A 143580-nucleotide genomic window follows, 5' to 3' on the forward strand; every position below is an offset into this window, starting at 1 on the left:
AATCTCGATGAATCTTCTTCTTAGTCAATCAGGCAACCAGAAGTCATATTCCTATTGGTCAATATGTGGCCGTATCCGATCGGCTACGGCTACGACTGTTGCTAAGAAGACGTCCTATACGTTAACACTTGATGACGCTGCGATCTAGCCGCAGCCGCAGCCCATAGCCGCCAAGTCTAAAGCCCGGTTCATTACACTTCATGAGATACGAGTTTAGACGTTACAAACTCGCAATGAATAATTCACACTACTGCTTTGTGCTCAACTCCAAAGAAACATTCGCTGCGAAAACATGGCTTTGAAGTCAAAATTTATGTCTTGCTTTTTCTATTTTTCTTTCTGCGTAAATCACTGTGTTACATTTCTTTTGCAAGAGCGCTTTATAAATGCCTTTGGAGTATAGTAAAGTATAGTATAGTATATTATCGCATTATCATTTCAAGAATGACCCGGGGTTAATAACTTGAAGCTCTAAACAGAATTGACTCAATGTAGATCCATTACGGCTTAATCACACATATTATGAGTGTATTCGGCGAATGTATACATGTGGTGGCGCTGTTGCATCACAAGCAGTGAGATTTCATTTTAATTAAAAATCAAGATAAGATAAGGGACCATTATTGTTTTTGTATCACCCCCCTCCCCCCTCAAAGAAAAAGGGGAAAAATGTAAATATATATTAAAACTGAAGTTCACTCCAGGGCAAAAGCAAAGTCAGTATTTCTTACTCTGTCACTTAGTCATCAGCCGGATCCGTCTTGTTATGAGATTGTTATACAAAACTCCAGTTTACATATTTCAGAATGTAAATAAAACATGAGCTCTTGTAAACTGACACATTCCACGTTTGGAAGAGTGGAAGGTTTAATATCATCGGAATTCACACTACAACTCATAAGGTATTCATTTGCATGGAATGTCAACTTCATGTTCTTTAAGTCCAAGAATAATAACAGAGCAACCCACCAAACAAAAAAAAATTCATCTAGATATAATTGATTTCGGGCGAATGGCCCCAGACCGCATGCTTACACGAAGCCTGAAGTATTTTCCTTCCCGCCAAAAGGTGAAAGTGATGAAAGGCGGTTGCTAAGGTCATGGCGCGTTCGTCTGCTACGCGTCGCATGCCTCTTCTCTGCTCTCCATCTCCAGCAGCCCACTACCAAAACCAATTGATCGCAATGCCTCGCGCATGCGCTCTAGATCTCAAGACGCATGTAGGTTTGGATGGTTGTCCGTATATACCTTCCGGGCCCAAGTGACAAATGATACGGCAAGTAATACACGCGGGTTTTTTTTCTTCTTCATCCAGCTGTTTTTTTTTCTCTCTCTGTGAGGATAGGACTTTCGGGAACGGGTTTGGAGGAGGAAGCGAGAGGGAATGCCGATGGACGTCTTGGATTCGGAGTCTTCCCCCCCTACTTGAGATGTATCATACCCGCTGTGGACGCTGATTCTAAGGCCTTGGTGAGTGTGTCGTCGCCCTGCTGCCGGCTCTACGAGTCGTTCTCCTCTCTCATGTCACCTTTATAGTCACGGAGCAGTGTCACCGATAAAGCCGCGACAAAAACATGGATTAGTTTTTATATGTAGAAGACAGTTCGCGCCACCACCAATGCAGTTCATGGACGGTGTTGCAATGTTATCATAAATCACCCCTTAAAAACATATCCTTAAGTCGGGTAGGATCAAGTAAAACCTAAAGCTGATGTTTCCTCACACACAAGACGAGATCTAGGTAGGGCTTGCATAACACATAAGCTCTCTCCAATACACGTTTTCTACCACGGGATCGAGGAGTGACTTTTTTTTCTTCAAAATAACATTTTGACGAGGAGGATTTTTCTTCTCAGATACGGGAAGTGAGAGGACACCGGGGTGCGTTCCGATGGAGCGATGCCGTTACTGGTCGGACACCGTCTCTACGGTAATATTCACCTTCATGTTACTCCAGCTACCCATTGGTAAGTCTTATTGATCAGCTATTATTCAGATTTCTCTGTTCCTTATTCAACATTCAACCCTGTGCGGATGTGTGCTTGAGTACCCAATGCATTTAGATACTTTAGCTGTAGAGATTGGTGAACGAAGAGATAAATTTAGCGTGCATTTTGGCTTTCTGTACTTTAAAGTGACTCTAGAACTCATCGCTGTTGACATCAGTTTGCATTTAGCTTGAAGTTTTGCAGCTGCTTCGGTTACTTGCAGATCTCATTAAGATGATTCGGCGGTTTCAATCTGAACAGAAAATGTTTCGTTTTCAGATAGATGTTAATTTGCATTTTGCTTTACTTTCAATGCGAACTTAAAGCCATTGGACCCTTTCAGTACAGAAAAGGGAAAAAAAATTCACAAATTTACAAATAACTTACACGGTTTACAGAAGGTAGTGGTGAAAGACTTCTCTTGAAATAATAGTCCATGAAATGCTTTACTTTTTGAGAAAACAGTAAACCAATATCAATTCTCGATAGCGAGAATTACGGATTTATTTTAAACACATGTCATGACACGGCAAAACGTGCGGATACAAGGGTGGGTTTTCCCGTTATTTTCTCCCGACTCCGATGACCGATTGAGCCTAAATTCCCACAGGTTTGTTATTTTACATAGAAGTTGTGGTACACGGAAAATACCGTTTACCGAAAGGGTCCAATGGCTTTAACGGGTTACTTCATGACTTGAAAACTATGATTGGATTGAATGAAGTCTCAAAATACGAAACTAACAAACAAACAGACAACAACAACAACAACAACAACAACAACAACAACACCAACAACAACAACAACAACAACACCAACAACAACAACAACAACAACAACAACAACAACAACAACAACAACAACAACAACAACAACAACAACAACAACAACAACTACAACAACAACAACAACAACAACAACAACAACAACAACTTTAGCAACTTGTGATTGACTGTTGTTGTATTTGTTTTATTACGTAAATGGAAAATGCCTTATAAAAATGATGACAAATAAAATGTCAGAAATGGTAACAAAATAACGATGACAATGTACACTCTTTACGAAATGGCTTCAAAGGGAAAATACTGGGGGTTTTTCCCGTCGCAAAACAAAATTTGTAGGCTAAACGTTCTCCATGCCGTCCACGCAGTGACGAAACTCCCTTTAATGGTTTAATCACAGTGACCACGTGCTCATCAAAATCACGCGAGAGTTTGCAGTCTACGAGTCTTGCTTACAATTCCAATCAAAAGCAATTAATCATAATAAAAGACATACCTTACTTATTATGACTAAAAGCCAATACTTGAAATTGATTTCAGGCCTGTATGCTTCATTTTTGAAAGGCCAAGGGCACCAAGGCATGTTCTCCTTCGTAAAGGGCACCCTATGAGGCAATTGTAAATTTCTACTGGAGCATTTCAAGGGCACCAAGGGAATGACCAGGGGGCACGAAGGCAATCACGCCAGTGGTTTCGAATCGAATTAACTTGTATTGCATTTTGTATCCCTTTTGCCATAATTACCTAGACAATATAAGATTGTTTGTTCAATAATAAAAAGCGCAACGGTCGGTTGCATTTTGGAAACTCAGAGTTGATTAATGGGCGAAGCGTTGTGATGATAGGAATGTTAACTGGGGCGTTTAGCGCGAAAGGGTGTTATACAATATGGTAGACAGGTTGTTGACTTTAAATTAAAAGGGGTGTGGTAAAAGGAGGACCCGCCCCTCCCCTTTAAGAGCTTGTGTTCTTGGAAATTTATTTGTAATGGATGGGTCTGTCTTGGCTGTTTTTTGTTGTTCTTGGTTATCATAGTCATTGGTTAAAATTTGTTTCGTTCTTGTTATGGTAGTCTTTGTTTACTATAATGTTTACTCTTTAATTTGTTAACTTTTTAACTTTTAGCTTTTAATTGTTACATGTACACTGTGTTGAGAAAATTGTATGTTGGTGCACTTTAAACAATTAATGATATTAGATTTTATATTATAATGTTGACATTCGGACAGTGTTTAGGGATGTACTTGGGTACGATATATGCAATCAGTGGTGAGGTTTGGTATCTTTCCACCTATTGAGCCATTTCACCTGACGTCATCATCAAAAAAATCTTGAATGCGCCATACTGGTGGGCAATTTCACAGTGCGTTTATGCAGTCGTTATGCAGTGAAGTGCGCATTTTAGGCGACGCGGCATTAATACAAGTAAACCTAACTGCCCACCAACGTGGTGAGCGTGGCATCAGTCGCCGCGTGTGACACGCGTGCAAGGGGTCAATTATTGGGCCCGGTTCAAATCCTACCGGGGCACCACGTGGATTTGGTTTTCAGTCTCTACTTGACTGCGTGGGTGTTCCCTGGAATATTTTTCTTGGGTTTTCCTCCCACATCTAAAACTGAAATTTCTTCATGGTCTTCTCTCTTCTCGTTTGGCTCTAATAAGAGCGTTGATATTATATCCAAATCCAAATCCAATCGACAGAAACCCATCATCACATTCTACTGGAAATTGATTGCGAAGTAATAGATACTTAAAGGCAGTGGACACTTATACTGGTAATTACTCAAAATAATTATAAGGATAAAATCTTACTTGGGAACGAGTAATGGAGAGCTGTTGATAGGATAAAACATTGTGGGAAACGACTCCCTCTGAAGTAACGTAGTTTTTGAGAAATAAGTAATTTTCCACGAATTTGATTTCGAGACCTCAGAGTTACATTTTGAGGTCTCGAAATCAAGCATCTGAAAGCCGAAAACCTTGTTATTAGAAGGGTGTTTTTTCTTCCGTTATTATTAGACTGGTCTTTGACAATGGGAGACTTTCGGGACGCTTGGTGGCAGCAGACTTACCAGGTAAAATCCATTGTTCTCGGTCATGTGCGCACGCCCAGAACTACGTAAACAGTGGAAATTGACCTGGTAAGTCTGCTGCCACCTAGCGTCCCAAAGTCTCCCATTACCAATAGTGCCCAGTGTTTTTAAAAATGTCTTAACAAATATTTGTAAACGCGAACAAATAAATAAATAAATACATTGTCATTTACTTATACTTGAATTAAAACTGTATAAGCAATTGTGCTTATGGTAGTACTGTGAAGTGCCGGCGCGTATCTCGTGTTGAGAAAACTTACACACTGAAGCAGATTGTGTCAAACGCCATAAATGCGCAAAGAGTGATGACGTCACATCCACTAAAAGTCATCGCTGCGCTAACCGTACGCTAACCGTATCTGATAACCTCAATAGTGTAACCATTTTAGCGTTAGTAAATGCAATCTGATTTCTGCTTGTCCGAGCTTGCGGCTACAATTACGGCTAAGGGTGTTGCTTATACTTCAATCCATGATGACGTAACGATCCAGCCGTAGCCGATAGCCGCCAATTCGGAGCCCGTCACGTTCCAACAGCTCGTCATAAAACGGCCGTTTTATGACCTGTTCGGACTGGATCGTTCCAGCTTGCCAAACGCCAGGTGTTCCCGTATCAATGCACAATTTTGACCAATCAAAAAACAAAGTTCATTTCTCCAGCGAGTCTGTCCAATGGGACCCGGATGACACTCAATTCTAACCCGGGATGTTTTTTGTTAATAATAATAATAATAATAATAATAATAAACTACATTTATATAGCGCATAATATGAAGAGTGAGGAGTGCATGGAAGTCCCCTTCAGCCAATTCGACACGCACTAGGTCCTGTTTGCCTTTTGAATCTCATATAGTATTTTCAATCTCAGTAATGTGTAGCTTTTTTTCATCTTCTTATCAATTGGTACATTATGGAACTGATCATGATATCAGCACTTTCTGAGGTCACAAAAAAACACACACAAAAACCATGATGCAATATAATTGTTTTGGAAACTCGTTCAATCGCCATTGAGTTTACTTTCATTAAAGGCACTGTAGACATGGTATTACTCAAAGTAGTTGTTAGTATACAAACGTTACTTACTTGGTAACGAGCAATGGAGGGATGTTGAAATAACCCATTGTGAGAAACGGTTCCCTCTTTAAAATAAAATGTAGTTTTGGGGAAAGAGGTTATTGGTCATTTCTCACACACATTTGTTTAACAAGTATTTTTCTGTTTTCATTATTCTCTATATCAATTTTGATGACCAGTTGAGTACAAATGTTCACAGACTTGTTATGTTATGCATATGTTGGGATACACCAAGTGAGATTACTGTTTGACATTTACCGAAACAAGGTGTCCAGTGCCTTTAAAGGCAGTGGACACTATTGGTAATTACTCAAAGTAATTATCAGCATAAAACCTCATTTGATAACGAGTAATGGGGAGTGGTTGATAGTATAAAACATTGTGAGAAACGGCTCCCTCTAAAGTGACATAATTTTTGAGAAAGAAGTAATTTCCCACGAATTTGATTTCGAGACCTCAAGTTTAGAATATGAGGTCTCGAAATCAAGCATCTTAAAGCACACACCTTCGTGTAACAGGGGTGTTTTTTCTTTCATAGTTATCTCGCAACTCCTACGACCAATCAAGCTCAAATTTTCACAGGTTTGTTATTTTGTGCATATGTTGAGATACATCAGATGAGAAGACTGGTCTTTGACAATTACCAATAGTGTCCACTGCCTTTAAGAAACAACGCCAACTGAGAATACTGGTCCTTGACATTTACCGAAACAAGATGTCCTGTGCCTTTAAGAAACAAAAACTCTAGTTAACGTGACATAATTTCCTTCAAGATACTCCAGTATGTACAGTGCATCTTCATATATTATTGAGATGTAATCAAATTCATAATATTTATACATAGTCGGCAGATCCCCCCATTGCGTCGATGCTTGATACTTGACATTTAGCTTCCAGTCTATAAGACCACGGTTAGCAAAGATCCTATACACGCGTCTAGACATTATGCTGTTTATTTTCGTAACGGTAGAGCACAACTAAGGTCAAATTGTTACATTGTAAAACAACTGCTAATAAACAACTGCATTTGTTTCATTAAAAATAAACCAGTGGATCTAATAAACTCTGCGTTTCAATGGTCAGAACTGGGCCCAATTTCATAGAGCTGCGGTACCCGCTGCCAAAACATAGGATTCGAACTGCCTCTAGCTACCGGGCAACCTCGGTAGTTTAGTTGGTAAGACACTGCTCTAGAATTGCAAGGGTCGTGGGTTCGGATCCCACCCGAGTAACATGCCTGTGATATTTGTTCACAGGACTCGGGAAAGTACTGAGTATACAGTGCTAACACACATCGGTGTATGGGTAAAAACCAAAATTAATATTCATAGAGCTGCTTAAGTACAACGAGTATAGCTAAGCACAGCAAAATTATGCTTACCGGATTAAGGTTACCAGTGGGCCAAAAGACAATGTCACATGCATCCTGCTCATTTCTGCTTAGCTGAAATTCGCTAAGCAGTATTTTGTGCGGAAGCAGCACTATCAAATTTAATTCATGTCGGAACTGACAAAAAGAAATTTAAACCCAAGAGGGATGACAGCACAGTGCTAGAGTTAAATCCCCTGGGACCCAACTTCATTAAGCTGTTAAGCAAAAAAATATCGCTTAAAGAATATCTTTGCTTGGAAAATATTGAGTGGGGCACCAGTCACAACACTGTATAAACTTGATGTAATTTTGGCTGGTACCTATTTCTGATATATTTCTTTTCGGTTCTTAGCAAATTGTTGTGCTTATAAGCTTTTTGGGCCGATGTCAGGGTATTATTTAAATGTTGGTCTTAAAGACGTTGGTCTTAAAGACACTGGACACTATTGGTAATTTCACTTGGTGTATCAACATATGCATAAAATAACAAACCTGTGAAAATTTGAGCTCAATGGTCGTCGAAGTTACGAGACAATAATGAAAGAAGAAAAAAAACCTTGTCACACGTTGTTGTGTGCGTTTAGATGGTTGATTTCGAGACCTCAAGTTCTAAACCTGTGGTCTCGAAATCAAATTAGTGGAAAATTACTTCTTTCTCGAAAACTATGTCACTTCAGAGGAAGCCGTTTCTCACAATGTTTTATACTATCAACCTCTCCCCATTACTCGTCACCAAGTAAGGTTTATGCTCAATAGTGTCCACTGCCTTTATACAACGAAATCCACGTCCTAAGACGTTGTGATAAATGCCATGGGGAGAGGATTGCAACAAAACATTGGAAGGAACGTGCAACAAGAAAAAAAAAGGTAAAGATGAAACTGCAAGAAATGTTTATCCGCCCACGCTCTTTATTTACAGTTACTTTGACATAGGTCTTAATTATAGGCCTCACAAAAAATAACGTTCCCGTTACTCGACACATGGAGTGTTATATCACTTCCCAAAAAGTCATTTATCGGCTTATCTCAATAACATTTGTCTCGTATTTGTCACCAGTCTATTGACATCGCAGAAAATGTCATCTGGAATGATACATCTCTACTTGTGAATTGTACAGTGTTCTGAATAAATGCTTAAAGACACTGCACACTGTTGGTAATTGTCAAAGACCAGTCTTCTCACTTGTTGTATCACAACATTTGCATAAAATAACAAACCTGTGAAAATAAAATTTGAACTCAATTGGTCGTTTAAGATAATAATGAAAGAAATAACACCCTTGTCACACGAAGTTGTGTGCTTTTAGATTCTTGATTTCGAGACCTCAAAATCTAATTCTGATGTCTCGAAATCAAATTCGTGGAAAACTACTTCTTTCTCGAACACTACGTTACTTCGGAGGGAGCCGTTTCTCACAATGTTTTATATTATCAAACTCTTCCCGATCGTTACCAAGTAAGGTTTTATGATAATAATTGTTTTGAGTAATTACCAATAGTGTCTAGTGCTTTTAAGCTTTAAACAGACAATACAATTAACTTTCACCTATCTTTAAACTCAGGTATAAATGGATGAGAGGGACCATCTTGGATATTTGTAAACGCTCAGTGGCGTAAAACCTTCTCTATAGTCCGTGTTAGGTTTATCAAAGGCACTGGACACCTTTGGTAATTGTCAAAGACCAGTATTCTCACTTTGTGTATCACATAATCTGCATGAAATCTGTGACAATTTGGGCTCCATTGGTCATCAAAGTTGCGAGAGAATAATGAACGGAAAACACCCTTGTTGCACAAAAAGGGCTTCAGGCCCGAGGTCATATACCAATTGTGTCCAGGGGTGGTATTCACAAAGAGTTAGGACTAGTCTTATCTCGAGTTAGGACCAGTTACTCGTCGTAACTTAGGACTATCCATGCAATTTGTATATATCTCCTAGGACTAGTCCTAGGTTAGGACTAGTCCTAGGTTAGGACTAGTCCTAGGTTAGGACTAGTCCTAGGTTAGGACTAGTCCTAACTCTTTGTGAAATCGACCCCTGTGTCTTTAACAACAGCTGATTATTAGTGTTGCGGAGAGACATTTATTCCATTCCATTCCATTATAAAAGAAGTGTTAAAGTTATTGATCTTGAATCAAGAGTTATTCATCGACGTTTCGATCTATAAACAGATCATCTTCAGATTTAACAAAAAAACACCGCCTGTAACATGGAATCTAGTGGTGATACCCATCGGCTTTTGTAGTCAGTAATACAAACATTTCTTGGTATCTGCTGTTGTAATTATACCAAACCACAAAAAAACTAATGAGTTGTTTGCTTATTTGCGAAGCTGCTACCAACTGTTACATCACACTGATTGTTTTTTAATGAGTTAATTACACACTTCCAATCTTTGGCCCGCACTGAAGAGGCGCACACTTCGATTTGTACACACAGCGTGAGAGTGTCAGCATTAAAGGCAGTGGACACTATTGGTAATTGTCAAAAACTAGCCTTCACAGTTGGTGTATCTCAACATATGCCAAAAATAACAAAAAATTTGAGCTCAATCGGTCATCGAACCTGCGAGATAATAATGAAAGAAAAAATACCCTTGTCACACGAAGTTGTGTGTGTTTAGATGGTTGATTTCGAGACCTCAAGTTCTTAACTTGAGGTCTCGAAATCAAATTGTGGAAAATACTTCTTTCTCCAAAACTATGGCACTTCAGAGGGAGCTGTTTCTCACACTGTTTTATACCATCAATCTCTCCCCATTACTCGTCACTAAGTAAGGTTTTATCCTAATAATTATTTTGAGTAATTACCAATAGTGTCCACTGCCTTTAAGCCACTGGATACTATTTTGGGATTTTCTCAAAATATTGTTAGCATAAACAAATTACTTGTTAATATACACCATATACAACATATACAAAAACTGACAAACCTGTGCAAGTTTGAGATCGATCAGCCATCCGGGTCACGAAAAAATAGTGAAAAACCGATTACACATTTTGCATGACATCGATGGAAAAACAAAAAATGAATAAAACGCTCACTGAGCGATAAACTGAAAACGGGAAATTAGTTTTATTTATTTATTTAATTATTATTTATTTGATGTTGTTTGTTTGTCCATAGGTTAAGGCACAAAAGCCTCTGCTTCACCCTCACCTAATTGTTGTCCTACTTTAAAAGCTTCCTAATATATAACTATCTAAATCATTGTACACTTTCATATCCTAAGATACTAAGTAATACTGTAAACTACTCATAATTTGAATATATTTATAAAACTTTGTAAAATGCAGCAATGAAATAAATGTGTGCAAATACAAAAAATACAATTTAATATCAAATATGACATTTTAGAAAAAGAAAAAAAAATTCAAGGGATTTTTTCTACTATCATCATCATTGGACCGTGTAAGTTTTATGTTAATCTGTGAGTTTTTTTCTTACCAATTCTGTAATGTTCCTTTAAGCGAAGCAAATAACATCAGCTTACACTGGTCGGTATTCACAACTGCGATCGTATCAAACGATTTAATTGAAAGGAGAATATTGGACGGCGCAGTGGCTTCTTAATACGAACACACCACGTGAAGATGCACCGGGTCCCAATATTGCATTTCGGGTCCCGCGCTTGATAAAATTACGTCCTTGTGACTGTTCTTCAAGACGCAAGTTGTTAGACTATAATTGCCACTCAGACCTATATAGTCGGCCGTGGAACCCTAAATAATTGCTTGTATACCGCTCTTGTCTCTTCAGTCCATCGACATCTTCAAAAAGAAAAGAAACAAAAAACCTCTCATTTTCTTCCATTCTGAACTCTGCGTGTCGCATCTCAACGTCCACTTAAGAGTCAGTATTGGTCCAATCGCTTCACCAAAGGGTAACGGCCGCGGATGGGTCTAATTTGTACTATTTTTATTCAACCCTCTTCATTTTTAAATTTCAAGCGGTGACTTAATTCAATAAGATGGGAATATGATTATTAATTATTCCTATCAACTGAACTTTATTTCCAAATCCAAACACAAGCTTACAATTATAATACAGAAAGATTCGACGGTGTAAATACATAATGCGGAGGGAATGTAAATCCAAACACAAGAAAGTTTACAATTATGTACAGAAATATGTGAAGGTGTAAATACATAATGCGGAGGGAATATATAGATTGACAATAACCTTGGAAATGGAGGGGGTCCATAATGAAGCTTTGTATGAAATATCCAATTTCACGATTAAAAACCGATGTTTATGAAATTAAAACACTCAACCTTTAGACAAACCCGGAAGACGCTGTTTCCGTACGTGACATAAGGGTTTGATTATAGTGCCGCGATCACAGTTTGTCATGGAACGAAATGGGCATGTCTTTTCAGAAACGTTGAGGGCAACAATCCGACGTTTGAAAGGGTGTAAGGCCGTATACAAAGATGGCGCATACAGCTATGGCTACGACTGTTGCTAAGGGTGTTGCTATGGATGTCCTTATTCTTCAACGCATGATGACGTAGTGATCCAGCCGTAGCCGTAGCCGCCAATTTGGGCACGGCCTTCAATCAGTTTCTCAATATTTATAATTATGTGTCTTATGTAATTATGAAGTCCAGTGCCTTTTAGGCAAACTGATCTTTGACAACACCAATGTGACACATCTGTTTCTAAGGCAACAAGCCACATTGTGAAACATGCTTGGTATCGTTTTTGCATCTGTCTCCCTTTTTGTGGGGGGGGGGGTGCTTGCTCTATGATGAAACCATTGTGAATCTCTGAGATGATTCTCTGATGTTTATTTGTCTATCGTGTATCATCTTTCAGTCTTTATTTTCCTGGCCAGTTTGTCCCTGCGTATTGACTCTGGTTGTTTGAATAGTCCGAGGGCCTTAAGCACCGAATTCATATCGGGAAAATGCAGAACTATACCAAGCACCGTGACTGTATAAAGATTATTAAGCATAGAGGCTTGGCCCGATGTGTGAATCAAAAGAATTACTTGGATTGTAAGAATTTATTGTAAATTGCAAACGACATCGATTTGTCATCATATGCAAAAACATCGTGTTGTATCACATAAATTTTAGATAAACTCTAAAAACTCCCGGGCGATTGAGAGGGGGAAGGGGGGATTCTGACCCCGGGCATTAGCCGGGTCAGGCCGACCAGGAAAGTGGCTATAAAGGGGATTTTTAAACAAGATTAGGTGGAATGTTGCCCGATTTCAAGGTAATTTTGAAACAGAATCTGCTGCTTATCATGCTGTCTCCATCTTGGTCATGTTCTTCGTATCAAATATCAATAATGAATGCAAATAGGAATAAGGCAATTTTGTTCTTCCAGCCTCGGTTTGGTATTAATATAAATGAGAGAAATTAAAGATGGCTGCGTCATGATGAAGGTCTTATTCGTGACAACCCACCCACTGTATAATGACAACCATAAACCACAACATTAGCCCCGATGCTGCCTATAACTCATGCACCTCCCCGCTACTCCCAAACAAACCGGAGTGATGTGTTTGGTTTGCAGATCGGGCCTAAATACGAGTACAAACAACATTTTGACGGAATTACGGGCTCTCCAAAATCGATCGTAAATTTCCCGCCCAAATCAAAACACAAACCAAAGAATCTCCAATTCCTATGAGGTGTATTTAAAGGTTTCGGTAGAGTGTAAATAGCGGACTGGCATCGTGCGGGCATAAACAGAACACTTCATCTACAGGAATGATTACCAGGGATTTCCATAAAAAAGAATCAACCTTTCCAAACGACCGACAGAAACAGAGCAGCACAAAAAAGCTTCTTCGATTTATACAAGCAGTGGTTTATGTGGGATTCTCCATAAACATGACATGCAGGTAGACATATTACGTGACACGAATGGCTTGGTCGGTCGTTGGGAGAGCTACAGAAACGACGTGAATGGTGCAGAGGGGATGGGATCGGGTTGGAATCAATAGTACACGAACATGTCAAATGAATGATCTCTTAACTTATCATAAGTCCAACTCAAAAAATAAGGAGACCTAACTGTACAGGAGAGGGTTTTTGAGACAACTAAACACAGCGGTGGGTCATACCCCCCCCCCCCCCGTGGCGAACTACGAGTGAGTGCAATCTGAGATGAACCAAAAGTGCATGAAAAATCGGTAAAGAGCTCTTGCGACGCAACACTGAATCATCATGCAGCAATAGCCTACTCCTATATGTACTTAGCGATCCATTCTCACTAAATTCCTTAGATGCTCTCCGTGCATATAAGACCACGAAGGATAAGACTAAGAGTGATGGATACATGACAACTGCAACTGCAGGGATGATTAATGCTAGTAGTGGACACATTTAGTTTTCAAAGACCAATATTCTCGCTTTAAAGACAATGGACACTATTGGTAATTGTCAATGACCAGTCTTTCAAATTGGTGTATCTCAACATATGCACAGAAACAACAAACCTGTGAAAATTTGAGCTCAATCGGTCATCGAATTTGCGAGATAATAATGAAAGAAAAAACCTTGTTTCACAAAGTCGTGTGCTTTCAGATGGTTGATTTCGAGATTTGATTTCAAATTCTAAATCTGGGGTCTCGAAATCAAATTCGAGGAAAATTACTGTTTTCTCGAAAACTCCGTCACTTCAGAGGGAGCTGTTTCTCACAATGTTTTATACTATCAACATCTCCCCATTACTCGTTACCAAGTACGGTTTTATGCTAAAAAAATTATTTTGAGTATTGACCAATAGTGTATTGACCAATAGTGTCCAATAAGTGTATCGCAACATATGCATACACATTTAAAAATCCGTGTAAATTTTGACTCAACATGTCTTCAAAGCTGCAAGAGAATAATGAAAGAAAAAACCTTTTTTGCACAACTTAATTTTGTGTGCTTTCAGAATAAATTTTGTGTGCTTTTAGATGCCTTAAGTGAGACATTTCCTCTTTCTCAAAAACTACGTTACATCAGATTGCGCCGTTTCTTGCAATGTTTTATACTATCAACATCTCTTTTTATAACCATTGTATTGCATTTTCTTGTAAATCTTTGATGTGGAATTTTTGTAATACATGTATGTGTTTTGTCATGTTTGCTGGCAAATAAAATGAAATGAAATCTCTCCACTGCTTGTTATGAAGAAGTTTGTACGCTAACAATGTGTTAAATATGCCTTTAAAGCACGTGTGTCACTTTGGTTATTGTCAAAGATCACCATCACTTAATTTGACCATCCATAGACATGAAATATTAAGAAACCCGTGAAAGTTTAACCTTCATCGGTCATACACGTGATCCTGTTTGTTCTGCAAATCTGTGAACATTTATATCTTTACTCCTGCCAATGTTATACACACCCTTTAAGAGAGTCTGACGTCATTAGTTCGTTCACATGTTTTTTCTTTTCTAATAAAAACAATTGATTGAGGTATTCTTTCACACTCAGACAATCAATGACTTTACAAGTTCTACACCGTAGTAATTAATTAAATGTCTGCGTGTGTTCATTTAATTGAAGTAGCTCGCAAGAACATAAATGAAGACTCATTTGGCTACAATCAACAACGTTCTGCGGTCATAAAATTCTTACTCTACATGATGTCAACAAAGGTGGCTGAAATTTAAAGGAACGTAGAGCTGTTGATAGTATACAACATTGTGAGAAACGGCTCCCTCTGAAGTTCCGTAGTTTTTGAGAAAGAAGAAATTTCTTACTCAAATAATATATAAAGACTTCAGGTCTAATGCTTTTTAAGGCATCTGAAAAAAAAAAATTAATTGTGCATCAAGTTAGGGTGTTTTTCTTTCATTAATCTTTTTTTCAACTCTGATTACCAACTGAGTTCAAATTATTACAAATTTATTATTTAATGCATAATTTGGGAAACAAATTGAAAAAAAAAAACGGAATATAGCATATTCTTTACGACGGCAAAGACGGTGTTGTCAGTGATTAAATGATACGGATGAAATTACCCACTTTTAAAACATAATATCAATCTCGGTGTCTTGATGTCACGTTTCTGTATCAATATAAATTATCTAAACAAGACAGCGTATTTTTTTTATATGAGTATTCGTTTCCAATTCCATCTTTCTTAGAGTTTCCTTTAAAGACGTTGGACACTACTGGTAATTGTCAAAGACCAGTTTTCTCACTTGATGTATCTAAACATATGCATAAAATAACAAACCCGTACAAATTTGAACTCAATTGGTCGTCGAAGTTGCAAGAATATAATGAGAGAAAAAACTTTCTTGTCACACAAAGTTGTGTGCTTTCAGATGCTTGATTTCGAGACCTTAAATTCTAATTCTGAGGTCTCGAAATCAAATTCGTGGAAAATTACGTCTTTCTCGAAAACTATGGCACTTCAGAGGGAGCCGTTTCACACAATGTTTTATACTATTAACCTTTCCCCATTACTCGTATAAAGGTTTTATGCTAATAATTATTTTGAGTAATTACCAATAGTGTCCACTGCCTTTAAGCTGGTGTAATTCTGAATAGCTTTATACTGTGGTCTGTTCTTCATTCTCCGTTCGTTCTTAATACACTATTATCATCTGCAACTTGGGAGATATTTTCTAAGGACTAAGGGGGACGTTTTGAATGATTAAGACATTTCAATAGGCCTTTTAGTATTCAACTATGAGGTAGAAATGTGTCGTTCTAAATAGAATAAATCGATGTGACGTTGGCATGCAGGAACCTATAATGCTTGAGGGAGGTCTGCGAACAGGGTAAGGATTTTGGTTACGTACGTCTCTTCGTTTAGCCAGTTTTATATTAATTATTATAATTAAAGGCACTGGACACTATTGGTAAGTACTCAAAATAGTTGTTAGTATAAAAAACTAACTTGGTAACGAGCATAGGAGAGCTGTTGATAGTTTAATTGTGAGTGTGTATAAAACATTGTGAGAAACGGTTCCCTCTGAAGTGACGTAGTTTTCGAGAAAGAAGTAGTTTTTAACGAATTTGATTTCCAGACCTCAAGTTGAGGATTTGAGGTCTCGAAATCAAGCATCTGAAAGCACACAACTTTTTGTGACCAGGGTGTTTTTTTCTTTCATAGTTATCTCGAAACTCCGACGACCGATCAATCTCAAATGTTCACAGGTTTGTTACTTTATGCAAGTGAGAAGACTGGTCTTTGACAATTACAAATAGTGTCCAGTTTCTTTAGAGAAGATACGAAAATTAGTTTGAATACATATACAATCATGTGCTTTATGAGGACGATTAGAACCTGAGATGATGAGGATTACAAATGATGACAGTAAATGAATATTACATACACAACTGTAATGGTACGGGCTCATACATGTACTGAGGCTACCACCTGACGTAATGAAAAACCTTTTCAACTCTATTACTATTCGGCGGTCTTATGTGTAGGTTTTATACTTGGTACTTTATTAGTCTTCAATTCGATATAAGCATTGCCACTGGCGTTATCAAGAAAAGGTGTCGTTTGCGCTTCCGTATTGAGCGGAATCAACAAGATATGATCGATCTCCTGGCACATTTATGCAGTTGTGGGTAGCTACCTGGGGACGGTTTATTCATCACTAATGACAGCTGGTCTCGGCCCCATCAATATTTCAGAAAGGTTGATCTGAAGGGACATACTTTGCCAATACCAGATTGATTGAAAACTGCATGCGGGGGGAATTTGACATAATGTGGCAAGTCCGGTGCTTTATAATCGCTCAAACATAAACTTGAGGTGAAGTTCGAGTTGAGTAAAAGGAATGGTGACAAGACTATTATTCTTAGTTGCTTCCTATGAGTCGAGATAAGGTACGTTATGGGTTATTTTAGTAGAGCAGCTGTTACTCATTGCTTGTTCCCTATATATCAATGGCAAGTGGTATAGAAGATATGTTTTATTCCACGGCTGGATAAACTTCTGGCAGTTTCTATAAAGACACTGGACACTATTGGTAATTGTCATAGACTAGCCTTTACAGTTGGTGTATCTCAACATATGCATAAAATAACAAACATGTGAACATTTGAGCTCAATCGGTCGCCGAAGTTGCGATATAATATTGAAAGAAAAATAACCATTGTCACACGAAGTTGGGTGCGTTTAGATGGTTGATTTCGAGACCTCAAGTTCTAAACTTGAGTTCTCGAAATCAAATTCGTGGAAAATTACTTCATTCTCGAAAACTATGGCACTTCAGAGGGAGCCGTTTCTCACAATGTTTTATACCATCAACCTCTCCCCATTATTACTCGTCACCAAGAGAGGTTTTATGCCAATAATTACCAATAGTGTCCACTGCCTTTAAATCAAGAAGAAAGTTTAAATTTACTGCTGTATGGGGGGGAGGCAGTGTATCCCCAATATGGATACACCACAATTGATTTAGTTTCTCATATTGGTGTTGTTTCTTCCGCTGGTTCTAACAATCTTTATTCAGGTTTAAAGGCAATGGACATTGACACTATTGGTAATTACTCAAAGTAATTATAAGCATAAAACATACTTGATAACGATCAACGGAGAGCTGTTTTTCGTTAAAACATTGTGAAAAACGGCTCCCTCCGAAGTAACGTAGTTTTTGAGAAAGAGCTCACACTAAAATAATTGAATCCAAAAAAGATTTCATGCCTGAAGCCTTTCTCGGTCATATGAAACACACACATTTTTTGGAACATTAGTATATTTTCTTTGATTATTCTCTCGCAACTTCGATTACCAATTGGGCCCACATGTTCACAGGTTTGTTAGTTGATACATGTTGGGATACACCAAGTGGGACTTTGACACGTGTCCAGGTAGCTTTTACAATTGTCGCATATACGTACATAAATCCGAATCGAGAACGTTCCAAAGTCACAATCTTAGAGAACACATGTCATGTTGAGTGGAATGTTTGGATTTCCACGTGGGGCTAAATTACATTTGAACAACGCGCCACTTCACATACGCGCTTCCGGAGTATGTTGCCCGTTATTGAGTCGTGTGCAAACCTTGAAGCCGGATGTGCGTCACTGCCAGCAAGAAAGATGTTAGTCCTGACCTTTTGCCATTTTCTAACCCAAACCGAAAATCTACTCCGCGGTGGTAAAATATAAAGCAAGACAAGTTCTCAACAGAACACTAACTACCTAGCACGTATAGATACACACATGTTGTTGTATAGGCTATTGATACCTCATTATGTAGTACTTAAAAAACCCATACACAAGTCAGCCGTCGATTTCACCAAACTCTTCCTAACTTAGGATTAATCTTAGGACTTAGGACGGGTTCAGTTCCGTATCCAAATACGTAGGACGCATTGAACTCATTGTAAGTTAGGACGGGTTACTCGTCCTAACTAGAGTTAGGATTGATCCTAGCATTTCGTGAAATCGGCTGCAGGTGTTTTAACAATGCTGACAGCAGTGTTACATTTTTATCCAAACTTCGTTGGAGACTTTACCCATCTAAGAGACAGACAAATTACACTGACTGCAGGACAGTGAGACAAGACCTGTAAGTTATGTTCAACTCTAGGCAGGTTTCTTTTGTCATTGTACCAAATGCTATAACTGTCAAGTCTATTTATTTTGTCTTCGCTTATTTGTTTGTGTCTATATGTCTAAGGCTGTTCCCCATACATGCCTCTGCTTATTTGAACAGCATGTCACTCATTAATAAATATACATACTTTGCAATACATAATGTATATAGCGCCACTAATACATAAAGAATGCAGCGCATTAGTCTGGGTATAAGTAGTTTTGATACACTTCTTGAATGTGCATACGAGTAAGATTCTCCGATTGATAAAATGAGTGCATTTTAGGTATAGGGGGGGGGGCACAATGAGAAAAGTGGCGACTTGATGCAGACTTAAAGGCAGTGGACACTATTGGTAATTGTCAAAGACTAGTCTTAACAGTTGGTATATCTCAACATATGCATACAATAACAAACCTGTGAAAATTTGAGCTCAATCGGTCGTCGAATTTGCGAGATAATAATGAAAGAAAAAACAGCCTTGTCACACGAAGTTGTGTGCTTTCTGATGCTTGATTTCGAGACCTCAAATTCTAAACTTGAGGTCTCGAAATCAAATTCGTGGAAATTACTTCTTTCTCGAAAACTACGTCACTTCAGAGGGAGCTGTTTCTCACAATGTTTTATACCATCTATCTCTCCCCATTACTTGTAATCAAGAAAGATTTTATGATGATAAATATTTTGAGTAATTACCAATAGTGTCCACTGCCTTTAAAACTGTACTACTACATGAACTGTACTATTTTACACATTATCAATTTCAATTCTCAGGGTTAATCTTTGCTCATACGACCATTGCATCCTATCCTTCCGATTCAAACCAACGTCACACAACCGAGACTGGATCGAGGCACAATAGTCTGGTCCCTTTTGTTAGAATGTGAAACGGCATCTATTATTTACATATCATACATGGAACGTGACTCAAATGTCGGCAACATCAGAAGATAAAGCCGGTGGAGATCCATGACCCAACTCTCCGCACGTATCTTCATAAAACCCACTGTTCCATTTCCATACAAACTGAAACATTGTATCCTCTGACAAAAACATATTCATCCATGCTTCAAGAAGTCTATATCTATTCTTGCTTCAGTTCTCCATATGTTTCAGTCGACGGAGCGGTACACATTGAAAAAAGTAATCCCGAAATCCAAATCCTCTTATAAAAAACACATATACACCTTTTTTATCTCAGCTACTAAAGCGGTAAAAACCATCTACTCGTCGCTAAAGCCAAATGTGAGCACTTTTCAATTAGAGTATTTTCTACTCCTTATATGAAATCTCTCCCCAACTCCAGTCCTTCTTGCCAATATAGATCGGATGTTTTATGCTGAAGGGGAAGGTCTTCTTGCCCTTTTAGCTTGATATTACATCGTCGAGATTGCATCCCGCCTAAAACACGCCCGGGGGCACGGCAGCGAGATTTGCTGGCGATTGCACACCAGGCGGTGTGTGGCAAGATAAAGCGGTCGCGTTTCCCCTCTCCGCGTCAACACTGGCCTCGTGGGGATGCCGGTGTGGTCCGAGCACCAGACCCTTGACCGTCGCTCTAATAAAGTCACCCTCGGGGAAATTTTTTCTTTTTTTTAACTTAGAAATCCTACTCAGAAACAAGGTCAACTGGCCCAATTTTTCAATAAAGTTGTATCAGGGGTTTTTGAAGAAAAAAAAACCTGAAAATGGTGTTTAATAAATTAGTCATAATTTAATTTGATTTCTTTAATAAATTAATTGAGCACTGGCCCACAAGGCATAATTTTTATGATTAGTTTTATTATAATTTCCACCTGTGAATTTTTAAATATTATGGATGGTAAAGTTTTTAATGTAGGCCTACGTGTATTTCATTTGTCATCTTTTACGTAAGTATAGATTATGTGTATAATAATTTTTTTATTCAAATAATTCTTATTTCATATTGTTTATTCAATACAAAATGAATTAATTAATGAATCAAGTTGATTTCAGTGCAAATGACGTTCAAAAAAGAACTAGAAAAATATACAAACAAGCAAAGAATTACCGTTTACTCAGATCAGACTCAGAGCTAAACAACTGGCAATAAACTTCACATTATCTGTGACAGAAAGAAGGTTTTAATATACCACAGGCGCGTTAGCTTGCCCTCATGACCGCCTTACAGAGGTATACACAATTCATAACTATGATATCTAGAAAAGTTAATCCAATAACACTGACCAGTGGCTGACACTGGTAAGGAGACTAAGGCCCTTTTCGAAACGACGGCTTCAGCTTCGGCTTCAGGCTAGCTTGGCCCCGCGGTTGTTTTGACAACTGCGCGTGATGTGCGTATATTAGGCGCTCAGGGCTTCAGACGAGAGGACGGAACCTGAAGCCGAATCCAAAGCCGAAGCCGTAATTTCGAAAAGGGTCTCAGTCTCCACTCCACCTACCCCTGATGTCTACATATTTTATTTGATTAAATTTTGTCCCCTCCTACTGATGGTGAAATCAAGGAAGGTTCAAGGACGGGAAACAAATATATAATTAATTTATAGAATTGCATATGGGGCAGGAAGATTCACAGAATGGCACGCGCGCTTAAGGCGATTGACGTGAACATTATTAGTGTTTATATCAAAGGTCTATATAATACACTGGGGAGATTCGGTGTAGGTTGACAGCAAACAAATCAAATAAGGGTTTGTATTCGTTTTGATACATTGTAAATATTACAATACCAAACTGGCGTAGGTATGGTTTATTGCAGAACAAATGATTACGCAGCCACGGGCTGCACCAAATAAAACTATAGAACAATGTTCCAAAACATTTAAAGACAAAAATCCCATTGACGTTTAAAATCCAGTCTGTTTTTGAACATCAAATGTGTAAAACGAAGTTCGTAATCGTCACGATAGTGCGAAGAACATCATTTACAGATCGTAAATTCAAGCAGCAATAAAACTTGTCCTCTGCATGCAACGTATGTTGGGGGGGTACGAGTTGACTTGGGTTCGAGTCGAGTTGACTTGAGTACGAGTTGACTTGGGTACGAGAGTCTGAGCACGAAGTACCCTGGGCCAAGTTCACTTGGGTATCAAGCATTGATCTCTAATGTAATAAGGGTACGAGTTAACCTGTGTGACAGTTGATTTGGATACGAGTTGACTTGGGTACGAGTTGACATGGGTACAATGTATTGGGTACGAGTTGACTTTGGGTCGAGTTAGCTTTGGTACCAACAAAATATGACCTGTCTCAGAACACTGTGTCCTATTTAATTATCAGAAGGGTCACGTTGAATAATAATGGATGATATTGTTTGATATTATAGAAGAATTAATCAAAGTTCAGCCATTCAGTAAGTCATCATCGTGTTAATTTGATTGGGTTGAACAAAGAAATAATAGAGTGGCCACTCGAACCAACGATCTCTGTATTAACATGTTTACGTTCTAACAACTGAACTTTCTATAACCCTGTGTTGGCGATCTTCCTATTCTATCAGTATCAAATCAATTACCGTTAAAGCCATTGGACACTTTCGGTAAACAGTTTTATCCAAAGGCCCACACTTCGTGTATCACAACTTATATATAAAATAACAAACCTGTATAAAGTTAGGCTCAATCGGCCATCGGAGTCGGGAGAAAATAACGGGAAAACCCACCCTTGTTTCCGCACGTTTCGCCGTGTCATGACATGTGTTTACTATAATCCGTAATTCTCGATGTCGAAACATGATAATTGTTTTAATGTTTTTTTCAAAAAGTAAAGCATTTCATGGAATAATATTTCAAGAGACGTCTTTTACCATTACCTTCTGTAAACCTTGTAAATTATTTGTAAATCTGTGAACTTTTACTTTTTTTCTGTTCCGAAAGTGTCCACTGCCTTAGAGTGAGATTTGCATGGACACAGTGTACATCAATCTCTTTATGTGTTGCAGTGGTTCTGAAAAGAACCGGAAGAAACTTTGATTGTATTCCACATTGCAAAGTTTGTTTTTCTTTTGCTGAAAGTTTCCTCACTACAAACTAAGGTATACACCTATACCAAAGAATGCTTCACTTTAATATGACATTGTTTCTTGTAAAAGTATATCGAGTTTTAATTCTTGCACTTCCTAAGCTACACTGGTAGAAAAATTCATTAATATTAAAATCCTCCACTGTAAAAGGCCTTTTTGAAAGCAAGCTAAAACTCATATTGTATTTATACAAGCAAAAAAGAAGATCTATTTATAGATAACCATGTTGTTTGTCCAGTTTATCAAAGCACGCAACCAAGCTAAGGCCGGAGGGCATAGTAGTCTGGTATCCTGTCTTCTAATGTAATAGACACAATTAATCTTAACGCATCTGCATGTAAAATTGGAGGCATACTAGCCACAGTGCCCCGGGCCATGCTGATATTTTCTCTTAACACTCTACACAGTTTATGTAAAAGATACTCGTTTTAATTCCCAAGCAAATTGCATTTCCCCAACACACACAATCCAAGTGTGTCAATTTGCAAAGCGCGTTTAGAGGATTGAGCCAGAGTGGTTCCACAGTATACGCTACTATTAACACTAGAGCTAAATGATGCAATTCCAATTCAGCCCATTAATGATGCACACGTAAAGCCAAAATAACCATAATGTGCGTCATTTAATTCATATACCCCGAGGGTACACCGTCCAGTAGACTGGTCTTTATACTCTGGGTTTACTTTAATGTAATAAAGGGTGTTTGTTAATGCCTTCGAAGACCCTTCTTTCAAGTCCAAGTAATACCATTATAAGCTTGACCTAGCACGTAAGAAGTTCAATTAGTCACACGTAAGTGAAACTTTGAGAGGGAAGGTAAGAACGAGCCAATAAAACAGGCGAACCGATAAACATGTGAAATGATTTCCATAATGTATAATATGCATAAGTTCGGTGTACATAGTTCAGATAGTGGTTCGACAGGAGTTTATGAACACTTTGTTAACTGTAAAATTTCAAGGACGTGGGAAGTTTAAATCCCCAAACCGTACACTCTAAATCACTTCCCGGTCAGAATTGACCCGAACTGGGTCCCATTCCTGTCAAAATGACCCGGAAATTTATTACAAAATGGAACTCTAGCTGGGATTATGCGTCAAGTTGGGCGTTTCTGGGTCATTGTGACACAGATTCGGGATCATACTGATCCCAATGGGTCTGGCCTATGGTTTAAAAAACAAACGGAATGTTCACAAAGATTTTGCTTCATGTTGACCCATTTATGTGGGTTACTATCAAAGGTCAGGCCCCAGGATACCTGGATCAGGGTAATTTTTGATTCAGATGTTTCTAAGGTGTTTAATGCGTTACATCACACAGTTTTACAACATATTTATTATGACACTGTTGTTGATGCTTTATGTTATTTTTTACGACAGTTAATACGCAACAAAAAAATACAGAAGTATACAAATGATTTTTGGGGGTGAACAAAGAATTGACTAGAGTGTATAAACAACAACTTTACGACACCACAATGGGATAGGTTGGACATAAATATTACCAAAAGAGATTCACCACAACCTCTGCTCAGAACTTAAAGGTCATTTATGGCAAATTCATATACGCAATGATCAAAAGGTCCTTACATAAAAAAATCGTTTAAGTTAAAAAAAAAAAAAAAAAAAAAAAAAAAAATAATAATAATAATAATAATAATAATAATAATAATACTGTTTTTGGCAAAATCCATACAAACTGCACTAAGGACTTTATATATCCTCCACAACATCATCTAAAACTGCAACGTTAGCACTTCGGGTAATTACTTAAATTCGCAATTGGTTCGTCAGAGAGTAGTTAAACTGGCACGAGTGGCCATCCAATCTGTTAACACCAGCACGGTGTGTATCCAACAGCCCTGTTGAAATGTGGATAAATAAGTCCAAGTCAAGTCTGAAGACTAGCTGTCAAATAATAAGAGAGCTGTGGTCAGTAGGTCACTTCAGGTTACAGTTGCTGTATACTATATCAAGTGACCTTGCATTCCAAATTAAACCTCGCACCATCTTAAAAGCTGTGGACACTATTGGTAATTACTCGGAACTATTGTTAGCATTAAAACATACTTGGTGTTGAGCATTGGAGAGCCAATGACGGTATAAAACATTTTTGAGAACGGCTCCCTCTTGAGTAACGTAGTTTTTTGAGAATGAGGTAATTTCTCACTCAATTATCTAATAGACTTCAGGCCTGAAGCCTATTATTAGGCATCTGAAGGCAAACAAATGTGTGCACAAGGGTGTTTTTTCTTTCACGGTTCTCTTGCAACTTCAATGACCAATTGAGTTCAAATTTTCACAGGTTTGTTATTGTTTGTTATGCATATGTTGGGATACACCAAGTGAGAAGACTGGTCTTTGGCAATTACCAATAGTGTCTAGTGCCTTTTTAAGGACACTTCAGAGATATCTCCTTAAGAGTGCCAAGTTTAAGCCATATTAATTTTGGTTTTTACCCATACACCGATGTGTGTTAGCACTGTATACTCAGTACTTTCCCGAGTCCTGTGAAAAAATATCACAGGCATGTTACTCGGGTGGGATTCGAACCCACGACCCTTGCAATTCTAGAGCAGTGTCTTACCAACTAGACTACCGAGGTTGCCCGGCAGCTAGAGGCAGTTCGAATCCTATGTTTTGGCAGCGGGTACCGCAACGATATGGCGGGAGATTCTTGGCGGATATTAAACGCCAATTTATCTTTCCACAATTGGTTTCCTGACCATAACATTTATTGATCACTATCATGTTAGCCTTGTGAGAGGAGGTTTAGAGGATCTTAACCCTTAAGCGCGCGACGGTTACTATGGTTACCGAGTGGACATGTTGTTTTCTTAGACAGAAGAAATATTCCAGGGAACGGGAGATCATCAACAACGGCAAATTATGAAAAATCGAGGTTTCATCCTCAAACAACTCAAAACCAAAATTAATACTCATTAATTTCCCCGAAGCAAATTTAACATCTGAATCGTTGTGGCACCCGCTGCTAAAGTATAGGATTTGAACTGCTTCTAGCTACCGGGAAATATATGTCACAACCATTACAACAGTGGCTATTATGAAATAATTGGACGATTTGAAAGAGAAAAAAAAATCAAAGATACTTTCTATTGACGTGAACCACGTCCGCAACGGCACCGTTCAAACTCAGTTATTGTCTGTTCATGAAATTTGTCAGTTCGAAAGTAATTTTGTCCAGTATGAACTAATTAAGGCCAACATTTTTCAGTTTGAAAGCTTTCTTTTAAAAATGAAGAGGGAAAAATGACTGGCCAGATTGCAACGAAAAGTAAAAGAATAATAACCATTACAATTAGGGCATTACATATTTTCCTCTCATTTTTTCTTTTTTGCAGTGTGTGATGGTTCACCAGAGGAGAGCAAACTCCTGAATATGTTGATAGAGAATTACAACTTCTCAGTCCGCCCGGTCAAGAATGACTCTTTACCCCTCAAGGTCTACATGGGATTATCCATCTCCCAGATTATTGATGTGGTAAGCCTTTATATCATCCGATTAAATGACAGATAATCCGTCCCAGAGAGTGTTACCAAGATCGAGGTGCTTAAAGGTGCTGGCGCGTTAAACTTTTGCCGTACAGTGTCCAATGTGCTAAACACAGAATAGTGTTGCTTAGCAGAATCAGGTTACCAGCCCAAACGACATTAAGTTTACATTGTTGTGGCTGGTGCCTGACTGTTTTTTCGCTTAGCAAAGAAATTTTTCAGCAGTATAATGTTCTGCTTAACAGCTTTATGAAATTGGGTCCCGGCCAGTGCGTGCTTTGAATTGATCTGAAGCAAATGACGTCATTTGAGAAGGGCGCCCTCGGCTAGAGGTCAAAGAATGCTATTTGTTGACCCATCACGCGCCACGTGCGTATACCGTTAATTTGTATTGTAACTTTAATATGTTCTTGATCATTAAAAATGATGGGCAGTGTAACCCGGAGGCCTTGATGGTGAAGAAATGTTCAGTTTTATAAGTAGGAGGGGGACCCCAAAATAATAGGTGAAACCCGGGGAAATAGTGGAGACTGGAAATACATTCGCATGCGAGGCTTCGGTCTGGGATTCGAACAGGGGTCTATATACGAAAGTGAAAGATGGTGAGAGAAACACTGCCAAATGGGAATACAGTGGAATAAGACGGTTCTTCAATTGAGTTAGTTATCAAGACCAATGTCGATGAGCAAAACAAAAATGTTAAGTACTACAAAAAATCCTTTGGCCGAGCATCAAGAACGGTACCAAGAAATGGTGGTTCATGTCCATGGTTCTTGGTAGCCTTTTGTCAAAACCTTCGAACCCGTCCAAGCGTCACTAGGGCCTTGACAGAAGGCCAGGTTCTTGGTGGATTCCTTCTGTCCTATGACACATGACATCGAAACGTCGAGTTGAAACCAACGGTTCTTTTCAGAACCACCCCAACTCATTAGAGATAGTCATTACATGGCGTTACCGCAAACCTTTCCATATCGTATATCCACCATGCAAAGTTTCAAATCCTACTTGACACATGGCAAGTTAATTTGTAAAAAGAATTAGTAAGTGACAATCCGGTTCGTGACTCAGAATCTTCTAAAGCAATTAACAGATTATAATTGCACGTTTCTCCACCAGTCCCCGTCTATGTACAATCTTAAATATACCTTGTGAATTTTGTCCAAACTGATTTTGAGTAAATCCAGTGAGATGGATTAATGGTGATACTTAGAGATAATCCTTAGCATTGAAATGATGATACACACAATTTTCTCCCGAATGATTGGTATACCATTGTCTTTGTCAGGTTCCTTTTTTACTACTAAAGGCAGTGGACACTATTGGTAATTACTCAAAATAAATGTTAGCATAAAACCTTACTTGGTAACGAGTAATGGGGAAAGGTTGGTTGTATAAAACATTGTGAGAAACGGCTCCCTCTGAAAAAGCGTAGTTTTCAAGAAAGAAGTATAATTTTCCACGAATTGATTATCTCCCAACTTTGATGACCGATGAGCTCAAAGTTTCACAGGTTTGTTATTTTATGCATGTTGAGATACAGCAAGTGAGAAGACTGGTCTTTGACAATTACCAAAGGTGTCCAGTGTATTTAACACATGAGGCGTTGAAGATGCATACTGGAAGAACAATATAGAATAACTGAAATGAACTAAGAACTTTTCAGTTTTAACTAAAAGTTTTCATTTTTCAATTTTTGTTTGTAATATACAGCATTTTTTCTTGAAGTTGTTTACAAAAAATATGTTAAAATTGTGCTGTTTTTCTTCCTGAAATATTTCTGGAAAAACAAAGTAAGAATTGTGTGCATAAACCCAACGAAAAGGGATACTGTGTTTATCATTTATGCGCAAACAGGAGACAGATTCGTTTATCCCTTAAAACTCGAACTTGACAAAAAGTGCGATAAATTGCTATCAAAAATGTGAAATTTACCCATTTCAGAAATGTGAGTCTAGAAAAATTGTATTTCTTGAGATGTAGAGCATGCTTTTCACACTTTAGATGAGACAACGGTAACGCAAAACAAAATGCTTTAAAATCCTGTAGATTTAAAAACAAAAATGGGGGGAAAAAAATGAAAATAAAAATAAAACTGTTTAAGGTGAACTGAATTAAGCTGACTTCATTATATCAAACCGGACGACCTTTAAATTGAGTTGCTTTTATTTGACATGATTTGACAGAGTATTCCTCTGAAAACGAAACTTCTCAGCGAAAGAAGAAGGAAAAACCGATTTCTGCACGTAACACCCAGAGGGCCCATGCGTTAGAAATACGTCTCATCAAACCGGGGTGTTTTGTTTCAATGTTCCTCCCTATTTGACTTAAGAAAGTTGGAGGGTTTTAATAATTCGATGGGGGATGGAGGGCCTTGCTATATTTCCGCTTTGACACAATGATGATATGCTTTCGCAGGTGCTTATTGAGTTATAACTCCCTCTGCGCTCATCGGTTAGCTCGGACACGTGCTGGATGTTAGGTAAACAAAACCTGAAAGCTTCCCGTGTGTGACAGAGCTTGTTAAAGGCCACCGGACACCTTTGGTAGTTGTCAAAGCAGTATTCTAACTTGTGTGTATTCCAACAAATGCATAAAATAGAAAATAATATGTGAACATTTTGAGTTAAATTTCTAATCGAAGTTGCGCATAATAATTTGTGGGCTTTCAGTAAAAAAAAAAAAATCTATATTAATTATTATCATTAAAGGCACGACACGTTTGGTAATATTGTCAAAGACCAGTATTCTCACTTGTCAAAGAGCAGTATTCTAAACTGTGAATCCTAACATTGTTATGCATAAAATAGCAATTATGTGAACATTTGGAGCTCAACTGGTCATAGAAGTTGCACAGTGTTTTCAGATATCTAAATAATGTCTTTTATTTATTATCATTACAAGACACTGGACACGTTTGGTAATATTGTCAAAGACCAGTATTCTCACTTGGTGTATCTCAACATATGAATAGAATAACAAACCTGTGAACATTTGGACTCAATTATTGGTCGTCGAAGTTGCCAGAGAATAATGCAAGAAAAACCACCCTTGGTGCACAATTTTGTATGCTTTCAGAAGCTACAAAAAAGGCTTCAGGCCTGAAGTCTTTAAAACAATTGAGTGAGAAACTACCTCTTCCTAAAAAACTACGTACCTCAGAGGGAGCCGTTGCTCACAAAGTTTAATATTATCGACAGCTCTCCAGTACTCGTTACCAAATAAATTTAGTTTTATGGTTACAGTTATCTTAAGTAATTACCAATAGTGTCCAGCAGCCGATTTCACGCTAAGATTAAAGTCACCTGGAAGTGGTATTTTTTCAAAATAAAGCTTTTGTCACTAATATATGTTTTGATGAGTGGAATGTGAATAAACAGTTAACTAAGGTTTAAAAAAATCAGTTCTTATGTTATTTACAAATTTAAGAGTAGACCCCGACCCGAGAGGGCGCTGTTCGTGACGTCAATCGAGGCAGACTTTGCCTGTAATGCATAGAGTAAACACAATTGCAAAGTACACGTACGGACCAAGTCGTGAGTTTGTACGTTTCAAAACAAATTTTTTTTTCCCGGCATTGCCGACCAGGTGTATTGCTGCTGAATGCAGAAAAACACTTTTTGAAATGAACCAACTCACGACTTAGACGTACATGTACTTTGCACGTGTGTTTACTATACGCATTGCAGGCAAAGTCTGCCTCGATTGACGTCACAAAAGGGGTAGGCGGAGTCAGCCCCCCAAACAACTTTATATATTTTGTAAACATATAAATCGTGACAAACAAATACTAAACAAATTGTGTTATTGTTCGTAAGCATATACTCTTATGTTTGAAAGAAAAAAAATTATATTTCCAGGTGACTTTAACTTTCTCGAGTTATAGGAAGAGTAACTCGTCCTAACTTAGGATGGGTTCAATGCGTCCTAACGTCGATGGATACGGATCTTAACTCATCCTTAGTCCCAAGATTAATCCCAAGTTAGAAAGAGTTTTGTGAAATCGACGGCTGTGCCTTTAAGGTGTGTGTGTGGGGGGGGGGGGGGGGTGGCCCTCCTCTTCACTGCCTGGATGTAACATAAGGAACATCGAGCGATGATGTACTTCTTCCACACGGGTTTTATCATTAATTCATGGGTTTTTGTATGTGCTGTAATTATTTTTTTCGGTCCTCCCGGGGCGGTTTATAGATTTGGTGTTGCATTAGATCGTGTGGGACGCGCAGAGCTGAATAGTATCGTAGCTGTTGATTAACAGCCCCCCCTCCCCCTCCCCCTCCCCCACCACCACCTACATATGAACAAACAACCTGCTTGCAATTATGCTATATACTGTTCATATTTAGATTCATTCCATATGGTCGACATTTCCCCCTAATTCACCCAATTTAAATTCTGATGAATTAATTTTCGTGAACAATTCAATCCGTATTTTTTGTTACTGGCTGGCGTATTATTGGGTTGACAGTATACATTATAAATTGTGGCTGAAAAGATGGCATGAAAAACGATTGGCATAAAGATCGTTACATCTCCTATTGACAAGTGTCATTGTCATAGCCATAGATTATATCTTTGTCATCAAGAGCACCCAGCGTCTCGTCATTGCCATAGCCATTGCCTTTATCTTTGTCACTCGCCATTGTCATAGGCATCGTGTCTTTTAAGTTAACGCCTTCTCCTATGTCAATATCACCAAAAGACATGTACGTCATTGTCGTGTTTAAATGAAATGGAAGACATGGTCGTTGTTTTCAATTAGCCATCTTCATTACACAATCAACAACATTATTAAAACACATGTAAGTCATGTCCTTTCTCAAGATCACAAGGCCATCGTCGCTTTCGTGTACATGAAACGATCAACATCATCAGCGAATTATGTAATATGTCATTGTCATTTTTAATTGGTGTTTTTCTTTGCATTATTCCCTTGCAACTTCGATGACTAATTGAGTCCAAATTGTCACAGATTTGTTTTTTATGCAAATGTTTGGAGTACACCAAAATGAGAATGCTGGTCTTTGCCATTTACAAAAGGTGTCCAGTGCCTTTTAATCTATATTATGTTGTTTTCCCACATTGCAAATTTTCCAATCATCTTTATAATTGACGAACATAACATCAACACTCCCTATTTATTATTGTCTTTCCCATCAGTTGAGCTTGCTCTCCAGGTCAGATACACATCATCACTTCGGATCAACAGATCCCATCTTATCATCAGAAACCGTTTTCACCACAACATTTACACGGGATTGCTTTGCAATCGGCTTCAGTCGGTTTATAACTCTGAGTTTAAAACCCTAAAAAAAATCCCCGCTCTCTCCAGTTCTTTATCTCCAGAAAGAAAAATGCAATCACCATTATCAGGAAGAAAACAAGACCATCTATCCCATCTCGTCAATAATGTAATATCGGCGGCATTCCAGTTAGCAATCCTATATTGCCAACTCTACCCTTGGGCAAGCCAGGTCTCTGTAATCTCAGAGCTTGCCGTACAACCCCCCCCCCCCCCCCCGTCCAAAATTCCTCTCGCTCCACCCCCACGCTAGACTTGACTCAAGTCCCAATCCCGTGCCATCGCAAGAAAACTACTGTTTTTGTGATGCTCTGCATACCCCAACCTGTCATTATCGGGATAACCTCTCTATACGGATTGTTTGCTATAGTTGGCGTGATATTCTTGGGGACCTCTCACTTGGAAAACGGGACTTGAATCAAGTCTACCCCCACGACAGCTTGCCGTGCAGCCCGTCTCCCCCTCCAACCAAATGATATATTCAAGCTTGCCGTGCCCCCCCCCCCCCCACCCTCCCCAACCAAATGCCATGTTCCACTCGCTTCATCCCACCTGAACAATCCTCTCTCTTTAGCGGGGATTTTCATCTTAAGATTAAACACCGATTTACATGCACAGCATATAGAGTTAAATCATCCGCCTTGGCATCTTCTTGCAATATTCCTAACATCTTAATACGCCGCTTAGATATCGCTTCGGGGGAGCCGGAACGCCGCCCAAGCGATCGTAATTCCGTGGATTGATTTTGTCCGGGTGATAACAGAATGTAAATGTTCACAATCTTTATTTTTGGTCTGTTGGACTGTGATAGGGGAGGCCATAACCTTCTCAGTAAAGGGTTAAATTTGTTAAAAACTTCAGCTGAGGTTTTAAAGACTTTGAAATCTTCACCACTTCATTGGTTTTTATTTCTTGTGTTCATTGACTGTAAACTTCACGTCCGTCCGATGCTATTTTTTGAACCCCGTAATTAATCGACTTTTTTTCTCGATACTTGCGAATGGTAGATCAATAAAGTTCAACGGCCAAACTTTCTAATGGCGGAGGTTTAAAAGCACTGGACACTATTGGTAGTTACTCAAAGTAATTGTTAGCATAAAAACTTACTTGGTATAAAGAGCAATGGAGAGCTGTTGGTTATAAAACGTTGTGAGAAACGGCTCCCTCTCTGAAGTAGCGTAGTTTTTGAGAAAGAGGTAACTTCTCACTCAAATTTTAAAATACTTCAGCTGAAGCCTTTTGCTATGCATCTCGAAGCACACAAAGTTATGCGACAAGGGTGTTCTTACTTTCATTATTCTCTTGCAACTTCGAAGAGTCCAAATAAATGTATGGACAATGTTGGAATACACAGAGTGAGATAACTGATCTGTACACCATACCAAATGTGTCCACATCGGTGGATTTCACAAAGATTTAAAGACCCTAGACCAGTCTTCTCACTTGATGTATCTCAACCTATGCATAAAATAACGAACCTGTGAAAATTTGAGCTCAATCGGTCGTCGAATTTGCGAGATAATAATGAAAGAAAAAAACACCCTTGTCACACGAAGTTGTGTGCTTTCTGATGCTTGATTTCGAGACCTCAAACTCTAAACTTGAGGTCTCGAAATCAAATTCGTGGAAAAATACTTCTTTCTCGAAAACTATGGCACTTCAGAGGGAGCTGTTTCTCACAATGTTACATACCATTAACCTCTCCCCATTACTCGTAATTAAGAAAGGTTTTATGATGATAATTATTTTGAGTAGTAACCAATAGTGTCCACTGCCTTTAAGAAACTAGTCTTATCTCGAGTTAGGGGCTAGCCTTACATCTTTAATATTTGTCCTAAGTTAGCCTTTAACGTCCAGAGCTGGACAATCAAAACAGACGAAGAAAACAGGAAGAAAATCTTCCTCAGCATCTTCCTCAGCCTAATGTGGCTTTCGGATCATTTTGGTTGTGAGTGTTTGCTTATCAAGGCGTATCATATTTCCTTTTTTCATATTTCCGTTTTTCTTTTTCTCTGACTATTTTTCCGGTCAGGGAAACCCATCACTGTGAGTTGAAACAGGTTCTTTATTCCTACCGCAAAAAGACTCAGAATTCTTTCATAACTTTTACTCTGATATGTATTTGCATGCTTTTTGATATGGATGTTTTAATATAAAGCACACACAAAATATTTTCTGTAAGTTTCTAAATAAATTGTACAAATTTCCATAGTTAACGGCCTGACGTTTTTCGACTCTAGCGGAGTCTTTCTTGAAGGCTAAAAATGACAACTCAAAATGCAAGAACATGTATCGAAGTGCAACATAAGCAGTGAAGTGGAAAAAAAACATGAATATGGAGAGAGAGAGAGAGAGAGAGAGAGAGAGAGAGAGAGAGAGAGAGAGAGAGAGAGAGAGAGAGAGAGAGAGTTGAAAAGCACAATTCAAAAAGCAGGGGTGAAAACCAAAAGAAGATGAGAACTAAAAGAACTGTACAATATCAAATGTTTTTTCCCCTAAGAAATTAGATGCAAGCACACAACATCCATTTCAACAATCAATTTCTCAAGTCATTATACCACAACATGAAACATTAAGACTGTCTCTGAAACGTGCCGGTCTCTGTGACTGTGAATATTTTATTTCAATGGCATAGAATGACATTTCACTTGGCTTGAAACTTACACTAAATTGCAGCCCGCGGCCCTCTGTCAGTGAATACGATTGCTCATTGCGTAATATCCTCAATAATAATAATAAAAACACAATTATCATATTTTATTTAGAGTTCGATAAATATGTTTCATTACTATCCATATTAGACGAATAAAATATTTTTAACGCAGTGATTGTAGAAGAAAAGGAGAATGGACGAGAAAGTGATTGTTGAATAGAATGGTCGAGCCGAGGGCGAGTACATAGTCATGAGCTACACTGTAGAGTCTAGTATTCTCTGACGAATGTAGAGTGAAGATTAGTTCAAGGCAGTGGACACTATTGGTAATTACTCACAGTAATTATAAGCATAAAACCTTACTTGGTAACGAGTTAGTAATGGGGAGAGGTTGACAGATAAAACATTGTGAAAAACGGCTCCCTCTGAAGTCACATATAATTCGAGAAAGAAGTCATTTTCCACGAATTTGATTTCAAGACCTCAGATTTTGAGGTCTCGAAATTAAGCATCTGAAGGCACACAACTTCGTGTGACAGGGGTTTTTTTTTTCTTTTATTATTATCTCGCAACTTCGACTACCAATTGAGCTCAAATTTTCACAGGTTTGTTATTTAATGCATATGTTGAGATACACCAAGTGAGAAGACTGGTCTTTGACAATTACCAATAGTGTCATGGTCTTTAAGTGTAGACTCGTAAAAGTAATCTACACTTTCATCAATAGAGTGACGACACCGAAAAGTTTAAACGTGTAGAAAGTTTTGTCTCCTTTTGCTACCGTCGTGTAAACAATAATTCCGAACCAGTAAAATTATTTTTTTTCCTTCTAAGGACCAGACCGATCAGCCTCGGTTTTGTTACATTGGGTCGATTAGAAGAAAAGCAAGATGGCTGCCATGCTAAAAAAAACACATAGTCATACCATTACTGTAAAAAGATAATCACGAATATTTCCACAAAGGGATCCAACTAATTTGACCCTCTAGCCTCAGTTTAGTTGATTTTTTTCCCCTCGGTTCAATGAAACAAAAACGTCACACTCATATCAGGACACATTTAATCAACGTCTTATGACGTGACTAATGAGCCCGGTTTATACTTCCTAAGAAGGCGAATGTGAAGTGTATTTTGACGTCACGGAGCTGCCCTCGCAGTGAACGTTTCCCAGGAGTTGCCCACAAGTCAACTGATGTGAATTACCCGTTGCGAATTTGTGACGTCAACATTCGTATCGCATTCGCATTCACAGGAAGTACGAACCGGGCATTAGTAATAATGGCAGGGCGAATGAGATAGCTAAGGGTATCTCTGAACGCTCCGGTTACGGCGCGTACGGGGGACAGAGTAGCATCATTCCTGGTCATTACACGACTGCGAAGCCAGGGTATTGGTGTCTTAACCCAATTAAACCCCTCTCTCTGGTCAATCTGGTTAAGGGGGAATATTTTATATAAAAAAAGCTCCCCGGGTAGGGAGGGGAAATTCTGCGGCTTGGAATCGAATCCCTGGCCCGACTAATCCAATAAGAAAGTGTAGTATGACAGTTTTGTGCGGCCTTTTTCATGTTTAATGGAACCGGGCTGGGATGGGTAGGTGGGAACCCTGTTTGATTGATGCGCTGCTGTCAGATTCCAACTTCGTCTAATTCCTACTTGGCCTACATACTTGAAGAATCTTCTGCGTATAGGTTGACTTAAAATGGAATTGGGGCAACTTCACAGGAGGTATATTATGCAGTCCGAATACGGATGTTTAGCGGTTACAAGATTGCAACGTGATTAGTTATATGAAACTTGTCCAATTTATCACACTTAAAGGCATTGGACGCTTTGGTATTTACTCAACATGATTGTTAGCAGAACAACTTACTTGGTAATGAGCAATTGAGAGTTGTTGATATTTAAAAACATTGTGAGAAACGGCTCCCTCTGGAAACGCAGATTTTGAGTAAGAGGTAATTTCTCACTCAAATATTAAAAGAATTTTTTAGGCATTTTGAAAGTACGTTTTTCTTCCATTTTGCTCTCGCAACATCGATGACCAATCATGAGTCAACATTTTCTCAGGGTTGTTATTTTGTGCATATGTTGGGATACACCAAGTGAGAAAACCATGGTCTTTGAAAATTACCAAAGGTTTAAATAACCACCTCAACTGGATTTTCCGTGTGGATTCGTTCCTTCTCCTCTTCAACACAGCGTCTTGCCTTGCAGTAGCTTGCGACAAAATCCAATACAATTCAGAATCCAGAATCCTATACGTGCAAACCACACCGTCCACATCGCACCACAAACACACCACGCACAACATTAACAAAAAACTGTGTCAAGTTTGGGTCGGGAAACGTCATGGCAACCTTACCACGTAGACGCCCTCTAGACATCACATCGATGTCGCTAAAAATCGAACATCACTCTTGGATACCATGTTACCAGAAAACAGGCGGGAAGAAAACGGCTTGAAAAAGCTAAACAGGAAGCTGGGCATGGAATGTGTCACTCGCTCGTCTCTGACGCCAGCACGAAATCCTTCATAAGGGCGTGGATTGATTTTTGTCTTCTCTTCGCATTTTATTCCCCGTTCGTTTTTATTCAAAAGCATGTAAGTTTGCCTGAGGTTTTTTGAAGTGCTGATTTCAATGTTATTGACAAAGTGCATACGAGATGGCTTATTTCCTTTTCTGATAAGCATTAGCGATGCATAATGAATTAGAATTTCATGAGTTAGTTTAAAGAAACTGACGACTATTGGTAATTGTCAGAGACCAGTCTTCTCACCTGGTGTATCTCAACATATGCATAACATAACATACCTCCGAAAATTTGAGCTCAGTCGGTCGTCCAAGTTGCAAGATAATAATGAAAGGAAAAACACCCTTGTCACACGAAGTTGTATGCTTTCTGATGCTTGATTTCGAGACCACAAAATCTAATTCTGAAGGTCTCGAATTCAAATTCGTGGAAAACTACTTCTTTCTCTAAAACTACGTCACTTCAGAGGGAGCCATTTCTCACAATGTTTTATACCATCAACCTCTCCCCATTACTCGTTACCAAGTAAGGTTTTATGCTAATAATTATTTTGAGTAATTACCAGTAGTGTCCACTGCCTTTAACCGGGGTCCTTGCTCTATGGTTTTACCTGGTTTTAAAGGAACACGTTGCCTTCGATCGGTCGAGTTGGTCTTTGAAAAGCGTTTGTAACCGTTTGTTATAAAATGCATATGATTGGAAAGATGTTTTAAAAGTAGAATATAATGATCCACACAAGTATCACTCGAAATTGCGTGGTTTTCCTTTTACCTCGTCGACTGACACGGTCGGCCATTTATGGGAGTCAAGTTTTTGACTCCCATAAATGGCCGGCCGTGTTAGTTTGCAAAGTAAAAGGAAAACCACGCAATTTCGAGGCAAATTTGTGTGGATCATTGTATTCTACTTTTAAATCATCTTTATAACCATATGCATTTTGTAATAAACGGTTACAAACGCTTTTCAAAGACCAACTCGACCGATCCAAGGCAACGTGTTCCTTTAAAGTGTACAGTCTAGCGAATAACACCCACGGTCTACAGGTTAACCAATATTGTGTCAGTTATGGTTTTGTTTGTTTCTTTATTAATGAAAATATTGTTTACATGAATTGATTTTTGGTGACGTTTTTAATTAAAGGTCATATACAGTTGATTTTGTTGTCCTTGGGCATCACTTGGCGCTTCTAGTATGAAGATCATCAAACGGTTGTTTAATAGTTTAACAACGTAATATTGTTCTCTCGTTTTTCCTTTAGGTTTTTGAAAAAAAACGTTTAACTTGTTTTTTTTTGACATTTTTTTTTTTTTACTGTCAGCTAGATTAAAATTAAAATGTGGTCTCGCTTTTACTGACCTTTGACCCGTTACAGGCTCGAAGCTGACGGTGGGCTCTTTTAAAGTGAAAAGGTGGTATTGCTTCCACTGAACCTTAACCCACGACTGGTTTAATAAAAACATACGGATGGCTTGTTCGCTCTTGTTAATTTATTTCGTGATAGGCCTAGATGCTCAGGTAACACACAAAAAAAACAATTGTAAAACGTAAGAAGTACATCATGAAAGTTTATTAACTTGTTCGTCAAAAGGGTACGTAGAGAAGTGGCTTCAAATGTTATAATAATATTGTGTATAAAAATTATTTGTTTTTCATCAAACACATAAAAGTACAAAACAGGTAAAGTAATAATTAAATTATTGGCATAAAGTTCACGAAAACTCTCCTTTATGTCAACCGGCTGCGTTCACATGGGTTTTGTGACCATCACTCGCCTCCATCGCTATGCAAACCACCCATTCCCACCGCCACTTAAACTCTAGGTTGCCCAGAGAATTGACGGTGGCCTCGAGGGAACCCACGAAAAAGCTACATCTGTATTTACTAAAAGGTCTACACCCGTCGTCATTTAGTCACCATCTTCTTGAAGGAATTCCGCGAGCGATGCTTTCTGCTCCGAAAACTGCTCGACCTCACGCGGGAATTAAAATCTCGTGGAGACAGTCAAACGATTTGGCAAATTGTCCCCTCAACTTTATCTCCGCTGTTCGAATCAGAACTTAAGGTATTTATAGAAAATACCTGGAGGCATTTATGAATGTTAAGTGATGCGTTTGGACGCCTTGGAAAATTTCTTGTTTAATGCATGAGTGTAAAAATTTAAATTGTATTTTGTTCACGTGCTGATTTTGATCTTTGTGGACCGTTTGGGTATGAATCTCATATCTCTTTGATAAAACTCTTAAACGTGACCTTTGTAATATTTTGATGAAAATGTCCATACATCAGTCTTAGGTTTATAACATTAAAGCACCATGTAATGGTTAACAATGTGCTGTGGTGCAATAAATAGGTCACCAATCAAACCAGGACCCCTTCTCTTCTCGATAAGTACACTAGGTTCTTTTATATGCGTTACCACAACACACGGGACCAACGGCTTTACGTCCCATCCGAAGGACTTTTTACAAAACGTGTCTGTCCTCATGCACAAATCCCTCATTATTGTTTATGACACAACTTACTTCCGCTCAACACACCCAGCCAGAGAAAAACGCAACCAGAAACCCTTTTTGACCATTGTCAACATGACATTATCACACTGTTCATTAATTGTTCTTATATTATTACACTTTGGTAGAAGATGCTGTGTATAAACCATAACTGCAGGCCAAGATAAAAACATATATAAAAGGCTTTGATATAAAAAGACGTGTCACAAACCTAATACAAGACCACAGCTGTACTGTACAAAACATTATCTAATAAACCATGAAAGGCTTGCAATGTATTATTTTTTATATAAACATGTATCGAGGCCTCCTCACCTACAAGACGAGGCCGGCCGCCCTCCCCCCTCCACTATAACCAGCTGACACCATCCTATTACTACTTGATTGTCACATTCCCGTCATAAAGGTCAGGTATCTCCGGTTTACACCAATTACTCTATGTGTAATGGCGTGTTTATAGAGCATAAGGCAAAAGCCCAACGCGGATATCATGATGCGCCCGCCTAAGAGCATGGCCCAATTTCAATTCAATGCAATTCAATTCAATTCAATTCAGTTCAACAAGACATTTTATTTCATTTTGACCTCCTCAATGACAGTGAAAACAATTTGTATAAGGACAATTTTAAACAGTATAGTTTGCAACAGAATCAATGATGTTTGCAGAATTAAATTAATTTTGTTTCTATAGCACAAGGCAAGCGCAATGAGGATACAATGATGCGCCCGCCTAAAAGGGCATGGCCCAATTTCAATTATTTCAATTATGTTATTGGTTTTTTTTCTCCAGAAGACGATCAGAGCATACTGATCGAAACGTCGAGTTGAAACCAACGGTTCTTTTCAGGGCCACCCCAACTCATTTAGAGACTACCATTACATGGTGTTATAATAAAAAAAAATAAACCACAGCATTTAGAAGGCGCACTTTACTGAAAAAGAAAAACATTCAAAGGCGCCAGTCGAGTTTTGTCAAGATGTTGGAAAAGAGAGTGATGTTGTGGATTTGTCTGAGGTATTCCAGAAGTGAGTTCCAGAGTCTTGGTTCTACCGCAAACCTTTCTATATTCAATTCATTAAACAACATTATTTCACATTGATACCCTCGATGACAGTGAATATTTATTTATAGTTTCTTACTATAAAATGTTCACAGATTAATTGTTATTTTATGAATGTGTTGAGATACACCAAGTGAGAATACTGGGCCTTGACAATTACCAAAGGTGTCCAGGGGTCGATTTCACAGAGGTATTCCTAACTTAGGACTAGTCCTAGGCAATGCTAAGAGATAGGACCAGTCCTAAGTTAGGATGAGTCCTATCTCTTTGCATTGCCTATAGGACTAGTCTTTGTGAAATCCACCCCAGTGCATTTTTAATATTGAAGTGAGAAATTACCACTTTCTCAAAAACTACGTTACTTTAAAGGGAGCCGTTTATCACAATGTTTTATTATACCAACAGCTCCGCTTTGATCGTTACCAAGTGAATTGCTATGTTAACAATTATTTTGAGTAATTACCAATAGTGTACAGTGCCTTTAAGACTCATCTCTGAGTTTGAGCTCCTCATCTTCACCCCCAAACTCCTCCCCTGTGTCCCTTCACAACACCGACCAGCTGGAGCTCATTGCTCGAGGCCAAACATCAAGTGACACTAAGTCGTCTCTCAATGTTTGGAGTACACACTCGTCTCTTTGCAGAGCGAACACTGGGGGTCGAGCTACGAGAGACATCGATATATCAACACCCTCTCGCGGTGATGGGATGGGAACGAGATTGAACATTAACTCTGTCGTCATCTTGGCAGTCTCCTGATGTCAGGAGACCGTTCAGTACAAGGCCAAATTTCAAAGAGCTGCTAAGCACAAAAAATTGCTTGGCATGAAATATCTTCCTTGATTAAAACAGGATTACCAACCAAACATCCGTCTGTTGCTAATTGCTTGTTACTGGTATTCAGCTGTTGTTTGCTTATCCTGAAATCACGTCGAAATTTGGTGCTAATCCTGTTTTTATCAAGGTAGAGATTTCTTGTTAAGCATTTTGTTTTTGCTCAGCAGCTAAGCAGAATCAAGTTTCCATCCAAATTTACATTGGGTTCGCACTGGCCGGTGCCCGGCTCAGTTATTACTAAGCAAAGACATTTTTTAAGCAGAGTTTTCTGCTTAACAGCTTTATGAAAATGGGCCCTGATGTCAGGAGGCCGTTCAGTACAGGGGCATGTTAGTAAAATCTGCTAAGCACAGTCAAATCTTGCTTAGCAAAAAAACAGGTTACTATGCAGCCAACAGTCCAAGCAGTTTACATTGTTGCGACTGTTGCCCACTCATATTTTGCCTTACAGCGTAGCAATTGTTAAGCAGTATTTTCTTCTAAACAGCTTTATGAAATTGGGGCCAGTAAACATCACCTTCACTCACAAATCTTCTTCTTATTGTTGGACTCGCTTGCCGTATGTACTATAGCCACTCATTCATTTGCACATTTATTTATTTATTTATTTATTTATTTATTTATTTATTTATTTGTTTATGTTACATACCGGCAAAACACTAAAAGGATTTAAAAAGATACAATCATAAAAAAAAACTTTTAAAAAAACTAAGAGCGAGAATTGTTATTCGATTTCATGTGTCCAAAAACGTGTGGGGAACAACGATAATTGAAGACTGACCATTTTTTTGTATAAGGTCATATTAAACTGTGATACAAATAAAATATTGGGTCACACCAAATTGTTTAATAAGGTACCCAGAAATTGCATCACTGATACGAATATATGACATACTCTGACTAATAAAATACATGACTACGGTTTTCAGTATTTCTGAAGTAAAAATATCTTTAAATTGAAGTTAAATTAAATACTTGTACACTGGTGAGGATTCCCATTAATGTAATAAACCTTTAAATGGCAATCTGTGTCATGTGCCCTTTTACAACAGTGACAATGGCAGTTCTAAAGTTCATATTATGAAAGGGACCAGACTATCTTTTCCTTTCACCCTATTAAAAGTTCCTATGCATTCTTCGCTTTCACAGCTTACACGTTAAGCGGGTAATGTTGATCGTAAGCGCATAATTCGGCGGTAAGCAGAGTCATGAAAATGGTCCCAGCCAGACCGGGTCGCTCTGTTGCCCTTTTCGAATCCACGACTTTGGCTTTGGATTAGGCACCAGCCCCCGTTCTCTCGTCTGAAGCCCTGAGCTAGTACGCAAAGCACGAGCAAATTGTCAAAACAACCGCGGGGCCAAGCTAGCCTGAGCCGATCTAGAGCGCGAAGCCGTGGTTTCGAAAAGAGTCTATGTAAACGATGCTCCAAAACACCGCCAAGCAGTCTCTACTATGACACGACTCATCCTTAAGATAATAGACTATGACATTATCCAGACATGGAAGTCCTCAAAGTTGAGGTTAAACACCATCCCATCACTTCTTATTTATCATCGAGACAATCTCACATGTGGAAACCTCGCCTTCCAAGGATTACTTCGCAACAACCCCGGAGTAGGGTGGGAGGAGGAGGAGGAGGAGGGGGAGGGGAGAGGGAGGAGTAACCACAATCACACTAGATTCAACGTCTTGCTGTTGCCTCGCTCATCTCAACATATATATAGGGCAAAATTTCAAAGAGCTGCATATTAAGCAGGAAATATTGCATGACACATTTCTGCTAAGCAAAAATGAGCAGGAACCCAGTCACAAGTTTTACATGCAGTTTGCCTTGTAATGGCAACCTTATTCGTGTAAGCATAATTGTGTTAAGCTTAGCTGCTTATTATAAGCTTAAAGGCACTGGACACGATTGGTAACTACTCAAAATAACTGTTGGCATAAGCACTAATTATACTTGGTAAATAGCAATGAAGATCTGTTCATAGTAAAACACATTTTGAAACACGGCTCCCTCTGAAGTAGCGTAGTTTTTGAGAAAGAGGTCATTTCTCACTCAAAATCACAAAAGACTTCAGCTGTAGCCCTTTGTTATACATCTGAAAGCACACAGACTAATGCAACAAGGGTGCTTTTCTTTTATTATTTTCTTGCAAATTTGATGACCAATTGAGCCCAAATCTTCACAGGTTTGTTATTTTATGCATACGTTGGCCGGATACACCAAGTGCGAAGACTGGTCTTTGATAAATTACCAAAGGTGTCCATGTCTTTAAGATCTCTCTGTAACACTAACAGGGCTCTGCATGGTCCTCCTCTCATCTTTAACTCGAGATTGCATGGACACTTGGAAAACCCAAGACGTCTCCGTTGAATTGACAGTGGAGACAGCGTGGCGACCGGTTAGAGGCGGGAAACAAAAACAGATTTGTAAAAAAATCTGAGAAAGATGACTGACAAAACAAACCCCGTCAGAATTGATTTGGGAAGTAATTCGCACGTACTTGGTACAGCACCAGGAGTCAACCACCGTTGGGTGGTTGTAGTCTTTTGTATTGCAGTAGATTTGTGGACAAGTCGTTAAATGTTTGTCGCGTTGATATAGCGTTCCGACTCTCTGGGCGAATCCCGCGACACTTGCGACACCACCACGACTCGACTATCTCAACACGCCACAGACCATTTACGACTTCCACACGTCTAGCGGGTTTTACGGGAGCAGAGTAATAATGACTGATAGATTATAAGAGTGAAACCTGAGATGTTCATCTTGGGGATGGGGTGTTTCAAGTCAACACTGGGCATCCTTCCTCGTGTCTTAAGTAATTAGAATGGGCGGTCCATACCTCAGCTATGGTTTAGCTCTTAGGTTATCCGCATGTCATGTTTTAATGGAGCTGCGATTTTATCACACACTTCCGAACTTAGGATTAATCTTTTTGTTTAGGACTTAGGACGAGTTAAGTTCCGTTTCCATAGACGTTTAGACGCATTGAACCCATCCTAAGTTAGGTCGAGTTACTCATCCTAACTGGAGATAGGATTAATCCTAGCGTTTCGTGAAATCGGTTACAGTAGGCCCTATTCTCATATATCCAACATAACTTATGCACAAAGTAACAAATCTGTGAACATTTGGGTTCACACATGGTCATCGAAGTTGCAATGGAATAATAAACTATTATTTGTGACATCGTCTATACATCGACAGTTTATAAAAATTAGTAAATACCCATATTTTCCTTCATTGCAGGACGAGCGGAATCAGGTCATGAAGACTGGACTATGGGTCAAACAGGTGAGTGTTAACATCCCAAAAGTTTATAGTTAAATATCTTGTCAGTCTAGTAAAAATTGGCTCATAACACCATGAACTTATCATCTATCTATCAGAACACTCTTAATTTATAAGAGTGAAAATTTCACTCTCAAATTGTCCTAGCTCTTTTGAGAGTGAGAGTCATTTCTGTGCCACTATTTTTGAGTGAAATTTTAACGAACTTCTAAATCGAGTTGAAAGCACGACACACTAAAACGTTGTCCGTATGGCTCTTTGCCAGAGTGGTAGATGCTGGAAAAAAACGAGTGTTTTTTTCACATAATTTTAAATCGTATCCGTTCACACAGAGAGATTTCAAGTACACTGCGTAAAACTGCAAATTTCAAACCTTACTAAAAAATGTTTGGTTTAAAATGAACAATCAATGAGTTTGCAGATTTGACACTCATCGGTTTACAAAATACAAGGGGTCAATAACCAATTTTGTATTTTATGTTCAAGCCTTGTCTGTTTGAGAATAATGGCATCAAGATGGAGTCTGTACCGACGATGGTACACATTATTCCTCACAACGGTTCAGAAATTTAGTTCATTTAGTGTAAAGATGGAAAGAAATAAAATATTCCTAAGTGCATTGAAAGATGATTTTGTGCGAGAGAGTGCACGCACAAAGAAATGCATTAGTCCCGAAAACGACCTACTAAATAAAGCATCGAGCATAGACATTGGACGATAAAATACCAGGAAATGAAAAAAGGAAGATATGGTCTGGGTGGCAGACATTATTAAATCGATTTTAACTCCATCAAACCACAGAACACAACACAACGGGTCCGTATCTTGCGTTAGTTGGTCTGGGTTCTATTGAACTGGCTCAGCACAGACATTAGGTGGCGCCATTCCTATTTACGGAGCACTGAGACGGAGCAAATTGCTTTTAACTTCTGAAAGTTTTTAGTTTTGCAACCTTTGGATTTTGGGTGCTTGAATACAATGCATTAAAACTGAACATTACTTCCTCGTGGTGTTCAATGAACGTCTCGCCTTTTAAGTCTTTTTTCCGCCGTAACTCTAGAAGGGGGTGAACAAAGTAACGTGCCCCACCCTACATTTGCAATCTTGACCATATAGTAGGACAATATTTTACAGGGGTGAGAGTCATTACTAACGAAAAAGTCTGAAACTTTGATACAAATTCAAAGGTATGTTGAAATGATGGCATTTCTACCGTTTGGTAACCCCTTGAGTTACAGATTCCAACGCCTTTTGCAAACAGTATCCAAAGCACTAGATAAGTTCTTCAATGAGCAGGATTTCTTTATTTGTGGAAACAAATATTGCCCAATTTTCTTCACCAGGCCGACATAAAAATCTGAATTCAGCCAAAAGACTGAACAATCTCATCCCTGATTTTACTACTTCTCTATTTCTACGCAGACTTTTTGTTTTATATCCTTGTCAGATAACCTTTAAAACGGAATGTTTATACCAATTAGTCTCGCACTGCATGCTTTTATACATGGTTATTTTACAACCCGAGTTGGTACACCTTGCAAAATTCAGGTACCTTACGTACAAAATATTATTCGCACGCACCCCTCCTTACACCCCGTAATAAACAACTGTGAAACTTACATAGAATAGTTCATGTTCAATCTTTAACTCTTTAGCTCAAATATAGTGTGCGTTTCCCTAAAGGCCATGTCACATCTATGTGACCTATAGGGCAATTGCCCTATAGGTCAATTGTTATACAGGCAACATAAGGGGGCAACTACCAACACTGCGTGCAAAAAGGAACACTTTGGAAGCCCACAGCAGGGATTTTTCTATCTCACTTTCCTGAGAAAATGGTGTAAAAATTAGTGTGTGAATGTGAAATTAGCGTGTGATGAATGTTTCTTCATCTTTTTTGTTGTTAAATTGTTAAAAAAAAAAAAAAAGGGCCCAATTTCATAGAGCTGCTTCAGCAGAAATTATTACTTAACAATTATTTTCTAAGCAGAAATGAGCAGGATACCAGTCACAAATTGAACATTTGAGTGAGTTTGGCTGGTAACCTTATTCTGGTAAGCATTGTTTTGTTGTGCTTAGCTAGTTTTTGTGTGTGTATGCAACTCTATGAAATTGTGCCCTTGTTTCCTGTAAAATTGTCTCGTGTGACATGACCCTAATAGTGCAAAGTTTACAATTATCTGACAACGTGTATTTTCTATCGTGATACAGAGATGGCACGACTACAGACTTCAGTGGAATCCAGCGAACCATAGCAACATGATAGTCATTCATATTCCAATTGGTCTTCTTTGGAGTCCAGACCTTCTCCTATACAACAAGTAAGTCAAAAATTGCAGACTAAAATTACAAATTTGTTGAAGTGTCGTGGCCCAGCGGTTGAGAGCACCGAATTCAAACACTGATGTTTCTGATCAGCAGAGTGTGGGTTCGAGTCCCAGTCATGATACTTGTTTCAAGCAAGACACTAAACCATTGCTTCGTCCAGTTCGGATGGGACGCTAAGCCGTTGGTCCCGTGAGTTGTGTAACGCACGTAAAATAACCCAGTGCACTTATCGAAACGAGAAGGGGTTCGCCCCGGTGTCCCTGGGTGGATTGGCAGCAGATCGCGCCACAGCACCTTGTAAGCCATTACATAGTGCTATGTAAAAGGAGTAGATCTCATAATTCAAACGTAGTCACACCCTTGCAGGAAAATACTGTATGTTGAAGCGCCTTGAGCGTCACTGAGTGACGGGTATGCGCGCATAAGAAGCCACTATAATTATTACTATTGAAGTGAATTTCCGATGCTCTTCTTTCAACACTCGAAGTTTTTTCAGTTTTAGATGTGGGAGGATAACCCAAGATAATTATTCCAGGGAAAACCCACGCAGTCGTTTTGAGTAGTGTTGGTTCTGGACAAAAAACTCGGCGGTTTAACACTAAACTCTTAGTTATGCTTCCACCGCGCAAAGTTTCAAAATTCTACTTTAAATCATGTATTGCAAATTGCAAATAATATTTGTTTTTGACAAATTTCCCTCTGTAGTGTTGACGACGGTTACAAACTGGTGCTGGCAACCAAAGCTCTGGTGTACTTCAACGGCACGGTCAACTGGAATGCCCCGGCAGTCTTCTACAGTGCATGCACCATCGACGTCCACTACTTCCCATTCGATGAGCAGGACTGCTCCATGAAGTTCGGCTCCTGGACTTACGATGAGAGCAAGATAGATCTGGAGTCAATTGGAAGCAATGTAGACCGACAAGACTACTGGGAGAATGCCGAGTGGGTCATCGTAGACACCCCGGTGGAGAAACACACCATAAAGTACCCGTGTTGCGAGAACACCTACGTGGACATCACATTTCACTTCGTCCTGCATAGGAAGTCGCTCTTCTACGTTGTGACCTTTGTGGTGCCGTGTATCCTTATCACCATGATCACTATATTCGTCTTCTACCTGCCGGCAAACTGCGGTGAGAGGACCACTCTGTGTATCTCCATCCTGCTCGCTGTTATCGTCTTCTTGCTCCTGATTGCCGAGATGATCCCAACCACCTCCGATACCGTCCCTCTGATTGGCTGCTACCTCCTCTTCACCATGGGGATCGTCAGCATCTCCATAGTAACAACAATCATCATCATCAACATGTTCCACCGGTCCTCCGAGACGCACACCATGTCACCGTGGGTCAAGAAGCTCTTCACTGAGACCCTACCTCCCTACTTACACATACAACGCCCCTCCAACTACAAGGACTACATCTGCAGCGCGCCCCCAACGCCCGTACCCAAGCGCAAATTGTACGTCAACTCCACAGACTCCCCCGCAACCGACCGCTCTTGTTTTAACAACAAAAAACGTGGATTTAATGTCGGGCGTTCCTCGAGTAATTATCATCTCCTGAAGAGAGCGGCTAACAACAACCCATCTAAGATGATGTCTTTAAACTGTTCCTTGGAGGAGGAGATGGAGTGGAGGGAACGGGATTCGGAGGAGGAGATCAGAGAAAGTAACGTGGACCACAGTCTCAAGGCTGAAATGAAGAAAGAAAAGTTACCGGCAAGACTCAGGGAGGGGCTGGACTATCTTAACTTCATTGTGGAGAGAACAAAGGATGACGACAAATCCAAAAAGGTAAAGACAGTGTCAATTTTGTTGCACTCTTGTTTTATCCCAGATTCAGATTGGACACGGTTTAATTTTGCACTGTGTATACAAAGTTGGTAACACGGCCTGGGGGGAGGGGGTGGGGACAGGTAGGCCGTGGATTCTACGTCAAATAATGCATTAAAGATGCTACATGTATGTCAGATTTTTTGCCGATTTGACCCCAAAATTTTGATTTAAAATTCAATAGGTATTTTGATGGGGTCGAGAAAGTTACAAGCTTTCATTTACTCCATTGCTCGAAAAAGTCCGCCAATTATTAGTAGCAGTAAAATTAAGTGCTCAAAATTAGTTTTTGTCGGGATCCCGACAATATATCACGTGACCAATTCTCATGTGTTTTAAAAGAAACGTTTTAAATTTTTGTCATGGTTCCTGACCATTAAAAGTAAAAGTTAAACTTTTTTTCGTTAGAGCGGATGATACTCTTTGAAATACCATTCACTCAAAAAACAAAATATTTTTTAATGTTTGGGGCAAAAAATCTGACATAGCATCTTTAATTAAAGCCAATACTTTTGCAAAGGTGGGTTGGAATCTCACCCGAGTAATATGCCTGTGATTTTGTGTCTATAGTCCTTATCTCCGATGCAACTTTAACATCTATTAGCTTTTAATATGTTGTCGTCAAAGTTTCATCTCGCTTCAAAGCCTGTTGACCTTCTATGCTACTTCTTAATATTTCACGGCTGTGTCTCATAAAGATCGTGGATTCAAGAAGATGTCACTGTTGAATTATTTCCTCCATATCTGTTGTCTGTTGCTCTGAAGAAAAAAAAGACAATGGAAATCATTAAAATAAACTTGCCCCAGAATTTGATTGTTTGTTTTTTGTTTACTTTTAGTTTCAACCTCAAGGGGACTATATAGGCCTACATCAAAATAGACGATACAACTTTAAGAGTTGAATTAAATTGAATATAAATTGAGCTGATTGATTTTTAACTAGAATTTAATTTACCATTATTATTATTATTATTATTATTATTATTGTTATCTTTTTTTTTTAATTAACAATTTGAAAATAGCATGTGGGTCCCTCTGTCATCTAAAGAAGAACAACTCTATTATCTTCAAAGTTCGTTTGAATCAAAGGAAAAAATTGATAAAATGATTTATGTCAGACAAGTAGGCCTACCTGTCTAATAATCTCATTCAATTAATAGATGAGCAGGATTTTAAACTTTATGAAGACAACTAGAAAGGTTTGCGGAAACCAACGGTTCTTTTCAGAACCACCCAAAATGGTGTTACCGCAAATCTTTCTATCAATAGATGAGCATTAAAGTGGAATGAACAATAACAATGCACATGTAAATTGCACTGGGTCAAAACGACATAAGAGAAAATGGATACAGACTATACCAGAAGTGCATATCAACTTGGTTTAATATGGGTATAACTTTAAAACATTTTTTCCAAACTATATCAGTATAAGATAGTATTATTGCAATTTTTGGTTGGTGTCTACCAACACATTACTGTACATGAAAAGAAAAATCTGAACAAAAATAATGAAATATCTACGAGCATTGAGAACTAGCAATGACATTTTCTTTAAAATTTGTTTGTCTTTCAAAATGAAATTGCACAATACATCACAGGCCAAATCTGCAAAGAAAAGTGCATTGAGTTACAACGTTGTTGCCAATGTATACGGCATAGTTATTGCACTTATTATCTGTTTATGTCTATCAACATATGACATCAAAGAAAAGGCCTGCAAAAAACAAAAGCATAGTATTAAGTTTGCAATTTTTTAATACACAGACATTTTCATCGCAATGTTGTTATTAGGGTCAAAAACATATACACAAAATCAGCAAAGACACAGGCATATCAAGTCAGTTATAAGTAATAACAATAATTAGGTGAAATATCAATAACCATTTCATCGCAGTTGATTTGTCTATCAATGTGTGACAACGCCCATGGATTCAATATCTAAAGAAAAATCTGAAGAAAAACAAAAAACAAAAGCATTATATCAAATGGTTATGGGTACTAGCATTTTGGTGTATGACATTTGAATACACATTTTTAATCATATGAACATCTGCAAAAACAACCGCATAAACATCAAGTCTCTTTCTTCATAAATGAAGAGATAAAAAAACAGAATTTAGGGGGGTACCAGGGTTACCCCCTTCACATTCAGTATATGCATGGGTATCATCCACTAGAAGAAGCCTGGCTGGTAGAGCCGAATGCACCACCTCCCCAAGTTCCCAACTTTTAACGAAAAGCAACTGTGATTAAGTGCCTTTGCTCAAAGGCCCAACCGGGATTCGAACCCACACTTTGGTGATGGCAGTACCGGTTAACAAGACCAGTCAGCCATGACACACCACAAAATGAAAATACACCATGGAATATTTGAACCTATGACTCCTTGTGATGCCATGTTGCCAAGTTGACAAACAAAATGTTTTCTGCCTTAGTGCAGTAGGGTTGAAGTGGCTCCTTGTGCAGGCGACGTCACCCTGTGAGTAAAACAAAACAGACATGGCGCACATTTTCTCAGAACAATGAATGGGGTCGGGTCACCTAGTAAGTCTGCTGCCATACCGAAAAAGCTCACACTACAGGCAAAACATTTCAAAATGTTCTTTAACAATAATAGTACTGTGTGGCTTTGGTAACCGCATGACAGATATACCCAACTTCACAAAGCTGCTTTTATAAGCACATAGAGTAACACAGGGTGCGTTCGTTTAGCTTCCCTGGGTCGACGCCGGTGTGTGGCGTTTTTTTTCTTCCAGGACGAACGTGGGTAATTATCTGCACACGTTCGTCCTGGAAAAAAAAAAACGTCACACACCGGGGTCGACCCAGGGAAGCTAAACGAACGCACCCACAATTAAATGTATATGCTGACCCAAATCAGATTATCTTGTCACATGTACAATTATGACTGGTATCCTGCTCACCTTTGCTAAGCAGAAATTATTTTCTATAATAAGCAGCTCTATGAATTTAGGAATTGTAACTTGATCTCTCCAATTTGTCGGCAATAAACATACAGTACACAGATTGCCAAAAAAGTCATTAGATACAGGGATATGCCTATTCAGAATATTGTATAATGCCAGTCCGGGAGCCTCAACAATGCTACCACCAACAACATCGGTTAAATTCCAATTTCAGATCAGTTTTGTAGCTCTTAGACTCGTGTTAAACGAACTTTAGAATATCCCTGTACTTACTCCATGCTCTTGTGCAGCCCTTGTGTACACCAATCCACCAATCTTCTCTCACTCACACTGGCAAGAAGTGTTCAAAATACACACATGCTGACCACCTTTCAAGACTCACCAGCTCGCATATCACCCGTCTTGATATCTTGGAGGACCTCTCTGACCATTACTTAAGACCATTAGGTCTAAAAATGTTACAAACTTGGCTTGTTGTTCACACCACATGAAATTTCTGTTTGCATTGAGAAGGAAGCCATCTTGTATGTGTGTGTTTGTTTGTCAGTATTACATTTACTCACGTAAGGATGTGTCGTCTGCTTGCTCAGGTAATTTCGTCTGCTACAATAAGACGATTATTCGGCCCTTCTGATTGGTCATTCAGGTTACGTCATCATAACTAGCAAGCTGAAATTAAATGGGTCATCCGCTGTGTCGCAATATTATATAAAGATGTAATTTCTCACTCAAAAAGACTTATGCCTGAAGCCTTTTATTTAGCATCTGAAAGCACAGGTGTTTTTTCTTTCATTATTATCTTGCAACTTTGATAGCCAAATGAGTAAACATTTTCACAGATTTGTTAATTTATGTATATGTTGGGATACACCAAGTGAGAATACTAGTCATTACTAAGGGTCTCCAGTGCCTTCAGTGTTGAAATTGTGTCTTCACCTCCGTGTTTACCAACGGTTGCGTTCGTTAAGCTTCCCTGAGTCGACAGGTGCATGCCGTCACCACGAGAGGGCGAGTGTGATCGTTCGATTAGCTGTTGTCAGGGGCTCACCGGAGTGAGCACTGCGGGGTCGACCCAGGGAAGCTTATCGAACGCACTCCATAATTGTTTCAACTTCATGTTAATTAATTTGTTCCCCTCTCAATTCTCTCTTTCCATTCAGGTTCGTAATGACTGGGAGTTTGTTGCCATGGTAGTCGACCGCATCTTCCTGTGGATCTACGTCGCTGCTGTAGCCGTAGGGACCATGGTGATCATGCTATCCTCACCCATACTCTGGGAGCGGGAAGACACCCACCCGGAACAGCCGGATTGGGGTACCCCCAACGTCACTTGTTTCTATCTAGAAGACCTTCTTCCGAATAGCAATGAGACAACCATCAAGAGTAGTAATGAGTATAACTGTCCATCTCCTGTATAAGAATCTTGATGGGAAGCTAGACTTGATGACAAGTCGTTAGTCAGTGTCTGTTTGTCTGCTAGTGCTTTTACAAGCACCATGCCGTCCAAAACACAGCCTGACGTTCATGTAACAGTCACAGTGCGGTTTTAACATTTACGCAACGATCGTAGGTAGCGCGTGACGTGGTCCTGCTCTTGTGATTAACATTATTGGGATCGAGGAAGTGTGTACCGTCCCCGCAACTACACTGGGAACGATACACAGCGGCGGGCGGCGAATAAGACTGCACAACACTTACCGACTTGATTTCAAGACTAACGAGAAGTTACTTATGTAAGCAAAAATGAGTGGTATTTACCAAAGATGGGACATGCATAATCTCATCCCTTTATTTAATAAGATACATTTATTATAACATGTATAGTTCAACAAGTTAACAAGAGTTAAAGGCACTGGATACTATTGGTAATACAAACAAATTGTTTGCAAAAAACTTAAGTTAACAAGAGTTAAAGGCACTGGATACTATTGCCTGGTAACACAAACAAATTGTTTGCAAAAAACTTACTTGGTGGCGAGCAATGGAGAGCTACTGAAACAGTACCATAACTCATCGTTAGAAACGGCTCCCTCTGAAGTAACGTGTGTTTTAGGAAAGAGGTAATTTCACACTTCAATGGGCATTGAGTCAAAATGTGCACATTATTTGTTATTGTATGCATATGTATGGGAGACACCAATAGAGAATACTGGTTTTTGACAACTACCAAAGGTGTCCACTGCCTTTAAACTTTGGCCCTTCCGAAATCAAGGATTTGGAACTGAGAAGGGCTTGGGCTTATTATGCCCGTCAGTTGTTTGGACAATGTGCGTTTTCCCTTCCCAAGCCCATAAACACGCCGTGGTTTCGAAAATGCTATGTGGGTAAAAAGGAAGATGGCTGTTTTGTGAGATGAAAACCAGTGCCTAATTTCATAGAGCTGCGTAAGAAGAAAAGCAGACAAGCGCACCAAAATTGTGCTGAACTGAATAAGGTTACCATCCAAACTACCATGTGACAAGTACAATTTGTGAATGGTATCCAGCTAATTTCTGCTTAGCGGAAAATGCTTAAGCAATACTTCCTGCTTAAGCAGGTCTATGAAATTGGGCCCAGACATGCAAATAATAAAAACCTTCCAACGCCGGGTTCCAACTTCCCAGATTTATACAAAACAATGTGTGAATTTTTGTACCAAGTAAATTAAAATTAAACAAGGGCCCGGTGGCTAAATTGTGTAAAGAGTAAGCTAATGTTCATTTTAAATGTTATTAAGTTATTTAGGTTTATATAAAATATTTGAAATTATTATAACACTTACATAAACTGTCAAATTCTTCCGATAAGAGGCACAAATTCCTGTGAAATTGTGGTATTTACATGTACAGTACAATGTACATGCGGGCAAAACTATATTTTTAAAAATACATTTCTACGGCATTTGGAAATGGTATATTAAACATTAATATAATTATTGTTAGAACATACCGATAAAAATGTAATAAGGGTGCAACTTAAGCATGCACATGGTAAGTGGTTTAACATGATAGTAATAATTTATTGATAGTTATATAGGTACAGATCGTCCAAAAGGATGGCGAGTAAAAAACGTGTTTAGAAGCAATAAGCGTAAAGTAACGAGAGTTGTGATTGGTCACACCGAAATGGTCAACATCTGCGCAGGCGTGTAAGTTGGCCGTCGTAACTGTATGATGTCTCAAAATCTAACAAGTCAAGAAAATAATCCTAAGAGTGTGTAACTGTGTGTGCAAATGAAAGGAACATTACAGAATTTGTAAGGAAAAAAACTCGTTTAATATCACAGATTTATATAAAACTTACACGGTCTAATGATGAGTTGAAAACGTCCATCGAAATACTTCTGTCTGAAATGTCATATTTTTTTATCGATGTCATGCAAAATGTGTAATCAGTTTTTCACTATTTTCTCGTGACCCAGATGGCCGATTAACCCAAACTTCTACAGGTTTATCAGTTTATGTAGATGTATAATGGTGGATTGAATTAAGTGCTTACACTGCCAGCAACTGTTTTGTTAGCAAAAATCAATAGTGTAATGTTCCTTTAAACATGAACTGTGAGGGTAGAACAACTTACCCGAAAGCTTCCAGTAAAGTAAGCTTGACTTTCTCATCCTAACCAGTGGTTAGTTTTGATTCAGTGGTTAATGACCCAGTGCATGCATTAATGTGTTGAAAGGATGTATAGTTGTGACTATTAGCAATCTAACTTACTCCCTTTTTCGAAACCACGGCTTCGGCTCCAGATTCGGCTCTGGCTATAACTGTTAGCTTAGCCTTTAATCAAGGCGCACGCGGCGGCGGCGAACCCTAAATATCACGCACGAAAAAAGACCAGGGCGAGTGGAGAAACTATGCCGCTCGCGGTGGTCTTTTTTGTGTGTGATATCTGGGTCGTGCTTGACATCTGGGGTAGCAGCATGCGCCTTGAATAAAGGCTAGCTTTAGCTTGGCCCCGCGGTTGTTTTCAATCGCGCGTGCTTTGCGTACACGCTCAGGGCTTCAGACGAGAGAACGGAGCCTGAAGCAAAAGCCGTGGATTCGAAAAGGGCCATAGAGGGTGTGTTCCTTATTCCTCTGATAGATTGCAAATGACGTCATTTATCGCCATCTTTGATGAACGTGCACAGGCACGAGTGAAAGGCTATCATTGGCCGGGAGTTATCTTGTGCTCAGCGCGTACAAGCGTGCCTTTTTCCATTTATCTTCAAAATTGCGACCGATGACGCTAAAGCGTGTGTGTTTTCCTTTTCTGTAGATGGATTGAACATGACGTTGATCGTTGGCCACCATCTTTGATGCATGAAACGCGCATGAGTGAAAATGCTATCATTTGCTAAGAGTTGTCTTTTTGCCCAGCGCGTACAGGCAAGCGTGCATATTTCCATTGTTTATCATCAAATATGGCGGTTGATGACGCTTTGTGCAATCAATCTCTGCTCCAAGTGTCACATCGAACTGTCACAGTTTGTAGGAGTTGTTGTTGCTGTTGTTGTTGTTGTTGTTTTGTTTTTATGGTTAATGTTTGTTTGTTTGTTGTTGTTTTGAGAGTGAGATTGAAAAAGTTGGTTTGTTATTATTTCAATTAATGATAATGTTCGTGGGTCTCTGATAAATCTTGCAACAACCTAGACAATGGATGTGTGGTATGTTGAGTTGGTAATCCTTTTTGGTACAAGAAGTATTAGGCCTAGACACAGTTTGTGTGAAATTAAGATTTTAAACAAATAGCTGCTTCCAATGTATTTATGCAAATTTGTGTCTTTGTGTTTTTTTATGTATTCCATTGATGTGCGTTTTAGAAAGGTCATTTCAAGACTCACTAGGAAATCATTTACTCTGGCAGTTATTGGGAGCAAGAGGATAATAATAAATTTGTTTACAATAATATATACCTTGCAAGTTCATAATTAATTGTTGCGTCTTTATTGAAAACCAGGCCTCATAAAGGCTGCTTTTGGGGAAAGAATAATAAAAGATGTTAAAGGCAGTGGACACTATTGGTTATTACTCAAAATATTTATTAGCATAAACTTTTCTTGGGAACGAGTAATGTGAAGTGGTTGATAGTAGAAAACATTGTGAGAAACGGCTCCCTGTGAAGTAATGTATAGTTTTCGAGAAAGAAGTAATTTTCCACGAACTTGATTTCGAGACCTCAGATTTAGAAGTTTAGGTCTCGAAATCAAGCGTCTTAAAGCACACAACTTCGTCTGACAAGGGTGTTTTTTTTTCTTCCATTAAGCCCGGTTCATACTTCATGCGAATGCGAAGCGAATTTGACGTGAATTTGACGTCACAACTCTCCTTTGGCAGCGATATTCGCAATTGAGTAGAGCTGAGCTGCCCTGCTGCGAATTATACGATGCGAACTTGTGACGTCAACATTAAATTCGCATTCGAATTCGGGGGAGTATGAACCGGGCTTGGGTTCAAATTTTCACAGGTTTGTTATTTTAAGACTAGTTTTTGACAATTAACAATAGTGTCCAGTGTCTATTATTATTATTAAGGCAGTATGCAATGTTGAAGCTGATGCTGGCGAATGAACATTACTACCCGGGCCCTATTTCAATAAGGCTATAGGCATACAAACTTACTAAGCATAGAACAATTTTGCTTAGCAGAAACTGGTTACCTGCCAAAATTCCATTAGGTTTTTATTGCAACTGGTACCTTACTCATTTCTAGCTTAGCAAAAATAAATTGCACAGTGTTTTCGCATGCTTAACCCCCTGTACTGGTGAAATTGGGCCCCGGTCGCTGGACCATTTATTTCGTCACTTAAACCATCTCTGCTCCCTTGGGGTGTATACAGCCTGTGGTGCCAAGTGTGCAGCGCACCAATCACAAGTAACCGTCTCTACCCTACAGGTACCCGATTACTATACCCAAAATACTCCTGGCGGGAGAGAAGCAATTGAAGAACACATATTTTTCATTAGCAAAAGAAGGAAGGGAACAAATTTTTAACCAAATGTAGGTTAACAAGGCAATTGCCAATCTTTTTTATTAAAACAGGCTTAGATAATAATTTACAGGCAATATGAAAACAAATTAAAGTATTGTTTGTTAATATTAATATTTAAAAAAAAAACACACACAGGCTTCTCAAAAAGATTGAAGAATGTCATATAAATATTGTAACATATTAATTGATTTATTAATTAAGTAATAAAATGTTCAAAAGTTGTGGGAACAATAAAATTTTTGTTTGGCTTTTTCATTAATAATTTTTTTTGCGAATACAGACTTTAATTTTGTTTTCAAACATTGGGCAACATTTTCTACGGGCAGCCACTATTCTGTTTGGGCGTATGTGTGTTTTAACACATAGCGACGAAGGCTGCAAGGTGCTTAAAGACACTGGACACTATTGGTATTGTCATAGACTAGTCTTCACAGTTGGTGTTTCTCAACATATGCATAAAATAACAAACCTGTGAAAAATTGAGCTCAATCGGTCGTCGAACTTGCGAGGTATTAATGAAAGAAGAAGAAAAAAAAACACCCCTGTAGCACCATGGTCACACGAAGTTGTTTTCTTTCAGATGCTTGATTTTGAGACCTCAAACTCAAAATCTGAGGTCTTGAAATCGAATTCGTCGAAAACTACGTCACTTCAGAGGGAGCTGTTTCTCACAATGTTTTATATTATCAACCTCTCCCCATTACTCGTTATCCAAAAAGGTTTTATAATGATAATAATTTTGGGTAGTTACCAATAGTGTCCACTGCCTTTAAAGGGAAAAAAGACGGAAGTGATGGCGACAACTAGCTACAGATTTGAGAACAGGTGCGTCTTGATGAGGACCAAACAGATTGAGCGTTTTTAATGGGAACAAGAAGACCATTTCATATGCTATAGGCAGCAGTAGAAAAGCTCTCACCAGCTAGTTTGCGTGACGTGTTCACCACAAGGGAGGTTGCGTCATTATACCAATTCATTTAAGTTGTGCCTTTTACTTTTAAACAAAATAAACATAATTTAATTTAGTTTGGGTCTTTATATACACTTGTTTTGCCATTGTTATGCCAACCTTAAACAGCTACCTGAGCGGAATGTTTTCAACAGAAATGGTATTTTTACTTGTTTATAATGCACTTGTTCACCATTTTAATGTAATTTTGATATGTGTACACTTCTGAACTTTTCGTAAATATCGAGTAAAAAATCAGGCCCCTACCTAAAGGTTTTTTGAAAAACTAAAAACACTTCTGCCGTTGAAAGCGGGCGTCAAAGGACAATGCCGCTGACGTCATTTGTGGGAGTTTGCTTTGTTATACATCCACGCGGTTTTAGCTACTTATGACGTTTTTTTGTAGAGTGATTACGTAACGGGGCTTTTCGCAAATCTCGCAGAAAAGCTCTGGCATACAAAATGATTGTTTTTTTACACAATTGAAACCTATTTATAATCATATGACTCGACTTCCTTATTTATCGAAAACATTTTAAGTGGAATTCAGCAAAGTTCATGCACGACTTGACATTCTTCACGTAAGAAAAAAATCTCTCAAAAGCGAGCACCATAAGAGATTTAGAAAATAATAATATTCAATGAGGATTAGATTGGGAAGCTAAAACAAGTTTTTTATAAACTTAAATGAATATACAACTTTAATCGAACATCAACAACACTCAAAAACACCCAGGACAAAAATGACCCAGGTTTCAGGGTCCTGACTCGTTCTGGGCCAGGCTGATAAAATAAGATTTCCCCTCAAATGTTACCTCAGTTTAACCCATATCTGGGTCATTGTGACACAGATTGCGGGTCATTCCGACCAAGAAATGGGTGAGGCCCCACGGGATCCGAAATCCGGATAAATTCGGACGCAGGAGTTTTTCCCCGAGTGTGCGATGATTGTTTTCTTCCAATAAATATACACAAATTACATGATAGATTTACCCCCTAATAGTCATTAAGAAAGTGTTTGTTTAACACGAACTCTCATTTCGTTGTTTCGCTTGCATAATTAAACATGAATTTAACCAGTCTCGCGCGATTGGGGCGTTACCCTCCGAACCCCAACCCCCCCCCCACCCCACCCCCAGCCTCTGTTTTGTTGCACTGGTTAGAACGGGCGAAACAAAAGATGTCTTCACCGTCAATTATGACTAGAAACAAGTTGCGACCTAAACAAAAATGACACCCAGTAAATAATTTTCCTCAAAAATAGTATTTTTTTTATGAAGCCGGTCCGCTTTTATAAAAAAAAAAAAGGTCAAATAGACCCTGTCCAGCAGGCCATGAAACCGATAGGTCGTTCCTTCAATAGACACAATTGAACCGTAAAATAAAACATAGTACAGGCACCAGCCTAAGGCACCATCCAATACACCTTTACCTGGGTCTGCCACCATCTTGATCATGTTCCCTGTGTCCGTTATTAAGAGTAATGAACACTAATATTCATTGTGCAAAAGGAACCAGACTATTTTCACTTGCCTCGGTTTTTGATCACATGAGAGAAAATCAAGATGGCCGTACCATGATCAATGGGTGCGTTCGATTGGCTTTTTTTCTGGGTCGACCCGCGGTGCTCACCAGGGTGAGCCCATGACAAGAGCAAATACGAACGATCCCACTCGCCCTCTCGTGGTGACGTCATGCACCTGGACGTCATTCCAGGGGCTCACCTGGGTCAGCCCCAAGTTCCCTGCTTGTGGAGTAGGTCACTTGGGGTTGGCCCCAGGTGCATGACGTCACCACGAGAGGGTGAGTGATCGTTCGATTAGCTTGTCAGGGGCTTTGTATGTAATGGCGGGCGTATAGGCCCTTTTCGAATCCACGGATTTGGCTCTAAATTCGACTCAGGCTAGCTTGGCCCCGCGGTTGTTTTGACAAATTGCGCGTGCTTTTGGTAAGCGCCCAGGGCTTCAGACGAGCGGACGGAGCCTGAAGCCGAATCCAAAGTCGAAGCCGTGGTTTCGCAAAATGGCCGTAATTCACGAGCCTCGAAGTGTGACGTCAGATGTTCAGGCTAGTACCAGTCTGGACAGACCCTAGTTGCGTGTGACGTCAGTGCAAGGGGCTTCGGGATGGTGCAAGTTTGATACAGTTATTACATTTATAAAACACTATGGAAGCACCTGTACCCATTATCCACAATGGGCCCCAATAGACCTTTATCATGGTGCAGCCATCTTGAATATTTCCCTTTTATATTAATGTAACCAAACCGAGGCTGGAAGGAAAAAATAGTCTGGTTCCTATTGCAAAATGGTTATAAGCATTCAGTATTGTTATTCGATACAAGGAACAAGACTAAGATGGAGGCAGCGTGATAAAAGTCTATACCAAAGTAACTGGGAACCAAAACCCCTATGTTGAAACTGTAGGGATGACCTCAGAGGTAGGGACAGTGGGGAACAAGTCGTAGTAACCGGCACTTAGCAGAACAATAGGGTCTTCGTAGACTTCGCTCTTGTGAAGATCTGGGGATTCCCAGAAGATGGGAGCTTGAATGAAGAAACCAACGGTGCCGAAGGTAGCTGTGATGAGAAAGATCCATAGGAGAAGCTTGTCTATCACCAGACCAATGAACTTCCATTCTTCTTCTGACTATAGAATAAGAAGGAGAGATCAAAGGAAAAATGTACAGTTTTCATCAAGTTTGAAGGGTTTTGGGTACTCAAGTTTTTAAAAAGAAAATCAAGGAGCAAATGTTGTCAGGAGAGTCGCGTATATCACTTGTAAATTATAAAATAATGTTCGTCTGTAAGACAATTTTTTTTTCTTTTAGTGAAACTGTTACCAACTTCTCAAAAACTACAGCACCTCGGTTATTTATATTTTAAGGGAAGCTTTCTACTGTCACTATCTTTAAATCGTGTAGGTTTAATTTAAATCGTATTTTGTGTCGTACAAAAAGTACCCAATACCCTTTTAAGTTACAACAACATCTCTTAGTTCAAGGCACACGATATAAAGTCTTATAACGGTTGGTAAGACACTGTTCTAGAACTGCAAAGGTCATGGGTCCAAATCCCAGCCATGTCGAGTATACAGTTCTAACACACATCGGTGTATATTATGGGTAAAACCAAGACTAACATTCTTATAATATACTTACATCATCCACTTTGTCAACTTCCTCCAAGTTGTGCTGAATATACTGAAGACCCTCCAGTAGATCTCCCCATTCCTTCCTGATGGGTTTGTATTCATCGTATCTCTGCATGTCGTGGCCTCTCTCCCGGTACTCAATCTCCTCTCGTAGGGACGGTGACATCGTGGACGAGGACCCGGTCATCTTACCGTAGCCACGGGGCCCCTTACCGCGCTGCCCTGCCTCGTCTGCTGGTGTGTACACGAAGGACGAAGATGCGTTGCTACGGATCAATGCCCTCTCCATCTGCTTCTGCTTCTCCTTCGCCTTAAATTTTTAGACATACACAATGATTACAAGTTGGACATGGGCCGTCGAGGTTATACAAAAATATAATAACTGTCGTCTTGAGATGTGTAAAACTAGACCCTACCAACGATAAACATATTATTATATAATATAAAAAGGAGATTGCACTGAAACGCTATTAAAATCATAGACAAGAAAACATTGAAACAAAAGCAAATCGAGACTCTTGCTAAAACAACACCCACAAAACACCATCAAAACAGGAGGAATGGTCAACAATTTAAAAATCCATAGCCAAACAGGAATGGATTTAAAAACGTTCTAAAGCCAAAATAAAACTGGTACCAAAAGAACATCTTTTAAAACAATGAAGCAGGAACTTAACAATAAATGAACTAAACATACACTTATACTTTTTTTTTAATAACTCCAAAAGAGTCCTATAGGACTAGTCCTAAGTCGACCCTTGTTCTCTGACAAGTCTCTTGGGGCTTACCTTACGCTCCTCTGCGGCACCCGGACGATCCATCAGCAGCAGCCGGGGCAAGTAGTTCATGAAGACCAAGCGGGTAAACCGCCCCATGGTGTGGGTGTTGGTGTTCCGGAAGTGGACATTGATTGTCCAGACCGTGGCCACGATAGAGATGGATACAATGGACATCGTGAAGAGCATGTAGCGCGTAATGAGAGGCACCGTGGTGGAGGTCGGAGGGATGATGGACGGGATAAGGAGCAAGAACACAATCAAGGCGAGGAGAACTGAGATACAGAGCGTGATCTTCTCCTGAGCCGCTGACGGAAGATAGAATACTAAGACAGTCAATAGAGCGATAAGAATACACGGTAGCACCAGCGTGATGACGTAGAACAACGGGTTCCTATGCAGCACGAAAGTATACGTGACGTCTTGGTACACTTCAGTGCAGCACGGGTACTTAATGGCGTGTTTCTCGATGGGTGATTCCACGATGTCCCACTCACCGTTCGGCCGGTAGTTCTCTCTCTCAACACGGTGGCTCAATGGGTTTAGGTCCACCACGCTGCCGTCGTACGTCCAGGTACCAAACTTCATCTTGCAGCGCTGCTCGTCGAATGGAAAGAAGGAGATATCAATGCTGCAGGAACTTCTGAAGATAACAGGTGGATTCCATAGGACTGTACCGTCATATTTCACGGTGGCGCTGTTCACGACGTCAACTGCGTAGTTTCCCTCTGCACTGTTGGAAACAGAAGCACAAAATAGAATTGACAAAAAGGAGCATACTTTATATTTCAGAAGAATTGTTTTTAAAAGTGTTTCTTTTAGGCCTCATTAGGCAAAGAAGGGGAGATTGTAAAGCAAATCTTCTTGTAACCGGTAGAAGGGTGCAACGAAAGTGTGACCAGGAAAAAGAAAGGATCGTGAGTAATTACTTTCTTAAATCATCTGCTGCCACCTAGCGTCCTAATTAATGTTCCCATTTATGGGAGCCCGAAGCCAGAGCCGGAGCCGTGGTTTTCAAGCTGTCGTTTATAAAAACAAAGAACCCATGATTTGCAAAAGGAAGAGTGATCATGCTTACGTGTTATACAGAGCGATATCTGGTTTCCATATTTGGTCAACTGGAAGGTACATACGTGTCTGTCCATCGTAATCGTCTGGATTCCACGATAGTTTGTAATCATTCCACTTCTGCGTCCAAATCAACCAAGAAGATGTCATTTTTTAGTAAACAAAGAAAACCATTATTGTTCTGGGACTATATATCTAAGATAAACGAAATAAAAACAACTATGCTTGGGATCATGAAAGTTTGAAAAGCCCAATAATATTTCCGAAAAAAATTTGCAATTAATGTAGTAGGGCGCCCTCAAACAAAATATATCAAAGGGGTTGCCCATTGCCCATCCTGTGCGCCGTGCGTACATAAAGGTTTCGTTCTTCATATTTCAGCATCGTTTTACCTCTTCCTTAGCTAGGCCAATTTTACATGAGGCAACCAGTTCTTGGCAATCGCCAAGAAAAGAACGAATTCATATTTGAATGCTCACATAAAATTATTATTCTTTGGGATCGTAAGACATTGTTTAAAAAATAAAATCACTCATGGTACCAAAGCGGTCCTGTAACATGCACTGCAATAAGAGACTTTTGAGACGCTTGGTGGCAGCAGACTTACCAGGTAAAATCCATTGTTCTCGGTAATGTGCGCAGGCTCAGAACTACGTCAACAATGGAAATTTACCTGGTAAGTCTGCTGCCACCTAGCGTTCCAAAGTCTCCCATTGGTTTGCTCCAAGGTGCTTGTAAAAAGTGCCTCGTGTGACAACCTTTTTGAATAATGTTTGTTTTTGCATGTGTGCTTAGTTTTACTGAGAATGGGAAGATCACCAAAGCAACCAGACAAACTTTTCTGGAGGGTTGTTGGTGGACTTACTTGTTTCAGCCAGATACTGGTAATCATGATTTGGTTCTGCTCATCCTGTACACAAAAGAAAAATGTTTCGTTTTTAAACCATCAAAAACACATGGGGTCTAACAAATAGTCTTGTTTCGTTTCGTTTGGGTCGACGCCCAAGTCTTCAAAATAATACAGAGTCCTACAGCAAGTCTTGAACCAAATCTCAAGTCTCGCGAATTTCTGTTGGGGAAGTCTCAGGTTATAATATTGCGTTTACTCCCTCTAAAGTAACGATAGTTTTTGAGAAGGAGTTAATTGATCAAAACTGTAATTGAATCAAAGAAAAACTTCAGGCCTGAAAGCACACAAAAATGTTGCTATAAAGGTTTTTTTTCTTTAATTGTTTTCTTGCAACATCAATGACCAAATGAGTACAAATTTCCACAGATATTTTATGTGTGTATGTTGGGATACACCAAGTGCATGAACACACTGGGCTTTGACATTATTTTACCAAACGTGTCCGGGTGCCTTTCAATTATTGATGAAATTATTACTACCGAAGGTGTCCATCTAAAATTCTACTTACCACGTCTACGAGTTGGGAAAGAGTCAGTCCGATCCGTACATCCAGTACCTCCGACGTGTTCTCAACGGGTCTGATGAGCGGGTTGTAGGTCTCCATCAAAGTCTCATACAATTTCTGCGCCGTGTCGGAACCTTCACAACCTGCACAAATAGAACAGCGACTTATAGTTATATAGCCCAGTTATAGTTATCAACCCCTAGTTATAGTTATAGTAACGGTTCTGATGAGCTGGTTGTAGTTCTGCATCAAAGTGTCATACAGTTTCTGAGCCGTTTTCGGACCTTCACAACCTGCAGAAATAGAACAGCGACTTACAGTTATATAGCTTATATATTTATAGTTATCAACTCCTAGTTATGTAGTTGTAGGAAACGGGTCGGATGAGCGGGTTTTAGTTACGTATCAAAGTTTTATACAGTTTCTAAACCGTTTCGGAACCTTCACAACCTGCACAAATAGAACAGCGGCTTATACATGTAGTTATATAACCTAGTTATAGTTATCAACCCCTAGTTATAGTTATAGTTATATTAACGGGTCTGATGGGCGGGTTGTGGTTCTGAATCAAAGTGTCATACAGTTTCTTAGCCGTGTCGGAACCTTCACAACCGGCAAACATAGAACAGCGGTTTATGGTTATATAGCCTAGTTATAGTTATTAACCCCTAGTTATAGTGAAAATGTCTGGTGAGCGGGTTGTAGTTCTGCATCAAGGTGTCGTACAGTTTTTGAGCCGTTTGTGGAACCTATACAGCCTGCACGGGCAAATATTGACTCGTGGGACGTTGCCTGCTTCATGGTGGATAGACAGTCAATTAATATTTGGGGAACATCTGTGCGTCCTAAGCACTGCTTTATCAAACATTATATTTGATTTTTCTTTAAATTTTCTTTAAATGTAGGTAGTGTAAGCATAGTTCTTGTGAAATGCATTGCTCCAGCCCCATCTTTAACGGTGTGACGACCAATGCTCAATTTCAGAGAGAACTTCTTAAAGGCACTGCAGCCGATTTCACGAAACTCTAGGATTAATCATAATCTCGAGTTAGGACGAGTAACCCGTCCTAACTTAGGATGGGTTCAATGCGTCCTATACGTATTTGGATACAGAACTGAACCCGTCCTAAGTCCTAAGATTAATCCTAAGTTTAGAAGAGTTTGGTGAAATCGACGGCTGGACACTATTGGTAATTGTCAAGGACCAGTATTCTCACTGGTATTATATCAACATAAAATAAAAAATTCTGTGAGAATTCATACCCAATTGGTCTTCGAATCCAATGTAAAGGACAATGCAAAAATAAATGCTCAGCCGCGTGTGATAAATGATAATGCAATATTACTTAACAAAAACAATTGCTGTTTTATAATTAAAGCAAATTGGAAGGACCTTGACTGCCCGTTAGAATTCATGCCATGTGCATTTGTGATGTTATGGTAAGCTGAGCTATGACGTAGGCATTGTTATATTATTGTCAACGTAAAGAGTGGTAGTGCAATTTATACTGCGTGTTAGAAATCGATAGGTAATAATAATTTTGCAATCTTAAGTCGGTGTTCCGTCGGACAAACAACATATACTATGACAGAAGGACTGTCATAATATGGTGGCTGTGCTATAAGCCTTCTTGAGATATGGTGGCCACTAAAGGAGTGCACTGTGTACCCAAACCTATTACAGTGTTGTAGTATTGTGTCCGTAATCCTCAAGATGGCTTATTGTGACTATAGGCACCATACAAATGTGTGTTACTTTGCCCAGTTGCACATCCATGCAACACCATACCGCTGTGCTTCAATGGGTGCGTTCGTTTAGCTTCCCCGGGTCGACCCCGGTGTGTGGCGGGTTTTTTCCAGGACGAACGTGTGCAGATAATTACCCACGTTCGTCCTGGAAAAAAAAACTCGCCACACACCGGGGTCGACCCAGGGAAGCTAAACGAACGTACCCATAGATCAGTTTGGTATGTCATGGGTTTGGGGTTCAAAACCCAATGAGGACCATTTTTGTTTCTCTTTATGGTGGTTAGGCACCATACTAAATCACATTATTGTGTTTGTTACTTTGCCCAGTTGCGCATCCCTGAAACACCAACAGAAAAATGAGGTTCTTGGGGAGAACATAATGGGTTATAACGTTGAGCCTAGTGGCTCTTGTTAGAGCACCTGCCCGGAGTATCAGGGTCTTGGGTTCAAATCCCAATGAAGACCATTTGATTTTTCTCTCATCCCAGACAGAAGGACTGTGAGACACCTTACGAATAGTTTCAATATAAATGGCTAAGAACTGATGTTATTTTAATAATAATATTTTCGAATTTATCATCAGCTGTAAAGGCCTCTTACAGAATTCAAAATTCCATTGACCGGCAGTTATTACAACTAGCTTGACCAGTTCTCGAACAAACAGGGATAAATATTTGCAAATGATTTTGTCTCGATATCAAGTTTTCAGATTACAACTAATGTTAACAATTTGGTTTTAGAGATGATTACCAAAAACTTTACCAAAATCCTACATGAATCGTCATTAGACACGTGGACATAAATTCAAGTAATTATGTAATCAACTGCTGGCAGGAGAATTTTGCCTTCAAGCCACTCGGAAAAAAAAATTGCTCTTTATAATATGCAGAACCCAATTTCGTAGAGCTGCTAAAAGGAACACGTTGACTTGGATCGGTCGAGTTGGTCTTTGAAAAGCGTTTGTAACCGTTTGTTATAAAATGCATATGGGTAGCAGATGTAAAAGTAGAATACAATAATCCACACAAACATGCCTCGAAAATGCACGGTTTTCTATTTTACCTCGTCGACTAAAACACGGTCGGCTATTTATGGGAGTCAAATTGCCGACCGTGTTAGTTCGCAGAGTAAAAGGAAACCACTGTCTCGAGGCAAAATTGTGTGGATCATTGTATTCTACTTTTAAAACATCTTTCTACCCATATGTATTTTGTAACAAACGGTTACAAACGCTTTTTATAGACCAACTCGTCCGATCCAAGGCAACGTACTCCTTTAAACGCAACAAAATTCTACTTTATAGCAAAATAGCATTTGTCATGTACAATAATGTGACTTGTATCCCGTTTATCTTTGCTTGGCAGAGAATACAGCAGCTCTATGATATTGGGCCCAACTCATGTTCGTCCTCGCACAGTTACAACTAATTTACCCCTCCTCACAGCTTCCCCTTCCTCCCTCCCACTTATTTTGTTCCCATCTTTTAAGATAGTTCACTCGATAGAAAACTTGATCAAATGAAACTCTCATCGTTGTTTCAAGAGCCTCCATTGTTTGAATCTTCCATACCCTCCATTCCCTAGATTAACCAGAGGCGACCATTGCGTAATCATATACATGGGGTGTACCAATGGTGCAACGATAACATTAAAAACAAAATTTGGCAGTCATTTGTTCCCCACATCGACCCGACACGAGGCCCAATTCCATAGAGCTGCTTTAGCACAAGTAAAGTAGCTAAGCACAACAATAATAATGCCTACCGGAATAAGGTTTCCAGCCAAACGTACAACTTTGTGGCTGGTATTCTGCTTATTTCTGCTCAGCAGACAATTGCTAAGCAATATTTCCACCTTTTTTAAGCAGCTCTATAAAATTGGGCCCATGTCATTTATGAACAGACTTTACTCGACCTTCTACAATATGCACATTACACACCCCTGAGCATCATCCCTTAGGCATGCCTCTCTATCAATACACCGAAATCGATCGCTGTGGTTGCGAGTCGAAAGAGGAAGAAGACAAAGTCACATACATTTCCATGTGTAACTATTTCTGATTTGTGTGTGTCTGCATACAAATGTTTAAGTCTGAACTTTTAGGCAGTGGACACTATACTCAAAATAATTGTTAGTTGACAACGAGTAATGGGGAGAGGTTGATAATATAATACATTGTGAGAAACGGCTCCCTCTGAAGTGACGTAGTTTTCGAGAAAGAAGTAATTTTCAACGAATTTGACTTTGAGACTTCAGAATTAGATTTTGAGGTCTCGAAATCAAGCATCTGAAAGCACACGACTCTGTGTAACCAGAATGTGTTTTTCTTCGTCGTGACAAGGGTGATTTTTCTCTCATTATTATCTCGCAACTTCGACGACCACATGAGCTCAAGATTTTATGCATATGTTGAAATACACCAAGTGAGAAGACTGGTCTTTGGCAATTACCAATAGTGTCCACTGCCTTTAATTAAATCTGAATGAGTTATATGTATCTCAATGCACTCATATTCTGTGTGAAGAGAGCCACGTCGATATCCCCATTATTATAGGTTAAAAGTTTTTTACCTTCCGCCAAGATAGTAGTTGACAAGCAGAATACTTCTTTTAAGAACTGAGGAGTCCCCCGACAATCCGAAAGTCTACTCCGCGGTAGTAGAATAAATCAAGAACAGTTTTCAAAAGAACATAATCTGCCTATGCCAAGTAGACTACACCCCAAACATATTGATACCTCACTTTGCAAAGCCTGAAACCTCAAAGGTTAAAGATTGTCATGGGAGGGGATAAAATGGCGTACCACAAGATGAGACGACTTAAAGACATTGGACACAACAGAAAAAAAAGTTCACACATTTGCAAATAACTTACAGGGTTTACAGAAGGTAATGGTGAAAGACTAGTCTTGACACTTTATTCCCATGCTTTACGTTTTGAGAAAACATTAAAACCAATATCAATTCTCGATATCGAGAATTACGGATTTATTTTAAACGGCGAAACGTGCGGAAACAAGTGTGGTTTTTCCCAGTTATTTTCTCCCGACTCCGATGACCGATTGAGCTTAAATTTTCACAGGTTTGTTATTTTATATATAAGTTGTGATACACGAAGAGTGGGCCTTGGATACTACTGTTTACCGAAAGTGTCCAATGACCACTAAACAGTGTTTACCGTCCCATCTTTGACTGCATCCACCTTTGATGTATCAGTGCTGAACACACAACAGTGAAACCATAATCTGGTTTAAATGCCATTAGAAGTCACTCTATCGACGGGCATTTTCATTTTACAGGAGAGGTTAAGTTCAACTGAACGATCTTCAACCGAACATACTGTCTGTACTGTGGCGTTGGGATTCCACGTGCTCTCTGTGTCGGCAAGCAAAGAATCGAATTACTACCTAAATTGCTGTAAACTGTTTCAATTATGCAGTATAATTATTACCAAGAAAAATAAATTATGTTTTAGGCGCCTATAGAACCTTAAGGTGTGTTTAATTTCAAATGAACCGTACGATAATGCTTTCTGCACGTGCTGAGTTTCGTCATATCATTATCTGATCTTTATGTTTTGGATTTTTATTTTGGTTAATCCAGTTTTATAATCATTGCATGTTAACATTGCTTAGCACACGTATATATCTTGCTGAGCAAAAACCATTAAACCATTTACCAAGTCCTACTAAAGACAGTGGACACTATTGGTAATTACTGAAAAATAATGATTAGCATAACGTTACTTGGTAATGAGTAATGGGGAGAGGTTGATGGTATAAAACATTGTGAGAAACGGCTCCCACTGAAGTGACATAGTTTCCGAGAAAGAAGTATTTTTCCACGAATTTGATTTCGAGACCTCAAGTTTAGAATTTGAGGTCTCGAAATCAACCATCTAAACGCACACAACTCGGTGTGACTAGGGTGTTTTCTTCTTTCATTATTATCTCGCAACTTTGATGACCAATTGAGCTCAAATTTTCACTGGTTTGTTATTTTATGCATATGTTGAGATACACCAACCGTGAAGGCTAGTCGTTGACAATTACCAATAGTGTCCACTGCTTTTAAATGTGACAACATATACAAATTATCAAAACAAATAATTTAAGTAATCGTCTCATCTTTGGTTTATCAATCCGTGGGTTACATAATCATGCTCCATTTTCTACCGACATTATTTCGGCGGGATCGAGGAATATCATGTTTTAGGTTAGTTTCTTTGGCGCATATCATACAGGTTTCTCTTGGTAAATCTTAACTCTGGCATTTGGTCTACAATAATCTCTCCCGTCTTTAAAGACACTGGGCATTTTTGTTAATTGTCAAATACCAGTATTCCCACTTGGTGCATCCCAACATAATATGCATGAAATAATTTAGGCTCTTGGCCATTGAAGTCGCAAGAGAATAATGAAAGAAACAACACCCTTGCTGCATTACTTTGTGTGCTTTCAAAGAAGTATTTTATTATTTGAGTTAAGAAATTCACCTTTTCTCACAAACTACAATACTTCAGAGGAAGCCGTTTCTCACAATGTTTCGTACCATCAACAGCTCTCCATTGCTCGTTACCAAGTAAGTTTTTTACGCTAACAATTATTTTGAGTCTTAGATACCAGAAGTGTCCAGTGCCTTTAAACTCTGGATGAGCGTAAACAAATTACTGGTTGCAACAGACGAGCAATAGTGTTTACCCATTCAATTAACCAAGAGTCCGTACATTCATATTGACATTTTACATCCAATGTAGTTTGTCTTTCCAATTAAGAGAGAACCCATTTGCTAATGTACTCTCCAACAACAACATCATTATGGAAATAAAAAAGATGGCTTCTCTTTTATAATTCGATAATTTCCTACCTGTGAGCAGTCCGCATCCGGTCCATGTCACCACTAAAACCACCACGCCCGAGACCCAGCCTCTCGCAACCGGAGTCCTCATCCTTAGAACTCCTCCAGCGAATCCAAAACTTGACTTTCTGCTCTTTTAATATCTCTTTCTGAAACCCCTTTTGGAGGTAGAAGAATCCAAAAACAGCGGTTGTCCCTGAGCGAAGATGGTTAGTACGCTCGCCGTAATCTTCAACCAAGTCGGTGGTTTATGTTTTTGTTGTATGTCGTTGTATGATAAACAGTCGCCCAAGGCCCGGCATACCGTTACACACAGTAACATGAGTTATGACGCTGAAGTTATTGTTTTCCTATTCAATAACGCCTTATTTGTTCGGCGAGGCAGTAGTGGTTGTAGTATACACCAACGGTTGGTATCCCTGCATAATCGATAACGGTCCCCTATGACACTGTTGCCGTTTTGAATGCAGTAGCACTCGACGTCCCCTTAAGCAGCCAACATTGTTTATTATAGTCTCATTGATAGGTGGAGGGGACGGACAATGGATAGATTAAAGAAGGGATTGGGAAAGTGGGAAAGTGGGAAAGTGATGGGAAAGGGCCTTGATGGGGGTATGTCACTACCTGTGTAGAGGATAAAGCAATCCCTCATCCCTCACCATTCAATGTTGCACAGTTGTGGCCACTTCTGTGCACGTTTTAATTATCCGTACGAGATGTTTAAAGGCACTGGGGTCGGCTTTCAGATGCCTAATAGGCTATAAGAGGTTTCAGGCCTGAAGTCTTTTATTATTTGAGTGAGAAATTACCTCTTGCTTGAAAAACTACGTTACTTCAGAGGGAGCCGTTTCTCACAATGTTTTATACTATCAACAGCCCTCCATTGCTCGTTACCAAGTATTTTTTTTATGCTAACAATTATTTTGAGTAGTACCAATAGTGTCCAGTGCCTTTAATCACTCTAAACGAAGGTTAAACGAAAGAAACCTTGTGAAGAGCGATGTGTTTGAAGCTTTGCATTGTGTGGATCTTAAGACAAAAATATAACTAGTAAACTTGCGGGTAAACAAAACTTGTTGGCTCTGAAAAGGGCTGGTGAGTGATATCGAAGTGTTTTTGTTTTTCTTTTCTTTTTCTGGTATGGTCAATCATGTCTTTTTTCTTTCGGAGGAGTACGTTTTCAAAAGTTTCACCAAAACATAAACCATAAAACAAATGAAAAAGCTACATGGCAACGTGCATGAAACATGGGATACTCGTTGGGACTGTATTCTCAACGCTCTTATTAGAGCCAAACGAGAAGACAATAAAGAAATTTCAGTTTTCGATGTGGGAGGAAAACCCAAGCAAATTATTCCAGGGAAAACCCAGTCAAGTATAATAGGGACTGAAAACCCAACCACATGTTTCAGGATTCAGGTTTCAGGTTTGTTTCCATATACCATTAGGTAGTTCAATATCAGGGAAAACTACTTAACGGATCTTAATAATAGTATTGGGGAGGTCGCAGACAAAAGCCTATAGCATGCAAGGTCTGGCGTCTTTAAAAAGAATACTTGAAGTTACAATCATGTGCTCGGTGGGATCCGAACCGGGGTCCCAGAGGTTGGAGGTGAGGTAAGACATCACTACAGAAACATGACCGCTTAATTGGTGCGACCACTCCCTTTCCAGGTACACAAATTTCGGATCTATTTTAAGCGATTCAAGCTCACTGAGAACTCCACTCCCCATGACTTCCATCCTCGACCGCCCATTATGCAAATGAGTACTTTCCTAATGATCACCCAATCTGGTACCGTGTCCCAATTAATTCGTAGATTCTTCATGACTCATTGATCTGAAAATCAAGGTTTGGCTGAAAATCAATCAAATTAATTACTTTTCATTACAGACGGCTTGTGTTGGGTCATTTAAATCGATCATGAACAAACGGTTAATGAGCATTTTGGAAAGTTCGTGTCTGTGCCTCCATGCATGTAGACATAGTGGCAAAAGCCCCCCCCCCCCCCCCCCCCCCCCCAGAAATGTTGTACCCCATATGGCGAACTGTGTACAAACTGCTTCTGAAAGCCGCCTCTTTTTAATCGTCCTGCTCCAGCCCATGTTAAAGGAACACGTTGCCTTGGATCGGTCGAGTTGGTCTTTGAAAAGTTTTTGACTCCCATATGGCCGGCCGTGTTAGTTCGCAAAGTAAAACGAAAACCACGCAATTTCGAGGAAAATTTGTGTGGATCATTATATTCTACTTTTAAAATATCTTTCTAATCATATGCATTTATAACAAACGGTTACAAACGCTTTTAAAAGACCAACTCAACCAAACTAAGGCAACGTGTTCCTTTAATTCCCATAAAATGTCTCACCGTGGAACCTCCTGCGACACCGGACTAGTGAGTTGAAGCCGATCAGAGCATATACTGATCAAACTTCGAGTTAACATCAACGGTTCTTTTCAGAACCACCCCAACTCATTTAGAGATAGTCATTACATGCATGTTACCGCAGCTTCCCATTATCGTATTTCCACCATGCAAAGTTTAAAATCCTGAATAGTTTAAATAATGACGGGACGTGCTTCATCCGTTGGGTGGGATGTTACCGGACTCAGAATGCCTTTATAAAGGCAGTGGACACTATTGGTCACTGTCAAAGACTAGCCTTCACAGATGGCGTATCTCAACATATGCATAAAATAACAAACCTGTGAAAATTTGAGCTAAATCGGTCATCGAACTTGCGAGATAATACTGAAAGAAAAAAACACCCTTGTCACATAAGGTTGTGTGCGTTTAGATGGTTGATTTCGAGACCTCAAGTTCTAAATCTGAGGTCTAAAATCAAATTCGTGGAAAATTACTTCTTTCTCGAAAACTAAGGCACTTCAGAGGGAGCTGTTTCTCACAATGTTTTATACTATCAACCTCTCCCCATTACTCGTCACCAAGAAAGGTTTTATGCTAATAATTATTTTGAGTAATTACCAATAGTGTCCACTGCCTTTAAATCGGTTTGCACTAAGTTTACTATCATGTGAATAATCATGTAGTGTTGTTATGAACACCATCTCCGTAGTATAACTGTTAGGACCTTTGCCTTCCTATTTATATTATACGCGACCATAAAACACAATTCAGAGCTTAGTTGTCATTTTCTAACTGTTTTCTATAATTTAACCAAGCTAGAGTTGATGTGTCCCTAATCCATTGGATTACGGGCATCAACTCCTTAATCTGCTTAGTGGCTGAAAGAAGAGTGCGTCTGTTAAGGAATTTCCTAGTTTCTCAATGTTACCGGGTGTACGAATAGGTACTAGGTATCCACACTAATTTGCCTCGAAATTCCATGGTATTCCTTTTACTGTGCGAAATAACACGGTCGGCCATTTTATGGGAGTGACTCCCCCCACCGTGTTAGTCGACGAGGTAAAAGGAAAACCGTGCAATTTTAAGGCATGGTTGTGTGTATCATTGTATTCTACTTTTACAACATCTTTCTACCCATGTGCATTTTATAAAAACGGTTACAAACGCTTTTCATATAGACCAACTCGACCGATCCAAGGCAACGTGTTCCTTTAATATTCCCTGAAGAAATCATCGTTTTTGTAACTAACTGCGTTCCAATGTCTCATTAGGCAATACCCCCTGAGTCTTGGTATGTTGTCTTCTAGTCAATTCTTCTTTTCTTTCTGATTGATTCCTTTCTGTAACATTTGAATTTTTTTTAAAGCTAATTTCTTTGTAACTATCTGCCTTTCAATACCTCGCAAAGCAACACCCCTGCGGCATAGTTCGTTTTCTTTTCTTTTTTTACCCACGGATTCCTTTCTGTAACAGGATTTGGGTACTTTTCCTAACACAAAAAACAATGTCCACAGATTTACATTAAACTTACACAGTTTGAAGATAATGATAATACAAAGCTTCCCTTAAAATATTAGTTGCTGAGGTACTGAAGTTTGACGTCAGATGTTCAGGCTAGAGAGGGTCGAGCTCATCAATTCTGTGTATACGTAAGGACGGCCCTGAAAATATTATGGCCCAAAAAGGCCCATTCTAAAAACTTTGGGGAAAAAGAGGATGTTTAATAAAAGTTTTGGATGTTTGGGTGTTTAGGGGTAAAATATATAACTTGTTCTTTACTGTAAAAAGCTACGTGATTCTAAGTATCTTTGAATATAGCATTTTGCACTGTATGCTATATATAGGAGTTGGGGTGAGACAGGAGATTCTGTCGTTCCCCCAGTATGGCAAACTGTGTACAAACTTCTTCTGATAGCGCCCTCTTTTGAATCCTCCTCCTGCAGCCCATGTTAATTTCCCATTATGGGGGAAAGAATCTCCAGACACACCCGGCCTTGCATGTTTGATGAAACAAACAAAGTACACTATTATGAAAATAATAATCAGAAAGTTTGAACCAATAAATAGTTAAATAGTTGCAGTCCAGACAACCTACCCCCCCCCCCGACCAACCCGGATAAAGTTTCTTATTTGTTCTGTGGTTAATAGAAAAATATTTGTGGATTAATGATTTGTGAGTACAAATTAGTAATCCTTTATTACAAATTGATAATCCGTTAAAACAAATTAATAATCCGTTATATCAAATTAATTGCTCGCTATTGGGAATTAGTAATCCGACCGGTAAAATTGCCTCGTTGGCGTTCCATAGCAACCGAGTCTCGGCCCCGCGCCGGTCGGAGACTAGCCTTTTAATCAAGGCGTACGTGGCGGCGGCACCCCCAGATGTCAAGCACGAAAAAAAGACCAGCGAGAAGCTGGTGGGTTTTTTTTTTCGCGCTTGATATCTGGGGTCGTGCCTGACATCTGGGGGTGCCGCGTGCGCCTTGAATAAAGGCTAATCGAAGAGTGAGTGAGATCCATCCGGCCACCCACCACACGTCGCCAAGTGTATTTCTTCGTTTGCATTCACTGCATCCCCCACACACGCAACACACGTAGATACACAGACCACGCCGGGAAAAACAAGAGGTACTGAACATCCACGAGAAGGTAAGTCATGTAAGTTATCATTCTGAAAGAAAACGAGGATGGCTGAAAAGTCCATCTATTATCATGTCTTGGGTTTGGTAGTTAGATTGGTGTGGTGTTAGCAAAAGTGTCTTCTATAGGAATTTTAGTCTAGTAGTAGGTAGACTAAAATTAATAGAAGACACTTTTCTACTATAACTATCTAAACTGTTTGGCGCAATCTTACCCTTTTTTTGCGCTACTACACGTATGTACGTACATACATTGCATTTTTTTGTTGCATGCATGGCAACTGGCCAGCGCGTCTCTAGGGGCTAGTCTAGGAATTCGTAGTCTAGTCTAGTAGAGTAGTACGGGGAGGTAGAATGGTACTACTGTTTCGTCCCAACTTGATAATTGTCCCACCACTAATATAGTAGTGGTAGTGTCATCAGTGTCTGTCATGTGTAGAATTCTATAGTTAACGAGAAGAGCACAGTCATCGTCAATAAGGTCTATCGCGAATAGCAAAATATCAATAGAGGGCGCTGTTGAACCCACACAAAGGTATAGGCGTTGCGTGCGTGAGACGTAGAAACTGCATAGAAACCGCCCCATATTCCTTCCCACAGTGCATTGCGTTTCTGAATTGCGATAAACCTTATGTCATTGTAGTTGTACATCCTGTTTGATTGCAATTTGCTTGATTGTCATGATCTAATCAATCATGGCCCAAGTTCATAAAAGTTTAGCTGTGAATGTACATAAATTGTAAAGCAGAAAATACTGCATGGCAAATTTCTTTGCTAACTAAAAAATATATATTGTTATTACTTTGAACAGGTCTAAAAAAAATTCTAACTAAGCTAAGCAAACATTGGGTGCATTCGTTTAGCTTCCCTGGGTCGACCCCGGTCTGCCCCCGGTACGTTCGAATAGCTTTGACGTCATTCCAGGGGCTCACCCAGGTCAGCCCCCAGTGCCCTGCTTGTGCAGTGAGTCACTTGGGGGCTGGCCCCAGGTGCATGACGTCACTACAAGAGCGGTGAGTGGTCTTTCGTTTAGCCCTTGTCAGGGGCTCACCCGAGTGACTGAGCACCGCGGGTAGACCCAGCGAGGCTTATCGAACGCACCCATTGAGTGGGGGACAGGCCGGCAGTAGACACCAGGCATACCAGGGGCCGGGCCCAATTTCATAGAGCTGCCTTGCAGTTAAGCGGCCGATTTTGTGCTTACTGTGTGATTTCCATTTCATACCATAGCGCTGCTTACCGTAAGCACACGGAAAGGCGTGTTAACTTTCCGGTGCCTATTGCACAAAAGTGAATTACGTAACAATTAACAAGATACAAATCCATTGGAACGTGCAAGATGGCCACTTAACTTTCTTGCTAACCTGTGAAATACGCTTGCACCTTAGCAAATTTGTCTGCTACAGTAAGCACAACAATTTGCTTATCGTTAAGCAGCTCAAAATTGGGCCCTGCAGTCACAACTAATGTAAGCTTAATTTTATTGTTCTTGTTTGGCTGGTAACCCATTTCTCTTAAGATTTTTCTTTCTGTGCTAAGAAATTTTCAGATGTGGGTGACTTCATACCCAACCCAAGTCACTTTGGCTCGCCGCCGCAATAACTCACCAGCACTTTTTCCCCTTCAATTTGATCCCATTCGCAGTCTTTCGTAAGGACCAACTAGCCTAATCCTCTACATCACCATGAGTCTGGAAGCAATCCTCGGCAAGACCCTCGTCAAGAACGATGAGACCAAAGTCCAGGTCAGCTCCCTGGCCGAGGGAAGCAGCGACAAGGTGGTCGGCCTCTACTTCTCTGCCCATTGGTGTCCGCCATGTCGCGCATTCACACCCGATTTAGTCAAGTGGTACAACATCTTCAAGGCGAAGTCCAGCAACAGTGCCAACTTGGAGCTCGTCTTCGTCAGCGCAGACAGAGACGAAGACTCCTTTCTGGATTACTTTAAGACGATGCCTTGGCTGGCAGTGGAGTACGACAATGACGACAAGGCACCAGTAAGTTTATTTCATGAGTTATCTAAATATATGTTGTAGGAAATGTTGCGGCGAAGCAGATAAGATCACAAAAATCTAGCTCTGGTGTTTCTGATCAGCAGAGTGTGGATTCGGGTCCCGGTGGTGACACTTGTGTACTCAAGCAAATCCATTATTGCTTCTGAGAAACATCAGGGCCTAAATTCATGGCTCTGCTCACTGTGAAATAGAAACATGTGCTTGACAGAACACGGTAAACACACAACCATGGTAAGCATTTTACCAGAGGGGTGTCAGGTTGTCTTTTGGACACCCTGCTTTATCTGTCATTTACATATTTATTGGGACAAAAGTGAACTTGGGACATAAGTGAACAATTTGGACACCCAGTTTTTAAATTTACAGCATATTTTGTTATTCTTGGTGAGCAGAGCTTGTCTTTTGATTGGTCCCAGGTCTGTTACTTGAAGCTTTTGGGTCCACCAAAAAAAACCAGACAAACTGTGTAATTTACCAAACTTAAACATCACAAGCTTTTGTTATAATTTTCATATTTGTGACCCTTCTTTTTATATAGTCAGATGTCCAGAAGGCATTCAAGGTGTCAGGAATCCCTTGTCTGGTCTTTGTGGATGCGAAAACAGGACAAGTTAATACCAGGGACGGACGGACAGTCGTAACCACTGACGCTGAGGGGGCAAAGTTCCCCTGGAAATAAACTTAAATTGAAGGTGCGTAAACTAAAGAATCATGTAATGTGTGTATTGACTTTTAAGTATAGCACAGTGAACGATTTCCCTTGCACATGTTGCACAGCGGAGGAAAATGCTTCGCAAAATGTCTCAGTTGCTACTTACTTTTCTAAACATTTGCATTCGTTGTGCACAAAACTGTCCAGTTTGTGGAGTAAAGTTTTTGCTCCATAAAATGGCCGATGGGGTTAGTTCGCAAAAGAAAAGGAAAAACAAGCAATTTCGAGCCATGTTTGTGTGGATCATTATATTCTACTTTTAAAAGATCTTTCCAACCATGCATTTTATAACAAACGGGTTCAAACGCTTTTCATGGACCAAATCGACTGATCCTGTCAATATTACCATTTAATTTTGACATGCTTTTTTTTCCAGATTCTGCTGATAACCTCCGACACCTGCACCTTTACTGACGAAATTATTACACGGATGTAGCATCAAAGGATTTCAACCCCAAAAATCATAATGCATTTCATAACAAACGGTTTTAATTGCTTTTCATAGACCAACTCGCCCGCTCCAAGGCAACATGTCCCTTTAAGATTTAATCTCCCTTTTTGGGGATGTTGTATTTTTATGGTCAAAGGGTCGGGTTATATTTTTGCACAATTTTTCCTCTTAGAAATAATGGTTATTAAAGAGCTCAGAGCTGAATATTTTCAACAATGCACTATTTGCCTTATACTGTATATTATGAAAACATATCAAATTGAATCAAAATACCAAATCATTTGGGTTAATTGAATTTATTCATTTGCATAGATATCAATAAAATAGAAGTTGTTGATTTTATCAAAGTAATATCAAAACCTTTGTGTCATCGTTATTGTTTGCTTTCTTTTAACCTAGGGTAAGTTATTTTGTCGTAAAAATAATTAAGATCCATTTGTCACTTGTCATTTCAGGTTTTATATTCAACTGCATGGAGAAATTTGTTTCTTTCGAATAATGCTGTCCCGCACAAATAGTATTTTTCAAAAATCCAATCTTAGAATATTTTACATTTTATAAGCATAAAAGACATTTCCTCGACTTTGATTTCAAGACCTCAGATTTAGATTTTGAGGTCTCAAAATCAAGCATCTGAAAGCACACAACTTTTTGTGACAATGGTGTTTTTTCTTTCATTATTATCTTGCCACTTCCATGACCAAATAAGCTCAAATTTTCACAGGTTTGTATGCATTGTTGAGATAAACCAATTGAAAGACTGGTCTTTAATAATTACCAATAGTGTTCAGTGTCTTTAAAAAGAAACAGGTTAGCAGCCAAAACTATATATATAAGGGGTTTAGTTTACATTGCTGGGACTGGTGCCTCACTCAATTTTGAAGTTGCTTATATGCTTATATAAGAACTTAATTGGGCCAAGGAGTCTGCTTGTTTGTGGAGAATTGAAAAGTGACACTTTCATACTTTTGGAATGTTCACATCTGAGCCCATCTGCTTGACTCAAAGATAAGGTATTTGGGTGTCTCAAACCTTAACAATAACAATACACTATTGATAATTTTTGTTTTTTTGGGGGGGCAATTCATCGCCAATTATAGCTATGACAACTTGAAAGTGACTGCATTGCAACACCATAGTGCAACAACAAGAAAGAAGAGATGCAACAACTCAGCATTTTTATATATTTTTGTATTAAACAAGTAGTTCATGTTTTGTGCTGCGCCCTCAAAGTTTAGTTTTTCGCCTTTGGTCGCGCACCCGGTTTTCCGGTAGTCCGAATGAATACGTAACACCACCTACACGTTTATTACTTATACGGACATTTCTTCTGGGAATCACACACCTAAACACCAGCGGAAACTCATGTTTTTTTTAGCAGACGACAAAAACAGCACGGTGAACTTGTTTCCTCCCTCACTCATCTAGGCACCCTCATCTATAATACCAGCTGCAATATTACAGGGATTTAGAAAAAGAGGTAAGTTTATACTTTAAGTTAAAGTAAAGTTTAACTTTCGATTTTGAGTTGAACCAGTTTGCAGGAAAGTTGATACACGTACTGTACCTGACGAGTCGTCAGTGACGACGACGACGTGCATGATGTCATGGATGTGATGTGTGAGGAAGGAAATAAATAGTAAAAATATTAACATTTTTTGTCTTCTGTAAGTGTAACTACTTCAATGCTACAGCCCCTGGTAACTGGGTCTACCTTAACCTAGGTTTTTAGAGGCAGTGGACACTATTGGTAATTACTCAAAACAATTATTAGCATTAAACCTTGCTTGATTACGATGATGGGGAGAGGTTGATAGTATAATAATAATAATAATAATAATAATAATAATAAGACTTGTAATACGCACATATCCACCCTGCTGGGTGGGTGTTCAAGGCGCAGTAAAACCAAAAACAAAACAAAAACAAAACAAAACACAACACAAAGAAAAACAGAAACAACAAAATTAGTCATTGAAAACCTGTGACATAAGATAAGTTTTGAGAAGAGACTTGAATTTTGCGGTACAAACACAAGATCAAAGATTAAGTGGTAGAGAGTTCCAGATGCGTGGCGCGGCTGAAGAAAAAGACCTGTCACCCAATAAAACATTGTGAGAAACAGCTCCCTCTGTCTCTGGACTGAAGTGACGTAGTTTTCGAGAAAGAAGTAATTTTCCACGGATTTGATTTCAAGACCTCGAGTTTAGAATTTGTGGTCTTGAAATCAAGCATCAGAAAGCACACAACTCCGTGTGACAAGGGTGTTTTTTCTTTCATAATTATCTCGCAACTCCGACGACCGATTGAGCTCAAATTTTCACAGGTTTGTTATTTTATGCGTAATGTTGAGATACACCAACTGTGAAGACTAGTCTTTGACAGTTACCAATAGTGTCCACTGTCTTCAATGATCCCAGGAGCCTTATAAGTTTATGTGATTCTAGAAGTATTCTGATTTTTCTTTTGTTTATCTAAATTTACTAAAATTATCACATAGTTGCGATAATCGAGCAGGAGGGTTCTGCAACTAATTATGACATAGCTAGGTAGGGCTTAACTCCCGGGTTATCGGGTACCGGTCACTTCGGCACCTTGCAAACTCGGCACCTGCAAACTCGGCACCTTGCAAACTCGGCACCTACAACCTCGGCACCTTGCAAACTCGCCACCCACAAACCCGGCACATGTACAAATACAAACTCGGCACCCAATTTAAAAAGTTTAATTTTCACCATTCGTGGTAGGCTTCATTTTTGTTGTGCAGTCCAACCATAATCTCAATAAAAGCTTGATTCTGTAATAAAGTTAATTAGTAATAACATTACAAATATTATTGATATAACTATCGTAAAATTTACCAGAAAATATTAGCGACGTTATAAAGTATGGGCCGTTAAATAAAACAGGGGAGGGGGGGTTGGCATTTCGATATGAGGTAAAATCTTTTTCTTTTTTTTAAATCAAATTTCACCAAAATTGGGCTGTACGTGTTCTTTGATTGAACTCTCATTTACCCAGGCATGCTAGGAAGTGGTCCAGAAAATCCACTCCGCAATCTCAAAAATTGTTAAGAATTAAATTCTTATTGTAATTCAGTCCCCATCTACTCCATTTTACTGCTAAGTACTAGTAGTCTATAACATGCAACTATGCCGATTACCCCGCTGCATGCGCATTGCCCATCGTGACGTGCTTCGCCTGGTTCCCAGACGCGTGGACCAACATGTTTTGTACACAAACAAAGCACGGATCGAGAGATTTTACCTCATATGGAAATGCCAAAACCCCGGGAGGAGGGTTACGTTATCGCAACTGAGCTCAATTGAGCTGTAGATAATATTTCAAGGGATAGTTTGCCACAAAGTAGTGAAATTCACCAAGAAGTTTCAGCTACATGTACAATGTAGTTTTAACGGGAAAAAACATAGATTAAGATAATTCAAACAATGATGTGACAATTTGTGCAATGAATGTGTTTGATTCTTGAACTATGATGCTCAAGGCTTGTTCTGCTATCGATAGAAAAGAGGAACAAACCTCAAAACAAAGTTCTAAGACTAAGAATAGTTCACTAAAAATTAAGGCAGTTCCAGTGCCTTTAAAGCCATGGCAGATAATTTGCCAAACATGCTGAAATTTGGTGTGTATCTGACGTGAACAAATTTTGTTTAAAAGTGACCTAAATCAAGCGAGTTCTGTTTTGGCTGGCTGTGGTCATTGGCTGCAGTTGCATGGTAACTAAATACACAGTGGGCCACCCTTTTCAGCAAGCTGTCCATACAGCTACTGGGTACTTTTTGTAAGAAAAAATACAATGTCCACAGATTTATAAAAACTAACACCGTTTGAAGATAATGATAGTAAAAAGCGTACCTTAAAATATTAGTTGCTGAGGTGCTGTAGTTTTTGAGAAATGAGTAAAACAATGTAATGGAAATACGTTTTTACATGCTTAAAATAATTTTCGTCTCATGATCACTGAGACGAAAATTATTTTCATGACATTGTTTTACTCATTCCTCAAAAACTACAGCACCTCTGCAAGTAGTATTTTCAGGGAAGCTATCTACCCTATCTCCCTAAGTTTAATGTAAATCTGTGGACAATGTGTTTTTTTCCAAAAAGAGGAGGATGGGGGCCTTTTTATTATTTTTTATGTTTTTCCAAGATAGCCGCAAAGTATTTCAAATCAAACAGGTCACCAAGTCGTCAGTTTGAATCCACTGCAAACTTATATATCTATTTGTTGCATGAGGACCCGGGTTAACAGGTTCAGATATTACACCAAAAAGATTCGCTTGTAGGAATTCACCAATGTTTTATGAAACAGACATTAACACGTGTTTTAGAGCATCGCGTTAGATTCAGGAAAAGTCCCTAGGGCAGTCCTTTTGAAAGGATGGATTTAAAAAATTAAAATTAAAAAAAATATATATTAAGAAAGAATTGAAAAATCGAAAATACAAAATAGTAAAAAAAATGATGCGGGCGGGGACGATCAACTGGTAATTTTTTTATCTGGCCTAACAGACTGGGTAGCGTCATTATGGAACATTATGGAACTCGGATCTATGAGCAGTTTGTGTCATTCATACTTAACCCCTCCCCATTGTGCTCTTTGGTGCTGAAATGTAATGTGCGTTGTTACACTCAATTATATCGAAACTAAACTGAACGATACCATTCCAATTAGATGCTGTGTCATAAAGAAACTTGAACCACAACAAATTTCAAACTGTTTTGTATTATTCGAACAATATTTGTTTCATCTTGTTTAAAAAAAAAAAAAATCATTTATACTTATTTTTCTGGGGAAAAAATTTAAAGACTGTTCCATCAGATAATCATTCTCATGAAATAGTGCACCCGGCCAGAAACAAATTTTTAAATTCTTTTTGTCATGCAATGTTTTCTAATAATAACGTATCTATCTTTTGTAATTTTGTTTTTAAAGTCTGGGTAAAAATGTAGAAGGAGCATGATTTTCTCTCTGATCACAGTCTTCATGGTCTTAAAATAAATACATAAAGTTTTGAAGCCATTGGGCCCTTTCGATACAGAAAAAAAAAAGTTCACAGATTTACAAATAATTTACAGGGTTTACAGAAGGTAGTGGTGAAAGACCTGTCTTCAAATATTATTCCATGAAATGCTTTACTTTTTGAGAAAACATTAAAACAATATCAATTCTCGATATCGAGAATTACGGATTTATTTTATACACATGTCATGACATGGCGAAACGTGCGGATACAAGGGTGGGTTTTCCCTTTATTTTCTCCCGACTCCGATGACCGATTGAGCCTAAATTTTCACAGGTTTGTTATGTATAATAAATTTTGATACACGAAGTGTAGGGCCTTGGACAATACTGTTTACCAAAAAGGTCCAACGGCTTTAAAGGGTCAACAAAACCAAAATGGAATACAAAAGCCTTGCTTTTTACATACTACAATTAGGTTTAAAGACACTGGACACTATTGGTAATTGTCAAAGACCAGTCTTTTCACTTGGTGTATCTCAACATACATGTATGCATAAAATAACAAACCTGTGAAAATTTGAGCTCGATTGGTCGTCGGAGTTGCAAGATAACTATGAAAGAAAAAAACACCCTTGTCACACGAAGTTGTGTGCTTTCAAATGCTTGATTTCGAGACCTCAAATTCTAAACTTGAGGTCTCGAAATCAAGTTGTCGGAAATATACTTCTTTCTCAAAAAACTACTTCACTTCAGAGGGAGCAGTTTCTCACAATGTTTTATACTATCAACAGCTCGTTACCAAGTAAGGTTCTATATGCTAATAATTACTTTGAGTAATTACCAATAGTGTCCACCGCCTTTAAAGGGTCAACAAAACCAAAATGAAATACAAAAGCCTTGGCTAAACGTCACACTTGGATGGTATAGAATGGCTCAGTGGCTCTTCATCATGGTGCATGCTCTATGTTCAATCGTATGAGAAACATCAAACTTTAACATGTATAATATGCCAATTAAATGCTCAAAATACTGTTAACTGTATACTGAATGGCAAAATTAGTTGCAGTATGTAGTGCATGGCTGATGTGATGTGCTTTCCCAAATTATTAAAATCTGTTATTTTTAACATAAATTGCATTAGATTCCCAGTCGTAAATTTTGTAGCCAGCCGGTTCCCTCATTGCAAAAAAAGCGGTAAATTTAGTTCTGGCAACAGAAGGACATTTTCAATCTAAACCAACAGTATTTTTTAAAAAAGGCTCTTGAACGTCTTTTGAATCTCTCTCTTAGTTTTAATTGTATAGAAAGCCTGGTACAATCCTTTTATCCTTGAACAAATGATAGGCCTAAACAATAACGGTTTGTATGAAGACTAACCAGGAAGAGGATCTTGTTGAGATAAAAGGTGGCCGTGTGAACACCTGCATTTCCACAGTAAATTTAGTAAGTTCACATTGCCGATGTAGTCATATAGTTTCCTCTCTGCTTGTGAAGTTATCAGGTTATTTATGAGTCAATCTGTGAAGGCCATGTGTGTCAGTTCCTAAATTTCTACCTCCATGCTACATTCTACCAGGGAGGAAGAAAACGGACTTCCTCCATTCGCAGTAACCCGTCAGGTCCAATCATCATGACCAAGGAGGAAATTCCTCTATAAATGTGGGTTCATGTCAAAAAATGCTCGACAGTGAGGTTTTAGTTTTTATAGTGTGGATGTCCTAGACAACAGTGTGGGCAATTCCAAACTTGTACATGTAGGTTATGTAGGTACACGTCATACGTGTAGGTGGGGAAAATGTACTTTTGTCTAAGAACATCAAATGGGGATTAGGGGTGAAAAAAGAGTTGGCCTAAATATTTAAGAAACTGTAGGAGGAGTACAATCTTCAAGATATGTGTATCAATGACAGACATTTTTCTCATCATTTGGTAGAATATTTAAGTACTTAAATAAATTGATGGCCCAGTGTTGTCCAGATGCCAATTCTACAGACCCGGGTTGTAAGCCAAAATTGAGAAAGTCCTTTCCCTGGTTATGAAACTATAAATTTTAAAACAAAATTGTTCGTAGAAATGAGGATGGAATTTTGAAACAAAAGTGTCTTTCCCAGTTTGTATACACCAATTTTGTGTTGCACCACTTGCATCAATTTCTTACGCCAAACCTTTTCAAGCAAGCATTGAAGGAAAATCCAAAGTTGTTGCGGGGGGTTAAAAAACATCCGTTGTACGCCTGTCCACTAAAACAATTTGCATCTACAGATGTCATCCAACCTGGAGTGGTTAAAGTCTAAGCTAAAAACCCATTTGTTTACAGTTCAATGTCTGTAAAAGAATAATTGGTATTATGTTTTTATTAATTATCACTCAATAATTACTTCTCAATTTGTCTTCCAGCGACCACCTAACCTACCATGGCCCTAGCATCAATTCTCGGAGACACACTTGTCAAGAAAGACAAAACCACCGTCCAAGTCAGTGACATCACAGGTCCCGGCAAAGTAGTTGGACTTTATTTCTCGGCTCACTGGTGCCCTCCGTGCCGTGCCTTCACCCCACAGTTCGCTGAGTGGTACCAAGCGTTCAAGAAGACGGCGAACGGAGCAAACTTAGAGGTGGTGTTCGTCAGCTCGGATAGAGATGAGAAGTCATTTCAGGAGTATTTTAATGAGATGCCATGGCTGGCTCTGGACTATGCTAAACGAGATGCCAAGGTATGTGTTTGAGACAGATGGAATGTAAATAATCTTCCTAACTCTGACCTTGGTAATATTTTCATAGTAATAATAATACGGAGCATTATAGTGCTGTACGAAAAAAAGAGCGCTTTACAGGAGATGAGAACAAAAACAAAACCACCGTACTAAGACTAAGTATTAGGCACTTAGGCAGTGGACACTATTGGTAATTACTCAAAATATTTATTAGCATAAAACCTTACTTGGTAACGAGGGGAGAGGTTGATAGTATAAAACATTGTGAGAAATGGCTCTCTCTGAAGTAAGGTAGTTTTTGAGAAAGAGGTAATTTTCCACAAATTTGATTTCGAGACCTGAGATTTAAAATTTGATGTCTCGAAATCAAGCATCTGAAACCACACATCTTCCTGTGACAACATGGGTGTTTTTTCTTTCATTATTATCTCGCAACTTTGATGATCGATTGAGCTCAAATTTTCACAGGTTTGTTATTTTATGCATATATGTTGAGATACAGCAAGTTAGAAGACTGGTGTTTGACAATTACCAATAGTGTCCAATGTCTTAAGGAGATGTTTGAATACAGGCCGGAAGCTCATTCTTCCCTCTAGTGTTCATTCTTCCCAGGATGACATTGCATCAAGTGTGAAACGAATATAATAGGTGTGACAGTGTGTTTACATTCTCAAGAAATATTTTGGTGTTTGATTCCTTGGAATTTGCTCATGTCGTGTGAAAAAGTGGCTTACTGTGGGTATTTTGCAGATGGATTCACCAAATAATATAAGAGATTGCAGGCTGGCATAATAGTTTATCTACATGTATCAATCAAAGCAATAGTGGATGATTTGAATAGTCAGACAGTAGGAGGGTTAAATATAGATATGTTAGTGAGTCACGAACATCACGTTTTGCTACTTAGCATTTTGGTACCCGCATCATCTTATTAAAGGCAGTGGACACTATTGGTAATTACTCAAAATAATTGTTAGCATAAACCTTTCTTGGTGACGATTAGTGGGGAGAGGTTGATGGTATCAAACATTGTGAGAAACGGCTCCCTCTGAAATGCCACAGTTTTCGAGAAAGAAGTAATTTTCCACGAATTTGATTTCGAGACCTCAGATTTAGAACTTGAGGTCTCGAAATCAACCATCTAAACGCACGCAACTTCGTGTGACAAGGGTGTTTTTTCTTTCATTATTATCTCGCAAGTTCGATGACCGATTAAGCTCAAATTTTCACAGGTTTGTTGTTTTATACATATGATGAGATACACCAACTGTGAAGGCTAGTCTTTGACCATTACCAATAGTGTCCAGGGCCTTTAAACCTTGTGGGTTCAACGATCTTAATTAAACAAATTGTGACAGTTATCTCAACAATTAGAAGCTGAAACTGTCACATGTGACTTATATTGTATCTTTTTCCTTGACAATTTGGTGTATATAAATCAGCCTTTCATATCTTCAAAGTCTAATTTCTGCAAAAGTTCCAATGCATTCCTTCAATTTACATGTATGGTCGTCGACAACTAACAATATCACCTATCAAATGGTCCCGTACCTATACTCTTTTTTGGTCATTGACCTTTCACCTCAGCTGCACCCTCACTATGGAACAATCTTTCTCTCAACATCCATCAAGCTACCGCTACTGACTCATTCAAATCTCTGTTAAAGACTCATCTCTTTGTAATTGAAGGTTAATCCGCTTAAAAATCAAGTATAAAGCACGATATAAAATGTTATTTATGTTTGTTTTTAACAAAAACCAGTCTATACTCTACCTTTAATTTTCAATAACCTGTGTGTTTGATGAGTTCCAATTAATTGAATTCCTCTCCCCTTACAGGATAAACTAAGCAAGAAGTTCAAGGTATCTGGTATCCCGACCCTAGTCTTTCTGGATGGAGACTCGGGCAAGGTGAATGAAGCTGACGGTCGGAGTGTTGTCATGGAGGATAAGACGGGAGAAAACTTCCCCTGGACTCCAAAATCATTTGAAGGTACATGATCCATAGTCCTTGCTGCTTTGCTAAAAACGCTCTGCTGAGAACCCCACGTTGCAAACCCAGGGCCCAATTTCATAAAGCTGAAAAGGGAGAAAATAATTGTTGACAAATTTGTTTGCTAAGCAAATGTTGAGTGGGGGCACCAGTCACAACCAGTCACAACTTTGTAAAATTAATGTAGTTTGGGCTGGTAACCTATTTCTGTAAAGCAATACTTTTCTGTGCTTAGCAATTTTTTTGTGCTTACAGGCAATTGGGCCCTGGTCATTTTCAAAGCTTCCTCATGTTTAGTACACAAATATTGACTGCACCAAGTGCTGTGGTTGATACTTTGACTCTCAAGGTGATCTTCAGACCTCTATTTTCCCAAGGCGGAGCTGAGGGGAAATAGAATAGTCCGGGGTCACTTTAAAGAAAGCTTAATTGCATGGCCTGCTTATGCTGAAATAGTTTGAACTCATTCAATTCCTATCTAGATTGTCCGAGTGATTTACTTTTAACTCGTTGCTATTATTGCATTTGAGAATCCTGTAAGACAAAGCTGTGGTGTATTGTGTTTGTTTTTGCAGAGGTATTCAGTGGCGTTGTCATCAACAACAGCAAAGAAGAGAAGAAGACTGAGGAACTCAAAGGCAAAGTGCTCGGTCTGTACTTCTCAGCTCATTGGGTGAGTACAGGAACTAGACTTAGATTTTAGATCAATTTCACACCCCTGACATCCCTCCTTAAAAGTACTTAACCAGGCCCATTTTTACTCTGTTACTTTTTACTGGGTCTAACACTCCTCAACTCATATAAGTACTCAACCAGGCACTTTTTACTCTTAATTTTTACTGGGTCGGACAGGCTAGTGAAAAGAGAAGCTAATAAGTTGTTTCTGGTTGGTCATTCAAAAAGTTGAAGGCGTACCCTGCCGCATACTTTTTGAAGACATTTACTACATCTTTCATCAAGAAAAACAAAGGTTCCTTTCTCAGTTCCTTTCCTTGTTCTCACAATGCTAATTATCCCTTCCTCGACCCCCCCCAATCCCTTCGTAGTGTGGTCCATGCAGAGGCTTCACCCCTCAGCTCGTCAAATCTTACAACAAGATGAAGGAAGATGGGAAGAATCTTGAGATGGTCTTTTGCTCTAGTGACCGGGACGAGGCAAGCTTCATGGAGTACTTCAAGGAGATGCCATGGCTCGCCCTACCGTTTGGGGATAAACGCAAGACAGCCCTCTCTAGGATGTTCAGTGTCCAGGGTAAGCGTGTTAAGACAGCGCCTCAAAGTATTCAATTCAATTTGAACTGTCAAATACACATTTATTGTCATGCTTCCATGAAGAATATCGAAAATTACTTAGGAGTTTAGAGTAAAAATAACATTTAGTTACAGTAAACATAAAGGTCATAAATAGAGTACCGGGCTGTATAAGAAGCCGCTATTTCATTATATAAAGCGAGTTGATAAACTTTCTAACTCCGTGGCTGACTTTTAAACCCCACTCTTGACTTCAATTAAGGAAGAAAAAAAAACATTTTCAATACGTTTTTCTTTCTTACACTTCAAGGTTTTAAGCGTGACCACAGTTTGACCGTGCTTAACGTCTGTCTGTGTGAGTCCCATAGCTGGATTACACATGAAGTCATTGACCACAATCGTCGATGAAACGTGCACTCTTAAAAGGCTATCATTAGCTGAGACGTGTGCACATCGCATACATGCATGCACTTTTCCATTGTTTATCAACAAATATGGCAGCCGATGACGCTTTGTGCAATCCATATAATATTATCAAAATCTTGCGTAGAGATCTTACCTATCATGTTGAAGATATCTTACCTACCATCTTCAATCAGTGTCAAGTATAAAAATATTTTTGTTGGTGACTTTTGACTTTTGACTTTTGACCTTTGACCTTTGACCTTCAGGCATTCCCACCTTGGTGTTTATTGATGAGAACTTCAAGGTGATAACAACCGATGGAAGGTCAGCAATAGACACTGACCCCGAAGGAAAGGTGGGTCTTTTGATTGTGTCTATGAGAGTCCTCTTGAAGAAAAGTTGTTTGATCTTCTCAAAGTGTATTTTTGAAAAGAGCTGAGCAAACCTATTGAGGTTGTTAAATTCCAGTAAAGTTAAGTTAGTCATTAAAGTGCTACATTTTATTTTATCGCCATCTTTATTTTATGTAAGTCACACATGCACAAATCTGTGAGCACTTGTTTTTTCAACCTTACGAATGTTGTGAACCTTCTTTGATTTGGTTTTTGGTGGTTTGGTTTTTTCTTTTTCAGGAATTTCCGTTTCATCCCAAGCCGGTGAATATGCTGACCGGAGCTGCAGCAGGAACCATCAATGAAAACGTCTCACTCATCTGGTTTGCAGGTATGAGATAAGACAAAACGATTAGTAGTAAGGGAATCAATGTGTGGTGAAGAGGTTTTCAACTAGTGGTTTAATCCCAACGAGGCCTGGTTCTTGATAATTTTACCGAGACGAAGTCAAGGTAAATTATAAAGAACCAGGCCTCGGCGGGTTTAAACACACTTTGATTCAACACACTTTGATTCCCAATCTTAAATACCTTTTCGGTAAAAAAAAAAACACCAACACTTTTCAATGATTTCTTTCAACACAATACCCCTCCAGCTATGAAATGGTAAGGCCCTCGGGTAAACAACTCCTTATAAGGAGATTACTGTGCGCGATGATGTGGCACAACTGTTCCAGCCATTGCTCTCGACCAATAGGAATGACGAAACTATCCCACTCACAATCGGTCATAAACACTGATCATTATCAAAGGTTTAAACACCCCCACGTGACAAATAGGAATAGCGAAACTGTTTGAGGTATTTATGAATAGACAATCAATCAATCATAAATCATTTATATAGCGCCAAAATCAACACAAAAATTTCAAAGGCGCTAAAGACAGTTACATGAAATCAAGTACATTACACTACAGTTTCTTCAATATATGAATAGTTTGAGCATTCTTGATTTGAATTGTGACCTCTCATGTATGCAAACAAGTCTCGGAGGAAATCCACCCTGCACAAAGTGTAAAGCTTACTGGAAGAACAACCATACCCTGGCACTTTTTAAAGACAAAATGTATAATTTATAATGAAGAATGGGAGCAACATGTCAATCAAAACTTGTGATGCTGGTGTTTCTGCAACACCTGATGTTGATGTGGAAATGACTAGTCAGAATGTTCAACTTCCTGACAACATACATTAAAGGCACTGGACACTATTGGTAATTACTCAAAATAGTTATTGGCATAAAACCCGTAATAGAACGAGTAATAGAGAGCTGTTGATAGAAACGGCTCCCTCTGGAGTAATGTAGTTTTTGAGAAAGAAGTAATTTTTCCACTAAAATATTTGAATTTAATTTCGAGACCTCAGAATTAGATTTTGAGGTCGCGAAATCAAGCATCTAAAAGCACACAACTTGTGCAATAAGGACATTTTTTTCTTCAATTATTCTCACGCAACCTTGTCGACCAATTGAGTTCAAATTTTTACAGGTTTGTTAACTTGTGCATATGTTGAGATAAACCAAGTGAGAAGACTGGTCTTGACAATGACCCATAGTGTCCAGTGTCTTTAAAGGCAATGGACACTATTGGTAATTGTCAAAGACCAGGCTTCTCACTTGTTGTATCTCAACATATGCATAAAATAACAAACCTGTGAAAATTTGAGCTCAATCGGTCATCGAACTTTCGAGATAATAATGAAAGAAAAGACACCCTTGTCACACAAAGTTGTGTGCGTTTTGAGACCTCAAGTTCTAAACTTGAGGTCTCGAAATCAAATTCGTGGAAAATTACTTCTCTCTCGAAAACTATGGCACTTCAGAGGGAGCCATTTCTCACAACGTTTTATACCATCAACCTCTCCCCATTACTGGTCACCAAGAAAGGTTTTATGCTAATAATTATTTTGAGTGATTACCAATAGTGTCCAGTATCTTTAATCAACAAAGTGCAATATCTCACCTACTAGGCCTACCTGGAAATACATACCCAAGGTTAGCCGGCGTGGTTTCATGGTCTATAGACCTTTCTATTGCAGCGTCACGGTTAGTGATTCTGCAACCGAGGTTGGAAAACTATGAAGAGCCATGAATGCAAAAACAAAAGCAGATGGCTTATGTTTGCAACAATGTAACACAAAAATTCAAACATCGTGTTGATTTTTTTATTTTTATTTTTTTAATTAAAGTTAGCAATCATTGGAGGTACATGTGTTTAGTTGGAAGTTTGTAGACAATAGTAAACATCAGTTTACACGATTGAGTGTTTTATTAACATTCGGTCGTCCATGCCAACCAGCACGGTTTGTGTAATGGAAAGTTCTATAGATGAGATTCAGTGAAAACAAATTCATTTTTTTTTTTACCCCCACAACGATGTGTGTTTTACCACAGTGCTTAAAAGCACTGTATACCCATTAATTACCCAAACCCTTTTTTGCCGTTAACTTTCCTTATCCATTATATACATGCGCCTCTGATCATTCTGTATGTAAGGGGCGCAATACAAATTTTAAATATTATTATTATTACATTTGTCTGACTCACCTGTTTGAATCTTCACTTTTGTAACAAATTACTTCATACATTTCATTTGTTCTAGCTGCCTGTCTTTTATTGCCATTATTTTACCCTTGTATTGACATAAAATACCATGATTGTATGTGGCATCATCTCTTTTCTTACAAACAAGATTGAAATGAAATTTGTACTCAATGTAATTGTTCTTGAGCCTTAACATTTTCAGCTTCCTATATTATCTTCCCAAACACCCCTTATATAAGTGTTTGCTTTGTAGCATTTCTTGTAACAAGTACTGTATTAACTTATGTTGTGCACTTGTCTTCAAATTTACGTTGTTTTTCCCTTTCTGTGCATTGACATTTTAGAAAAATGCTCTTTATATATTATTTTATTGCTATTGCATGAACTTTTATAATATAATTGATATTCATTGACAATTCAGTTCTTATTGTAAATGTATTGAGGGTGAAAGTATATAATAATTTTCATTTCATTCTAGTTAAATACGCATTGTTTATAAGTTACTTTGTTAATTTCTGTATATGTTTGTCCGATTGTCTTGTCTCTGTCTGTCCACAGGCTGATCACCCCAAGTCTGTATTATCAACTTGGCCACCACATCGTTTCATTTTTTTATACTTTTCCTGGCATTTAACAAGACGGTCTATTTTATTCTTTATTTTCTTGTATATTGTATCACTTTGCATGGATATTAAATTTATTTTGGTTTTACCCTTACACGGATGTGTGTATACTCAGTACTTTCCCGAGTGCTGTGAAAAAATATCACATGCATACATGTATTAATTAGTTCATTAATTATATCTCATATAATATTGGTATTTAGTATGGTATGGTAATAACTTAAGTTTAGTTTTGCTGAAACAAAGGCTTAAACATTTATCAATATAGTTAAAGATTAAATTGTTTTTCCTTATACCTCAATTTGAAAAGCTAGGTTTTTAAGTATTTAATATTTCACTTAAAGGAGAATAAGTAGTGGCACTTAAAATATTTTTTTTTAAAATGTATTTGTTTTTTCCCTGGTTGCTTTCAGCTGATCCAGCCGGTGCAGCGTCCTTCAAGGAGATGCTATTCCCAGTCGCTGATGAAATCATCCAAGCAGCCAAGGCTAAGGATGATACCTCACCCATGGACTTCTTTGTGACATGCGAAGAGGAAGATGAAGTAAAGACCTTTCCTTCAGAGCCCCCCCCCCCCTCCGCCTTCTATCAAATTATAATTTTAATAAGTTGGCATTTAGAAACCTCTTTTCCATACGTAGCAAAGTGCTAGGATGTGTCAAAGCAGATAAAACATTCTTAAACAAAGATGGCCTTAAAAAAATCGCTGACAACCAAACAAGTCGGTCTTTAGCAGTTTCTTAAAGGCACTGGTAATTACTCAAAATAATTGTTAACGACCAATGGAAAGCTATTGAACGTATCAAACATTGTGAGAAACAGCTCCCTCTGAAGTAATGTAGTTTTCGAGAAACAAGTAATTTTCCACTAAAATTATTGAACTTGATTTCGAGACCTCAGAATTAGATTTTGACGTCCCAATATCAAGCATCTGAAAGCACACAACTTCATGTGACAAGGGCGTTTGTTCTTCCATTATTATTTGCGAGATTTCCAGGGGGGACAGAATCTCCTGCCACACTGGGCCCGCATTGGACATGTTGGAGAAAGCTCAAACTCCTGCTTTAAAATATGAACTTTAACCTTAGGGAAGGTATGGGTAGGTTCACCCTGAAATGGTTATTTTTTGCTTTGTTTTCGCAGGATGATATCATGGATGGTCTGATGGAGTTCTGCCAACTCGACAAGAGTAAAATCCCGTTCCTGGTCATCGTTGACGTCTCGTCACAAAGCATCTACAAAGATTTTGATACCAAGACCCATACTGCCGACTCGCTGAAGACGCTCATCAACAAGTACATTGACGGCAAAATTGAGACATCCAAGCTGCGTTAATAGGCGTCTCTATATACCCACTGGGGCCCTCTATTGATGGCAACACGCCAGCCTTTTTCTCTATTGTGGTGTACCTTAACTGACAGGCATTCAACTTTTCAGCTGATTTCCTCTGTTTCTTTTTAAAACAGCCATAGAAAACTGAAAAACACTACTGAAGTATAGTGTGATCAGCCATTTCCTCTTTTTTTGCAATTAGACAGTTGCATGTCAGGAATAAATGAGCAGCCGGGTACCAATTATGGCTGGTACATGTGGCATGGTCTTTGGACTGGTAACCTTTCTGGTAAGCGTAGTTTTTGAGCTTAAACAGCTTCACGAAATTGGGCCCAGATAGCAAATTTAATGGAGTTGGTAACACATTATAGGAAGATAAGACCTTAACCATTTAGCCACTGGACCGCCCAGCCGCCTATCGATAAACTGTATGTGGTAGGAGGACCCCTTGCTAGCTTGTGTCTGTAGAAAAAAAAGGAACGTCAAAAGAATCCTCGATAGTCATTATTAAGCTAATGAAGCTAATGATGATGAAATAATTTAGCTCTTACCCCAACAAAACGCTCATTAGTAAACACAAAGGAAACTGTATTTATTCATCATTCATGATAATATTGTCGAAAACTCACGCCTTTTAATCAGTATAATAATTGAGTCAGATAAAAGCCTTGAAAAGCTATTGTGTCCATTTTATCCTTACAAAAAAATATTATTCATCATAAAAATTACCGTAGCCGTTTAACGAGAGACATTCATTGTTCTCATGCGAACTTGTACTTTTATACAAATATCAAGGTTCAAATTGTGCATAAAAGTTAAGCTGTGGCTATCTTTAAAAATTTGGACTACGATTCCAGTAATTAACTGCAAGAATCTTGATATATTAGTTTTCAGCAAACTCGGGCGAGACAGTCCGAACACAGTGACCAGCTCTTCAGATTTGTACACGATATCAACGGAAACCTTACTTATATTATAGGATGTGGCAAATCGTTTTATTTTTATATTCAGGTGATAATTTCTTGTTTTATACTTCAAAACGCATCAGCAAGCAATATGCTACAATGTAATCGCCTTACGACATTTTATCATGTTCTGCGCGCACATAAAGAAAAAAGCTGTCAGTGTAGTAATATTACTATTCTATCATTATATAGCAGTATTAATAGAAAGGTATTTTATACATATATCTAGATATAGCTTATAGTAAAATCTTTTAAGCCACTCATGTTTGTGTCTCTGTACAAAACTAGTTTTTGTCTTTTTTTAATTAATTTCTTTAAGCTGAATTTCTGGCTTAAAGGGACTGTATACCTTTGGTAATGGAACCCACTGTTGATCCAATCCTATTAAGTTGTACATGTATACCATAAAATACTAGTAGTAGTAGAAGGGGTCATTGCCCCACATGGGCACTCATCGCCAAATCTTGAAGTAGCTACGAGCTCTCCTTTGAAGGTCCTTCAGTCTCCATTCCGCGTCATAGTTGTTGCAGGCTTTCCTGGTGTAGGCTCTCCAGGTTGTTCTGTCTGATGCCATTCAAAAAAATACCATAAAATACTAACCAGTGACATTTTCATTTCAAAAGGTGGTAGAATGTTTGAAATTGGCAAAAATCTAGAGCGGTTATGCAGGAAGGATAAACTGAAGTTGGAATGGACCTTATGCATTAACGTCATCCAGCCGCTATCTTAGAGGAAAAACGATGACGAAACAATCGAGACGCACGGATTTGTACGCACGGCGCACAGTATTGGCCAATGAACAACCTCTAGGTGAGGGCGCCCTACTGAAATTACGTCATGTGCATAAGGTCTATACACAATCTGAGAACAGTAAAGGCCTGGTCACACAGGCCCCGATAACGAGAACAATAACAAGAGAGATAAAAATGCACGCCCTCGATTGGTTGAAATGCTCCACGCAGAATACGCCCACGCTCATTCAACCAATCGAGGGCGTGCATTTTTATCGTTCTCGTTTTCGTTATCGTTATCAAGGCCTGTGTGACCGGGCCTTAATGCTTCTCAGTTGTACTTCAAAGTGAATTTTTTTCTTCAAAATGCATTAATCTATCCAAGGCAGTTGTACTTCTCCCAAGTCGGTTTTTATTTCCATAATTTTCAAAATCATTGCCAAACGTATACAGACCCTTTAATATTAAATAATAGATATGGTTTTACATATCTTATTATGTGTTATTATCCTCATCAGGTTTTTGGTGTAATATTGTTGTGTGTTGTACCAAACAAAACAGACCAAATACTTAAAATTCCAGTGGTCTTTGTTGTAACCACTCTTAGGCTTACTTTATAAAATCACGATGCAAAGGATCACACATGCAAACTGTAGGGGTTAATCCATTAGGATTCTGGCATGATATTCTTCCTACTTAAGTCTGTTTTTGAAAAAAATTGTACCCTTGAAATAAATCTGGAAAAAATGTTAACAAAAAGCTTGAAATATCTATTAGAGCCTACAACATTTTTACATGTAGATCATCCATTGTACTGAATAAAAATGTTCCTACTTTGTTTTTCAAGGACCAAATATCATGCATGGATAATTAAACTAGCGTCCGCCAACACAGGGAGACCTCTCTGTTGGTGGAGTGCCAACACAGTATTTCGGAGGTCGCAGGTTCAAATCCCACTCTTAAAGTCTGAGTTTTGTGAAGTGAAAGAGAAAACATGTAATCTTTGAGATTACAGCATTTGTGAACAACTTTTACAAAATTATCAACAAACAGCATTTCAAACTCGGTGTTTAAAGATCAACTTTAACAAAACTAACATTATTGGTTTGGGGCTATAGAAAGGTAAATGTTGGGGTTATAAATAAAAACCAATAAAGGAGGTAGAACTAACAAAATCATAATGTACAAAAATAATTAATTGATCAGCAACATGTTGGTCAAAATACCTACATGTAGTTTGAAGTTTCCACAAAATAACTGAGTGGGAATTCAAACATAATTATGATCAAATAATACATGGATAAATAGTCAAACTAATTTGAGTGATTTTGTGCAAGTTGATCGTTGAGTTGAGCACCAGTACCAAACTCACATAATATTCAGCAAAGTTTGCTATTCTTTGAATTTGCCCTTCACCCACCTTTTCAAAATTAATTATGTTTTTAAATGAAAGAATGTATTTTAGAAACCATCACTGTTTCACATGTTTACTCTGTATTTCATCTTTTTGAAACTGATGTCTATTTTTGTTATGAATCTAATTTAAATGAAATCTGGGCCGTTTATATTTTTGTTTTGTTTACTGAGAGCTCTATGTCAACAACAAATGTCACCATTTATATTTTGAAATTTGCCTTTTACCTGAAAATATTTTCTACTACAAGTATTTATCTGTTAATCGGATGTTATTGCAATTAAATATTTCTTTAGATGTGAGAAAATAACTTGTGTGTTTTGATTGTGTTTTTATTGCCAATGAAATTCCCTAAGTGATGGGGTGACACATAAGAAGGGGTTCGCCCCGGTGTTACTGGCTGTGGCTGCTGTATGCGGCACCTTGTAAACCCTTTTAAGGTGCTACATAGTTGAGTCTCAGAATTCGTCTCTGCAATAACCTATCTTTCTGAAGGTTTGTGTACTCAGCGCCTTGAGCACCTTGTTTGGTATATACATGAGCTGTATAAGACTACGATATTATTATTATTATATTTGAAAGATACTGGGCACTATTGGTAATTGTCAAAGACAAGTCTTCTCACTTGGTGTATCTCAGCATATACACAAATTAAGAAACCTGTGAAAATTTGATTTCAATTGGAAGAAAAAAACACCCTTGTCACACAAAGTTGCGTGCTTTCAGATGCTTGATTTCAGGACCTCAAAATCTAATTCTGAGGTCTCGGAAATCAAATCAAATATTTTAGTGGAAAATTACTTCTTCTCAAAAACTACGTTACTTCAGAGGGAGCCGTTTCTCACAATGTTTTATACTATCAACCTCTCTATTAATCGTACCAAGTAAATGATATTGTTATCTTTGAACTCTTCATGAAATTGAAATTCATGACATGGCACCAAATAAAAGGAGGGTGCCGAAGTCAATACGATAGAGGACTAAAGCTCTGACAACATGATAGAGAGTATCCTTATCAATGTACCGTTTGATTTTCCTTATGATTACGTAATTAAAAATGTATTGATTGGCAGCAGAGGCTAGAAACTTGCTTGCTTATTGTAATCATGTGAATTAAATTTTATTCCGAAGTTGCGGACAGAATCAGTAGGGTCAATCGATGTATCACACATATGAAAGTATATTTTGGCAGTTTCTTAAGGTTTTTTAGAGTACCAAGTGCAATGGACTTTGTTTTGCAGGGATGAGATGTCAGACTTTTATCTGAACTCAGATTTTTTTTAAGTCGACCTGGTGAAGAAAACTAGCCGTTACTTTTTCCATAATATAACAAAATCCTGCTCTTTGATCTACTTCTCTAGTGCTGAGAACACTGTTCCTAGAAGCTCCTTGAAATCTATAACTCCAGGGGTTATCGCACAGGTGGAAAAGCCATAATTTCATGACTGAGCGGTAAAGAGCACCGGATTCAAGCTCTGGTGTTTGATCAGCAGAGTGTGGGTTCGAATCCCGGTCGTGACACTTGCTACATAATATTGGGGAGGTAGTGCTTTCTCCTCTACCAGCCAGGCTTCGGGCTGATGATACCCAAGCCTACATCAGTATGGACTGTAAAAGGGGTAACCCTGTTTCAGCCCTAGGAGTAGGTGGCGACGGCCTCTGGAAAAAAATTGTAGCCCACACCTTGAAGTGGTCTTCAGGCCTTGTGTGTCTGGCAACTTGCATAAACAAAATTATAGTTTGTATCCCACAAGTGTAGTTTCAGACCTTTTTGTAAGCAATGACCCTCATCCCTGGTGTTGTGATGTGGTATGATGAGAGAGCCAAGATAGATTGGTGGCTTTGCTTTGAAGGCACTTATGTATATGTAGGCCTATACAAGTCAGAAATTTGAATATTCTATGTATACACGTTGCTTGATTAGAAGCAATTTGCTTCAGCGAAGGGGTGGCGTGATCATTATTTCCTAGCACTGAAAATTGCCTTAGCTGCACGATTTGAACACTCGAGGCTAACGACATTCTCAAACAATGCACATCAAATAAACACATCAAAAAATATGTAAACTCTTTCAAATTTATTTAATTTTTTGGTATTAAATACAATACCAAGAAAATTATTAGCAAAAGTAGGGCCAAGTAACTAGAGACCTAGTGCCGAGAGATTATGAACTGAGCTTGCATCCCTGGGCCCAATTTCATATAAAGCCTGTAAGCACAAAAAATTGCTAAGCACAAAAAACTGTTGCTTATCAAAAATAGGTTACCAACCAGAATATCATACAGTTACCATTGCTACGACTGGCACCCGGGTTATTTCTTGCTTAGCCAAGAAATTTGCTAAGCAGAATTTGTGCAACTGGGCCCTGGTGGCAGAATAGAGTTGCAATATAATCTGCTAGGTTTTTAAGCATTGGTGATTGACTGTGCAAATCTAGTATGTACTATGTAGTTGAACTGGGAACCTTTTTAAAACCTTGTTCATGAGTTTTCTTCTAGGACTGTACGGTCAAGACAAAATTGAGTCAAAAGGTTTGGTAGCTCGACGAACACTCGACAAGGGGGAAGCAGATTAGCAAGACCAATAGTGTCTTTACATATTTGGTTTGCGGTAACACCATGCGTATACAGATTTTGTTCTTTAGAGAACTTTCTAGTTATATATCCTACTACAGCAGAGTAGGTATTTCGGATTTCATGAGACTTCTCAGCTCTAAAAGAACTGTTCTGCTTTTTAACTAAGGTAGAAAATTGGATGGGACTACTACTTTAGCTTTTACAGGATCGTTATTAACTGTACTGCCACAGAGTCAGTTCTTAATTGGTCTCAAAGTTTTGACTAGCTTACTCTAGCCATCGTCAGGAGTCTCCTTAGCATTACTAGAAGAGATTTCGGGCCTTTAAAAAATTCCTTTAAATTTAAGAAAATCTTTATAACAAAATCCATTATGGAAATAAACACTGTAACTTACTGGTATTGAAGCATATAACACATCCATTATGGAAATAAACACTGTAACTTACTGGTATTGAAGCATATAACACTTCTCTGCAAAATACTAAAATATACAAACGTTCTTTTAAGTGATGCTCAATATAAAATCCAATATTGCAACAACAGTACAAAATTAGCTAATTCTTAGTCTTATTATATTAGTGATAGGGTTTTTGTCTACTCACAAAAATATAGAAACAAAGACCTTGTCTATTCTAAATAAAGATATAAAATAGGAAATATGAAATAGATAATATCTACTTATTAAATGAAATATTTTAAAAACTGAGACGTGGTGAACCTTCCAGTTCATATTTACTCAAAAAGAAAAAGTATAGTCTACAAATTTAGGCCTAATTAGAGTTTCACCAAGGAATAACTTGGAATTTGTTTAAAGGCAGTGGACACTATTGGTAATTACTCCAAAAAAAAAATTGAAAAAGAAGTCATTTTCCACAAATTTTATTTTGAGACCTCAAAATCAAGCATCTGAAAGCACACAACTTTGTGTAACAAGGGTGTTTTTTATTTCATTCATATCTCAAAACTTTGACGACCAATTAACCTCAAAGTTTTACAGGTTTGTTATTTGATGCATATGTTGAGATACACCAAATGGGAAGACTTGTCTTCGACAATTACCAATAGTGTCCAGTGTCTTTAGGGAGAAGAAAGGGATAAAAAATCACACCTTTCTGGTGAAAATATTAGACGTGTATCTACTTTGTACACAACAAGTCATGGAACATCCTCATTAGAGGTTCTCAATTTCAACATCCCTCTTTACAAGTTTTTAAATTTAGTTCATTACTATTTTTTGGTCCACTAAAAGTGCACATAATTGAGTCCATAGAATTATGGAAAGCATGTAGATTAGTTTTGTGTGGTCTGTTTATAACCAATGAATAATCAGAATCCACTTGTAAAACTGTAGCAGCTGTTAAAATATTGAAGAATAAAAATGCACATTTTTAATTTCCTTTGAATGTGCCATTTGTGCGAAGACATAAATCTGAAAAAATACTTTATTTTGTTGGTTTAAAGGCAGTGGACACTATTGGTAATTGTCAAAGACTAGCCTTCACAGTTGGTGTATCTCAACATATGCTTAAAATAACAAACCTGTGAAAATTTGAGCTCAATCGGTCATCAAAGTTGCGAGATAATAATGAAAGAAGAAAACACCCTTGTCACACGAAGTTGTGTGCGTTTAGATGGTTGATTTCGAGACCTCGAGTTCTAAATCTGAGGTCTCGAAATCAAATTCGTGGAAAGTTACTTCTTTCTCCAAAATTATGGCACTTCAGAGGGAGCTGTTTCTCACAATGTTTTATACCATCAACCTCTCCCCATTACTCGTCACCAAGAAAGGTTTTATGCTAATAATTATTTTGAGTGATTACCAATAGTGTCCACTGCCTTTAATGTATTTAAATTTAAAAACTTAGGAAATATAAAAGTACAAAAAAAGAAAACAAATCAGTATTGGTACTAACAGCAGTATTTTGTTACACCATTCAATCAAATGCATAATAGTAAAATCAGTTGTTTGGGCAAAATTTGCAGCCTCTGTGAAGCCTGGTTCATACGTGCTGCGAATGCGCTACAAATGTTGACGTCACAAATTCGCAACAAATAATTCGCAACAGTTGAGCTGTGTTCAACAGCGATGTGACGTCAAAAACACTTTGCATTCGCATTCACAGGAAGTACTTGTATGAACCAGGCTTAAGGGTTAATGCTGTCAGGGATATTGAGTTGATTGTTATAATTTCCAGCTTTTGTGTTATTTCAACAATTTGCTCAAAATAGAGGTTATTGCTATCACAGACAGCATTTTCATATCAGCCGAGATGAAGGCATAATTATTATAGAGCACTGCCGAGCAAAAGAATATGCCTTTTATAGCAGAAAACCGGTCAGAATTCTGACACAAGTTAATTGTGTTAAAAGTTCAAAGTTAACAAGTTAATTGTGTATAAACTTGTTTTACCAGCATTCTTTGACTTGACACGTAAACTTGAGTCCTGCACAAAGAAGAAGTCGTAGACCTGAGCGGCGTCCAAGAATAATGCAGCAGCAGTATTGTCTTGTTATATCTCTGGTGATCTCTATCTACCTGGCAGCACTTCTTTCCAGGCATGCAGTAACGATCGCTGTCCAGCCGGTCTGGTGACTGTGTGGTAAACCAGAAATTACTCTCATCATTTATTTCTCTCTTCTCCTTAAAATTACATTGTCTTGGTGCAAGATAGTCTTGTTTAGTTGGTAAAACAAGTACCGGTACGTACACTCATAGAGTATGGTACACTCAAAACTACACAGTACGACGCCATTAATCCACCGACAGAGAGCATTTCAGAGGGTGTTCCTTGAAGCTGTGAACCCGTCAGCAATAGACCCTTCCCATGAAATATGTAAATTGCACATAGCGCGTGCGCACTAACGTTTTGGTTGGCAAAATGAGGGAACATCGCGCTGTTTCGACACGGCTAATGGGTGCGTGACGCAGACGCGATTGTGCGTCTGCCTGCGATTGTGCGTCTGCTTAGTGCACAACTCTATGGCGTTTGCCAACCAACAGGGTCTGTACGCATGCGTGAATGTAATTAGCATATTTCATGGGAAGGGTCCATTGTCATGCGGCCGGGATCTGAAAGTTTTCCCAAGAGAGCCAGCTATCCCTCAATATTAAATGTGAGGCGCAGAGGGGAGTTATCTCCTCAAAGGTGAACTTAACCACTGTAGCTCGCAAGCCTGAGGAAACCTCCAATACTTCATCAGAACCATTAACACTGTGGTTAGTCCCTATTCTTCCATGGCAAGTGTTCTGTGTTCTTTTACAAATAATACAAGGGATAGAATATACTACTTAAAAGGACATGTGCTATTGTTAATGGAATCCCTATACGCTTAAGTCCTATGTATTGTTATATGTTGCATCCCTCTGAAGCCATTTATGTTCACTAGAGTCCAATCTGTCTTCGTTGAATATCGTACCTACTCTCACTACATCTGTTAATGTTTATGTTAGTTCTTTTGTTTTTGTTTGTCTGGGCAATGCCTACCACAAGCTTTGGCTTGTCTGAATATGCCCCCATTTCCAATTCTCCTCTTACTGTCCTTTGTAAATGTTGTTTTGATTCTCTGTTGGAATGGAAATAAATGTCTTGAAATGAAAATGACATGCGGTAAAATATTTGGTCGTACATACCTAGCTCCGCATCCACGTCCAGTGTCCCCGTGAAAATACTCGTAGAATAAGACCAGGTCCTTAAAGGCAGGGTCGTCCTTGTAGAGGAGGTTATCAGCATGGCAAGGCCGCACCCCATTCTCATCGGGGAGGAAGATGCTAGCGAGTCTCGTAGATATTTCCTTAGCGCAGTCCTTCAGTCTCATCATGTTTCCTGATCCCGTTGGGCATTCTACTTTGAAGTTGGGTCCGAAGAAGAAATCATAGCGCTCCAGGGCCTCAATGATCAAGTAGTTCACTGGGAGAAAAAACAGGAAACTTTTCAGTTGATTGTCCTCTCAGAACCGTCAGTCAATCAATCAGTCAATCAATCGTAACATTTATATAGTGCCATATTCCAACGATCATATAGATTTTTATGGTAATTTGTTGGAGAATATATATTTGGTTTGCGATAACACCACCTGTGTATCTACTTGACAGGTAGATTATGTTCTTTTGAGAACTTTCTCTTGCTTTATATTCTACTACCGCGAAGTAGATTTTTGGAATTCGGGAGACTTCTCAGTTCTGAAAAGAACCGTCCTGCTTTAGCTTTTACTGGAGCGTTATTAACTTCACTGAGTTCTAATTGGTCTCAAGGTTTTGACTAGCTTGCTCTAGCACCATGTTCCTTTAAAACACAACACATAGCATTGGATTTAAAAATTCGTTAAACCTTTACGATAACTATGGAAAATAACAACGCCATTTTGTATGATTGGTCTTACCACAGAGCCATATGGGTCCACGCCAATTACTGTTCCCTCCAAAGAGATAGGTATCTGACTCTCCGGGTACGTAGCTGACTTTATATTCCTCTCCCCCTACGTTCACTACAAACGGTTTATCTTTATGGACCTAGACACACAATACATATACAAAATAACATGAATAAGATTAGGCCAAGTAAAAAAAAAAACATGTTTCGCGTCCCTGCCCGCTTCCTTTTTACAGGCCGCCTCCTTTTTTATTTTATTTTTTTATGCACATTATTTTTTTATTTTTTTTTAAATAGGGTTATTTTAAATGATCTCAGCAAAAACAATCTGAATGTCTCGTCTGAATGCCTCGACTAAATTGTTTCATTTATGTTTTGTGTATTTCAGCAGTAGAAAAAACAATGGATATTTGACATTCTAACAAAGAATGGCGGCCATCTTGATATAAAAAATAAAAAATAAAAAGCCCCTCTTCCTCCTTTTTTTGAAAAACCCGGACGTGAAACATGTTTTTTCTTTTACTCGGCCTTATTCATCTTGGTTTTTACCCTTGCACCGATGTGTGTTAGCACTGAATACTCAATTCTTTCCCCGAGTTTTGTAAAACAAAGTCACAGGTATATTACTCTGGTGGGATTGGACCCTAAGTCCTCTAGAGCAATGTTATACCAGCTAGACTACCGAGATTGCCCGGTAGTTAGAGGCAGTTTGAATCCTATGTTTTGGCAGTGGGTACTGCAATGATCTATTAAAACTAATGACAATGTATCCTCAGTAACTACTGATGGTGTGCTCATGCCTTCAAGTGTATGTGATGCGATAATGAGTCATATGTTGGAAATACCAGTATGAAGAAACAAGCCAAAAGTGCACTGGGTTCTTTTACATGCGTTACACAACACATGGGACCAACGGCTTTAAGTCCCATCCGAAGTATGAAGCAATGGTTAAGAGTCTTGCTTAAGGACACAAGTGTCATGGCTGGGGATTCAAACCCACACTCTGCTGATCAAAAACACCAGAGTTTGAATTCGGTGCTCTTAACCGCTCGGCCACGACACAATTACTACTCACCTTTGACAATGAGCGGATTCCATATGGAGCCAGAAACTTACTACTCACCTTTGACAATGAGCGGATTCCATATGGAGCCAGAAACTTACTACTCACCTTTGACAATGAGCGGATTCCATATGGAGCCAGAAACTTACTACTCACCTTTGACAATGAGCGGATTCCATATGGAGCCAGAAACTTACTACTCACCTTTGACAATGAGCGGATTCCATATGGAGCCAGAAACTTACTACTCACCTTTGACAATGAGCGGATTCCATATGGAGCCAGAAACTTACTACTCACCTTTGACAATGAGCGGATTCCATATGGAGCCAGAAACTTACTACTCACCTTTGACAATGAGCGGATTCCATATGGAGCCAGAAACTTACTACTCACCTTTGACAATGAGCGGATTCCATATGGAGCCAGAAACTCCTCCTCATCCAACATGTATTTCAGAACTCGTTTCAGTTGCTTCCTCTGTGGGATCCCGAGTAGATGGCGTCCATGAATGCCGTCTGCCATTGTCTTGTAGGCAATCTGTACACAAAACCGCAAGATGCATTCAGAATTCATAATAGTCTTGGTTCAAATAGACCGTTCCAAGTGCGCAGGTGCTGCATGCTACCTGTGGATGCGCTGGCATCGCTGGGTTGCTGATGAAGCGTTATGTTTTGTACACACAGACATGGGAAAATCGTTGATTTACACACTTTCCCTTACAGGACAGTATAGACCTTTATGACCGTGTGGTCATCTTGATTTTACTCCATTCGAACTCATTGTAACCAAACTGAGGCTGGACGAAATAATAGTCTGGTGCCATGCGCAATGAATCATAGCATTCATTACTGTTATTGGAAACGGGGAACATGACCAAGATGGTGACAGCGTGATTAAGGTCTATAACAGAGTTATGTAGAATATACTTACTATACAGAAAGTGAATACTGAAATTCTGTCAAAAAAACATTGCCTGTATGTGTAACACATTATAGACCCTACTGGTGAGGCCCTTGGGTGTGTGTGTGTGTTAGGCCTAGGCGACGAGTGAAATTTACAACTCAACTAGTCGAGTCTCAACTAGTCATGACCCCAAGATGCATTGTGTCATAATGTTTGTCGCAGGCACAAAAGGTAAAAATTCATGCTGAAAGGATTGAAGGATTGTGTCACTGATCTGAGTGAGTGACACAATTGGTTCACCAAACAGGTAGTCGCAACTATTTTTGTAGTAATCGCGACTATTTTTGTATTAGTCATGGTGGCATGATTAACCGCATAGTTGAAAAACAGTAGTCACGACTCAATAAGCGCGACTATGACACTAGCCGCACTAGTAGCCAGTGTGATGTGTGACTCACATGTTCAGACAGCTCCGTACGATGATTCATAAACCAATCCAATCTCTTCTTGAATCCGGGTAGTTTCAGTATGACCTCCTCCTCGAGGGTCAATGAGGCAAAGAGGGGGACCAGGCCCACCATGGAGCGGATACGCAGCGGTAACGTACAGGTGTCTGTCTTTAAGACGTCGTAGTAAAATCCATCCTCCTCGTCCCATAATCCTGGAAGATAAGAAACATGGAAATGGATTGATCAAGCGGTGATAATTTGAATGGGAATTTAAAAAAATAAAAATGTTGATTGTTTTAGTCCTATATAAATGTAGATTTATCAAGAAGTATCAAGCGTTTGTAATAACTCACCTCCTCCCACGCTGTTCATGGCATCAATGATTCCGATGAAATGTTCAAAGAACTTGCTGGCCATGTCTTCATAACTCTCATCACTTCTTGCCAACTCCAGAGCAATGTCCAACATGACTACACAGAAGAAGGCCATCCAGGCTGTACCATCTGCCTACCAGTCAAAAACAAGAATCTTCCTTAGTACCAATTTCATCAAATCTTGATGACATAAAACATACAAACTTTATTACTCTCCAAAAAGAAGAAAAATTACATTGCTCTGACAAGTTTAAAGGAACGTTACAAACCTGTGAAAATTTGAGCTCAATCGGTCATCGAACTTGGGAGATAATAATGAAAGAAAAAACACCCTTGTCACACGAAGTTGTGTGCATTTAGATGGTTGATTTCGAGACCTCTTCTAAACTTGAGGTCTCGAAATCAAATTCGTCGAAAATTACTTCTCTCTCGAAAACTATGGCACTTCAGAGGGAGCCGTTTCTCACAATGTATTATACCATCAACCTCTCCCCATTACTCGTCACCAAGAAAGGTTTTATGCTAATAAAAATTTTGAGTAATTACCAATAGTTTCCACTGCCTTTAAGGCATTCAGGAACCAAACTCCCATAAATGCTTTTAAAATCTCTAATACACTACCAACCTGTTCCAGATGACCTCCAGTGGGCAAAGGTCGTGACCTGTCAAACACACCAATGTTGTCAAGACCCAGGAAGCCACCAGAGAAGAGATTCTTCCCATCGGGGTCTTTCCGGTTGACCCACCTACAGGTAGACAAACAAAACAGACAAAGTTAGGCCGTGTCCAAATTGGTGGCTACGGCCGCGGCTACGACTGTTGCCAGAGGTGTTGCTAAGGGCGTCCTATACTTCAATGCATGATGACGCGGCGATCCAGCCGTAGCCGTAGCCGTAGCCGCCAATTCGGATCCGGTCTTAGCTTTGTACCACAAAAATTCAAATCTCTTCTCAAAACTTATCTTATGTCACAGGTTTTCAAGGACTAATTTTGTTGTTTTCTTTCGTTTTGATCTTGGTTTAACTACACCTTGAACACATGGCAGGGTGGGTATGTGCGCATTGCATTATTGTTATTACTATAATTATTTTCATGACAAGTTTCACCCGGCACATGACCTCTTTCAGCCCATGCGGTCTAAGAATCGTTTCCGTTCAATTAAATCTGGATCCAACCGTACTTTGCAGAGTTTTTAGCCCACAGCTGTTCGTGTTCTAAATGACAGGTTTTAATCATGAATGTCTATTTCTGATTTTAATTCTATCGTACTATTTTTATCTTTTGTATTTCGCCTGTATATTGTAATACTTTTCAGAGTTGTTTATATTATATTTCCATGTATTTTTGTATAAATGGTTAATTTTTAGTGTAATTTGTATATAACATAATATTTTTAGACACGCAAAACCAAAACGAATTTCACTGTACTAATATTTGTTTTTTACAAGTGACAATAAAACATTATTCTATTATTCTATTCTTTTAATACATGTAATTATTATTATTATTATGACGCAGTTTTTCATTATTCACATACCATGTGAAGTTGAGGAGTAGCTTCTGGAAGCATTTCTTGAGGAATATTCTGTCCCTTGATCCCCGGGCAAAGCCAATCTTGAAGACTCTAAATACGGCCCAAGCATGGACCGGTGGATTCACGTCACCAAAGGCAAACTCGTAAGCCGGGATCTACGGATTCACAAAATTCAATAATAGGACAATTGTTCAATTATTTGAAACCATTTATTTAGCCGTTTTGTTGCAGCGTAGAGGTATAACAAAGCAAACTACCAAGCATGATGTCAAAGCATTGTCATTTTGACGAGCACCGTCAATGGCAGAAGTGTTTTTCTGTTTTCAAAACTTGAGACTTGGGGCCTGATTTTTTAATTGATAATTACGAAAAGTTCATTAGTGTAAAAATATCCAAATTACATTTGAATGGTAAACCAACGCACTCAAGTAGCTGTTTAACAATTGAACCTTACCTGTCCATTTGGGGCCATGTACCATTCTCGAAGGAAGAGCAAGAGTTGGTCCTTAGCGAAGGTTGGGTCGAGCTTAGCGAAAGGAATCATGTGGAATGCCAGATCCCATGAGGCGTACTGTTACACAAAAATACAATAAAACATGTTACAAACAATACATTTTTTTTTTTTTGCACTTAAATGGCTTTTCATAGTTTTCCATCTTCAGTTGACGAAAACTTGGGCTGTGACTTTGCAAAGAAGGATCTGTAGACAGTTCCAGAAAGACAGCATCTTACGGGCAACTTGGGTTTTGGCTTTGAGCTGAGTTGATTCTGAGTTGTTTAACTTTTCTACACAGCCCAGTAGTTCGCCCACCAATCATGTGCAAGGAATTTGATAAAACACGAATATAAGAGATGTTAAATTTGCATCGGGGATGAAGAATATTGCAAGGGTCGTGGGTTCGAATCCACACCCAAGTAACATGCCTGTGATATTTTGTCACAGGACTCGGGAAAGTATAGAGTATACAGTGCTGGCACACATCGGCGTATGGGTAAAAACCAAAATTAAAACACGCATAGTTGTGCATTTAAAGATTTGCTCGTAGAGTAAGCCGATTGACAGTACACTAAGTGACGCCAACTTTCAATTGATCTATCTTTATCAGTCAACCTCTTACCCAGGGATACTCCCATTTGTCCGGCATAGAGATGATGTCCATATTGTGCAGGTGTTTCCACTCCACGTTGCGCCCCTGGTTGCGACTCTCTGGCGGTCTGGGGGTCTCCCGGTCTCCCTTGAGCCAACTCTTGACGATGTAGTGGTAGAACTGCTTGCTCCAGAGTAGACTCGCGTAGGCTTGCCTGGCTACGTTGTACTCCTCTGGATTATAGGTGGATGGGATGATCTGTTTTGGGATTGAGAAGATTAAGTCCCCACTCTTTGCCATGAGACCAAACAAACAAAAAACTTCTTTTCTGGTTACATATCATTTTGTAAATAGGGTCGGTACATGGTTGTAGGTCGAAAAGTTTTGTTTTGTTTACACTTTGTTTTTATTCTGATACAGTCTGACAAGTGTCTAATAATTCCATACTTAACCAATTAAATTCTCCCCCCCCCCCCAAAAAAAGGTGTTCCTAAATGCCTCATAGAGGTCTTCAGTATACTTTTAACTCACATAAGGTACTCAGAAGATGTTGCTGGTTAACGTGGAGGTACGATTGTGTCAGATGTATGTAAAAAAACAGATAAATTTCCAGCTAAAATTGTTTCCAAAATCCTCAGTGCACAACTTCTGTCCAGTCCCCACTCGTGGAGCGCATTCAACAGGTTAACCAACGGTCTAAATACTTGACCACGGTGAACCTTTTTGTTTTTCAATTGCAAAATGTTTCTGATCTTAAATTAATTTACACTAACCGTGGAATAGAAATCATCCGTTTCTTGTTTCCTCGTCTTGAAGACATCATCGAATGCTTCCTTCCCGAAGCACTCCCCGGATGGCTCGTCCTCCTTGGTGCAGAATCTTGTCCTGATCACCGCCTCCTCACCGGGAGCCACCTCCAGGATGTAGTGTGCTGCACACTTTGTGCCTCTGTTCCTGCCATCTATGGCGTCTTTCTCACCTGGAAAAGTGCAAACAGGGATGTGGTTGAACTTTGACCCTACATGTCTATCAGGCAGGCCTGGAAATTCATCTTTGAGGCTATTTTAGTTTTGCAAAGCGCACTTCCATTGGAAAAATATTAAAGTCCATGTGGAACTTTTGAAAAGACACCTAGGCAAAGACCAGGGCCCAATTTCATAGAGCTGCTAAGCACGAAAATTTGCTTAACATGAAATTTCTTCCTTGATAAAAAGAGGATTACCAACCAAATTTCCATTTGTTGCATATTGCTTGTTACTGGTATTCAGCTCTTGTTTGCCTATCCCTGAAAATCACATGGACATTGGGTTGGTGATCCTGTTTTTGTCAAGGCAAACATTTCATGGTAAGCAAATTTGTGTGCTTAGCAGCTCTATGAAATTTGGCCCTGGTGCAACAGAGCCATGTCCTCTCTGGCCTCTGTGTAGACCCAGAACTGTGTCCATTTTAATAGAGCTCCTTAGCGACCCATTTCGTGCTTACTGTACGATTTACATTTCATAGCGCTGCCTACTGTAGGCAAACAAAAGGGCATGCTAACCTGCCAGTGCTTACTGTGAAAATGAATAACATATTACAAATCCATGGTGAACAGGCAAGATGGCCGCCTTATTTTTTTGTCTGCCTGTGAAATACGCTTATAAATGCTTATGCAAATTTTTCTGCAACAGTATGCTTGAAGTCTTTTTCAGATTCAAATACGTACTTTAGAAACTAAGTTAATTCTAGAGGGAGTCCTTCCTTACAATGTTTTATACTATCAACAGCTCTCCTCTACTCCTTACCAAGTAAGTTTTGATGGTAATAATTATATACTTTGAGTAATTACCAAAAGTGTCCAGGTGTTGATTTCACAAAGAAATAGTAAAAACTTAAGGCTAGTCCTAAGTTAGGACGAGTAACTAGTCCTAACTTGAGATAAGACTAGTCTTAACTCTTTGTGAAATCCACCCCTGTGCCTTTAAGTAACTAGTGCCGATGCACCAGCTTACCATCTACGACGTATCGATGGAAGGCGTCCCGAACATATTTGGTATAGTTGTCAATCCCATACAGTTTCTGGGAGTTGGTCTCATTCTCTGTGAAGAGTACAGACGGCTCGCTACCATCGGGTGAAACATCGTACATGATGGTCATCTTGTCTGCAGGGGAAATTGATAATAAATAATTATAATCAGTTTTCATATAGCGCCTTATTTACAGACATCTCAAAGCACCTACTATGTTGTTATTAAGGCAAGTGGTGTGTCGTGGCCGAGTGGTCAAGTTAACCAAGCCCAAACTCTGGTGTTGTCAGCAGCAGAGTGTGGGTTCGCATCCCGGTCATGACACTTGTGCCCTTGAGCAAGGCACTTAACCATAATTGCTTCATAATAAGTTGGGAAGGTAGTGCATTTCTCTCTACCATTCAGGCTCCTAGTGGATGATCCCCATGTTTACATCCTGGTGGCAGTTGATTTGGGTCTACAGCCCAATTCAGGTAAAAGAAGCCCTCACCTTGGGGTGGTTGTCCAGCCTTGTTACCGTAGGCAATATCACATTACAAAAAAAAGTTCTTGAATTATGAGATCCACTTATTAAAACCTTCTAAGGGTTAGAAAGGTGCAGCCATCGATTTCACAAAACTCTTCCTAACTTAGTTTCAATCACAGGACTTAGGACAAGTTAAGTTCCGCACTTGCAGATGTTTATAGGATGCATTGAAGTCATCCTAAGTTAGGACGAATTACTCAACCTAACTCGACATATGATAAATCCTAGCGTTTCTTAAAATCAAAATGGCTCCTGGGTGCACTCTGCAGCCAAGTGTTAAAAAACCCAGAGCGTGCCCCTTCTCCTGACAACCTACCCAATGATTCGTGTGTAAGCGCTATCTTTCCATCTCTTCCTTGAGACATCCTCGGCTTCATTCCGCATCCCTCGTGGTCGCAGCCCCATATCCAGGTATTACGGAACCAGTACTGTGGCAGTACGTGAATGGTTGCGGTGTCCGGTCCACGGTTTACCACAGTGATGCGACAGAGCATATCATTTGGTGAATTCTTGGCGTACTCCGCGAAGACGTCCCAGTACTTGCTCTCCTTGAAGACACCTGTTCAAGAACAACAATAAAGAATTGGTTTACCTGTCAGTATTATGTGTGCAGGAGATCCCTCAAGGATCGCTGAATCACCTTCTTGAAATGTAGGAGTTTCAGGCATGGATAGAGGAGATAAGCCTACAAGCTTACCAGTTCAAATTCAAACTCTGTGTCTGTAATACTCCTTGCTTTGCTTAACCCCTCAAGTGTGTGTACCCTGACTGGGCGTATAGTAGGTGTCTTTATAAACCCACAAGCATACGCTACTCAAGACTTCTGGTTCAAACTCTAAGTGTATGAGACACTCCTCTCTTTGCCTACTACCTCTCCAGGGTGTACCCTCACTCGGTGTGTATATAGGAGACGACCTTTTAACCCACTAGCATACCCTACTCGGGTATCCTGGTTCAAACTCTGGGTATGTGACACTCCTCTCTTTGCCTTACTAACAGATGTAAGGGTACACTTTCAATGTTTGTGAATACAGGTGGGTTTATGAACCCATGAACCTACCCAAAATCTTCCAGCTCAAATTGAAGGTCTGTGATCCCCCCATCTTTTTTCTGCACAGGAAAGCACACAGACCTTTGCTACCAATTGGTAGTGGCTAAGCTATACCTAAACCTGTCTATCCTTTGACTAAATGGTGTCTTGGCACTAAGTCAATTGGTTTGTGGGTATGGGTAGTTTTATATACCTTGAACCTACCCGAAATCTTCAAGATCAAATTCAAGGTCTGTGATTCTCCACACTTTACTTCTGTCAAGGAAACCACACAGACCTTTGCTACAAACTGACTGTGCTATACTCTTCTCTAACCTGTCGACCCGTATACTAACAGGTGTGTTGGCACTCTATTAAAGGGGTTTGTGGGAACAGGTGGGCTGGTGAACCCGTGAACCTACCCGAATCTTCCAGTTCAAATTCAAGTGCGGTGATTTTCTTCACTTTACTTCTGTCCAGGAAAGCACACAGACCGTTGCTAACAACTGGCTATGCTATTTTCTTTTCTCACGTGTCTACCCTTCTAGCCTTTTTGAGGTATGGCGGACACTGTAGGAGTACAATGTTTGGTTTGGTGGATAGAGGCAAACTTAGCCAAACCTAATAGTGACGAGGCATTGTGTCTGCCAAATCTCAAAAAGGCTATGAGTTTGTGGGTATGGGTGGTTTAATAAAACTTACCCGAATCTTCCAGTTCAAATTCCGGGTCGGTGATGCTCCTCTCTCTACCCTGGCTCTCCAGCAAGGCGTATGGGTACTCCGACTGGGGGTACTTGTAGAGCGCCTTCATGTAGGAATGGGTGGGAGATGAGTCCAGGTAGTAGTAATTCTCTTTACAGTCTTCACCATGGTTACCCTGTGGTCCTAAAACATAACAAGTTACATTTGTTTTGTTAATATCAAAGGCACTGGACACCTTTGGTAGTTGTGAAAGAGCAGGGTTCTCAATTGGTGTATCCCAATATTTGCATAAAATAACAAATCTGTAAATATTTGGACTCAATTGGTCATAGTCGCATTGCTAGCCACAGTGGGACGATAAGTTTGTACAGGGGTCTTTTATGCGCCCTCATAAATTCTGTTACAACACACGGGACCTACAGCTTTACGTCCCATTTGAAGGATGAAGCAATGGTTTAATGTGTTGCTTAAGGACACAAGTGTCACGACTGACTAGACTGGGACTCGAACCCACACTCTGCTGATGAGAAATACCAGAGTTTGAGTCTGGTGCTCTTAACCACTCGGCCACGACACTTCCACATTTCCTTTTCTTTTTCTTCAAAACATTGAGCTTACCTGTCAGGCCATACAGTCTTTCCTTCAAGATGGTATCTTTGCCGTTCCACAGTGCCAGACCAAAACATAATCTACACTGCCGATCTGTTATTCCAAGCAGTCCGTCCTCACCCCAGCGAAATGCACGGGAACGGGCGTGGTCGTGGGGGAAATAATCCCAGCTAAGAAAATAACAATAAACAACAACGTGACAAACAACTCAAGAGAGAATATTATGAACAATGACTTAAATTTCTCTACCATTTAAAAACTTGGCATGCAAAGTTCTACCTACATATACTGTAGTTGGTAAAAACAAGAGAAAAGATATCTATCAATATCAATAGTTTGTCCCTGTGTTTAAAAAAAATTAAAAATTCTGAGAAACCAAACATTTTTATGTCTGCCATTGGACTCAGATCATCTTACATTCCGTATACGTCAAACACAGCTTTTCAGGGAAGCTTTCGACTATCATTATCTTCAAACTGTGTAAGTTTAGTGTAAATCTGTGGACATTGTGTTTTTTTGTCCTACAAAAGTTACATACACCCTGTTAAGTTATAACTGTAATGTTTTGTTATTATCCTATCTTAATTCTAACTGCAATGTTTTGTTAGCCTAGTGGTGATCTTATCTTGGCTAGACAACCCATAAATTGTTAATCTAATCTTATCTTCTTAAATCAATTCCAATGATGTTTTGACAAGTGGAAGCAAGCCATTACTAAATACAGTTGGTCCTTGGTGAAAACATGTATGAATATTATTTAGCACTTTATAACTAAGGCCAAGTAAAAACAGAAACATGTTTAGCGTCCCCGCCCGCTTCCTTTTTACAGGCCGCCTCCTTTTTTATTTTATTTTTTATTTTATTTTTTTATGCACATTTATTTTTTTATTTTTTTAATCTAGGGTTATTTTAAATGATCATAACAAAAACAATCTGATTGTCTTGTCTGAATGCCTCGACTAAATTGTTTCATTTATGTTTTGTGTATTTCAGCAGTAGAAAAAACAATGGATATTTGACATTTTTAACAAAGAATGGTGGCCATCTTGAAATAAAAAATAAAAAATAAAAAGCCCCTCTTCCTCCTTTTTTTGAAAAACCCGGACATGAAACATGTTTTTTTTTTACTCGGCCTAGCCAGTCTGGCAGTACTATAAAAATAACATTACAGTAACATACATAGGGCTTGGTTCTTGGTTCGCGGTTCTTAGTTCTCGGTTCTTGGTTGAAAACGCTCAAAACAAAGTATTGACCCAATTCACCTGACTTCATCATCAGAATAATCTTGGATGCGCCATACTGGTGGGCTATGTCACTGTGCGTTATCAGTGATCGTGCGCATTTTTGGGGATGCGGCGTTTAATACACATAAACCTATTGACCACCAAAATGGTGAGCGTGGCAGAGTCACAGCGTGTGACGTGCGTGCAAGGAGTCAAGGGCCTAAGACTTTCCAATAACTACTAAGTAACTTTGGGTTTGGGGTTCACTACATTTTAGGCTATTCAGAATGATGTTTTCAAAGGTAGGGCCTAATAAAAGTTTAAAACAAACATCAGAAATCAGACTACAGTTTGAAGGATATCATTCATGCCTGCTAACTGCTAATAAATGGTTCATAATAAATAATGTTCAAACTAACAAAAGGAATGTTGCTACAAATGTTCTGTACTGAGACGGAGCAGGGCCTAAAGGCTAAATGGATGTTCTCAATTTTCCCACGATTTAATTATTTTAACTAGTTTTTACGCCCAAATGACTAAGCACGCCACTACTCCCACTACAGTCTAGCACTTTAGCAGTGTCACTTTTATTAGTTTTAGTTTAATAATAATAATATATAAAACAATATTTAAAAAATCAATTAATCATTCATATGTTTGTTTAATTATTGTAGCACTAGCACTAGCATTCTACCTAGCAGCTACAGCTGTGATTTAAACGTAGCTATCGTAGCCAACAAATGCAACTATATGTATTGTTTGGAAAGTTTGTCGTGAGATAAAGTTCAAATTCAGCGACCGATATTTACCAGCTTCCATCGGGCGAGTAGTCTTCCCTGACCGTGCCCCACTGTCGCTCCGAGAGGTACGGGCCCCATCGCTTCCAGTTCTTCACTCGCTGGTCCGATTCAGCCAACCTCTCCTTCTCCATGATCAACGCCATCTTGTTCCTCACCGATGACTGAGCAAGAGAGGCTGTCTACGTCCTTGTTGGCTAAAGAGACTTTGGAGTTCACTTTGCGAATTGGAGGAACATGGGCACTAGTTTTACATGTAAAATACCATGTCAATACTTCCTCGTCCATCCCCGCCGCATCATCACCGCACAAACAAGGCTAGTCTTGTTTCAGTAGTGACATGTCAACTTTGGTGACCTCTGTATTGCGTTGCCGCAAATCAGCCGTTATTTGACTTAGAAGTGTCTTAGTAGGCAGGTAGCTCACATATGCGGGCGCTAGCAAACGCGTATAAGCAGTGGAGTTTTAGGCCCTATTTGAATATTAATAAAAAAGCAAATATCAGGAGTCTATCCGCCAATGTGATGTGAAACTGAGAGTAATTGTGTTAATTTGTATCGCTGAGGCTGCAGCTGCGTCGACTTCTAGTTGTTGGTGCTAAGGTTCATCCTCGTACATTTAGTCTCTTGAAGTTTTGTTTGCCTTTTCACATCGGCCTTTTATACTATTATTAGGAGACACCGTATTAGGTTCTCGTTTCTATTAATTTAAAGTCACCTGGAAATAGAATACTTTTTCTTTCAAACATAAGAGTATATGCCTACGAACAATAAAACAATTTTTTTGGTAATTGTTTGTCACACGATTTATATGTTTAAAAAATATATAAAGTTGTTTGGGGGCTGACTCCGCCTACCCCTTTTGTGACGTCAATCGAGGCAGACTTTGCCTGCAATGCGTATAGTAAACACACGTGCAAAGTACATGTACGTCCAAGTCGTGAGCTGGTACATTTCAAAAAGTGTTTTTCTGCATTCAGCAGCAATACACCTGGTCGGCATTGCCGGAAGAAAAAAAAACCTCTACGCATTACAGGCAAAGTCTGCCTCGACTGACGTCACGAACAGCGCCCTCTCGGGTCGGGGTCTACTCTTAAATTTGTAAATAACATAAGAACTGATTTTTTAAAATCTTAGTTATCTGTTTATTTCACATTCCACTCATCAAAACACATATATTAGTGACAAAGGCTTTATTTTGAAAAAATACCACTTCCAGGTGACTTTAATATCCGTCCAATTTGGCTATTTGAAACTCTGCCAATCCGAATATGTAATTATTAGTCATCCCCACCCGATGAGAAAACCAGGGATGGAAATGCATTGTGAGCGTTAACTTGCTGATTCTGTATTTGCATAGGTGAGATTTTCAAGTTACAAAGTTTACAGTCTGTGTTAAAAAAACAGCCTGATTCACAATAACTTGAGTGTATTCATGAAGCATGATACCCTAGCATGAGCAGACGGTTGAGTCCGCCATTTCCAATTTGCATTTTAATGGGTTATTAAATATTAAAGAAAAATTAGGTGAAGTAAACGGATTAATGGGGATGGGATATATTGCGTATAAAATCACCTAGAATCGTCCCCTGCAACTCTCGACATTTTTTTTTCTCGTTTAACCGTAACATTTCTGGTTCCACACCTAAAGGAGGGCATGCGCTAACAGTAAGCAATAATAATGGTGGATACAGCACATGTCAGTTATTGATTTTGTTAAATCACTATAAGCACTATAGTGTTCGCCATATCTCCAAAAGGGTCATCCTCCATCCCCCATACACATTGTATCCCCTGCCTGACTACACTTATAAGCAATGTCCCACCGACAAAATTGGATTCCCAGAAGATGGCCTTATCAGTATTATTGATGCCGCGTCCCCTTCTAGTGTATCTCTATGCATAACATAACAAACCGGTGAAAGTTTGAGCTTAATTATTGGTCGTTGAAGTTGCGAGATAACAATGGAAGAAAAAACAAAATCTGACCGTCTCGAAATCAAATTCGTGGATAATTACTTCTTTCTCAAAAACTACTTCACTTCAGAGGGAGCCGTTTCTCACAATGTTTTATATTTTCAACCTCTCCCCATTACTCGTTATACCAAGTGACGTCTTATGCTAATAACTATTTTGAGTAATTACCAATAGTGTCCACTGCCTTTAAGTCGTTGACAAGCGTCGACAGAAAAAAGCAATCTAAGACGCTACCCGGAAGAATGGATGGGTGAAATAATAAAGTATCCTGCCTTGATAGACAAGTTTTTAATAGGTCAAAGACCAGTATTGTCAATTTATTGTATCCCAACTTGTGAAAAAAATAACAAATAATTTTGTGAACAATTTGAGCTCATTTTTTTATGAAAGTAAATAAAAACATTATTGTTGCACAAGTTTCTGCGTGTGCTTTCAGATGAATAAAAGGGGCTTCAGGCCTGAAGTCTTGCATCAGATTGAAATATTTGAGTGAGAATTTAGAAATGACCTCCTTCTCAAGAACTATACGTTACTCCAGAAGAAGCCGTTTCTCACGATGTTAGATTGGTCCTTCCTCTATGGTTTGATAATATCCACACCCCCACCCCCACCCCCCCCCCCCCCTATAATTGCTCGTTACCAAGTCCGTTTTATGCTAATAATTATTTTGAGTAATAAACAATAGTGTCCACTGCCTCTTAAAGCCATTGGACCCTTTCGGTTCAGAAAAAAAAAAGTTCACAGATTTACAAATAACTTACAGGGTTTACAGAAGGCAATTGTGAAAGACTTCTCTTGAAATATTATTCCATGAAATGCTTTACTTTTTGAGAAAACAGCAAAACAATATAAATTCTCGTTAACGAGAATTACGGATTTATTTGAAACACATGTCATGACACGGCGAAACGCGCGGAAACAAGGGTGGGTTTTTCCGTTGTTTTCTCCCGACTCCGATGACCGATTGAGCCTAAATTTTCACAGGTTTGTTATTTGATATATAGAAGTTGTGGTACACAAAGTGTGGGCCTTGGACAACACTGTTTACCGAAAGGGTCCAATGGCTTTAAATGCATTTATACAGTAATCAGGAAAAACAACCTCCCCAAGAATTAAAGAGGCACCTCAAGAATTAAAGAAGCACCACAAACATAAGCATTTTTATTAAACGAACAAAAAAGTTCAACCTTGTCAGCCATGCGATATATAGAAATTAAAAAAAGGATACAAAAATACCTCCAAACCCAAAATAAATAGATGTATAAATAGAGCAATAAAAAAATTAACTGTTATGAATTTATTTTTTAATAAACAATCAATTTCAGAATAATATGCCCAAAACATAGTATATAAACATGATTATTATTACATTTTCTAAGCAATGTCAAAATGCATTTTGGCGTGTAGTTTGTTAACAACAAATTGTTGTGAATTAATTATACAATTAATTTCAGAATAATTATGCCCAAACATGGTTGTAATTATTATAATCAACATGATTATTATTGAATTTTTTCAGCAATATCAAAATGCATTTTTTGCGAGTGCTGTTTCAAACAACAAATTTTCATCAGCATTTTATGACAAAACTCGTCAAAAAACGCCCTCAAATCTGTATTAAAACGACGGCTCACTGGCCCCCAAAAATAATAGTTAGTTAAAAATCACCGAGTGTCCTACACTACTGCTAGATTGTAAAATAGCCGTTTTAAACATTGCATAGAACAAATTGCTTTACCACAGAAGGTAAACCTTCAAGGATCAGAAGACAAAATTAATATCTAAAATACACAAGAATTGTTTTCCTGCATCCGACTGCAATGTAGAAAAAAACTGACCCATGTTTTGGGTCATCAGTCTCTAACACTCGTCTCGGGTCTAAAGGGTCTATGTACTTTTTCCTAACAAAAAACACAATGTCCACAGATTTACATTAAACTTACACAGTTTGAAGATTATGATAGTAGAAAGCTTCCCTTGAAATTTTACTTACTGAGTAATAATTTTCGTCTCAGTTTTAGCATGTAAAAACGTATTAACCAGTTATGCTGTGGTCTTGGTATAATATCATAACTGGTTAAGGGGATTTTACATGGTAAAATAATTTTGGTCTCATGAGACCAAAATTATTTTGTGACTTGTTTTACTTATTTCTCAAAAACTACACAACCATAGTTAGTAATATTTGAAGGGAAGCTTTCCACTATCATTATCTTCAAACCCTGTAAGTTTAATGTAAATCTGTGGACATTTTGAAAAAGTACCAATTAAATGACCGGAATATGTGATTAACACGCAGTGCCGAAGCTTCGCACACGGTATTATCACCTTGAATCATAACCGTATTCCGGGTATGTGTGGGTTGCAGTGTTGTAGACTGCCAAGTCAACTGGACCCAATCTCATAAAACTGTTTACCGGTAAGCAAGTTTGCGTGCTTACTTTAGCCGAAAAATGTGAGTAAGCATAACGTATATTTCACCATATTTCACATTCACCGTGGATTTGCGTTGTTTACGTCACTCGTGTGCTAACCGCGGGTTAGCAATTAGCGTTTACACATAAATAAACAGCTTTATGAAAATATAGCAATTCTGCTAAGGAATATCCCTTAAGCTAAAAAAAACTGGACCCAATCTCATAAAACTGTTTACCGGTAAGCAAGTTTGCGTGCTTACTTTAGCCGAAAAATGTGAGTAAGCATAACGTATATTTCACCATATTTCACATTCACCGTGGATTTGCGTTGTTTACGTCACTCGTGTGCTAACCGCGGGTTAGCAATTAGCGTTTACAAATAAATAAACAGCTTTATGAAAATATAGCAATTCTGCTAAGGAATATCCCTTAAGCTAAAAAAAAAAAAATATGAAAAGTTGAGCCCTGGATGTGTGATTGACGCGGTATGCCGGATTAGCCGGATTCGGTTCACTGGTGATCTAAGGTTTAATTACCATAGACTGTTATAATTTATTGTTTTCAAATACTGCTCAGGGTACCAGTATCTTGTATTCCGGGTCAAAGCAGTTTCTAACTAATTAATAATAAATATGCAGCAGTCCGAAAATCTATATACCGCGGTAGTAGAATATATAAAGCAATACAGTTCTTTATATAGGATTTGAGGCATTTCATGGTGAGGTATCAATTGGTTTGCGGTAACAAAGAACTGTCCTGCTTATTAACTATTACCTGGGCGGATGGTATAGAAATAGGTTGTGACTACTACTTTAGCTTTTATGATCGTAATTAACTGCACTACCGCGGAGTCGGTTCTTAAATTGGTCTCAACGTTTCGACTAGCTTACTCTAGTCATCCGCAGCAGAAGAAAATTCTCTTTAAAAAAATAAAAAAATAAAAAAAAAATAAAAAAAATCTACCAGGCAAGTAGATTCACACCTGGACCAAATTAATTTGATAAAGCTGTTAAGCAGAAAAATGCTTGGCAAATGTCTTTGCTGAGCAAAAAATGATTGGGGTACCATTCACAAAACGTAATCCATCCTTGGCGTGTGACCTGTTTCTGTTAAGCAATACTTTTTTATGCTTAACAAGTTGATGTGCTTAACATGCTCTATGAAATTGGGCACTGGTGTTATCGCAACCAAATCACTTGATACCTCACCATGCAATGCCTCGAATCACATGAGTCAGGGTTCAATTTCATGTTCATAGAGCTACCTTTATTAAGCAAACAATAATTGTCATTAACAATTGTCTGCTTAGCAGACATGAGCAGGATACCAGTCACAAGTTGTAAATTTGACGTGGTAGTTTGGCTGGTAACCTTATTCTGGTAAGCATTATTTTGTTGGGCAGCTCGACTACTTTTTGCGCTTGAGCAGCTCTTTGAAATTGGGCAACGTGGTTCTATCATTGCCGATGCGTAGACAGAAAATAATTTTCAAAAACATGACAGCTGATAAAGCGTATAATAAGGCCCGGGCATTAAAAGTCATGTTTACTGAGCCCAAACAGCTTGACTTTGTAGTAAACATCCGGGGTTTTGGTTCCTACAGCGCGTACTGTTCATCAGATCCAACGAAAAAGACAGTTTGAAGAAGAACTCCCGCTTAAAATAGTTGTCTTTTTGGGGGTCAGCCATCGGCGTCATAACACTGTAGAAAGTCTCTCCAATCGTTGTTAATTGTGTGATGTAAGTGACAATGTTTAAACGAGTCAATTGAAACTTCAATCTCTGTTTTCCTTTGTAAAGTTTCTCCGTCTCCTCTTTCTTTTCATCATTTCTCTGAATATATAGGGCCAAACATATGGTGCAACATTTGTAGTTCCAACAATTTTCTGTGTACAAAAATCCTTAGACCGCGACCACGGCGCGTTGTGTACCTTTGGGTCAAAGTTAAGGGGAAGCGTGCGGACTTATAACTCCATCTTCAATTTCAGATGTAACCTCTCAGTATAAAAACAATACATGTATTCGGGAAGGAAAAGTCATTTCAGATAAATTTCCATAATAACCTCAAGAAAAAAACAACCTGCCAGTCCCGCTGTTGGCCACTCATCAGCCGTCCAGAATGTGTTGTTCTTTACCGCCTTTTACCAATACGTCACTACAAACTAACCGCCACAGCAACACCACATTAATGAAGAAGATCGCCGATGTGAAACACGGTAGGACGTAGTAGAGAATGACGAAGGATTTGTTTATCATCGTATAGGAACCATAACAACAGAACAGTAATGGTGCTAGCCGGAATGTCACAAATGTGACGAGGTTTAAGGATTTATGGACGCTGTACAGAGTGGAGCTCTTTGAGATACCGTACATGATGAGGAGCTGACGTGAGTGAAGGAAGATGGCGTGTACTTCAGTCAAGAGGCCGATGTATATAACACCCATTGCTAGCTTCTCATAACTCAGTATACACATGGAAGAACCAATCTGTAGTGTAAGAAAACAATGAAGATATCATTGAATGGCAGATTTCAACAATCGGCACATGCGGACCTGACACGCGTGGTTAACTCATATTGTACTCCTATATTGTTTCTTATATCTACTGTGCCTAATATTTTCTAGATTAAAATGACTGGACACCTTTGGTAAACAAAATTGTCATAGACCAGTATTCTCATTTGGTGTATCCCAATATACTATACATTGTACATCCATATTAATATAGCAAATTTGTGAAAATTTCGATGTTGAGATACACCATGTGAGAATACTGGTCTTTATAAAACACCAAATGTGTCCAGCCGTCGATTTCACCAAATTCTTCCTAACTTAGGAATAATCCGCCTTAGGACATTTGGTGAGTTAAGTTCTGTATCCATATAGACGTTAGGACGCATTAAACCCATCCTAAGTAAGGATGGGTTACTCGTCCTAACTCGAGATAGGATTAATCCTAGCGTTTCGTGAAATCGGACTCAGTGCCTTTATTTAAAGATGCTATGTCAGATTTTTGGCCGATTTGTCCCAAAGATTTTGATTTAAAATTCAATAGGTATTTTGATGGGGGTCGAGAAAGTAACAAGCTTTCATTTGAGCCATTGCTCGAAAAAGTCCGCCAATTAGTAGTAGCAGTGAAATAAAGTGCTCAAAATTAGTTTTTGTCGGGATCCCGACAATACATCACGTGACCAATTCTTAAATTTTTGTCATGGTTCCTGACCATTAAAAGTAAAAGTTAAACTTTTTTTCGTTAGAGCGGGTGATACTCTTTGAAATACCACCAAAAATCTGACATAGCATCTTTAACTGTGTTGCCTTCACTCTCTAGCCCTCTATACTTACAATAAAATGGTGTGTGATCAGTCCATACACCTTATTGATATTAGTATGCACCAATATGTCATATGTATCGTACACCATGTAGCCTGAGGAATGATAAACAAAATGGATGGAAACTTAGTTCATGTCAATAAAAACATCACATAATTATTTATGTGTCTTCGGCAAACCATACTATAGAAAAATAAACCAACCACTTGTAAAATACAAGATGAGTGTTTGTTTATATACTTTGGATACTTTTAATAATAATAATAACATAATATTACTTATCTTTTTGTATACATGGCCAGGCTGGGTATGCATGAATTTTATTATAAAAGGAACACGTTGCCTTGGATCGGTCGAGTTGGTCTTTTGAAACCGTTTGTTATGAAATGCATATGGTTAGATAGATAACTTGAAAGTAGAATATAAGGATCCACACACACTTGCCTCGAAATTTCACGGTTTTCCTTAAAAGTCGCGAATAAACACGGTTGGCCATTTTGTGGAAAATTGTTTCGACTCCATGGCTGACCGTGTTAGTTCGCGACGTAAAAGAAAAACCGTGCAATTTCGTGACATTTTTTGTGGATCATTGTATTCTACTTTTAAAATATCTATCTAACCATATGCATTTCATAACAAACGGTTTCAAACCTTTTTAAAAGACCAACTCGCCCGATCCAAGGCAACGTGTTCCTTTAAACCCCTGTGAATTGTTTATCGTGCAACATTTGTATCTGCACATTGCATAGTATACCTTTTAAACTTGTTGATATTATAACTTGTTGATATTTGTGGTGCTTTTAAATTCGGCGAGTAAGGAAATTGCTTCTTTTTGAAGAGTAATCAAGTTTAGTACATGTCTTATGTCGTATGTCTTAAAAGTGTTGTGGGCACAAAGTTCGCACTCCGTACTCGGTCGAGGGAACTTTTCACTGTGCTGATGCCTTTATGATTTGTTTTTTGTCCTAATGTGAGGGAAAGACATTTTAACACTTAACTGCAAGCTTTGTTAGCAAAAAAATAAATCTGTAATTTTTTTTTTTTTTTTTTTTTTTTTTTTACATTTTATACCGTGGGGCCAATTTGTTGCCTAGCAGTTTGCAGCAGCTAATTATAATATATTACAGTGCATGAAAGCTAAACTCACCAGCAAGAATAGCAAAGCCAGCGTCAGCAAACGTCGAGTAATAACCAATCGGATCGGTCCATACTCTGGGATGGTTGATCAAACTGCAAAGAGAGAAGTGTTCAACCGACAAAAAACAATTATTATGATGCAAATTGAGTAAGGTTGAGACTGAATAATACATAATTGTTTGCTGGACCGTGTAGTGTATACACATCAAGCCAATCCGATTTTCTGTTGCAGCGTGGTCTTTTTGAGAGGCAGTGGACACTTTTGGTAAATGGCAAAGACCAGTATTTTCACTTGGTGTATCTCAACATAATGCACAAAATAAACAATTTGTGAAAATTTGGACTAGATTGGTCATCGAAGTTGCAACAGAATAATGAATGAAAAAACACCTCTGGTGCACGTGCTTTCAGATGCATAATAAAAGCCTTCAGCCCTGAAGTCTTTTAATATTTGAGCGAGAAATTAACTCTTTCTCGAAAACTACATTACTTCAGAGGGCGTCGTTTCTCACAACATTTTGTATACTATCAACAGCTCTCCGCTGCTCTATCGTTACCAAGTACATGGTGTTATGCTTCAAATCATTTTGCGTACAAACCAATAGTGTCCATGCCTTTAACAACAAACATCTCCGTGTGGGAACTTTCACTTTTATTGACATGGCGGACAAAAGACCTAGAAATAAAGCCAGCCAAGCATGACGAATCTGGGACTCCCGTTTTTATGCATGATCCGTTTTTATGCTATGGGGGATGGTCGTTTTATGCTATGGTCTTTAACACTTGGGCCTATTTCATGGAGCTGCTTAAAGGGAAGGTACATGTTTGGTAAGTACCCTAAACATATACTAACATATATTAACTTAAACACTTGGTAACGAGCATTGGAGAGTTGTTGATAGTATAAAAAAACATCGTGAGAAACGGGTCTCTCTGCAGTTGCATAGATTTCGAGAAAGAGGTTATTTCTCACTAAAATAATAAAAGATTTTCTACCTAGAAGTCTTTTATTCCGATCTCAGAGCACACAAATTCGTCCAACAATTTTTTTTTTCTCGCATCATTATCTCGCAATTTCGATGACCGAAAGAGCTCAAATTCTCACAGGTTTTTTATTTTATGCATATGTTGAGATACACCAAGAGATACACCAAGAGAGAAGACTGGGCTTTGACAATATTACCAAACGTGTGCCAAAAATGCTTATGCACGAAAAAAAGCTTGCTTGTTTTACACATTGTTACCGTGGCAAAAATGTCATGCCATGTACATGGCATAATATGACTGGTATTTAGCTGCTGTTTACGTAACATAAACAATTGAGTGGTGTCTTCGCCGGTAATCTGATTTTACTAAGCAAGGATTGTTTTGCTTAAGCAAAATTCTGTGCTCAAAGCAGCTCAATGAAATTGAAATTGGGCCCTGAGACTGTGAGGTTTATCTTTAGCTACGGGCTCCGTTTGATGTTATTGGAAACACGTGCAAAAATGTACACTGCTGCTCCAAAATTTACAAAGGAGCCAAAGTCATCGGGAGCCCAAGCCCACGACGCATTTGTTGTTTTGTCTCTCTAAATGCAAACGAGTGAAAAGCACTCTTTGAAGGGCCATATGAGGGACAACTCTATAACTCTTTTGGGTTGAAGTTTGCATCTTTTTGAGTGATTTTTCACTCTGTCATGGAGTTAAACCCCTCTAAAAGAGTGAAATAACCACCACTCTTTTTAAGGAGCCATATGGGGGACAACTCGAAATGTAAAGAGTTGTGTTTTTCACTCTTTTACATTTAGAGAGAGAATTGGCATCCTCAAAAACTGTATTGATATTTGTGTTAAGGATTTCATTTTTTTTAAACGATTTAGAGAAAATAAATTCTCCATTGAAAAGCACGATAACAGTGGCATTTTGATGCAGACCTACATAAACAAAATATCGCCCGACCGGTGCCCAATACATAAATTACAAAAAGTAACAAACTAAATGCAATAAATAAAAAATTAACAAACGAATAAAAAAAAAACGAGGAAAAAAAACATTGTTATGGTAATAATAATAATAATAATGTTTTGAATAAATACTTGTAAAAAATTAAGTACTAAATAATTATGCATTGATGTAGGGGGCCTACTTATTAATATTATTCTATGACTTCTGGTGAAACAATTATGTCGGTTTCGAATGACGATGTAGGCCTACACATAGGTCTATCAATATACGAAAAATGCTGGTCACAACACGAATATACATGTATTACGTTGATGGCAATGTAGATACTCCCTGGATAGGATAGTCAAAACAACATACATTTCCATTTTCGCAGCACACCCTCTTTCTTGGCCCAAGTTGTGAAATTGTATTGGACTGTTGTGCAATGTGCACTGTGTGTTAAGTGTTATTTGCCATTTCTGTATTAGTATTTACTTATTGGACATTACTGCAACTCATAATGCTCCCTGGTTACACCATGAAGGAAGGAAATTCCTTTACATGGTTACTAACCCACAGCTTAGTTACATCATGGAAAATTGCTCCATGGTAACATCCACCTGGCCACACCTCAAAACGTGTTGCACACGGGACGCCCCCAAGCAGTTAACTTGGGTCAAACTCGACCTACCAGTATACGACGATTGGAGACATGAACAGAGAGTTGAAGAACGACGTCGCAGCATTTCTCCACCGGTGCCGATCTTTTCCCGAGTACTTCCCCGGGGGTGGGGAGATCGGCAACACATCCAACGCCGAGTTGAAACACTGAAAACCGGCAGCAGAGCCGATAGCGATCGGGACGAACCACGGAAACATCGTAGATATAAATCACAAACTTTCTCTACACAGACAACGTTGTATACAGAAGCACCAAAGCCAACCAGCCACACATAACACACGTAGCACCAGTTACGTTAAATTGTTGTGTTTGATATGTACATTCAATTTAGGCGGCAGGCATTTACCATCTACGGGAGTCAATGTGCGAGTCGTTCCGGATGACATGTGCATGGAGGTCACAGTGTCAATTTCATCACAAGTTATTGTACTGGAATAGCACACTCCTGAAGGCCAAACGCCTAGACTTCCATAACAAACTATACTATAGTAACGTGTCTGTTGTGCGTGTGCATAACAATTATTGTGTGTATTTGTGTGCCAGTTCTTTTTGCATAGTTAGGTCAGAGAGTTGCGCCATCCAGACTGAACGGGTTGTTTTGTTTTCAACAGTTGAAGTGGAACGTTCAGCACACAGGCGCACCCCATTAACAGTTTCAACCTTTGCTGGTTTGCTTCAAGATTTGTAACTTAAAGGTACTGGACACTTTTGGTATTAATACTCAAAATTATTTGAGGTATACACGGGCGCAACCAATCGATTACCGTTACTGAAATACTATAGACTTTTTGCTGGTTTGACCCATTAAAATTTGGTAAACTTAAAGGCACTGGACACAATTGGTTATGTACTTAGAATATTATATTTTGTTAGCGTAAACATTTACTTGGTAACGAACAATGGAGAGCTGTTGATAGTATAAAACTTTGTGGAGAAACGGCTCCCTCTGAAGTAACGAAGTTTTTGAGAAAGAGGTAATTATCACTCAATAATATTAAAGTCACCTGTAAGTGGTATTTTGTCAAAATAAAGCTTTTGTCACTAAATATGTGTTTTGATGATTGGAATATGAATAAACAATTAACTAAGGTTTGAAAAAATTAGTTTCCATGTTATTTACAAATTTGAAAATAAGCCCGACCCAAGAGGGCGCTGTTCGTGACGTCAATCTAGGCGCGATGAATCGCATGCAGTACCAACACAAGATAGTGACGCTTGGCGCAAGTTAAAAACATGCCCTCATCATACCTGATTTTTTCACGTTAGGCAGATGCTCCTTTAGGTTCGTTACGTCTTTCAGGTACCGTCTTCGACTTCCCCACTAGCTGGACAAAATTGTTGGGATGGCGTCATGTTTTAGAAAAGAAATTTTCTCTTCATGTCAAAATGTGTAGTGTATCCAGATTCTCGAAGCACGACGGCTCCAAGTGTTTGCTGCACAGAGCTGGAAAAGACGTCGGACCGGACCCCATGTTTTGCTGCATCCAAACCTGGTCGACATTGCAAGAAAACAACTTTTTCGAAACGTACATAACTCACGACTAGGTCTTGAATGTACGTGCACGTACGTGTGTTCGATGTTCGATCGAGGCAAAGTCTGCCTCGATTGACGTCACAAAAGGGGTAGGCAGAGTCACACAACTTGTTTTTATTTTATTTTTTTTCACATATAAATCGTTAACAAAAATTAGATTATTTTATTGTTCAGAATGTTTGAAGAAAAAAATATATATTTCCAGGTGAATTTATACTACTTCGGGTCTGAAGCCATTTTTTTCTGAAAGCATAAAAAAAAAAAAAAATGACAACAAGGGTGTTTTCTCTGTCGTCTCTTGCAACTTTGACCATTGAGCCAACATTTTTACAGATGTGTTGTCTTGGATCGGACGAGTTAGTCTTTCAATAGCGTCTGTAACCGTTTGTTATAAAATACACATGGTTGGAAAGATGTTTTAATAGTAGAATACAATGATCCACACAAATTTGCCTCGAAAATGCATGGTTTTCATTTTACTTTGCGTGTCAAAAATTTTACTCCAATAAATGGCCGACCGTGTTCGGCGACGAGGTAAAAGGAAAACCTTGCAATTACGAGGCGTGTCTGTGTGGATCATTGTATTCTACTTTTAAAACTTTTTTCCAACCATGTGCATTTTATAACAAACGGTTACAAACGCTTTTTAAAAATCAACTCGACCGATCCAAGGCAAAGTGTTCCTTTAATGCCTTTTCAAAGCATTTTACAGGCACTTCCGGTTTAAAAAAGGTCAAAAGGTCAAGAGAAGGTCACCAACATACCCATTTTTGCGAAGTACGTGAGGCCCTTTCATATGATGTATAGATTGTCAAAATAGCTTTTGTGGTCGAGGAAATGTGAACTGATGAACAATGACCACTGGAAAATGTTTGTTGAAAACGCCTTGAAAACAGACTACGTACTGGTCGAGGAAAATAATGTGAACTGATGAACAATGACCACTAGAAAATGTTTGTTGAAAACAGACTACGTACTTAAAGCCCTTTCATTATGATGTATAGATAGTCAAAATAACTTTTGTGGTTGGAGCCTTATGCGTTAATAACGACTGAAGAAGAGACTAACTAACCGGAAAAGAAACGTTGGTTGAAAACAGACTTGAAAATATACTAAAAACGAAGTTATTTATAGGAGAAGAAAAAATTAAATAAAACAATTAATAATACAAAATTTGGTTGCCAATTGGTGTTCTATCCAAGTACTGACCAAGCCCGATTTTGCTTAACTTCAGTGATCGGACGGGAACCGGTTTTATCAACGCAGTACGGTCCTAAATAATATACAATAAATCCGATTTGAATTAGGGCCCAATTTTATAGAGCTGCTTAACGGTCGGTTTTGTGCTTAACGGGTGCACCTAGCAAGTTTTTCATTTCATAGCCTTGCTTAAGCAAGGTTTTTTGCTTAAAACGGCGAGCCAAGCAAGCAAAAAGGGTCCTTAAAGCCCCATTGCTTAAGCACCCTGTTTAAGCGCCGGGCCCAGTTTCAAAGAGCTGCATCCCGTAACGGTCGATTTTGTGCTTAACGGGCGCACCTGGCAAATTTTTCATTTCATACCCTTGCTTAAGCAAGGTTTTTTGCTTACATAGGTAAGCAAACAAAAAGGGTCCTTAAAGCCTATATTTTGCTTATGCACCCTATTCACACAGCGCATAGTGCAACACTCATTGCAAACGATGTTATTGTGCCGGCACAGCGGTGATTGTACGTGCGTTTGTATGGTAGGTGTAGCGAATAAACGAGTGTCTAAAATGCTTCAGAATCATGCTGTACAATCTATTATCTTCTTGTTTACTTTCAAGTTAGTGTGTAAACCTTTCGAGGGGCACTTTGAACCATTACAATAATACATATCAGACACAGAAGGTGATGAATTTTTTTTTATCGCCACTCGAGTGCACTCCGCATTTATTTCGCCCGCCATTTTGTCAGCACCTTCTTCTTTTTCGCTTAAGCAAACGATCTAAAATGTTGCGCGCGCAGTTTGTTTACGTGCTTAAGCTAGCAACCGCTGGTGAAATAGGTTTACGCTTAAGCAATTTTTGTTGCTACGTTAAGCCAACATATTTGCTTACCGTTAAGCAGCCCTAGGCCATGCACACAGTGCAAAATACACTGCCTTCTTCTGTTTTGCTTATTAAGCAAACGATCTAAAATCTCCGCGCGCAGATTGTTTACGTGCTTAAGCTCGTGTACGTTTAGCATGGAATCCGAATGGTTTTAAGCAATTATGTTTGCTACGTTAAGCGAAAAAAAATTGCTTACCGTTAAGCAGCTCTATGAAATTGGGCCCAGAAGACAAGGTCAAAAGGTTAAACGCCCTGAACGAAGACTATTCTACACTAGCGGGATGCAACCCCGCTAGAAAGCTCGACGTAAAAATGTTGCAAGTGTAGCGTTGTGTACAGGGGAGGGCTAAAGTGGCTGGGCAGGGTCACAATACAAATCACTGTGGCAAACAACCCATCCTAAGTTAAGACGAATCTTAGTGCTTTGTGAAATCGTACACTTGTCCATCTTTTTTCCGTTTCGGCATTGTCGATCCCATCCATATTTTCCAGTTTCCAGCGGATCCCGATAGTGGTTCTTTCCCAGTCCGGTTTATATCCCATTTCGTTTATTTTGTTCCCGTTTAGTTGATTATTTTTTATCCTGTATAGTTTTCAAACCCCTTTGCTTTAACCCCCTCACCAGCCTCGTTCATTTTCCCCCCAACTCCCTGTCCCACCGTGTGCCCCTTCCCTATCCCGTCCCATAATTATCTAACCCACGCCTCCGTGCCCCGTCCCCGCGATCCCCTGCATTGGCATTGTTCTTTGCTTGCCAATGTTTGCCCATAACTCATATTTTCCAGTTTCGCGTGGGTCCCGTTTGTGGGTTTTTCCCGTGTTATGGGCTTGATCTCCCCCCCCCCCATTCACCTTAATATTTTCCTGTCCCATGTCCCATATCACGATAGTCCCTTTTAATTTTGTTCAATCCTTACGTACCCCATCCCTGTTCATTTTCCCGTCATTTATATTTTTGCCGTTCCCCCGTCCCCCGTTCCACAGACGTACCACTTTGTGCCCCTACCTTCTATCCCCGTCCAAAATCTAACCCGTGCCTCCTTCCCGTCATCCCGCCCGTGAATTGTTCTTTGCACTTTTTGCCGTCCCATAACTTTCCCTGTTCCCCGCGGGTACCGCCAGTCAGGTGGTCCTCCGTTTCGTGTTTTTCTCTGCCCAGTTTATTTTTTTTCCCTGTCCAATGTCATCATTAGTCCCTTTTTTACCCCTTTCCGTATTATTTTTCCAGCCCTTTTACTAATGTTCCCTACATTTGTTGCCGTTCCCCCGCCCTCTTCCAACAGCAGACGTACCACACTACATGCCCCTTCCATCTCCCTGTCCACACAACGTGCTCTAATAACCCCCAACAGTAGGGACCTTTAGATTTGGGTGAACGCGGACTTCGTTCACGTTGAAACGTTAGCCTTTTTTCAAGGCGCTTCGCTGCGTCGCTACTCTCGCTGGTCTCTTTTATTGAGTGGCATGAGTGACATCTGTGTGCCGCGTGCGCCTTTATAAAGGCTACGTTCACGTCGAGCACGGCTGTGGTTTTTTCCGAACGTACGTCCAAACCATAGTTTTGGGGTTCTCAACTTGTGCAGACAACATCGGTGACGACTTGACGCATGCGCAAAGCCTCAGACATTTTATTTACAGAAAATAAATGTACAAAAATTCTTCAGCTATAATAAAATGGAGGGTAATGGTAAGCTAATCAACACCAGTGTTTATGTTTGGTGCAATGGGTTGGACTGTCTTGAGTTGGTGAATCCGATGTGATTCTCTATGCTTTCGGTGTGTGTCATGTATTATTGTGTGTTTTAAAATTTATTATTAATTTGTTAATAAAGGTAAAAATATATAATGGATGAATAATTAATTATGTTTTATATAATGATTAATGAATTGTATGTAAATAATTGCGTTTAATAAAAAAATTACATTTGGCGCCCCTTAGAGTCACGACCTCAAAACTATGGTTATGACGTCAGATGGAAAAAACACAACCGTGGTCGACGTGAACGAGGTCCACGTTCACTCGAATCTAAAGGTCCCTAGTCTTTGTCCTGTCGTCGTGCCTCCCCCCATGCATTGTTCTGTACTGTATGTACGCGCAAAGTTACTGGACGCTCGCGCCGTGACTGTGACATCACACACGGCTGTTTCACTCAATAAAAAGTGCGCCCTCTCGTGGTTGTTTTTGTTTAGCGCGATTCGCTTGTCAAAACGCGTGACGTCATTGTTTATTAAAAGGACGGCAGCTAAAACTCGCCTGTTGTTGAAGTCGTGACGTACTGAAAAACCTGTTTGTTGATTGGCTAGGAGAATACCAGCCGTTTATTTTTTAGGGGGATTGTCTTAGTTACGTGTAGTATAGTCTTTTTTCAATCTAAGTGGGCTTGTTCGCTGAACTTCTTGACTTAGAGACTACCACGAAAAGTTCAATGTGAGCGGCCATGCGACGCGAAATGTGACTGTTCCTGTTGTAAAAAACGACGTGAAGTTTGTATCATTTAAAAAAAGCCTGAGCATTTTTTGTTGTTGTCTTCTAGCAAGTCTGTCATCCAATGACTTTTCCAAGTGGATGTGTGAATGGTAAGTCTGGGACATTTGGTTTTGATTAGCAAATCGTCATCTAACTTTTGTGTTTTTTGTAGCGTGTTTTGGTTCACTCACACGTGGGGATCATGTTCCGTGTACAAACTACATGGATGTACCGTTGGTACATACGTATACAAGTTCGGCCATGTTCGACGTCCTGTACATGGGATTAGTGTCATCTAAAAACATATTTTATGCCTACTTTACGTTTTTTTTGTGCCAGTTGGTAGGGTGGGGGTATTGGATGGAGGTACACATTTGATGTTAAGGGCGGGGGGGGGGGGGGGGTGTAGCTTTGATAATTGGATGATTTTTTTCTTTCACTTTCAAAATTCAATTCATACATTCCAATTCCATGTCATGGAGTATTGACATTGACATGACATCGATCGACTAGGCCAAACTTTCAAAACAATATCAACAAATGCCAATCAATTCGGAAAAATTTTACGACCTTGCCACCAATTTCTGCCCATTTTTTTGTATTTATTATATTTATAGGCCTAATTATTAATAAAATATCATAAATACAAGATTTATAAAAAAAGTAAAAACACTTCATTCATGCTCTTTCTACTTTAGCACTTATTTGCAAACTGTCACGTACATTTTATTTTAGATAAGTGAGAACTGATGTATTGACACTTTCACTATTTTTTATGAGATACATTGTACATGCACTGAGACAGCGATATAATTCTGGAAACAAAAGTCTTGTGTTGTATACAGTCATGTACCTAAGAAAGAATACGTGTTTAAGAACAAGCCCTATTTTTTCCGTAGATTGTTTACTTGTTGAAGATTATTTATTTGTAGTTATTTACTACTTTTCATTTTTTCTCCAGACTGGGGCAACTTCTGCCTGAACCTCTGGTGTTGTGCCGACGTGATGACGCCGCATAATCGCCATCAACCGTTGAATTGGATCCTTCATGCCATGAACCACACGGCCTGTGCGGTTGAACTCTGTGTGAATAAGTTCCCCGCCTTGTTCGTTAAGAAGCCCAAATCCAACTTTAAACTTAGTAAGCTGCTGTACTGCATGATCTTCGAGGAGATGCATCTTCGGTGATGTGTTGACATTAGGGAATAGGTCACGGAACGCTGACATAAACTCCTTAATACATACATCTGTAAAAGAACACAAATGCAACCATCAATGATTTAGATACAGCAAATGATTATTTCATCATACGTGAAGTTATGTACTGACATGAAACATGTGCAGCCAGGTATACTGGTGTGTAGTTACCTATATGGTGAATGTTATGTGAAGACAAAGGCTTTGCATGGTTGATGCCATGGTGAACATCAGCAAATTTTAGAAAAATTTCACGGTATTTCCTTCCAATATTTGCTGAATCTCGCACTAGATGTCTTGAGCAGCGATGGTGATGTCGTCTGTGAGGTGATGAACATCTGTGAGGTGATGAACTGCTTAGGAACTGCAGTCAGAGGATCAATCACTTCAACCTGAAACAAAGATAAATACTGCAGAGATTAACGTCAAGTCAAGAAAGTACTATTGGAATTGTTTTTTTTTTTCTTGTTGAAACCCATAATAATTGCACAGTATCCATTTAAATTATAGTGAAGAGACTTGCTGCTGTTACTTACTGTGCAACATCTGTGTACGTGATTACCAACAAAAGCAATCTCGCATCAATGCAAGGGCTCTATTAGCAGACATTGGTTGTTGAGTTGATGATGGGCTGATCTCTATATTAGCTGTAGGTGTGGATGTTGTGATCTTTTGAACCAAAGCAGGCTGAAAGGAAAAACAAAAATACAAATTATTAGATTGGAGTGATTGGCCAAGTGATTACTGCTAAGTTTGAAAAACAAATATTGTAATAATACTGTACAGTCTCTGGTTTTAGATCACGTGGTTCTTTGTGCAATTGAAAGCCAGTAAAATACTATATTTTTTTATTATTTTTCTTTGTAAAAATTGTATTCTGTTTTAAACAAATTAAAATGTTTTAAATTTGTTTGTTTCAATTAAAACTTTTGAATCTCAAATGTTTGTACTGATGTGATTTAATACAAAATGTAGTCCTCTCTTTGTTTATCCTGCAGCCAAATTCACGAAACTTTACGCAAACTGCGTAGGTCCCTTTGCGCAACGCATATGGCTTTACCTATGCCATAAACGTTGCGCAAGTGGACTTACGTAGTTGCGTAAAGTTTCGTGAAATCGGCTGCTGGTCATAAAACTGGTTTTAATTCAAGATTGATTAATCTTGTTAGTTACGCAATACTTACCCGTCCTCCGGTATGAAGCATTGCTGCGTTTCCCTCGTTGCGTTTCAACTTCATCCAAGTCCAGCGGTCTGCTGTTGTTCAATTTCCAGTGGAATTGGATCACCCAGTTTGTGCTTTGTGGCCATACATTTTAGAATTTTGGCAGCGTTCAAAACATCGTCAGTTGGGTCGGGGAGTTTGGATTGGAGTGGGAGATCAGCTCGTGCTTTAACGATTGTTATTTTTGGAGCATGGACTTGTACTGCTTGACATTCGTGAGAAATTAACTTACACATTTGTCCAATGCTGCTGCATTTAGTGCAAAAAACAATCAAGTTGTCGAGTTGGACACAGAGTACCCGCGGACTTGGTGTGATAGGATGGAAGTCCATTGTAGCCATGCATATTGGGCATTTGACTATAACTGCGTTGCAGTATTAGTACGCAGATAAACAAGTTGCACAGAAATTGTGCTGACATGGAGTTTGCACACATGGTCTATTAAGTAAACACATGCATATTGCGCAAATAAATAAGTTGTGTTCACAATGGCCGAAAACTTCAAAGTGAGGGGGGTACATCCTGCTGACATGTCTGTGTTGGCATTCGAAGATCAGGGAAAATGTTTTCAATCGTTGTGTCGAAAGGAAGCTCCGGTTGGTTTTCAAGATCAACGGGCTGCGGACCTCTTTTCGGTTTTTGACGCGGACCCCCTTTTTCTTGCTGGTGAAATAAGTCACAGACGTAACAACTGCCAGTACGTTGGTGCTTTGGCCATTCTGTCCCAACCACAGTCTGTCGGTTCTTGACTTTTCCTGAATCGTACTCTCTCGTACCTGCTCTCTGATGCCTTACTTTTCTACCACACAGGTCGCATAAGCTATGTGGATGCTGACCCGAAGCATCCTCCCAAGTGCTCACGTCGAAGACGGTTTTAATTTCTTTGTTGTAATCCTTGCAAAGTATTGGCTTTCTATCAGTTACCCTTATTTTATTAGAGCATATTCTACATATTTTTGTAAGAGCTACTTGATGAAATTTGAAGCTCATCTCAGCTTCAGAAAAATTAAATATACTACATGAATTGTACTTGTAGGCCTACTGAGATGTAAGACTATTGGAGTATACAAGAATATTTCAATGTGATGTTAATCTCCACGACATCAAGCTATCCAAATCCACACTCCATCGTTATTTTGTAGGCTACAACCTGTTTTACACAAACTTTATAACTTCCCCATATACTTTGTATGGCGCGCGCTTTCCCTGGCGAGTCGCTGGTACGCGGCGCGCCGCACGTTATCTGTAGCGTTCCTACGTGTACTCACCAACGAAACCGTGTCGTTTGCTTCGCTGAAACACAATTTCACCGAGTAATACGAATGGATTTTACGGTCGGATTTTGACATTTCTCCGTGTAAAAACAAATGTCCCAGAGATGAATCTCAGCGTATATCATGTAAAAACATCCATTCTTCTTAGTAAATAGTCTGGCTTGTAAAGATAATGTTTTCCTTTTACATAATCTGAGATTTACCGTTGGGTATGAATACATCACACGTATATAAATAACTACGACGAAAATCTCACAAAAAAGTCTGTTTATTATTCAAATTCTTCTCTTTTAGTATAGAAACGTCTAAATCTTGGTAGAAAACACAATTATGTATACACAAAGTGGCATGGTAAATACTGGGACGTGGATGAATTAAAGAAACGGGGCATTACATCAACTTTTACATTTCTCTGTTGAGAGGGGTTGTAGTAGTGTAAACAAATGATGACGTTCTGTGTAATAATTGGAGGAAACAAAATTTGTGCACTTTCTGCAGCAAACAAACTTGAACACTTGTTTAACGCACAGTGCATGGGATTGAAACAGCCGTGCACAAAGGACACCTGCACTCAGCTTTTTCGCGCTATATGGATGATCCTGGGGCCGATTTCACAAAGCAATAAAATTCATGGGGCCGATTTCACAAAGCAATAAAATTCATCGCAAGACAAATTTTCAGTATCACCATAGTGATTTGTATTGTGACATAACACTTTACTTAGCAACTGCGATTGATTTGCAGTTACGATCAATTTGAGATCTTTGTGAAATCGGCCCCTGGAGCGTGACTCTCCCGCAGCTAATACACTACACGTTGTGTGTATGCCTAAGTGTAATGTTTATGCACATACCAACGGGGATTTAAGTTGTTTTTCAGACGTGAATTTTGAAATTTTCAACCTCTCTTTTGAGTCGGAAGACAAAATCTTAATGGGGTCATGTCTTTGAGGCGTTTACGGAGTTTTTAATGCCCTTTCCGATGATGTATTGATTGTAAGAATCCCTCATGTAGATCAAAAGTTACATTGGGCGCATTTCCGAGCCGATTCCAAAAGATGAAAAATGATGGGTACAGATAAAAGCCGTTTCCATGCAGTGGTGCACAATTCAGGCCATTTCGAGACTCCTTATCTTTTGGTAAGTTATGATTTGTTTAAATAATAGAATTCGGTCGGTGTAACTACGCTTGTCGAAATGATCTTTGAACAAAATGTCAGAAAACGTAAGGAATAAAGAAATAGCTTAGCTCTTGGCCCATATCGTAGGAATTTGTTTTTACTAAAACAGCAACTTTTGCACATGCAGGGGAAGTGTCCGACCAAAGAGCTACAAGAAAGAGCAAACATTACGACTTGATGACACGTGGTACAGGAGATATATATTTGGTTAACTATAAGCATTGAATTCGCGTGACCTGACATTTAATGATGTCAGGCTTTTTGCAGTTGGTCAACTTTAGGGATCGGTGATGGCTTTTTGCAATCGGTCAACTTCAGGGATCGGTGATGGCTTTTTGCATGCGGTCAACTTTAGTGATCGGTGGTGGCTTTTTGCAATCGGTCAACTTTAGTGATCGGTGGTGGCTTTTTGCAATCAGTCAACTTTAGGGATCGGTGATGGCTTTTTGCAACCGGTCAACTTAAGGGATCGGAGGTGGCTTTTTGCAATCAGTCAACTTTAGGGATCGGTGGTGGCTTTTTGCAATCGGTCAACCGGTGATGGTGAAGAGTACCATTTTATAACTATGTAAGGGGGAACGCAACAAACATCAAATTAATTAGCTCTTTCTAAAAAGATAATAATAATAATAACAAATGGGTAGGAGAGGGTGTGGAAGGGTTATCTATGTCCCACAATTGGTTGTCGTCTTCCGGAAATGGTGTATGCCGGGGAAATACAAATATTTATATTCAGTGAAGGGAAATGTTTGTGAACAAGAGTCTCTACCGATAGTTTTGTGTGTAAGGGGAAATCTGAAATCATACAAGTAACCCTGTGTAAACAGACCCGGAGGTGAGAACATTATGACCACACAAAAACCGTTTTGATGGAAAACACATATTATGTGCATCATGAATGTGATGGACAAACACAGACCGGGACGCACTCAACACGTTTTATAAAAGGCTAGGTAAAGTATTATACAAATATTTCCTTGTAATAAACGGAGAGGCACGTATTAATTGAATCCAAAGCGAAAAACGTACTATTTTAAAGTTCCTAATTTAGGGGGGGGGGTGTATAAAGTATAAAGATAAAAGAGTTAAATCTTATATAAAATTGAAGCTTGAAAATAAGCTTTACTCTAAACGTAACTTTGTTTTAAATTATTAATTAATTAACCTTGTGATCTTCATTTGCATATTTAACTAGTAAATCTTAGTAGAGCGCCATATCTCAAGAAGTATACTTCCGGGTCAACCGGAAGTTGGCCCATTTTTTGTTTCAGTTATACTACACCATCAATCTTCATTTTTTGACTCCTTTTAAATTTTTACTTTGGAAAACCGTGACCCCATGTTGACCTCTATTTTCGGGTCAACCTGAATTGGGACCAGATCTCAAGACCTATACAACCTATTTCAAACTTGTTCCAGTTTCCGCGACCCCATGTTGACCTCTACTTCCGGGTCAACCGGAAGTGGGACCATATCTCAAGAACTATACAACCGATTTTCAACCTTTTTTTTCAGTTGCACACTCCTTTGTGTTAAATATTAACTTTGAAAAATGTGTCCCCTTCTTGACCTCTACTTCAGGGTCAACCGGAAGTGGGACCATACTTCAAGAACTACACCACTAATTTTCAAACCCTTTTTTACTTAGAGACTCTTTGAGCATTAAGGATTAACCTTAACAAAATTTGGCCCCCATATTGACCTAGCTCTACTTCCAGGTCAACCGGAAGTGGGACAATATCCCAAGAACTTCACAACCTATGTTCAAAACTTTTTTCAGTTATAGCCTAACAAACAATACAGTATCGGGCCAATGGTGGCATGTACCGGCGTCGAGTTTCGATACGGTGCCGTTAATTATGATGATGATATTGAGCCAGAATTGGGCCAGTGCTGGCCTTCTTCCGGTCAAGCCCTTGCTAGTAAAGTGCCCACACTGGGCCAATGTCGGTTTTATAGAGGCAAACTATTTTAGTTAGGACGGAGGTTTGCCTGTCTTGGCCAATATTGGTTTTGTGCGGCACACCGTTTCGGCAAAATGATGAACCTTTAATGGGCCAATGCTGGTTTTGTAGCGGTGCACCATTTTGGGAAAGTGGTAGAAAACCTGCAGTGGTCCAATACTGGTTTTGTGGCACACCATTTGGGAAAACAGGCAGAAAACCTCTTATTGAGCCAATACTGGTTTTGTAGCTGCACACCATTTTTGTCAAAATGGTGTCATATAGAAAACCTTTTCGGGGCCAATCTTGCCAATACTGGCTTTGGCAAAACGGTAAAGAAATATGTTCTAACTACTAAACCGACTTGATATTTAAAAAGGAATTAGCCCATGCAAGTTATTGAAGCTGGGGTGGATTTTACAAAGAGTTAAGACTAGTCTTATCTCGAGTTAGGAAGAGTTAATCGTCCTAACTTAGGACTAGCCATACGTTTCTCATATCTCCAAGAACTATGTCCTAAGTTAGGACTAGGCCTAACTCTCTGTGAAATCGACCCCTGATGGTACCGGCATTTTGAGAAACCGAATACTATTAATAAAACAAAATTCTAAAATGTATACCTCCTTTATTATTTTATTGGTTTTTACATAGCATTTTTAATTTGATTTATTCATTGCTGCTGTTTTTTCATTTTTTATGTTTTGTGTTTATCATGGACAACTACACTTTATTGTAATGAACTTTTTTATTGCAAAGTAGTTTCATTTAAATTTAATATATTTGATATACTTTTTGCATTTTTATTTTGTTAATAAAAACTTACGAGTTAAAATGCTGGTTGAATTTTCGTCTGATAATGAAAGTTTACTTTCTGTCATCTGTCTACTGGTT

The 143580-nt window shown here is 38.9% G+C and overlaps 6 protein-coding genes and 1 long non-coding RNA gene across 8 annotated transcripts; 4 read left to right on the forward strand and 3 right to left on the reverse strand.

The window, feature by feature from the left end:
- Positions 1-1297: 1297 nt before the first annotated feature.
- LOC117290373 (neuronal acetylcholine receptor subunit alpha-3-like) lies at positions 1298-53544 on the forward strand. Its single transcript, XM_033771734.1, has 6 exons — positions 1298-1967; positions 26199-26338; positions 44497-44541; positions 46750-46859; positions 47572-48664; positions 52791-53544. The coding sequence occupies exons 1-6, from the start codon at positions 1892-1894 to the stop codon at positions 53046-53048; spliced, it is 1722 nt and encodes a 573-aa protein (XP_033627625.1). The 5' UTR covers positions 1298-1891; the 3' UTR covers positions 53049-53544.
- A 6846-nt stretch (positions 53545-60390) lies between these two features.
- Positions 60391-71759, reverse strand: LOC117290712 (neuronal acetylcholine receptor subunit alpha-3-like). The gene is made up of 7 exons (XM_033772247.1): positions 71556-71759; positions 64947-65086; positions 64394-64438; positions 63539-63648; positions 62473-63193; positions 61692-61994; positions 60391-61180 (listed from the first exon to the last, which is right to left on the reverse strand). Exons 1-7 carry the CDS (start codon positions 71635-71637, stop codon positions 60941-60943), a joined length of 1641 nt encoding a protein of 546 aa, XP_033628138.1. The 5' UTR covers positions 71638-71759; the 3' UTR covers positions 60391-60940.
- A 4675-nt stretch (positions 71760-76434) lies between these two features.
- Positions 76435-80082, forward strand: LOC117290962 (tryparedoxin-like). Of its 2 annotated transcripts, none has more exons than XM_033772549.1 (4): positions 76435-76573; positions 78199-78550; positions 79107-79260; positions 79657-80082. In XM_033772549.1, exons 2-3 carry the CDS (start codon positions 78239-78241, stop codon positions 79245-79247), a joined length of 453 nt encoding a protein of 150 aa, XP_033628440.1. In that variant the 5' UTR covers positions 76435-76573; positions 78199-78238; the 3' UTR covers positions 79248-79260; positions 79657-80082. The 2 variants fall into 2 exon arrangements, with proteins under 2 accessions (XP_033628440.1, XP_033628438.1); XM_033772547.1 differs by having other exon boundaries at positions 76437-76564.
- Positions 80083-81064: 982 nt separating this feature from the next.
- On the forward strand, positions 81065-96506 carry LOC117290964 (nucleoredoxin-like). The gene is made up of 9 exons (XM_033772550.1): positions 81065-81211; positions 87116-87432; positions 89272-89425; positions 90001-90098; positions 90472-90676; positions 91347-91435; positions 91713-91803; positions 95048-95178; positions 95778-96506. Exons 2-9 carry the CDS (start codon positions 87133-87135, stop codon positions 95967-95969), a joined length of 1260 nt encoding a protein of 419 aa, XP_033628441.1. The 5' UTR covers positions 81065-81211; positions 87116-87132; the 3' UTR covers positions 95970-96506.
- A 7220-nt stretch (positions 96507-103726) lies between these two features.
- LOC117290965 (uncharacterized protein YMR196W-like) lies at positions 103727-118621 on the reverse strand. Its single transcript, XM_033772551.1, has 16 exons — positions 118343-118621; positions 116320-116480; positions 115702-115884; positions 114286-114528; positions 113429-113578; positions 112211-112416; positions 111468-111695; positions 110804-110920; positions 110353-110504; positions 109441-109561; positions 108795-108948; positions 108451-108653; positions 107483-107626; positions 106034-106163; positions 105285-105561; positions 103727-104246 (listed from the first exon to the last, which is right to left on the reverse strand). The coding sequence occupies exons 1-16, from the start codon at positions 118474-118476 to the stop codon at positions 104186-104188; spliced, it is 2664 nt and encodes an 887-aa protein (XP_033628442.1). The 5' UTR covers positions 118477-118621; the 3' UTR covers positions 103727-104185.
- Positions 118622-123539: 4918 nt separating this feature from the next.
- LOC117290259 (TLC domain-containing protein 2-like) lies at positions 123540-130647 on the reverse strand. The gene is made up of 4 exons (XM_033771556.1): positions 129809-130647; positions 127203-127285; positions 126068-126150; positions 123540-125209 (listed from the first exon to the last, which is right to left on the reverse strand). Exons 1-4 carry the CDS (start codon positions 129994-129996, stop codon positions 124829-124831), a joined length of 735 nt encoding a protein of 244 aa, XP_033627447.1. The 5' UTR covers positions 129997-130647; the 3' UTR covers positions 123540-124828.
- Positions 130648-135575: 4928 nt separating this feature from the next.
- LOC117290260 lies at positions 135576-137540 on the forward strand. Its single transcript, XR_004519032.1, has 2 exons — positions 135576-135982; positions 136834-137540. It is a non-coding gene; the product is annotated as an uncharacterized LOC117290260 (long non-coding RNA).
- The last annotated feature ends 6040 nt before the right edge of the window (positions 137541-143580 follow it).

The sequence above is a fragment of the Asterias rubens genome, chromosome 5 (assembly GCF_902459465.1).
Source record: "Asterias rubens chromosome 5, eAstRub1.3, whole genome shotgun sequence".
Lineage (NCBI taxonomy): Eukaryota > Metazoa > Echinodermata > Asteroidea > Forcipulatida > Asteriidae > Asterias > Asterias rubens.

What these genes read in the sequence shown, in the direction of transcription:
- LOC117290373 (XM_033771734.1), top strand. Translation starts at nt 1,892, where the DNA reads ATGGAGCGATGCCGTTACTGGTCGGACACCGTCTCTACGGTAATATTC. An exon ending in TCTCCCAGATTATTGATGTG is followed by an intron (nt 26,339 to 44,496) that starts GTAAGCCTTTAT and finishes CCTTCATTGCAG; the next exon opens with GACGAGCGGAATCAGGTCAT. An exon ending in CTGGACTATGGGTCAAACAG is followed by an intron (nt 44,542 to 46,749) that starts GTGAGTGTTAAC and finishes ATCGTGATACAG; the next exon opens with AGATGGCACGACTACAGACT.
- LOC117290712 (XM_033772247.1), bottom strand. Translation starts at nt 71,637, where the DNA reads ATGAGGACTCCGGTTGCGAGAGGCTGGGTCTCGGGCGTGGTGGTTTTA. An exon ending in TTTCCCAACTCGTAGACGTG is followed by an intron (nt 64,439 to 64,946) that starts GTAAGTAGAATT and finishes TTTTGTGTACAG; the next exon opens with GATGAGCAGAACCAAATCAT. An exon ending in GATATCGCTCTGTATAACAC is followed by an intron (nt 63,194 to 63,538) that starts GTAAGCATGATC and finishes TGTTTCCAACAG; the next exon opens with TGCAGAGGGAAACTACGCAG.
- LOC117290962 (XM_033772549.1), top strand. Translation starts at nt 78,239, where the DNA reads ATGAGTCTGGAAGCAATCCTCGGCAAGACCCTCGTCAAGAACGATGAG. An exon ending in ACAATGACGACAAGGCACCA is followed by an intron (nt 78,551 to 79,106) that starts GTAAGTTTATTT and finishes CTTTTTATATAG; the next exon opens with TCAGATGTCCAGAAGGCATT.
- LOC117290964 (XM_033772550.1), top strand. Translation starts at nt 87,133, where the DNA reads ATGGCCCTAGCATCAATTCTCGGAGACACACTTGTCAAGAAAGACAAA. An exon ending in TGTACTTCTCAGCTCATTGG is followed by an intron (nt 90,099 to 90,471) that starts GTGAGTACAGGA and finishes ATCCCTTCGTAG; the next exon opens with TGTGGTCCATGCAGAGGCTT. An exon ending in ACACTGACCCCGAAGGAAAG is followed by an intron (nt 91,436 to 91,712) that starts GTGGGTCTTTTG and finishes TTTCTTTTTCAG; the next exon opens with GAATTTCCGTTTCATCCCAA.
- LOC117290965 (XM_033772551.1), bottom strand. Translation starts at nt 118,476, where the DNA reads ATGGCGTTGATCATGGAGAAGGAGAGGTTGGCTGAATCGGACCAGCGA. An exon ending in TACTCGCCCGATGGAAGCTG is followed by an intron (nt 116,481 to 118,342) that starts GTAAATATCGGT and finishes TTATTTTCTTAG; the next exon opens with CTGGGATTATTTCCCCCACG. An exon ending in GCTTACACACGAATCATTGG is followed by an intron (nt 113,579 to 114,285) that starts GTAGGTTGTCAG and finishes TTTCCCCTGCAG; the next exon opens with ACAAGATGACCATCATGTAC.
- LOC117290259 (XM_033771556.1), bottom strand. Translation starts at nt 129,996, where the DNA reads ATGTTTCCGTGGTTCGTCCCGATCGCTATCGGCTCTGCTGCCGGTTTT. An exon ending in TCTCCAATCGTCGTATACTG is followed by an intron (nt 127,286 to 129,808) that starts GTAGGTCGAGTT and finishes CTCTCTTTGCAG; the next exon opens with TTTGATCAACCATCCCAGAG. An exon ending in TGGCTTTGCTATTCTTGCTG is followed by an intron (nt 126,151 to 127,202) that starts GTGAGTTTAGCT and finishes ATCATTCCTCAG; the next exon opens with GCTACATGGTGTACGATACA.